The 112,929-nt window shown below is 39.2% G+C and overlaps 2 protein-coding genes and 2 non-coding genes across 5 annotated transcripts; 1 reads left to right on the forward strand and 3 right to left on the reverse strand.

Moving 5' to 3' along the window:
• Positions 1–9,767: 9,767 nt before the first annotated feature.
• Positions 9,768–37,360, forward strand: LOC124174071. Of its 2 annotated transcripts, none has more exons than XM_046553205.1 (3): positions 9,768–10,033; positions 10,211–10,303; positions 37,041–37,360. In XM_046553205.1, exons 1-3 carry the CDS (start codon positions 9,982–9,984, stop codon positions 37,289–37,291), a joined length of 396 nt encoding a protein of 131 aa, XP_046409161.1. In that variant the 5' UTR covers positions 9,768–9,981; the 3' UTR covers positions 37,292–37,360. The 2 variants fall into 2 exon arrangements, with proteins under 2 accessions (XP_046409161.1, XP_046409162.1); XM_046553206.1 differs by lacking the exons at positions 9,768–10,033; positions 10,211–10,303 and adding exons at positions 29,393–29,482; positions 29,660–29,752.
• Positions 37,361–37,763: 403 nt separating this feature from the next.
• On the reverse strand, positions 37,764–111,552 carry LOC124153800 (poly [ADP-ribose] polymerase). The gene is made up of 20 exons (XM_046527165.1): positions 111,327–111,552; positions 107,165–107,306; positions 106,924–107,078; positions 101,636–101,844; positions 100,139–100,334; positions 87,476–87,555; positions 87,220–87,345; positions 85,414–85,497; positions 85,152–85,315; positions 84,452–84,600; positions 84,303–84,360; positions 83,292–83,499; positions 78,924–79,122; positions 72,193–72,318; positions 66,242–66,448; positions 65,909–66,136; positions 62,125–62,244; positions 50,223–50,383; positions 44,150–44,329; positions 37,764–38,611 (listed from the first exon to the last, which is right to left on the reverse strand). The coding sequence occupies exons 1-20, from the start codon at positions 111,435–111,437 to the stop codon at positions 38,539–38,541; spliced, it is 2,976 nt and encodes a 991-aa protein (XP_046383121.1). The 5' UTR covers positions 111,438–111,552; the 3' UTR covers positions 37,764–38,538.
• LOC124154782 lies at positions 61,843–61,970 on the reverse strand. Its single transcript, XR_006864033.1, has one exon. It is a non-coding gene; the product is annotated as a small Cajal body-specific RNA 8 (non-coding RNA).
• On the reverse strand, positions 82,441–82,569 carry LOC124154783. Its single transcript, XR_006864034.1, has one exon. It is a non-coding gene; the product is annotated as a small Cajal body-specific RNA 8 (non-coding RNA).
• Positions 111,553–112,929: the final 1,377 nt, after the last annotated feature.

The raw sequence follows: 112,929 nt of genomic DNA on the forward strand, positions 1-112,929 counted from the left end.
TACCGTGGGACTCAGTGCCACGGACGGGAAGGAAGTGTTATTATGGTGGGAGGGAAGTTACGCGCGCACAGCATAACTATTCTCTTTTTCCTCACATAGATCGCGATTTCCTAAGTATTTCAGCGAATGCTGGTTTATTGAGAGAGTATCATCCTTTTTTAAATGTTAATATACAACATGTTTAAAAAAGCGGTACGCAGAAAAGAAATGAGAAGAAGAAAAGTGTCCATTATGTTAATGATATTTAAAACTTGAGTGCTTGGCTGAACAAGAAGTGGTTCCTGTTCCGATTCACTAAGCAATGAGAATTTAGACACAGATTCAGGTGCGTTGGGATGTGCGTATTTTCATTTTAATAGTTTAAAAATACCGTCTAGTGACGCGCTTCGAGTCAACTTGCCGTGCTGTTATTTTTACTCTCCATAATCACGTTTATTTCTTAGTTCGTTTAGTACGTATATTATATTTTATTTTGTAAGATCAGAATTTGATGCGGTTGTAAGAGACCTTAGGATAAGTAAAGCGTCTGGCATTGATGATATTCCCGCAGAGCTAATTAAAAATGCAGGAGAGAAGACGTTGAACCAGCAATACAAAATCATAAGTGAAATGTATTCCACAGGTGAGATACCAAAGGATTTCGATAGGAACATTATAATCCCTATTCCTAAGAAGAAAAGAGCGGAGAAGTGCGAAGATTTTAGAACCATAAGCCTAACTACACATGCGTCGAAGATACTGACAAGGATCATCTATAGAAGAATAGAAAAAAGAGCAGAAGAGTTCTTGAATGAGGACCAATTTGGATTCAGAAAAAAACAAAGGCACAAGGGAAGCAATATTGGCCCATAGTGTGCTCATAGAGAAGATAATGGAAAAGAACAAGCCAACGTTCGTTGCGTTCATGGAGAAGGCATTTGGCAACGTGGATTGGAGCAAAATGCTTGGAATCCCAAAGGAAATTGGGGTTCTTTACAATGACAGAAGAATCATTCACAGTTTATACATAAACCAAATAGCGGTGATGAACTCAGGGCCCATCTGTGAAGAAGCAAGAATTAGAAAAGGAGTGCGACAAGGCTGTAATCCACCCGTAATTTTCAACGTTTAGGTATCTACATTGAGAAAGCCATTAATGAAATCAAAGAAAAGGCATTGGGAGTGAATATCCATGGAGAAAAAATTAGCATGCTAAGATTTGCCGATGACATAGCTGTTATAGCAGAAACAGAGAAGGATTTGAAAAATATTCTGGTTAAAATGGGTAGGGTAATAGGTAGATATCAACTGAAAATAAGCACGAAGAAAACCAAGATCTTAGTATGCAGCAGAAGAGAAGAAGTCAAGACTAAAATCAAAATAGGGAAGAAAAAACTGATAGAGGTTGATGAATTCAGTTATTTGAGAAGCAAGATAACTAGTGACGGGAGAAGTAAGAAAGAGATTATCAGCAGAACAGCTCAGGCGAAGAGAGCATTCCACCAAAAGAGAGACCTGCTTACAGCGGGAAACTTAAATATGGAAGTAAAGAAACAATTTATAAGAACCTACATTTGGAGTATACTCCTATTAGGAAGTGTGGCATGGACAATGACCGCAGCGGAGAAAGCAAGGATAGAGGCCTTCGAAATGTGGTGCTACAGAAGAATGTTGAAGATCAAATGGATCGACCGAGTTAGTAATGAGGAAGTCCTAAGAAGAGTAGGAGAGAAGAGAAGCCTCATGAAAACCTTAACAAGAAGACGGAACAACCTTATTCGCCACATCTTGAGACATGATGGCCTGATGGTGACAATCGTCGAGGGACAAGTGGAAGGCAAGAACGGAAAAGGAAGGACTCGAGCATAATATATGGAACAAGTAAAGAAGGATGTGAAAGAGGAGAAATACGTAGGTGTGAAAAGATTATCTTATAGGAGAACTGAGTGGAGAGCTGCGTCAAACCAATCCTAGGATTGTTGACCAGTGATGATGATGATGATGATGATTTTATTTTGTTTTGCGCTTAGGCCGATTAGTGCGATTGGCGCCCATGCGATGCCACTCCACGTGACGTCACAGGGACCTATTTTCTATACGAGTAGATAGGAGTTTTACATCGTCTGAGATTACCAACGTATGCATGAGGCACAGAGCCCGGGGAAACATCTCTTAATAATCACCTATTAAAACTGGCTAAGGTCGGAAAGTTTTCTTCGTTTGATAAGGTATGAATAATCCTTATTTAAGCCAAGCGCTACCAGCCAGCAGGGTACTCGGCTACCTGCTAGCATCCTACGTCGTATCAGAGCTCAAAGCCTCGCCCCAAGGTCACCTCACTTGCGGCAGCGGGAACCAGATCGTCACACGGAGATTTCCCGGCATTCATATTTAGCCGTCGCGTTTTCGCGCGCTTGTAATTTTTCACTTTTCATTTAATCGCGAAAAATAGATATCGTCAACTAAAAATCTAAAAGTGTGAAATACGTACTCCAGGAGTAATAATATTTCGACTTAGGCAATAAAAAAATAATAGGAAAGCACCCTATTGCTCAAGCTTTCTAAGCCTAGCGCGCAGCGTCTCGAGTCTCTAGCGGCTCCCAACCCAATTCGTTTATAGCATCTGGGCAACAGTTTTTGTACGCCCGTAGCATTTTTTTACGATCCGCGAATCTTGATAGGTTGGAGGGAATGAGGCCTTCAATAGGAAGAATTCCACGGAAACCTCTGCTGTCTATCTTAAATCTATCTCTGAAATAAAACGATCCAAAATATGTAGGAAATTGATCTCCCGAAATATTCTTCTGGATTTTCTACGGGCGCGTAGCTTTTGTTTCTTTGACGTATGCATGTTCTCTGTGTTGATATTTCAAACCCCAGCTCATCTGCCACTTAAAAGGAGTTCTGGGATAGATTGCTGAATTCAAGTTTGGCTTCGCGTCAAATATCAGCATTACTTAAAAAAACTTCAATTGTTTACAGTTAACCTTAATTGGTATTTTGTATTTGCTACCTTAAGCCGATGTCCCACGGTCAAATTTGCGTCAAAATATTTTGATCAAAATTTTTGTCCAAAAATTTTGATGCAAATATTTTGATACAACTGGACTGGGGGTGTCCCACGATGCATCTCATTTTGATCAAAAACAAACGAAAGACGATATTTATGTGAACAACTAGGAAACTTGTGGAGGTGGAGGATTCTTTCTTTTTAAGCAGGCGAAATTTTTTGAATAGGCCTCTTGAACATTAAAGATGCGAAAAAAAGAAAACAGAAGGAATGCTGAACTTGGCCTTGGCTGGAAAAGGGGTATGAAAGCGTTGGAATAAGCATGCTAAACATGTTGGAGAAGGAGTTGGTCGCCGATGTTCCCGTTTATTATCGATAACAATTGACAAGTCAGGATATTTTCATGTCCCTTATCAGCAAGGTTGAGGGCAGAATAAAACGCCAGGATACAAACGTGATGCAGTTTATTCCCGCGAGGAAAATGTTATTAATAAATGATGGACATTGTGGTTGAGGAGATGTTATGAATAGTGCTGTAAGCGTGCATGTAAATCACATTTTTCTCTCCTAATCTAGCAGTTTCTAAAATAAGGTCCTTATCTTATAATCATAGTAATAGAAACGGGCAGCTGTAGTGTTTCACAGGAACAATCGTCAGTTCATATTAGTCATTTCTCCAGCTGCTCGCTCGCATTGTATGTCTTCCATAAAGCGTAAAATTCGGCCTCGATACCTTAAGTAAATCTTTTATTATTTCCAGAACATCCCTCCTGGTATTGCGATTCTAAAGATCGCTTCCTTTCTATTTAAGATCAACTGATTATTACGGATTTCCTAGTTGAGAGCTTCCATCGCCTATCACTAAGACAAATTTTTGCTCATATTTACCTTTAGGGCCACACCAGGCGATGAAATAGACGATCACGAACGTATATATATATTTGAAATAATGTTTTGTGAATTCACTTCGTGGTATGGTGATATTATAAATTTAAAACTAAACCTTTTAGTATTCCATACAATACTAATGAAAAAACTCAACCGGTTTCGATCTTTTCAGGTCCTTATCTAGAGGTTTACGATTAAGATAACGACCTGAAACGGTGGAAACCGGTTGGGTTTTTAATGCATACTGTGTGGAATACAACAAAGTTTATTTTTGTGTCCATAATATACATAATTATTAATTAAAATACTCATGCAGACGATAATTAAGTTTAACGTATTTGGCCTGTGTGTCAGCGCTTGGCGATGCTTTTTTGTCAAAGGCCCTGTGATTGGTTGGTTTCATCCAATTGGATGAAAATTTAGAACCTGTTCTATCCATTTGTACAAATCGGTGATTTGTACAAACGATAGGACCAAAAGCCAGTTGGACAAAATTTTGACCGTGGGACAGGGTGCGCGTCAGTTGCATCAAATTTTGATCAAAATATTTTGACGCAAATTTGACCGTGGGACATCGGCTTTAAGTGTGTATAAGTTGGTAGAATTATTTAAGTTGCAATTATTTATATTGTATTTTTTATGAGTCCCAGGAAACATAACACAGGCCAACAAAAAAAAACTTTTTTTTTGGTGCCGGGAGTTTTTGAGCTGATATTAACAATATTAGTGGAGCTGAATCCAAATATGATATCCGTTTTTATGTAACAGCTCTACTTTTTTAGATACAGCGCATTTTATGATTATATTATTTCAAAGTTTTGATTTATTTCAGAAAATATTTTTCAAATTTAAATCAATCTATGAATAAACTAATTCATAATCACTCTGCAGTATTTACTCTGAAAATCACCTTTATACCTTTGAGAAAGGGGTTGGGGGGGATTTGGAGTGTTTGAAGAAGGGGGAGACAGGCGTACAGAGCGGAGGCAGTGGGAAAAGATACAACTAAAGCCCGTATGACACTTGCCAATTTATTGGCCAATATATCGGCGCGCAATATTGGTTAAAATATTGGGCTTTAGGCATCGTATGACACGTACCAATATTAACACCAATATTGGCCGTTATAGTGTTCTAATACCCCACTAGAGAGCGCCACATAACACAAAATGACAAAAGATCATCTCAAGACGCAGATTGATTGCCAATGAGCTACAGAATGGGAGGTGGCATAATAATTGTAAATTTAATAACTATTTCGAGGGGCTGCATAGATATTTTCGAATTGCTCGAAATTTCATTCGGGTGAGTTCCTTGAATGATGAGAGATTGGAAATATTGTGATCTCATAGGTGAGCCAAGATAACGTAGCGGCTCGTTTTGGCTGGAATATGTTCATCGAATAAACAGAGATTGTGTCATCAATTGGGACTTTCACCCGAAACTTTAGCGCTCAAATCATGAAAAATAGTTTAATAATTGTAATTTAAACAAAATATATACGCAATCGAGGAGAATCACGACGTTTTTATTCATTAAATATCCGAAATGTTATTTCCGAATTACCCACTTCAGACAGTTGATGTTTGTGAATTTATGTTCTCTCAAAGTACATATTAATTATTTGAGCTATTCCATGGATTGCTATGCTTCTAAAGAGTATATATATGATATTAAAATTCCGAGGTGAAATGTTTTGCAAAGAGCTTCTAGTTTTGGCCACTAGGAGTCGACAAGACTGAGTTCTGATTGGAGATTGGCCTCGAGAAAATAGAACCCGTTCTAAAATCTAGATTGGCCAAGAAATTGTGCCCAATATTGTGAAACGGAGATTGGGCTAGAAATTGGTGTGTGTCAGTGGGTCCACAATCCAATATCCAATGGATTGGCCAATAAATTGGTAAGTGTCATACGGGCTTAAGGGATGTGGGAAACCCACGGTGGAAAAGGACCCTTGTCATATTTGTAGAATAACGACACGTGGGAAGAATCACAGATAAGTGGAGAAGAGTAAAAAAGGGGGATAGGGTAAAGAGAGAGTGTGTCTTTGAAAATGGAGAGGCAGAGGGAGTAAGTAAGCAGTAAGGGGATTTCCGAAAACAAATGGTCAAATTCTCAAAGTTTTTGTAAAGCAGCCTCTAAAAATGAGCTCAATTCGAAGAAGCTGTGTAAATCATTGTGATGTGTTTTGTTAAATTTGTGGGGAATATACTTTAAAAGAAAATAGGAAAAACATTACAGACTTTGTGAAACGTGCATATCTAGGATATCTTGGTGTTCAGCTTGGTGACCAAGGTAAAAAGTAGGCACCGCATGTTGTGTGTAAAACATGTACAGAACATCAGCGGTATTGAACTACAGGAAAAAGGAAAAGTTTAAAGTTTGGTGTGACAATGGTTTGGAGAGAACCTACAAACCATATTGACGACTGTTATTTTTGCATGGTAAATGTTTCGGGAATTAATCGTAACAAATGCCACAAATGAAAATATACAGATTTGCCTTCAGCTAGACACCCGGTACCCCATTCAGAAGAAATCCCGATCCTAATATTTCAGACATTACGAGATGTATGTGAGGATAAATATGAGCAATGTGAACACATTCCTGATTCTATTGACGATATTGACAGTGACTACGAGGCAGTATCAACAAATCCTCAGCTATTTAATCAAGATGAACTAAGCGACCTTGTTAGAGATTTGAACTTACTGAAGGAAGCATCTGAACTACTAGCTTCAAGGATGCATGAAAAGAATTTAATGGAACAAGGTACAAAAATTAATTTTTATCCCACAATTGAAAAGGATCTGCTACCCCTCTTTACTCAAGAAGACAATCTTACATTTTGTTAAGACGTTAGAAGTCTTCTGAAAGGAATGGGACTACCGCAATATGAAGCTAGTGATTGGCGTTTGTTCATTGATAGCTCCAAGCGTAGTTTAAAATGTGTTCTTCACAATCCTAACAAATTTGGCTCAATACCAATCGCTCATTCAACTGAAATGAAAGAAGAATATGATACAATAGTATTGGTCTTACAGAAGATAAAATACCAGGAACTTCGCTGAGTGATTTGTGTAGATTTAAAAATGGTGAACTTTCTTCTTGGGCAGCAATTTGGCAACACAAAATATCCTTGTTTCTTGTGCCTCTATAATAGCAGGGACAGACAAACCACTGGATTAAGGAGGAATGGTCAAAGAGAGAAAACTTAATTATTGGGTAAAAACATTATTGCTGAGTCTTTGGTGAACGGGAGAAAATCACCTTACCGCCCCTTCATGTGAAACTAGGCTTAATGAAGCAATTTGTAAAGGTTCTTGACAAGGATGGACCATGCTTCGGCTACATAAGAATAAAAATGCCGCAGATAAGTATAGAAAAACTGGTAGTTTTGATGGGCCACAATACAGACAACTTACAAAGGAACCTGCTTTTGTCAAGCCATTGAATGAGATTGAAAAAAAACAGTTTGCTTTCATTTGTTTAGGTAACAAATTTTTTTCTGGGAAATTACAAGCGAGATAAATTATATTGAGCTGGTAAACAATATTCTCACTAACTTTAAACCACTTGAATGTAATATTAGCATAAAAGTTCACTATACACAGTCACTTAGACTGTTTTCCTGAAAATTTAGGCGACACAAATGAAAAACAAGGCGAATGATTTCACCAGGAAATCAAAACAATGTAAGATCGCTACCAAGGAAGATGGGATAAACATATGATGGCAGATTACTGCTGGTGCTTAAAACGAGACTGTTTTAACAAAGTGCACACAAGAAAATCGCGCAAAAGGAGCTTCCGTAGTGTTGAGTGACGTTTTTACGTCTTTTTTTCTTTAAATTGTTTTATTTCAGTAAAAAATGTTACTATTTGTATTCAATTGTATTGTAAAACTATTGTAATTGTAGGTGAATTAACATTCATATAAATAAATCAAGTCTTTATATTTTTTGGGTTTTATCATTTATGTAATATCATCATATATATGATATTGAACATTTTTTTACGTAAGTAACAACATATCTGTATCTTGAAAACTAGAGCTGATAGGAAAAAACTAATATCATATTTGGATTCAGCACCTCAATTATACTTGGAATCAGCTTTAAAACCTCCGGCACCAAAACCACTGTTGACCTGTGTAATCAACTAAAAGGAAAGCACATAAAATAGTTGAATTATTGATTGGGTCCATTAATATTGGACAGATACTGTAAAAATACTTTTTAACTACATCATCTCCAATATAATGATCAAAATAATTAAAAATATTTAAATTGTATCCTAATATTTTACCTGTTATTTTCTTCTCTATCCGATTGTTTTAACAGGTCAACTGATTCATATGGAGAAAAAAATTGCTAAGCTTTATCCTTTAAAAATAGTTTGAGATATGTTTGTCAACTCAGTCTTAAATTTCTCTACATAATTATTAACTCAATTTTTGGTCAAGTACACTTTAAAACAATAACCAACGAGTATGGAACGTAACTACGCACGTAAAACCTGCGCACTTATGATTTATACCTATGCCATGAAAAAATTAAATTGATATACGTAATTCAAAGAAGCCAAAATTCTTTATCTTGCCCAAAAATTTGGCATTCGTATTATTTTACTTATGCTTTTTGAAAGGGTTATTTTAGAGGTTTATTTAATTTCAAGGCATTTTCAAAGAAAAAATTCTCAAAATAGATAGTTGGAGCATAATTTATTATTAAAGTTTATGAGCTGTGAAGTTCCTCTTCCCAAGGTATTTTTTCTTACGAAACTTTACTTTTTCAATTTTATCTCGTTTTGAAGAGCCAGATAGGCCTCAAAAATCTATTTTCGGGCGAGCAATTTTCAAAGATTTTTCGGGCCGTTCTCCCCCTCACACGCCACCAATTCAGCAAAATTCATTCTACGTGCGCTGCTAGGAGGGCGCTCATCTTTGATCATACAAATCGGCTGATGCTAGAAGGCAAAAAAGAATGTGCAGTGAGACGAATTGTCCCTTTTTTGGCGTCTCGTCGGCGTGATACAACTCGACGTTTCCAACTTTAAGGGAAAAGATATTTTTGTATTGCTTGCGATATTTTTAGATCCGAGAACGCAGGCAAGGAGCCTACGGTCTATACAGAGGCCTCTCGAGTAGTTAGAAAGGTGTGCGAACTTTGGAGACGTGCTTCTCTTCCAACTACATCCACCATCACTAACAATTACACGTATTTATCAAAGTAAATTTATTTATTTACTTCCCGTCCTATTGTATCAACATGAAAGCACTTTTCCCCTCAGCTGATTAACTTCGCTTAACTGAGAGGACCTAAATAACCCTCCTTCGTCCGCACTTCGAAAATATTATACAAATACATAAGTTTATTTCCCTCTTATTGTAAGAGCATCTGAAGACATCCGTTCCTCTTTGAAACCCTTGCACGAAATTTATATTTGGGACATAAATTAGAAGTATTTTACCCATATTATGAAGCAAAACTCAGAGGAGAGAAATTATATCATCCAGTCTAGCTGTAATCTTGCGATGGTAGACAAGCGACTCTCCTCACCGCCAAGTGTACACATTGCAAGAGACGCGCATGACCTTTTAGGCGCGGTTAAGGAAATAGAAAACTGTCGCGTCGAGAGGATAGTTTTTTGAATCTGGGCATTTTCTCCCGCCAATTCGCGGAAGCTAGAAGCGAGACCCTTCGAAATACCCCGGGATCAGAGCTTACGTACATATCCAAATCAAGGGCGATCAATTTCCCGAAAATTCCCGGGATTTTGCATGATTTAATTCCGGAAACGCGACATCTCTCGACGGGAGCAGCGACGCAACTGCATACTCGCAAGTTGCACCACCCGGGAGATAGAGAGAGTGACTGACCCATTGTCCCAATTCCAGCTCAGTCTACAGATGACTTCGGAACGAGAGAGGAGAGGTCCGGGGGTAGGTCGTCAGTACAAGCTACCTGCGATTCCGCAGAGAAACTCCATTGAGTTGTTAGATAATAGAGGATCCGGGGGAAATCTATCTGACGAAACATTGACATCGAGGTTCCATCTCTCTGTGTCCGCATCAGCCACCAGTTACCCTGAAAGCTGTCAAATATGCGCATGTGTCCAGTGTGGAAGACGTGCTCGGTACTTCATTTGATATCGTGTGAGTATTTTTACCGCGTTTCATTCTTCGCTTCATGTATCTCACATGTAAGCTAGCTTATTTAATAATTGTGTGAACACCCGACAGTTAGATAATCATTGAAAAGATTAAGATGGCAACTATATGCAAATAATTATTCTTCGGCACGATTCTTTATCAATTTTTTTCCAATTAAAGGTTTGACGACTTTAAGCGACGCCTTCATCGTACCGGTGGAATTACCGAATGTTCTACCATCTGTGTACGCACAAATTCCACAAATTAAGCAAGGTAAGATTATTTTAGTTCATAAGTATTGTAATGGTTCACCACCCACCCGGATTGAATTAGGGCTTTGAGATACAAGTACAATAAAAAAAATCCCGCCGAATCCTCCCGCGCGAGACTGCTGAACAAAAACCGCGCCACCTAACATACACCAAGAAAAAAAATCGCCTCAAAAGAGGCTACGCGGGGGATTCCCGAACTGTCCCAATCGTTCATTTTCCCAAGCTTTACCGCCGGAGTATTGCACACTGAAAACGGGGCAAAAAGGTATGGCAGGGGTTGACTTGGAACCTCGCTTCGGGAAGCAAGTGAACATCTCCTCCACAAATCTTTCATTTAACCATACATTATTACTCTCACTGAGAATAGGCTTTCCAAATAAAATGATAAAAACCCTCGTAATAATTAAATGAAGTATGGGGAAATGAATGAATGAACATAAATGATGAAATAACCACATCAAAAGCAGAAATAATGAATTCACAAAAAAGAATATCGAAAACCGATAACGGTAACTAGAGAACAAACGACAACCTTAATTCTTTTAGGGAGGTAATTATTAGTCCTTCCCGATTCCTTCCAAACACGCACTCGCCCTCAATGAAGAAATTTATCTAGTTAGCTCGCACTTTCACTGGGCAGGGATGGCTTCGTACGAATGCTATTACTATGGAGCTTGGGGGGGAGGTTAAGGAATAACGTCCTGTCGGACGGTGATAATCTTACGTGACCGCTACAACGACAGGGGCAGACGGAGACATCACCACACAGAAATCTTCCAACTTCAAGCTCCTCCTCTTCTGGGATGTAAGTGTCGTCAGGAACGTGGTGTTGGGATTCTCCTTTCAGCTGTTGTTTCCTCAGCGAATGACTAAAGATGTCCCTCAGTTTGGACAAAGCGTGCCAATTCAGGGTGCTGCGATACTGCTGACAGCAAAAACTTTGTTCCCACCGCCGATTCCTTCTCGGAGCGAACTTGGTCGTATATTCTTTCGTTGGTCTTAAGCTTCGTCTACGGGTGTCTACTGTGTAACTTTCTGCTTTTCTGCCCCTGGTTACTCGCTCCGCGTACTTCATACCCTCCTTGATGGGGATAGGGGCGTGAAGAGGAATGGGGGACTTAACAAAAGGGGGGTTTAACTTAAACTCTAAACACTTCAATATCGTGTAGGTTCGAAGATTTTCGCGGCGTTGATTATATGATCTTTCTATTCTATTCGGGTTTTCACCGCGTTTGTTGTGTTTTAATGACAACGGTTTCGCTGACATTGCAGTCAGCGTCTTCAGGTCGAAGGTGAGAAAATTGGAAAATTTTTCCATAGAAATTGACGCTCGGTACTTCATACCAATCTTGTATTGGTATTAATATTATTTGATCTATTTCTCTTACATTGAAAGCCATAGATTGCGTAAAGGTGAAGGAATATGGTTATTCTTAGGCTGATCCTAGCAAGTTTCCTGTTACTGATTCCATCGTGATACCAGTAGGGCTATTCTACTAAACGGGGCCATACGTATGGCCGGCCGTAAGTTCCTTATGGCCCGACCCGAAATTACGGCCTATACCGATTCCACTCTCGAGGGGCCATATCGTATGGCCCGACCAAATGTCTTAACGCCCTTTCTGCCGGCGAGTATGAGAATTATAATTGGTACTATAAGTTGGGTTCACTTTTTTTAACACTAGCCTTTTTTTGAGAAGGAAGTTTGTTCCAACGTGGATAAAAAATGAATTCTATGTTCCTTAACTGAAATGGACTCTTATTAAAGGATAAATTTGGATTTTCTTTTAACTCTGATCTGGCGGCAGACGCTGGAGATCTTAAAAGAAGGTGAAGAACGCAAATCACAGGCGAGAATAAGCAGAAGAAATTTGTACACGATTTGTACCCTACAGTTTTAAAATATTCGTGAATTGTACATGTAATGGATGGAGTTAGAACATGACATCCTATTGTAGTTCTAACTCCCTTTTTCTCCTTCCAAAAGAGTATGTGCACGTTTTTGGGAAGTGATCTTTAAAAAAAATTACAGCTCAATTAGGCTAAATTCCGAGTCTGAGAACAGAGAGGTACTTTTTAAGTGAGATTTTAATTATTAAAATTTGCAAAATTAATGATGCGCTGAAACACCAGTCGGCCATATTCTCAAGGCTGTGACGTCATTTTGTTCGATGTGTTCTCAGGCATACCATGTTCGTTCGGGTGAGCCACTCTACAGCGTATACTGAGTTTGGAAAGAAGCCATGGAATGGCTTATGAACTAGATAAAAGGTGTGTACATGCCATCATCTACATCTTTTAATTCATTTATTTCTCGGTTACGCTGACGACAAGACTATCAACTTTTCTACCTTGAACTACCTAATCGTATTTCTTACTTCTCGGCTCTCGCATTTGCGTTCGCTTGCAGATTTATACTGACAATTAAAATTAAGAGACACTTAAACAGTGGTGATCCTTGAAAATAGTACGACTTAAATCGTGAAAACTAAGTCACTAATTAGTAACTAACTAACATAGTAACAGTACCCGAACTACTAACTAAAAAATGGAATATTAATTTTCGATAAAAAGTGATAGTTCGGGTATTCAAAATGTTTGCAATTTAATTCCAAACACAGTGATGCTAATATTTTCCAAATTGGATGTGAAATAAGCTCATTATTACGTATCACAAGTCGGGACTACCTTTTGGAAATGCACCGCGCGCAGGGATTCCTCGCTTAATGGATAGTTATAACGAGACAGTTGTACATTGCAAACCTCTTATGCTGTGAAGAAATGTAAAATTAACCAATTTTTAAATTGTGCTGACAAATGCTTCGAGAAGCATACTGAAACCGAATGAATGAAAAGTAATCGTCTGATCTAACTATCATACATTTGATTTCCCAGAGATTTCCATCATACATCCGGACCAAGTTTTCAATAACATTATTTTTAGATATACCTCACAAATGCTATTCATAAACCTCAACCAAGTAAATGTATATCTGTCTGACATATCGCTGTTAGCGAAATGAAAATAACTTGTAGAAACATTGAGATAATCAGAACTCAACTTTTAAATACATTAATTCTACGAAAGAACAAATACGTCGATAAAAAGTGCGTTTTTTTAAAGAAATTAAGATCAGATTACTGCTTAAACTGGACCAAAATGTAACTTCAGTTATTTGTGCTTACGTATCAAACCTTAAATAGCCCAGAAGAAGAAGAACCCAGCTCAGTAGCGGCAATTAAATAATGAACTATGGATATTCATCCAGTCACCACGGGCCATAACTGAACATGAAAAATTAATTTTCGCGAGTCAGTAGGTTATATAATAATCGAATAGAAAATAGTTAAATAGACAAATTAAATTATGATCGGTATTTGAAATGATAATAATACAAATATCGATAGTTATCTACGTACCGGCACTTTTACTTCCGTAAACCTTCCAATCGTACTAACAAAATGTTGGCCAATTACCTACTGAAGACGATCTTACTTAATTCACTTATGTTAGACCTAATTTCCGATGAGGTTTCCCGTCGATTGCTCTTTATTATGAATGACGTAACACAACAAAAAAGCTCCAGTTCAACATTAAAACTTCGTGCCGAGGCATGTAGGTATAGTCCAACATAATCAGCACGGTCAATCATTGAAGCATCCACCTTCGGGACATTATTTGTAGAAACCTTCACGAAACCTGATTCCATGATAAGCACTTAATCGTATTTCCCTTTACACAGATCAGATCCACCAACTTTTTCCAATACACACGTGGTTTATTGTATCATAAACACGATAAACACCTTGCACGCTGATGAGATAGAACAGAATGACGTCACATACCGAGGAGCCAATAGATGAGCGTTTTCGTCTGCCCATTATCGTTGCGAAAACAATGCATATTAAATATTAATTATTAAACAAACTAAGCAACAATTAATGCTGTTAATCGAAAGTAATGATATTTACGATACACTTCATCGAATAAACTGCATTTCAATCGTATTCCTCCCGGGTGCACATACTCTATTGTGTAACTATTGTCTCATGGCTACAATAATTTGCCCTCAAAAGCCGTAGAAATCCAGCCAATGCACGAAATGTAAAGATGAAATTGAAACTTTAAGTTTCATTAATTTTATTATCAGAGGCTTATGTTTAGGTAGCTGTATACAATTAAAATATCAATATGAGACCATCATTCTTTCCTTGATTTATGGACGACATTTGTCCTTTACACATCGACTTACTGAAGATTGCCTTACTACCAAAAAAATGTGTTGCCCTATGTTTCTTAGATATCCTCCCTCATGAACCGTAATGCTACGAGAATCTTAAAATATAAAACATTTAATAGCGGATATTTCTAGCTACCTACAGCTTTTCGAAACAAGTAAGAAATCTGCCAGCAAATGTAGCACAGAAAGCAAATAAAAGCCCGTTCCTCCGTTCACTGTAACAAAGCATCCATTAAAAAATAATTTCTAACTTTTTAACTACAAGCGAACTTTTAGTTCATCCACTATATCTATTTACGAATTAAGTAACAACTTCTTTTGACGCGCGGAAATATTTAATGAAAATATCCATCATCGTATGCGAACGGATTACACGTATCCCATATACTCCTTCTTTCGAGATGAAATCGGCGTCCTTATTTTATATATATAGCCAATGCCCGTTGAATCCGTATATGTGCTCCCCCGCATTATTCATATATTTCTTGAAACAATCGCTATATAAACGACGACACTCCGTAAATTTCTTCTATAACTCCGTAGGCGAGCAATGTTATTTCGTATTGCCCGAGTTATGACCGCCTCCTAGGCAGGCCATAGTATTACGGCCTTTAGGCCATAGCTACCGCCCGACTTACGGCCTTTCGCTCAGAGTAGAATCGCTCGAAGCCATACGTATGTCTCGAGGCCGTAGTCATGGTCGATTTCGACTTATGGCCCGGCCATACAATTAGTGGAATAACCCTGCAGGGTATAATAGTGAAACTGTAGACTTCGTCGGCGCCGAAAGTCGATGCCGAGAAATGGAAAGGTAGCTGATGTGCATATGAAATGTTTTATAGTTCATAACAAAGTGAGACTTTCGTGTAATATTGGCGAAAGCGTATACTCGTGTGAAATGTGTATTCTTTTGGCAGTCCGGAAGAGAGTCTTAAGGATAATTATGGTGAACTTATTTTACACCTCGAAGCTGTCGATGATACTTTCAACTTAAAAATACCTTGCCTGGAAGACGACAGGAAGCTCCTTAAGACTGGAATCTGAGGAAGCCAGACTATTTATTGTTTCAATTTAGCAGCGATAATATGCACGAATTTCCAACACAATCTACCATCTTGTGACTTGTGCAAATACCCCGAAGCCACTTCCTATTCTGCGGAAAGAATAGGTCAATCGCACTTCGATCAATATAATAAATACAACGTAAAAATTTCGTATCGGAAATCCTAGAGGGATGACCTTCGACGATGACCGTGATCACCTGCACTCTCACTATCACTGGAACCCGTGGTGAAAATATCATCCCAATCCAATTTCTATTTGGTTTTAACTGGGGAAAGAGCAACATAGAACTGCACATTCTTTGGGCAACTTGGGGTTTGACATTCCCTCAAACACCCCATTTCCCCTATGGTGCACATCAGTCCTACTTCATAAGATGGCTTGACAACCTTTAAACGGATCCTTGGTTTATCCTGACAACCAACCAAATGGAAATTGCTGATCCACACATGTCTTCTTCTTATCTCCACAGTTTCCAAATTAAGGGTCGCGGTGCATTCCTCTTGTGACTCGACCTTTTCTGAAAAGCAAGCAACGGCGTAGAATAAAAGCAAAGAATGCTGCGATTCATTTTTTGTGACCACCTCTGGATTCCATTCTTTTTCCATCTACAACTTCCTTTACAATGCTTCTCCTATACAATCTCACAGAAGCTGCTTGTTTACCCGGCGCGACACCGTTAGGCAACATAGCATTAAAGAGTTGATTAACATTCACAAATGTCAATATTTTTATAGATTATGGATCATAAAAAAATTACAAATTAATTGAAAGTGTTCGTATCAGTTTTATTTTATCTTTCGGGGTAAACTATGGGACAAGATAATGTTTAAATATTTTCATTAATTTATAACAAAATATAAGTTATAAAAATACCCAAAAGCCATTTTATTAATTCGCACACTGATGAGTGTAAATTATTGTGGAAGATGAATGCTGTATACGCAGTAGTTTTCCCTAGGTTGAGTTACAAAGAACATGAAGTTGACAAAACGGCTAATTTTTCGGTGCGCGGAATCATTTATTGCACTGACCGTGTCTACATTTTTGAATTTTTTTGTAATAAAATAATTCAGAATTCAGGATAAAATTTCCTTTACAATGACGTATAGTTCATTATTAAAGCATGCAGTGAAGCCAGGATATAAATCTGCAAAGTACAGCGGTACAACATTTTGACGCGGACAGTTGAAGAAAACGCTGTCTTCTTTGCTGGCACTCGAATGCATGAGGATCAACGTTGCTCTTTATTTTCATATTTCCTCCCTTGATTTTAAACATCATGCAATTTTCTATGTCCTTCCGTTACTGAAATTGAACAAGTGCCATAAATAATTCGAGTCCATCGTACCCATCGAGAAACACCTATCTCGATTTTTATTGAGAAGTTGAGTTTTTATTCTACGGCGCCCGAATGATATAAAAATCTCAGTTTCAAGTTATTCAGTCGATGAAATATGGAAATATTATTTAAATTAAAGTTATCTTCGCTCACATAGCACACGGGTTTATCATTCCGTTTACTATACTCTTATTTTTCCGTAACGCTCATCCCGACAGACGGCATGCATCGAGGCTTTTCTTCTAATTTCCTCCGTGGAAATGCAGACGGAAATTTTTTCGTGGGGTGTTAGTGCACAGAGGAACAATGCACCACTTATATTGTTCCTTTTTTCAGCCATGTTCTCCTTAAAACGCAACGTGGCTCTTCCATTCCTGCAGCTACGACGTTACTGGGCTTGGATCTTGGACTCCTACTGAATTATGACGTCACGGCGCACAGTGGTCCCAAATCGAAAAAAGCTGGCCAAAATTAATAACGTCGTAATTTTAGCTAAAACAGCAACAAAAGTGGATATATCCCACTGATTTTTATCGTCTGAATCTGATTTAGGCATTATTTTTACGATGTCTCTTCATTTTATCATTATTTGAGCTGTTATTATTTAAACAATTTTTAGAAAATCTCAATATAGATGTCATTGCGATTGGTGATAACTTGGTGTTCATAGAGAGTTTAAATTAGTATAATTTTAAGGTAAAAGATGTATAAATTGCTGTTAAAACCCATTATAGAATTTACGACATGAAATTCGTGAGATTCGAACCCGCGACCATCAGCATAGTTGGTGAGATACCAAAATCGGAAAAAAGTGCTCACACTCACTCATTTTTGGCTTCCATATATTTGATAAGTCACATAAGATGAAATAAAATGACTGGTATTAAGAGCATTGAGGAAAATAATGTTCGAATTGCAATAAAATGGCTTTCATGTATCACAAAGAACAAATTTAAAAATAATCGTCTCCCGATGTCACACCATCGGACTCATTGTCGTTCTGCGAATAACTTAAAATTAGCAAATTTTCACCTCACCTGATAGGCTGACCTCGTTTTTTTGTAACTCCTGATGTAATTAAAATGTATGATTCAAATATTTGCAGAAGTCTTCGAAAGATATCTTCATAATTTAACATTCTTGGGTATTTTCTTGTACAATGCTCTCGGAATTTCCTCATGTCTATGTTCCTGGCCTCCAATGCTTCCTCCGTTAAAACTTCAATTGTAAGAAAGGATTCTTTGGAAATTGCTGTTCCATTTATCAGCACTTTATTTACCATGAGCAGAATATAATACCAAGCATAATCGATGCACAGCTCAGCTATTTCAATGCGATACTGGCTGAAGGCTTCATTATTTATCTCATAGCCGCAGGACAGAGATTTTTAATATCACTGAAAGTCTATGAATAAGTCTTTCATCGATACCCGTCGTGAAAATTACAAATCACATTAATAATTACATTTCATACACATAAAGCATTTATTCGTAGATTTTTCAAAATTATAGAAACGGGTCCAATATTTCTTACTTATTGATTATAATTTTATATTTACACGTAATTTCATCTTGTCTGAAATGAAATCCTGAATCAAAACTTCACTTTAAAAAATATGATGATTGAGATTAATAAGTGATTATTTTTATACACTGCATATATTCACCGACTGTGCATACACGGTAATCATTTGCACTCACTAGATGCGAGAAGGAGATATTGATATGCTTCTGGAGGGAATTTCATTTCCTTCTGCAACCAGCTTTTGAACATCTCTTTGCAATGCTCATCTGTCCTCGAGCTTTGATTCCACTTTCTCAGGTATTTCGAGAAAACATTCTTCGCACAAAACGCGTCAGAATATTTTTTTCATGCTTGATTTCATTCAGTCGAAATCTTGTTTTAAAATATTCCACGACATATTCCTTCTTCTTCGCTTATGACTATTCTTTCCTCTCTGTATTTTTATTGTACACCGCAAGGTACGAAAAAATTTGCGGCACCCATAATTCAAATTTAACAGGAGTATTTACGGCTGAAAGGATGAATGTGATTTCTATAAGTTGTCTATTTTTAACTAATAATAAACCGGAAATTATGATTTGACATTGAATAAAAGATATAAAGCTTATATAGACTTGCCTCTGAGTTTCCGGCGTATCCTGAAATTTGAATGCCAAATATTGGCAAACCAAGTGCTTTAATTATCTGGACAGGAGAAGTTTCTCGAGTTAGCCGTGTTAACAGAGTTCGGAGCACAGCACTTGTTCACATAGAAAATCATTAAGTAAAACTGAGTGGGAAATGTTCACCACATTCATGCAATGGCTATGGTGAGGGAGGCCGTCATCCTCATTCCATTATTGTTAAAAAATGCACGAGCAAGATTCACGCTCCTTTGGTGAGTTTAGACGAATTTTTCCCTCCGAATTTAATCCTATCTACGTCTATGGGCTGTTGAAATGATTCTGTGAATAATTCTTGGCATTAGGGAGCATTTATTTCTCTTAGCGCCAATACCTTATTTCGGAATAACGTGCTGACAACGCTGTACAGCATGCAAGGGATCTCTTCTCTATAAAAATATAAGGAAAGTTTCGCAGAGAAAAGCATCTTGTGGTTACTGCAAGGTTCTCGCATGAGGACTTGAGTGGTCACTTTTGATCACTCATAATGTTTCTCATTAAGAGCATGAAAACCGGCCCTCATTGGTTTCATGAATATTTGAAGGTGAGAGCACCAACGAGAAGTGTGCATACGATAGGCGTGAATCACTTGATTTATGTAATCGTACAGGATGTAGAATTATGCTAAGTATACACCATACAAGTTTGACTACCGATACAGGAATATTTGAGCGATAATGCCACTGTCTCCCGCCGGCCGCCGGCCAGCCGCCCTCAGCGGAGCGGTGCACCGCTCAACTTAAAACCCTCTAGATGTCGGATAAGCAAGTATAGGCAAGATTTTTTTTCTCCATCTTGTTGTACATACTCTTCCTAAGGATTAAGCATAGGAATCTTTGAAGGGCACGGAGGGGCACGAAACTATATTGACACATTTGACTAAAAATAGGCCCAAAAATAGCTAACATTATAAATAATTAAATATAGTTATAATAAATTCTGAAACGAACAAAAAATACTATAATATTGTGAAAAAATATGCAAACTTACCGTATTAAAGTTGACAGATGAATCCCATGAAATTAAAATAGTTATTTATTAAGTTGAATTACCCTAAAATCGACTATTTCTACGCCTCGGGCGTTTTAGGCTGAACATGCCCATGTTTGACGGGTTACACAGGTCAACATAATAATCACACAGACCTATCAGGTACAAAATATTATAGGCCATATCCTGCAGAATCCGAATACATAATTCAAAACTTCCTCGTAAAAAGTCGAAAAAATGACTTTTGGCCAGCTTTTTTCGATTTGGGACCACTGTGCGGCGTAACATTAGTGGGGGCGGCTTTTTTTGCCTGCGACACTCGGTAGACTTTTGGGAGTCATTTTCTAATGTATAAACTGAATTTTAAGCGGAAAAAGTATATTGCGGTACTAAGTGTTTACTGTAGTATATCAGCATACTGTTTATAAAAAGTATGCAATTTCCCTATTGGTGAATAAGGGGCTCCAACTCCGGTTCACCCGAAATGACTAATATGGACTGACGATTAACCTGTGAAACACTACAGCTGCACGGTTCTGTCTCTATGATTATAGGATAAGGACCTTATGTTAGCAACTGATAGATTAGGAGAGAGAGAATGTGATTTAAATGCACGTTTGCAGCACTATTCATAACATCTTCTCAACCACAATGTCCATCATTTATTAATAACATTTTCGTCGCGGGAATAAACTGCCTCACGTTTGTATCCTGCTGCTTTATTCTGCCCTCAGCCCTGCTGATAAGGGACATGAAAATATCATCACTTATCGTCAATTGTTATCGATAACATCGGGAACATCGGCGACTAACTCCTTCTCCAACATGCTTAGCATGCTTATTCCAACGCTTTCATACCCCCTTTCCAGCCAAGGCCAAGTTCAGCATTCCTTCTGTTTTCTTTTTTCCGCCTCTTTAATGTTCAAGAGGCCTGTTCAGACAATTTCGCCTGCTAAAAAAGACAGAATCCTTCACTTCCATAAGTTTCCAAATTTGTTTACATAAATATCGTCTTCCGTTTGTTTTGCGTCCAAATGAGATGCATCGTGGGACACCCCTGACCAGTTGCATCAACACATTTGTCCAAAAATTTTGATGCAAATTTGACAGTGGGACATCGACTTGAGATAAAAATTTAATTTCATCATATCTTCTGACATATGTGGAATTTCAGTCAAGCACCAATTACGTAGCAACATCTATCAAAAGCAGCAGCATGAGCATTTTGATACCAATCAACAATGGGAGTGTGAGGGGGTCCAGGGATGCAGAATATAGAAGAGCAATTAAGTGTGTCAACAGGGGCGGCTTGGCCAGGTCGGCTGGTCGGCGATAGCCGGGGGCCCAGAGCTCAGGGGGGCCCACTAAAGTTCTCTGGATTGTCGATAATACACCACATGGTCCATAACCCTAGGAGGGAGTTGTGTAGAGATCTGCCATCCAGAGGACCTGGCGGCCCCGAGAAATAAGGGGCCTCCATAACGCTCGCCCTTTCCCTTGGGCTACAACCTTGTCGCGGTGGAAAGGCTTGCGCGTTCCTATGACCCCTAGAGCTGCACTGGCGGGATTAATTCTAAATTATTCCCGGTAGGGCCACCCATGCCAGATAGGTCGAAGGGTAGGAGCCAGACGAAAGGTAGTCCACGTGATGGTGTCACGTGAAAAACACTGTTGGAATGGAAGTGGGAAACCCTACCAACTATCTCTTCCCTGAACACATGGAATACAACCAAATATGAGCTGTATCCGGTGGTTTGAGAATTAAAAAAAAAAAAAAAAATTGAGCCCCGGAATCTCATCGCCCGGGACCCGTCCGCAAAGGGCGGGTGTCGGGCACGGCAGCGAGGTCGGCAAGGTCCTCGGGGTCGTCAACATGCGAAATCCTTGCAGAGACTTATCATCATCATCAGCAGCAGTAGCAGCAATGAAGAAGGAAGAAAAGAAGACCAAGAAGATGGAGAAGAAGAAGTCGGCTGTAAAAGTAGGGACGTGGAATGTGAGGACTATGATGAGGGCGGGAGAGTTAGAAAATATCAAAAGGGAAATGGATAAAGGGAGGATAGGCATCTTAGGATTATGCGAGGTGAGGTGGAGGGATGGGGACTATTGGAGTGATGGGTATAGGGTTATATATAGTGGAGGGGAAGAGAGCCAGCGAGGGGTAGCCTTAGTATTAAACGGGAAGATGGGTAAGCGTGTGGTAGGTATAGACCAGGTAAGCGATAGGATTCTGGTGGTAGAAATTGAGGCGCGGCCCACCAACCTTGTGGTGGTCCAAGTTTACATGCCCACTAGCAATCATAGGGATGAAGAAGTAGATGAGGTGTATGAACAGCTCGAGGAAATAATTAGTGATGGGGGACTGGAACGCCTCAGTCGGGGAAGGGAGGAATGGAAACGAAATAGGAGATTTTAGTCTAGGAATACGGAACGACAGGGGAGAGAAAGCAGCAGAATTTTGTAGGAGAAACAAATTATTCATCACAAACACGTGGTTCAATCATCATAAAGGGCGAAGGTACATATGGAAAAGTCCAGTGATGTGGGGAGATATCAAATCGATTATATTATGGTAAGACAGAGGTTTAGGAATAGTGTGAAAAACTCGCGCAGCTTCCCTGCAGCGGATGCGGATTCGGACCACAATTTAGTGCTCATGAAATGCAACGTAAGATTCAAAAGACTTATGAAAGTTAGGAAAGCGAAGAAATGGAACGTAGAAGCCCTGAAGGGGAGTGTGAGGAGAGAATATCAGGAACTAGTGGACATTAGTAAACGGGAGATTGAAAGTACTAAGACTGTTGAGGAAAGATGGGATAACATTAAAACGGGAATAGTGGCGCGGCGGATAAGTCAATTTTCTACGTTGACAGTAGAAGGATAAAGAAACCGTGGATAACGGAGGCAATGGTAAAAGAAATGGAGGAGAGGAGGAAGTGGAAGAACGTGGACACAGAACAGGGCAAAAGAATGTATAGGGGATACAATAATCGATTACGACGTGAAACTAAGAGGGCAATGGAGGTTTGGTGGAAAAGACAATGTGAGGAAATGGAAAAGTTCCAGAAGGATGGAGAAGTAGGCGCGTTGTACGCCAAAGTTAAGTCGCTATCGGGCGGCAAGAGAGGACAAGCCATGTCTAAAATTAAGGCTAAAAATGGGAGGATGCTAACCGAGCGAGAAGAGGTACAGGGTAGGTGGAAGGAATACGTGGAGGATCTGTATGACGGAATGAACAGACCAGAGAGATTGACTCTAGAGGAGGAAAGTGCAGTGGAGGAGGATAATCTTGGGCCAGAGATATTAGATTCGGAAATAGAGAGAGCACTTCGTGATATGAAGGCTAGGAAAGCAGTAGGCGTGGACAATATCCCGTGTGAGCTTCTGAAGAATCTAGGGAAGGAAGGTAAGAAAAGGATTTTCGACCTAGTGCGCAGGATCTATGAGGAGGGATGTTGGCCGGAAGATTTCGTGAAGACGGTTTTAATTCCGCTTCCGAAAAAGAAGAAAGCTTTGGAATGCGGAGATTATAGGACAATCAGCCTAATATCGCATGCGGCGAAAGTGGTGCTGAGGATATTGAACAGACGAATGGAGGCGAGGGCAAACGAGTATTTGGGCGCAGATCAGTTTGGTTTCAGAAGAGGGAAGTCAACTCGTGATGCAATAGCATTAATGAGGTCCCTCGTGGAGAGGAACCCAGAATATGACCAGGACGTATATGCGTGTTTCGTGGATTTTGAAAAAGCGTTTGATAGGGTGAACTGGGTGAAGTTAATGGATATTCTCAAGAGAATGGGTGTAGATTGGAGGGATAGACAACTGATTCGTAATCTGTATATGGCCCAGACTGCGCAAGTGAGGATAGCGGACGGAGAATCTGGGTGGGCAAACATTGACCGAGGTGTGAGGCAAGGCTGTCCTCTATCGCCGCTGCTCTTTAACGTGTACGCTGAAGTGATGGTAAGGGAAGCATGGGATGAGTTAGAAGCTGGGATAAAAGTGGGAGGAATGATGTTAAAATCAGTGAGATTCGCGGATAACCAGGCGTTGATCAGCCAGTCAGCGAGGGGGCTTCAGGCTCTAGTGGATGCGTTATACCAACGTTGCGAGTATGGGATGAGGATTAATCACAAGAAGACTAAGGTTATGCGGTTTCGTAAAGCGTCACGAGCGAGGAATGTGAGACTCAAGATAAAGGTGGGTGGTGAAAAAATTGAGCAGGTTGAGCAGTTTAACTATTTGGGCAGCATATTAGAGGAAAACGGACACAGTAGCAAAGACATCAGGAAGCGAATAGCATTAGCGAAGGAGGCGTTAATGAACAGGAAGGAGCTTGTGAGAGGATCGTTGTGTAAGAGTTTAAAGAAAAGGTTAGTGAAGAGTTTGATATGGAGTGTAGCTCTCTATGGTGCGGAAACGTGGACACTGAGGAAAGAAGACGAGAAGTAAGTGTTACTATGGGGGTAGGGAAGTTACGCGCGCACAGCATAACTATTCTCTCTTTTTCCTCGCATAGATCGCGAAATCCTAAGTATTTCAGCGAATGCTGGTTAAGTGAGAGAGTATCATACTTTTTAAAATGTTAATATACAGCATGTTTACCAAAGCGGTACGCAGAATGGAAATGAGAAGAAGAAAAGTGTCCATTATATTAATGATATTTCAAAAACTTGAGTGCTTGGCTGAACCAGAAGAGTGGTTCCTGTTCCGATTCACTAAGCAATGAGAATTTAGACAGATTCAGGTGCGTTGGGATGTTCGTATTTTCATTTTAATAGTTTAAAAAATACCGTCTTGTGACACGCTTCGGGTCAACTTGCCGTGCCGTTATTTTTACTCTCCATAATCACGTTTATTTTTTAGTTCGTTTAGTAAATATATTTAATTTTGTAAGATCAGAATTTGATGCGGCTGTAAGAGACCTTAGGACGGAAGGGAGGCATGGACAATGACCGAAGCGGAGAAAGCAAGGATAGAGGCCTTCGAAATGTGGTGCTACAGAAGAATGTTGAAGATCAAATGGATCGACCGAGTTAGTAATGAGGAAGTCCTAAGAAGAGTAGGAGAGAAGAGAAGCCTCATGAAAACCTTAACAAGAAGACGGAACAACCTTATTGGCCACATCTTGAGACATGATGGCCTGATGGTGACAATCGTCGAGGGACAAGTGGAAGGAAAGAACGGAAAAGGAAGACCTCGAGCAAAATATATGGAACAAGTAAAGAAGGGTGTGAAAGAGAAGAAATACGTAGGTGTGAAAAGATTAGCTGATAGGAGAACTGAGTGGAGAGCTGCGTCAAACCAATCCTAGGATTGTTGACCAGTGATGATGATGATGATTTTATTTTGTTGTGCGCTTAGTTTCTATTTTTAATATATATGGCGCCAAACGCAAACAAAGGACAGAAACGATCTACCATTGCAAAACTTGCCGTGATACGCCTGATACCAAAGCCAGATCTAAGTTTGGACCATATCCATTCTCAATAGGGTAGTTTCCTTCATCAAAGAAAACGAAAGGCATTTATTGCGATTCGTTACCCACCATTATTGTACTCATAATATATAAGTTATTTGGTTTTAGAAATACCGGTTTAGACAAATGGCAAGGGTCAATTTTATTCTCATTTGGAAAAGGCCAGATTGGCGCCCATGCGATGCCACTCCACGTGACGTCACAGGGACCTAGTTTCTATACGAGAAAATAGGAGTTTTACATCGCCTGAGATTACCGACGCATGCATGAGGCACAGAGCTCGGGGAAACATCTCTTAATAATCACCTATTAAAACTGGCTAAGGTCGGAAAGTTTTCTTCGTTTGATAAGGTACTATGAATAATCCTTATTTAAGCCAAGCGCTACCAGCCAGCAGGATACTCGGCTACCTGCTAGCATCCTGCGTCGTATCAGAACTCAAAGCCTCGCCCCAAGGTCACCTCACTTGCGGCAGCGGGAACCAGATCGACGTCACACGGAGATTTCCCGGCATTCACATTTAGACGTCGCGTTTTCGCGCGCCTGAAAATTTTCACTTTTCATCGCGAAAATTAGGTATCGTCATCTAAAAATCTAAAAGTGTGAAATACGTACTCCAGGAGTAATAATCTTTCGACTTAGGCATTAAAAAAATAATAGGAAACCACCCTATTGCTCAAGCTATCTAAGCCTAGCGCGCAGTCTCTCGAATCTCTAGCGGCTTCCAACCCAATTCGTTGATAGCATCTGTGTAACGCTTTTTGCACGCCCGTAGCATTTTCTGACGATCCGCGAATCTTGATAGGTTGGAGGGAATGAGGCCTTCAATAGGAAGAATTCCACGGAAACCTCTGCTGTCTATCTTAAATCTATCTCTGAAATAAAATGATCCAAAATATGTAGGAAATTGATCTCCCGAAGTATTCTTCTGGATTTTCTACGGGCGCGTAGCTTCCGTTTCTTTGACGTATGCATTTTGTCTGTGTTGATATTTCAAACCCCAGCTCGTCTGCCACTTAAAGGGAGTTTTGGGATAGACTGCTGAATTCAAGTTTGGCTTCGCGTCAAATATCAGCATTACTTAAAAAGCTTCAATAGGGTAGTTTCCTTCATCGAAGAAAATGAGAGGCATTGATTGCGATTCGTTACCCACCATGAGTGTATTCATAATACACAAATTATTTGGTTTTAGAAATACCGGTTTAGACGAATGGCAAGGGCTAAATTTTATCCTCATTTGAAATAGGCCAGATTGGCGCCCATGCGATGCCACTCCACGTGACGTCACAGGGACCTAGTTTCTACACGAGAGGATAGGAGTAATACATCGTCTGAGGTAACCAATGCATGCAAGAGGCACAGAGCTCAGGGAAACATGTCTTAATAATAACCTATTAAAACTGGCTAAGGTCGGAAAGTTTTCTTCGTTTGGTAAGGTATTAATAAACCTTTTTTAAGCCAAGCGCTACCAGATAGCATGGTACTCTACTACCTGTTAGCATCCTGCGTCGTATCAGCGCTCAGAGCCTCTCCCAAGGTCGCCTCACGAGGCGGGAGGGGGAACCAGAAATGCGTCACACGGAATTTTTCGCATCATTCCTACTTACGCGTCGCGTTTTCGCGTGCTTGAAAATTTTCACTTTTCATTTAATCGCGAAAAATATATATCGTCATTTAAAAATCTAAAAGCGTGAAATACGTACTCCAGGAGTAAAAATCTTTCGATTTAGGCAATAAAAAATAATAGGAAACCACCAAATTGTTTACAGTTAACCTTAATTGGTATTTTGTATTTGCTACCTTAAGTGTGTATAAGTTGGTAGTATTAATAAAGTTGCAATTATTTATATTGCATTTTTTATGAGTCCCAGGAAACATAATCAACTAAAAGTAAAGCACATAAAATAGTTGAATTATTGATTGGGTCCATTAATATTAGACAGATACTGTAAAAATACTTTTTAACTACATCATCTCCAACATAAAGATCAAAATAAATAAAAATATTAAAATTGTATCCTAATATTTTACCTGTTATTTTCTTCTCTATCCGATTTTATAACAGGTCAGCTGATTTACATGGACGAAAAAAATTGTTATGTATTATCCTTTAAAAATAGTTTGAGATATGTTTGTCAACTCAATCTTACATTTCTCTACAACATTAGTACTTCAAGTTTTGGTCAAGTACACTTTAAAACAATAACCAACGAGTATGGATCGTAACTACGCACGTAAAACCTGCGCACTTATGATTTATACCTATGCCATGAAAAAATTAAATTGATATACGTAATTCAAAGAAGCCAAAATTCTTTATCTTGCCCAAAAATTTGGCATTCGTATTATTTTACTTATGCTTTTTGAAAGGGTTATTTTAGAGGTTTATTTAATTTCAAGGCATTTTCAAAGAAAAAATTCTCAAAATAGATAGTTGGAGCATAATTTATTATTAAAGTTTATGAGCTGTGAAGTTCCTCTTCCCAAGGTATTTTTTCTTACGAAACTTTACTTTTTCAATTTTATCTCGTTTTGAAGAGCCAGATAGGCCTCAAAAATCTATTTTCGGGCGAGCAATTTTCAAAGATTTTTCGGGCCGTTCTCCCCCTCACACGCCACCAATTCAGCAAAATTCATTCTACGTGCGCTGCTAGGAGGGCGCTCATCTTTGATCATACAAATCGGCTAGAAGGCAAAAAAGAATGTGCAGTGAGACGAATTGTCCCTTTTTTGGCGTCTCGTCGGCGTGATACAACTCGACGTTTCCAACTTTAAGGGAAAAGATATTTTTGTATTGCTTGCGATATTTTTAGATCCGAGAACGCAGGCAAGGAGCCTACGGTCTATACAGAGGCCTCTCGAGTAGTTAGAAAGGTGTGCGAACTTTGGAGACGTGCTTCTCTTCCAACTACATCCACCATCACTAACAATTACACGTATTTTATCAAAGTAAATTTATTTATTTACTTCCCGTCCTATTGTATCAACATGAAAGCACTTTTCCCCTCAGCTGATTAACTTCGCTTAACTGAGAGGACCTAAATAACCCTCCTTCGTCCGCACTTCGAAAATATTATACAAATACATAAGTTTATTTCCTTCTTATTGTAAGAGCATCTGAAGACATCCGTTCCTCTTTGAAACCCTTGCACGAAATTTATATTTGGGACATAAATTAGAAGTATTTTACCCATATTAAGAAGCAAAACTCAGAGGAGAGAAATTATATCATCCAGTCTAGCTGTAATCTTGCGATGGTAGACAAGCGACTCTCCTCACCGCCAAGTGTACGCATTGCAAGAGAGCTTTTAGGCGCGGTTAAGGAAATAGAAAACTGTCGCGTCGAGAGGATAGAGTTTTGAATCTGGGCATTTTCTCCCGCCAATTCGCGGAAGCTAGAAGCGAGACCATTCGAAATACCCCGGGATCAGAGCTTACGTACATATCCAAATCAAGGGCGATCAATTTCCCGAAAATTCCCGGGATTTTGCATGATTTAATTCCGGAAACGCGACATCTCTCGACGGGAGCAGCGACGCAACTGCATAACTGCATACTCGCAAGTTGCACCACCCGGGACCCGGGGGATAGAGAGAGTGACTGACCCATTGTCCCAATTCCAGCTCAGTCTACAGATGACTTCGGAACGAGAGAGGAGAGGTCCGGGGGTAGGTCGTCAGTACAAGCTACCTGCGATTCCGCAGAGAAACTCCATTGAGTTGTTAGATAATAGAGGATCCGGGGGAAATCTATCTGACGAAACGTTGACGTCGAGGTTCCATCTCTCTGTGTCCGCATCTCCACCAGTTACCCTGAAAGCTGTCAAATATGCGCATGTGTCCAGTGTGGAAGACGTGCTCGGTACTTCATTTGATATCGTGTGAGTATTTTTACCGCGTTTCATTCTTCGCTTCATGTATCTCACATGTAAGCTAGCTTATTTAATAATTGTGTGAACACCCGACAGTTAGATAATCATTGAAAAGATTAAGATGGCAACTATATGCAAATAATTATTCTTCGGCACGATTCTTCATCAAATTTTTTCGAATTAAAGGTTTGGCGACCGTAAGCGACGCCTTCGTCTTACCGGAGGAATTAACGATTGCTGTAAAAACTGTGAGATTAATAATTCCATTAATTAAGCAAGGTAAGATTATTTTAGTTCATAAGTATTGTAATGGTTCACCACCCACCCGGATTGAATTAGGGCTTTGAGATACAAGTACAATTAAAAAAATCCCGCCGAATCCTCCCGCGCGAGACTGCTGAACAAAAACCGCGCCACCTAACATACACCAAGAAAAAAAATCGCCTCAAAAGAGGCTACGCGGGGGATTCCCGAACTGTCCCAATCGTTCATTTTCCCAAGCTTTACCGCCGGAGTATTGCACACTGAAAACTGGGCAAAAAGGTATGGCAGGGGTTGACTTGGAACCTCGCCTCGGGAAGCAAGTGAACTTCTCCTACACAAATCTTTTATTTAACCACACATTATTACTCTCACTGAGAATAGGCTTTCCAAATAAAATGATAAAAACCCTCGTAATAATTAAATGAAGTATGGGGAAATGAATGAATGAACATTAATGATAAAATAACCACATCAAAAGCAGAAATAATGAATTCACAAAAAAGAATATCGAAAACCGATAACGGTAATTAGAGAACAAACGACAACCTTAATTCTTTTAGGGAAGTAATTATAAGTCCTTCCCGATTTATTCCAAACACGCACTCGCCCTCAATGAAGAAATTTATCTAGTTAGCTCGCACTTTCACTGGGCAGGGATGGCTTCGTACGAATGCTATTACTATGGAGCTTGGGGTGGAGGTTAAGGAATAACGTCCTGTCGGACGGTGATAATCTTACGTGACCGCTACAACGACAGGGGCAGACGGAGACATCACCACACAGAAATCTTCCAACTTCAAGCTCCTCCTCTTCTGGGATGTAAGTGTCGTCAGGAACGTGGTGTTGGGATTCTCCTTTCAGCTGTAGTTTCCTCAGCGAATGACTAAAGATGTCCCTCAGTTTGGACAAAGCGTGCCAATTCAGGGAGCTGCGATACTGCTGACAGCAAAAACTTTGTTCCCACCGCCGATTCCTTCTCGGAGCGAACTTGGTCGTATATTCTTTCGTTAGTCTTAAGCTTCGCCCACGGGTGTCTACTGTGTAACTTTCTGCTTTTCTGCCCCTGGTTACTCGCTCCGCGTACTTCATACCCTCCTCGGTGGGGACAGGGGCGTGAAGAGGAAGGGGGGACTTAACAAAAGGGGGGTTTAACTTAAAATCTAAACACTTCAATATCGTGTAGGTTCTAAGATTTTCGCGGCGTTGATTAGATGATCTTTCCATTCTATTCGGGTTTTCACCGCGTTTGTTGTTTTTTAATGACAACGGTTTCGCTGACATTGCAGTCAGCGTCTTCAGGTCGAAGGTGAGAAAATTGGAAAATGTTTCTGCTTTTTATCGGCATAAAATTTTCCGTCCATTGGGAGTTTGTCCTTCGCTCCGAATAGCATGTCTGATATCTTTGTCACGCAATTGACAAAAAAGAAAAGAAACATCACAAAAGGGTACATAGGAAAAGATTTCCAGAGTGTTCAGAAAGCACAACGTCGTAACACGTTTCAATTGCGTGACAAAGATATCAGACATGCTATCCGGAGCGAAGGACATACTCCCAATGGACCTTTACGAGGAAATATATTGAGTGCCTTGTTCATATGGTAAATGTTACATTGGCGAGACTTGCAGATCAATGAAAGTCCGATTGCAGGAACATCGAAGGGCTACCAAAAACAAGCAGCACCAACTCTCAGCCATATCTGAGCATGCTTGGAGTGAACCTGGACATAACATCCTCTTTGAAGACGCCAGGATAATAAATAAAGAAAATAAATACTTCCATCGCCTGATCAGAGAAGCTATTGAGATAGCGAAAACGCCCGCGAATTTTAACAGGGATCGCATAATATATAATTAATATATATTAATATTAATTAATATCGCATGGAAGAGGATTCTCCGACCACCAACAATGAGAGATGGACAACCGGCCAATGAGAGAGCAGCAGCGGATCAGCAGCCGCCGCCGCCTATATAAGGCGGAAAATTTTATGCCTATAAAAGACGGAAAATTTTTCCAATTTTCTCACCTTCGACCTGAAGACGCTGACTGCAATGTCAGCGAAACCGTTGTCATTAAAACACAACAAACGCGGTGATAACCCGAATAGAATGGAAAGATCACTTCAAAACCTTTTTTTAATTTCCTTTCAACACAACTCCGACGAAACATATTCACTTTAATTTCCTCATACACACACACATTCACTCACTCACGCACACAACTCCACGAACCGAGTCGCGAAGGGGGGGAAGAAGGACGAGTCTGGGGTGAGGTTAAAGGAAGTGGGAAAAACGAGGAACATACACTGTAATGGGACGAACGATTACAGTATTTTTAAATTTAAAGGCGAAATGTTTACTGTGAGTGTCCTGTGTAATTCTCTTTGCCTCCACTACAACATGTTTGGTATGCGAAATGATTATTTGCTTTCATTTTTTAATCCAGACAATGAATGAGTCCTTCATTAAACCCTGTGTGCTATGAACTGATCCTATATAGTCCAAAGTTAATTAAAGAATTATCACAAAAATACAAATGAAAACACAATGATATAGGTACTTGAGGTCGCACCACAGTTTTCTTTCATACAAAGTTTATATAAACATATCATACTCAAATTCTCCATACTAGCTATACATACACGAGGTTAATATGTAATGAAAATGTGGGAATGCCTGGCACATTTAATTAGAGGAGGATCTGCAATTGCAAAGAGGAGACATTGCAAGGCACTGAGCAAGAGATTTCATCATGCATTCAATGTGTGGCTGAAAATTAAGATGTTGACTGACTGTGAAAGGCAAAGGGAAGTACCCCAGAACAGTGGAATATCTCCAAGAGGTGAAATAAATGTGTCACGCATTTGCTCAAAGTTTAGTAACCAAAAAAATTATGGCTACCAGGAATCTGGTGAGGGCCCAAAACTTTTACCTATAATAGAGGCTCTGAGGACCTGGGGAGGTTACACTAGAAACGAACTCAATTTAGGAATAACAAAAATTGAAAATAAAAAAAAGTTTTTATCAGATAAGACGAGGGACGAAACTTAAGCTTTTAATCTAAACTCAGAAAAAATTACTGACCACTTTTGGAAGGCTGTAATTTAATTTACATATAGCTTCAACAAAGAAATCCTATGGCCATCAGCTCAAGGGCATACTCAGGATCAAAACTAGAGGGGTGCAAGCCGTGGTCGTTCAAGTCGTATCACAAAAAGGTTAAGGAAACTAAAATGTCAAGAAATCTATAACAGTGCTTGATAAGTTTTTAAAATTGTTTGCTCAAAAATAAAATATTTTCATTTTAATAACATGTTTTATACTAATATCACTTTTATTGGATTTAAGAGCATTTTTTCAAAACTTTCGTTTTGAACTTACGTTTACTTTTGTTCCTAGAGGGGGTATGGGGTTACTAGGATGGGCATATTAGGAACCCCTGGGGGGTTCCTAGGGATTCCTAATATGCCCATGCATCAGCTGTGATTTGGATGATTGGTGCATCAGTAAGAATTGGACAAATATCACTCACCAACCCAACAGCTGTTGTTATCAATTTATTTCAATTTCAAATAATATAGCTAAGCAAAATCAAAATTTAATCGTGCCTTGAGCATTGCAAAATTTTTTTCAAACTATTTTGTGGTAAACTACAGCCCAAAAGGTCAGTACATAACATTTACCTACTTAAGAGAAGTTTTTTCAAGAGAAGTCATGAGTTAAGGTTCTGGCATGAGTTCAGGTCTCAAAGAGTCTGAAATAATGATTATTTAGCCAAAACTCATGAAGTACACATTCTCAATACTACAAAATTTTTTATCCCATATTCCACGCTGGAGTTTTGTTAAGAACGGCAAACAAAGAGAAAATAAATAACTATAGCTAGCATTTAGGGATAAGCTTACCAAAAATTCTGTTAGAATGCATTTTACTAGGGATGGTTAGATCGGATGCTTCAGTGCATACCAGCTTATGAACTCTGACATTAATCCACTGAAAAAATCTTACCTGGATCAGTATTTCACATTACAACATTAGTGAAATAATAGTATTGCAAGAGTAAAATATATCCCAATCTATTTCAACATCGATGCTGCATTACATCGCTTCTTCTACTTCTTCAATGATATTTTCTATTTTGATGATGACAACACGCAATAATTTTTGAAAATTTTTATGCAAGTATTAAGTTGCCCTCAAATTTTTATTTCTTTCGTAATGTTTAAAATTTATGTCTATTACCTATGAATTTAACTGCAGTCCATATTTCATTGATTTTCTTACATTTCATGAGATAGAGAGAGAGTGGAATCAATGCTATTATTTTAAAGCCTGGTCATTCCTGGTCTACAATAGCTGAAATTCTGCCGTTCAAATCCAATGATCAAATTATTTCACATCGCATTATGGCCAACATGATTAAAATAGTGGAAAAATGTAGTTTCAATACGCATTCATATTTCCCGGAACAAATTATACGAGGGTAATATTGGAAAAATGGATGTAAACGACATAATATGATTCCTGGTTCAATAGCTAAAATGCTGGATTTTTCCTAGTGCAGGGGAATTCCTGAATGTTGGGGTTTCAAGGAATTGATTTTCATTTGATTCCACCAGCAGCATGGAGGCCTCGAATTTCTAATTGGTTTATTTTTCTTGGCTTCTGATTATTTTTAAAACACATTATTAAAATGGAAACCATATAACATGTTACTAGTTTGTAAAATTTAAATGCTGATAAGTGATGCACAAGTACTTTAATTAAAAAATCTGGAATAATGAACATTTGGCAAAAACTAAGAATTTCTGAATATTCTTCAAAACCGAAGTTTTGACCCCGAGCACTTGGCAAAACTATACATTTCCAGGTTGTATTCCCATTACTACCAATTCCTGACGAATGAAATTTGTATCTAATTACTCAGTAATTGATACATTCATAAGTACTAATAAATCAATGAATTTTAAGAAAATGTTTTTCATGAGAATTACCAGGTTTACAGTCATCATTTTGAATTCCAACCATTTCCAAAAAGCATACCTAACTTTCTCGTTATCTTTCAAAAAAATTTGACAGGAATTTCCCTAGACCAAAGAAATTTTAATATCAAATCCACCTTTACGGTCTTAATGCCAGGTTGCACGATACATTAACACTTAAGGGTAAATGTCTACATGTTTGAACGCGAGAATGAAAGCCAAAATACACCGTGTAACCACCCAACTTTTGCCAATGCATACACAGAAAATAGAACCTGTTCTAATTTGGTTCATGCATTTGTACATTTTCCGTTCCGGTCCACCAAAATCATTCATGCAAATGTACATTAACTCGTCCCTGTTAATGTACCGTGTAACCAGGCCTTAAGTTACCACTCAATACATGGGATAGCAACATAGATAGTTATTCCACATTCTAATACTGAAAACTAGAGATGGGTCGAATAGCAGATTTCTCGAATTCGAATATCGAATTCGAATATTAAATCATAGCTCGAATATTCGAATACCTCGAATTTCGAATACCTCGAATACTAAATGATGAATGCTGGAATGTTTGACTCGGTTGCCTATGCAGCAGGCAACACAAGATTTTGGGGAGTAATTTTGATTTCCTTAAAATGATTCGAACAGGAATTTAGCTGATTAATGAATAATTTAATTTTATGGAAACAATTGGGCATATAATTAATTCAACTAACATCGCTTTACCCCCACTCCTGCTGCCAAGTGCTAGCTGACAATCTGAGGCATTTTGCAAAATACAAGCTCTTTTCCACCGGATTTTCTTCAATTATTTTCAGTCCATCTTTGGGAGTTCTCACGAGATAAGAAGATGAATTGGAATTGCTATCAGGGAGATACCAAATATCCTGAGAAAATATCCCTTAGTCTGGGACTGTAACAATAAAGATTTATAACACCACTCATAAATTGTAACTTGATATATGTTTTCCGAAAAAAATCATGCATCAACTTTGGAGAAGCTCTGCTGCTCATATCAAGTCTCGCCAGAATGCCAAGTCTCCGTCCTATTTTGACATTTATTTACTCGCATAAAATGCTTAAATAAAGTCAGAAATGCATCGCGTTTGGTCTTGTTCTTTTTTAAATTACGCGCACATTACTAATATTTCAATCCAACAAAGGTGTAATATCAATTGCCGAAAGTCATTGTTAGACACCTTTTGGGCTAATAGGTGATTCATGCAGCAGTTGACCTCCAGAAACTGGAAACTTAGAAGCAGGTAGACTGAAAAAGGTCAGTGGGTGAGAAAAAGGGGGGGCCAAACACATTTATTTTGTTCTCGTGTAACTTGATTTTTTTTCGAAGCTAAGGTCTTCGTAATATGATCCCTGCGGGAGCTGTGACCTTTTTTTTATTTTGAAGAAGAGGAAAGCCTCAGAGGGGGGGCTAGTGCTGAATGGAGAGTGATACCGGACCTTGGGAAATGCGCTAATGTAAGTATCCCACGGTACTCATTCCGCAGTTGACCTCCAGAAATGGGGAACTTCGAAGCAGGTAGCCAGAAAAAGGTCAGTGGGTGAGAAAAGGGGGGAGGGCGTGAAACACGTTTTTATTGTTCTCGTTACTCGATATTTTTTTCGAAGCAGGGGTCTTCGTAATGCGATCCCTGCGCGAGCTGGGACCTTTTGTTTGATTTTGGAGAAGAGGAAAGCGTCAGAGTGGTTGAGGCGAGTGCTGAATGGAGGGGGATAGAGGATCGTGGGAAATGCCCTAAGGTTGCTATCGCACGGCACTGAGTTTCTCCTGGTGGGGGGAATCGGGGATTTTCGGATTTTTTCACCCGACTAATTTCGGTTCCCCTCGTCGAACACTTTTCACCGCTAAAATCCACGAATTTGATGCAATTCGTCAACTTGCGTAAAACGGCGCTGCGAGCACTAAATGACTACAGTTCTCTACATTTTTCCGAGTCACTACCAACGACGTGCGTGCGACAGTGTATGACGCGAAATTCAAAGTATTCGAGGTATTCGAGGCGGTACTTTTCGCATAACTATTCGAAATCTCGAATATCGAATACTTTCTAGTATTCGAGGTATTCGAGTATTCGCGGATACTATTCGCACATCTTTACTGAAAACCAAGAATGATAAAGTATATAATGCAATGTAAAATCACAATGTATCAAATTCTGAAAATTAAATGCCACTTGCAACCTATAATTTTTAAATGAAAGAAATCGAAAAAAAAGACTTTGACTAACTGAAACAAAAACGATTAACTGAGGCATTCAAGATTGGTTGCAAAATCTAAATTTTACATCAATATTTAGGACTTGATTCAAGAGTGGGGCTTGGCTTCCGCCTTGGAGACCATGCAGACTTCCAAGTGATATTTGAAATTGGGCCACAGAATTGTACACAACCGCTTGGACCCGAGGAAGCACAAAGGAGACGGCATGTGAAAGTTGATGATCCTACTCATAAGAGGCAAACCATGGAAAAAGTGGAAGAAAAACCAGTCCCAGACACTGAAGGTGGCAGGTGGCTGGAAAAATGGAGACAAATTTTCTCAGAGAGTTGAATTTTTCAATTAATGAGCAAAATCAAACCTTTAAACTTAAATATATTTTCCTGTGCATGTGTTGTGAATTTAAAAATAAGTATGCTAATTAAAAATAATTATTATTTATAGCAAAAAGAAGTGAATATCATTTTATAAATTCGAACTTTACCTGCTTCGAAAAATAAAGTTTATTGTACCTTAGATTACCATAGATAGGTGAAACTAGTGGCAAAAATCATGTAATATTTGTAAAATAAAATAAAGTTATAATTATGAATCATGACATGAAAAATCTAACTATTGAATCGACTTCCAGTGTGTTAAGTTGCAGCTCTTACTATGTGTTTCCACCCCTCTAGAGAATTGATTATCTAAAAAATCAGATTTATGTGAAATACTCAAAGTATGTGCGGAAAAAATGGCAGGTTTTAGTGATAAAACATCAATAACACAACTACAAAAATGGAAAACAAATATTAGAAGGACACTATTTCATAAAAATATTATTTTATTGGGGCAACTTAATAAAAAAATCTTTACAAGACCATAAGTAACTCAAAAATTGGTGGTAACCACAGGAAAATAATGACTTACAATTAAATAAAATAAATGTCAGGCCATGGCATTTCACGACTTCAGCATTAAGATATCAACTGCATCTAAGTCACAACTCTGTAGCTTAAACATTTTAAAATTTTATTTTCCCACGCTAATAATTAGAAACTGTCTTAAAAAGCAAGTTAAGACAAATAAAACTTCAGTGATGTGTCAAGTTAAAAAAATATCAATATGAAAAAATAAATTGGGTATGAAACATTGCAAGACCAAACATCAAAATCTGAGGTACCTTAATACAGATGTTTGGAATGAGTAAATGGAATTAAGTATGAAGTAAAAGGTACAATACAACGATTACCAACCTCCTTATCAAGGCACACTCAATGTAATCAAAATGTAGATGCGACGATTATTTAAATCCTCACTAATACACTTCCATTTATGAATTTTGTGATGATAATGTGGTTTCTATAAGCAAATTGAAGGCTTAAACAGCAAAAAAATTCAAATTTTCAAGGAAATTCAGGAGTTTCCTTCATCATGACACATTTTCAGTCCTCATTTTGCATTTTGTAAGAGATTTTTCGTCACTCATATATAATCTCACAGTAGTAAAAGGTAGTATGTCTGTAGCATGGTAAAAAAGTACCACTATCACAAGCTCCCTTGGCATACATTTAGAGACTCCAAAACCTGGCAAGAAATGCTTAATATTTGTACTTGAAGTTCACCTTTAAGGCATACCGAATGTTAACTTGAGCAACATCATACACAATGTATCTATGAAGTAGTTAAGGAGCACACAAATCGTCTGGAAGACACTGCATTACTCAGAAAGTATTTTCAATTATAAGGATGCAATTACATGTACATAAAAAAATACATATTAGCATTAGACATAGCATTCCAGCAAAACTCTTCACAGTGGTGGTAGATCAGGTCAAAAGTTGAGTTATTAATCTGTTTATATTACATATATGTATATTTTACGGATTAATGCGATCTCAAGAAAGTCAGTGATGGTATTAAAAAAGGCTCCACCCCTGCGTTCATCGATCTGAAAAGATCGCTACCAAAATCTTGCCACATTTCTGGGACAAATCAAAGAATTGATTTATCAACCCTGAAGGCTCATCTCAAGAAAATGCCGTCACCATCAGTAACAACCGTCCTCTCTCGGCACTACTTTCTCAGTATCACTCGTTGCTGCATCAATCAATCTAGGGTTTTGTCACATCGCTGAAGGGAAAGTTGAAAGACTGTGATTCTACGCTAATTGTCCTACTGCCACCTGTAAAAAGAAGTTCTCAATAGCTGATATATTCCTCCATGCTCAGTTGATCAGAGGCCTGCAGGGCTATTCTACTAAACGTAACTTTCTTATGGTCTGACCCGAAATTACGGCCTAAACCGATTCCACTCTCGAGGGGCCATATCGTATGGCCCGGCCAAAAGTCTTAACGCCCTTTCTGCAGGCGAGTATGAGAATTATAATTGGTACTTAAAGTTTGGTTCACTTTTTTATATACTAGTTATTTTTTTGAGAAGGAAGTTTGTTCCAACGTGAATAAAATATTAATTATATGTTACTTAACCGAAATGGACTCTTATTAAAGGATAAATTTGGATTTTCTTTAAACACTAATCTAGCGGCAGACGCTGAAGATCTTTAAAACAAGTGAAGAACGCAAATCACGGGCGAGAAGAAGCAGAAGAAATTTGTACCGTGCAGTATTATAATATTCGTGAATTGTGCATTTAATGGATTTAGTTAGAACATGACATCCTATTGTAGTTCTAACCCCCTTCCTCTCCTTCCAATGGTGTAACTATTGTCTCATGGCTGCAATCATTTGCCCCCAAAAGCCTTATAAATCCAGCCAATGCACAAAATCTAAAGATGAAATTGAAACTTTAAGTTTCATTACTTTTATTATCAGAGGACTATGTTTCGGTAGCTGTATAAAGTTAAAACATCAATATGAGACTATCATTCTTTCCTTGATTTGTGGACGACATTTGTCCTTTACGCATCGACTTACTGAAGATTGCCTTACAGCAAAAAAAAATTTCTTGCCCTATGTTTCTTAGATATCGTCCCTCATGAACCGTTATGCTACGAGAATCTTAAAATATAAAACATTTAATAGCGGATATTTCAAACTACCTACAGCTTTTCGAAACAAGTTAGGAATCTGCTAGCAAATGTAGCAGAAAGCAAATAAAAGCCGGCTCTGGGAAGAGGGACGGGCCCGTTCCTCCGTTCACTTTAGCAGAGCATCCGTTAAAAGTATTCCTAACTTTTTAACTACAAGCGAACTTTTAGCTCATCCGCTATATCTACTTAAAAATTAAGTAACAACTTTTGACGCACGGAAATAGTTCATGAAAATATCGTCATCGTATGCGAACGGATTACCTACACGTATCCCGTATCCCCCTTATGAAATCGACGTCTTTTTTAAATATATCTAGCCAATGCGCGTTGAATCCGTATGTGCTCACCCACAATATTCATATATTTCTTGAAACAATCGCTATGTAATCGATGACACTTCGTAAGTTTCTTTTATAACACCTTAGGCGAGCAATGTTATTTCGTATGGCCCGTGTCATGACCGCCTCCTAGGCAGGCCATAATATTACGGCCTTTAGGCCATAGCTACCACCCGACTTATGGCCTTTCGCTCAGAGTAGAATCGCTCGAAGCCATACGTATGTCTCGAGGCCGTAGTTATGGTCGATTTTGACTCATGGCCCGGCCATACGATTAGTGGAATAACCCTGCTGAAGGACATACCTCAAGGATTTCCACGTTAATTCCTACGAAAGCCACAGCACTGCAAGTATCTCGCTTCCAGTCCGGACAATAGAAGGGTTTACACTACCAAATATTATGTTTGATTTATAATGCAAAGGGTGTAAGAAAGGCTCATCAAATTTTAACATTAAGTGCTGAATAATTTTGCCCCTGGAGCAAATTGAAGTTTCAACTTGAATTCCGTGCCAAAAATGTATTTCTCGGGCGACGCCATGTTGATGATGTGTAAACCTCATGATATCCGCATTGCTTACATAAGGAATGCATTGTCGTACACGTTATTTTGAGTATAAATAAATAGTAGGAGAATTTTAAATGAACGGGAGGAAACCTTACGTAAACTGTTGTGTGCCGAGATGAGAATTTACCTCTCCTTAAACACCAGAAAAGTATTTTGTTCGTTGTGCCAAATGATCCAGACCAAAGAAATCGGTGGTACGACGTGCATGGAGACTGCATATTCCTCCAAAAAGAGGCTGTTATAGAATTTGTGGGACCCTTTCTGATGCAAGTCACTTCTGCTTCTCGAAGTGATTAAATTTTCATCACTCCTTTTGTTGTCTTTGGCCACACATCGCACAAATTTCATATGTGCTTAAATATATACGCTTTCAACGGGAAAATTTCCTTTACAATAGCAAATATATCATTCCACTTTACTTAATGTTGAATTTAATGATTATTTTTGTGCATTTACTGCATATTTGCCCAGGGTTTCACTCTTTTTTTTAATCTTGTGCATTGGAAGCAATGCTGAATGCACTGCAACGGAAAGGGTCTTCGATGCTAACCTAATGAAATGTCAAATAGTATAAAGTAATGCATGATAATCTCAAATTTGTACTCCAGGAAATACAATGGTATCGTATAACTTGCAAAAAGGAGAAGTACAATTGACAACAAGAGGTGCCACCATGATCAGGGTTCCCACTCTACCTAAATAATGAAATTCACGGTTTTTTCCAGGTTTTCACGTTTTTTTTTTCAAGTTTTCACGGTTTTTTCAGGTTTTCACGGTCTCAATGTTGTCAAATTCATGGTCCGTTTGTAAGTCAACAATAAGATAATCACTGGCCGTATATTAACTAAAAATTAACGTACGCGACATACGCCGTGAATGTAAACGCAGCAATGAAAAGTGATATCTGTTATGACGTCAACGTTTGGAAAATTTAGGGCCAACTAAAGGCCCAACCCAACTGCACTCTTGCCCGGACGCCGAATACCAAGGACTCCCTTAATATGCGAATGCCCTTAGCACCTTCTTCCGTCTAAACACCGGAAGTCCTTTTTTAATTCCTTGCAGAGCAGTGACCTCCAGAAACTGGGAACTTTGAAGCAGTTAGCCTGAAAAAGGTCAGTGGATGAGAAAAGGGGGGGGGGGGGGGGCAGGAAACACGTTTCTATTGTTCTCGTGTAACTTGATATTTTTTTCGAAGCTAAGGTCTTCGTAATGCGATCCCTGCACGAGCTGAGACCTTTTTTTCATTTAGGAGAAGAGGAAAGCTTCAGAGGAGGGGAGGCGAGTTCTGAGTGGAGGGGGATAGCGGATCTTGGGAAATGCCCTAATGTAACTATCCCACGGCACTCAGCTTCTCCCTATAGTAATTCAACCTCCTGGGGGTATCTGTCATTATTAGCCACAAACAACACGTTGTAAACACTTCGTCTCATTTTCGTCAAACGTTGGGTGCGGGAAAATTATATGACGGGACCGCGATCTTCAAACAATCAATGTGGGAAAACGATACTTCGTAGAATGATGGATGCAGGAAAAATTACATTGCCTTTATGGAACTTTATTTAGGACCAGGAACGGCGTACGATGAATGCGAGAAAACGATCAATGCGGGAACGATAGATCGGGGTATAATGCACTTGGTTTTAATTATATAAAGACAAAATAAATACCTCCTGTAACACGTTATTTTCACTTTTACTTTATTATTCACATAAATTCAAACGAGGTGAGCGTAGTCTATTGAGAGCTATTGCCATAAATTGAAAGCCTATTTGCCGTAGAAATGTTTCCTTAAGTAAAATTCCAATGGCAAACTCATATTTTGAAGCATATGGCATGTGCCCTAATTTTTTGTGGGAACCGAACTTCGAGTTACAAATAAGATAATTTTCGTAAATGGTTCATTCTGGCTCCGTTAGAAATGCAAGTCATTTCATTCGTCCTTTTTCGAATACAAGTCCACCCCAAGCTATCACTGAAATTGAAACGCTTAGAGAAAATAACAGACTACCGCCATTAAAATGGAAAATATCGGTCAATGTGTCGTCATATGGTACGGACCAATTACTACACTTCGAATATTCGTGTGCAGAGAAATGCGAAGACTAAGAGTCTGCACATGCCTGACATATCGAATATTAATATTAACATGATTAACATATCGAATTTGATCAGTCAATAGTAGTATTATTATCAAGATTGAGATATTTTTAATGTTTCACGACGAAATTCACGGCTTTTTCCAGGTTTTTTTTTACGGTAGACGAAATTCATGGCTTATTCACGGTTTTAAGGTTTTCACGGTTGAGTGGGAACCCTGATGATAACAAATAGAAGCACAAATAGTATATAATAAACACGGATAAATTTGCAAGTCTTCCAAAAAAAAATAGGGTGCGTTCCGTAGAACGCTACCAATACTTTGGAGCGCCACCGACGAGCTCCCAAGCAGTCCATTATTCGCTATGGAGCGCTACAGGTTAAGGTGTGACGTCACCGCAAACATCATTCACTCGTTTCCCGCCTCGCTCCAGACGCTCCCGTGAAAACTAGGGTCTGCGGTGGAGCGAGTCATTTTTTGGCGGAAATTTGAAAGGAGTACACTGAGGCAATGGAGAGTTTACTCACATTCCAGCTGTTGGACGCTGAATGTGGACGCCTTTTCTCTATAAAGGTGACTACGAAGTAGGCGCACATAGTAAATATATGTGAATTTAATAGTGATTTAAATAAATATGTAGCAAGCACTATCTCTCCAAAGACATTCTCATATCTCCCCCAAAATGAACTCAAATGTCTCAATTTTGATTGTGCCTTCGCAGGTACGTCAGATTGCGCAATTCCGTGTACTGTGTAAAATGGCCTTAAAAGATATACATATAAGTCGAACCAATTAAATGCTTGAGATATTAGTGGAACCAATTATATGCTCCGTGTTTCCATAAAATCCAAATACTCCGGTAAACAGCTAAATTCTTATGAATCCTTTAAAGAATATTTCAATTGCTTTCCCAAATCTTGCTTTTCCTGCCTATCTACCCATTTACACTCTCTTGAGAATTTTCCTTCGAAATTCTATTCCCCATACATGGCTACCACCAGCACACTTGCCTGCATACTACATGATGTCTATGCAAGATAGAGAAGATATTTTGTTGACGTAACATGCAACCACTCAGAAAATTTTCATTTACTTACCCTGGAGGAAACAAATAGGAGTAGAGGTAAAACCCATAAAAATGCATTGAAAGGATACTCATTATACAGCAAAGATGATTTGATGCTCGGTTGAGGCACTCCTTTTCCAAGAGGAATTTCAACTCCATCGGGCAAGGTATGGGCATGTTGTGGATCTGGTTGGGTCATGCCAACACCTTTAACACTATGCACATTCTTTGGGAGCTTTTCAATAAAATCTGCATTTGTCTTTTCCATCCTGAATTAAAGAAACCCAAAATTAGTACAAAAATACAATAATATTAGTGTAACACAATTTAAACCCATTGCAACAACAATAACCTTGAAGTACACCTAGAGGAAAACAGAAACTTCTATCTGGGAAGATATTAGAATCCAATTTCTAAATTCAGTCCAATTCACTTCGCCATACATAATAAACACTTATGTCCATAATTTATTACTTAAGGTTATATTTCACATCAAAGTAAATAAAAAAAGGGTAAGGGCCTCTTTAAGCCAAAGGAATTACATCAGCATATCAAGTCAATGGGAAAACGCACGAATCTAGCCCTAGAATGTCACAATCTAAATTCTTTCCCAGCAAAAACTCATGTGAGGCCTTTCCTTTAAGGCTTGGCATCAAGCCTCAACTTGAAAAATGTCACTTTCCGGGAGGTAAGATTTTTCAATCAGCCACTGTACATACAGTCCTTCCTCAAATCATGCTTCTGCTAGCTTTCTAATTTATTAAATGAAGGAGTAAAGGACTATGAATAACCATTTGAAGTATTTCCTTCAGACCATTCACATCATCATCAGCTAATCCAACATGCTGACAATTCAACCATATTAACTGTCTCAAACAAGGTATTTTCAGTAAAAGTCATCGTATGAGGTCTTGCTAGTACTGAAACCACTAGACTGCTTGGTGCCTACCTAAGGTAAATGGGTAAAATGACTTGAGTCAAGAAGTTATAGGAATCATGATGCAAACCGGTAAACCGGTTACTTGGGACAGATGTAGAAGAACAGAACCCAAAAGAGAAATATCCCAGAGAATTCTCCACTTAATTGGGACAGCATGCTGCTTTATTGGGCCGTCAGTTGGCAACATTGACTATATACTCGCTATGGAATTAATTTTTTTTGTTCCAGATAACGGATGTTTTATATTTTTCTCCTTCAATTTCGTTCTATGTTTCACAAGTGTTCTTATTCCCGCCCAATTCTTAAAGCTGTTGTTGTTATACTATCCGCAAGAGGATAAAGATTCAGTTTCTTGACCATGAGACCTCATTCAACATAGTGTTGTGTTTAAGAGGAGAGGACTCCTGTGGCGGTAGATGGGCTATGGATGATAGAATGAGCTCGGTATAGTGAGAAAGAAGTGGCGACACCTATAATGAGGGTAAACGAGCGGGTACAGGCCAATTTCTAAATTTCTAGGGATTACGGGCTGACGTCAAGCAAAGGAGATTGATTGAGATGAATAATTTTACTTACCAAGAGCTCAAGAGCTCTTTGTTTGCGACGCCTTGAGCAAAATTCAACTGCCTCATGTGATCTATTCCCTTACCCCCTTTCCACTGTGCAACTGAGCTATCACCAGTGGCGGATCTATGGGAGGGCTATAGCCCCCCTTTGGACATCCAATTTACACTAGATAGAATAGCAATTTTTGTTCGGACCAGCAATACTTCTGGGAGTACCCCATACTTAGCTCCCTCTCCTTGTCCCCATCCTGGATCCGCAACTGACTATTACTTTGGAAGATTATAATGTCCCTTCGTTCATTTCTCTTTATCCCATCCCCATCTCAGCAGTTGATGCATGCACAGAAGTGATGATACCCTTCACACGCAACTAGTCATTTCTGAACTTAAAGTCTAAAACCAGTGTCATTGGACGGAACTGTATTACCGAGCAACACCAAATGGCTCTCTTTGCAACAGTTACGCAGGACTAACAGTCTCCAAAAAAGCGATGGATTGCATCACTATTTTGTATTGTACAAATGTTTCAGGAACTGATATAAAATCTTCTGGTTATTATAAAAATTGCTAAGTCTATATGCTTCTACGGGTTAAGAATACACAGTTTACCAGTGGAGAACCACGCCAATAGCAATGCAAGAGTGACTATGAGTCTCTTTACGCTATGGTTGACCAGTTGGGATAACAAATTAGCACGAAGATTGATAAAGGTACTAATTTTACTTGATAATTGTATGGCACATGCTAATTGCTAAAGTGAGTTAAAAAATACAGTAAAACTTTGATTTTACGCACTTTGATTTTACATCAAGTCTCGTTTTTACGCAGCGACACTCAAGTCCGGCCGGAAAGCATAGGGAATGGCAATGGTGAAACTTCGATTTTACATCTTTTCTTGATTTTATGCAGTTTTTCGATTTTGCACAGCATAACCCCAGCCCCAAAGAGGTCGCTAATCTTGATTTTACGCAGTTGTCTTTCGACTTGTTTTGAAAATCCCGAATGGAGCAATATGAAGTTAGGTTATTTATTCGTCTCAATGAGTTGCAAAAATGAATACAGGAACGGTTGAAATGACGTCGCACTGTTGAGCGTGAAACTAAAAACATCGTGAATCTAATTATTGCTTACCCTCCGCCCTCTAAGTAATATTTCAGGCTCCTTTACGAACGCGAATATCGCTCTTAGTTAAAATTTTCCCTTGAAGGACATCGAAACCTAAAATATACGGCTGTCGCCGTGTATGCGACAGATGATCACCGGAGATGATCATACGGCAACTGTCGTGTATGCGTAACTACTTTTGATTAAGACAGGTGATCGCCGGAGATATTAACATTATCACCTTTCGTTTATTATTCAACTTACTGATCGACGCTGTTTATAGCATAATTATTGTAATTACAGTAGATGGTCGTTAATCCGGAATTATGAACTAACGGAAAGTTTTCTAGGATTTTGCCAACGCTATGCTTTCCGTCATCCCAGCGAAATATAACGGCGAAATGAGCCTATAAAAATCCTCCCGTGCCAAAATATTGGCTTCCAAGGTGATCCAAAAAAGATAGTCGTACGTCTAGTATGGACGTAAGTCGATGGTGATTCAACACGATGGTAAAAGCAGCATGCGTTTTCTCATTCGGCGGGCTAACCCCACATCTGCGGGACGAATGGAGGCGAGGGAAAGTTGCTTGCACGGCGCACTTATCAGAACTGACTCAACCTGTATCTCATTGTCAGTGGGTTTAAATGAAACATGGTTGGAACTTGAATAGCTATTAGCTTAACGTCGCTGCGTGGCAAGCGTTTATTTTTAGTGGAACGGGAGTTAATGCCCTTGGAGAATAACTCGCGTCGTCAATCGTCATGTAATCATTGAGGTCAAATTCAAGACGTGAGTGATACGGCAGTCCCTTTAAACTTAGGAATGGCTTAGCACCATTAAATCGAAATACAAAAAGTGACCGGTGTTGTTATCAGATATAGGGAAGCAAACTATTACGTGAAGATGAGTCACACGGCTAGTGAGTCGAAGGTCCCGGCGCTAAATTCGTGGAAGAATGCCGACAGAGAAGCTATACCTGGTGGATTCAATCTACTAATGCTAAAATTTCATTGGAAAATGGTTTTTCAATGCGTAAAAATTATAAAGAGGGAAAATGTTCTGGACAATTAATCATTATTTCATTCATCACTGGCGGCATGACGGCAGTTGCGTGGTTATTTTAATAGCTCACTTTTAAAAAAGTTACCTAAACACCGGAAAAACCTAAATTTCCGAATATCCCGGGTCCTGTGTGCTCCGTATTGTTTATTGTATGCTATATGGAAGGAGGTAACCGACAGCTGAGGTCATTAGCACCATGAAGTAAGGGCTGGGGGGATAGGAACCCTATGTTGGCATTAACCAGGTTGTAATGATGGGCTCCAAAGGGACCAGGACTTAACTTCCCATCTGATGGACAGAGTGGTGCACTGGAAGTGCCCTCCACATTACACTCAAGTAGGGATAGGGCCATCTCTGATAAGTTTCCGCTACTGCCAGGACTTGAACCCAGGCCCACAGAGTGTAAAGCCTTTGTGATATATTAGCGAAATTTTGCTCCCTGTTAATGGGGTTAATTTGGATGACTTTCCTCATATACCTCATTTCTTCAATCTCCTATCTTTGTTTGTCTGCAGGTGGTTAAACGGATTTCCTGAAAACTGCTTTTGATGAGAATGTTTTTGAAAATTAGATTCTCTGCAAGCACTTAGTGTCACCATTCCAAAATTTCTCCTGGGTAACAGAAGTAATCTTAGTGCCAGAAATGCTAGCAATTCAACCTTGTTGTTCAACCATGGGAAACATTGTTCAGGAATGCAACGTTGTTTCTCTTAAGGTAACACGTCATCTATGGTGTTGCTTGTGAGTATATAAGATTATTAGGCTTCATTTTTTTGCCTCCAAATGAGTAATCAAAACCGGGAAACATGTATCTGACACGATTGAAGAGGATTTCATGCTCTTTTACCATAAAACCTCACATATGAGACTTTTTCTAGTTCCGGATCTGGCTTAAATCAGAACTATACAAAAGTGTATGACTAAGCCTTCTAAAATAAGGAGCAAGTGTTATCCTGAAAACTATACTCCTCCTCAATACAACCCTTGATTTTACACACTTTGAATTTACACAGTGCCCATATTTCGGTCCCTCCAACTGCGTAAAATCAAAGTTTTACTGTAATCAGTTGGAATTTCTGCCTCCAAATACAACATCCTGGGTGCAACCTATGGTTATGGGGATAATTAAAAATTTGAAAATACATTACCATGGGAAATAAGTAGATAATATTCTAGAATCTATATAAGAAAACCCTCTGATCGTAATCCCTTGCCAATGAAGCAAGCTCAAAGGTGAACATTCTGCAAGCAAATATATTTCTGGCTGGTAAAGAGTTCTCGGGATCGCCACCGGGTCAGGAACTCCATATCTGCCAAATATCCGGGCAGATATGGAGTTCCTGACCCGGTGGCGATCCCGAGAACTCTTTACCAAGTCCATTCGCCGGGAAAGCACGAAATCTTTCCATATTTCTGGCTGATTGCTGGCCATATTTCACCTGTCAAACAACTCCAAATTGCTTTTTTCATTGCGGTTTCAAACATTCCAACACAGTTTTCAACATTAAAGCACAATCTGATAGCGAAATACTCTAAATTGTTCCCAATAACAAGCCATGAAGAGTTCAAAATATCGACTGCAATTTGGACCAATGAAAACAGAAGTTGATACTGCTGAAACCATATTATACAGGCAACAAGGTGAAGCTGAAGGTGAGCATGGTGATGGAGATGAAATCACACCTTAATGCAGGTGAGTGACATCTCAGGACACAAAGATGTTCATTGAGGGGGAAGGGTTCTTATTGCAAAAGACAATTAAAGTAGCCCAATGTCATCATTGGATTTCTGTGCCGACTTTGTTAGTGTGACAAGGATGACGAGAATGCAACAGAGAACATTAGACAAATCCTCAGACGAAGAGATACGATTTGAACAACAAGTACTCTGCACATTTATAACTACATGAAATATTTAGGAATCACACTTTCTTAACTAATTAAAAATGAATTTTTACTTTAATACAACCTAGTAAAAGACATTGATCCAGCATCACTCGGGGCTGTGAAAAATATTTTCAACAAAGATTGATATGATTCTTAAAAATGTTCACAAATCAACTAAACTCTGATTTATTAAAAAAATTAATAGATTAATAAACTTTGTTTGCATTATAAACATTCTTTAGTCTTCTACCATTTCAACATGTTTATGCCCATATACAAGAGAGTTCGCCTAATAGGGGCAGCTGCTTAATTGGGACAAAGTGCCCCTGTTCCTATTTGTCCCAATAAACCAGAATCTACTGCATAATTGCAGAGGTTAGCTAGTTGATGGTATGAGAGAATCAATCATCCTACTGTCAGTTGTCCGACAGTTTGCACCAGGCAACAGGCCTACATATTGTCCAAAAGTTGGATAGCTTGGTCAGAACATAGAAGTCTTTATTCCACCAGACCACCCTCATTTCAAGCTACTAATTTTTGATAATACAATTTGTTTCCTTTGTTAACAAATACATGTCTCAAGCCAATGTAAAATAAACTTACATGTTTCCAAGGGCCACCTCACAAAGCAATAATATTCCAGTAGAATTTGTAGATGATGTACAGCAGTAATTTGCAGATTTTGAAACCATATCTGCAAAATAGATACCCTTTCCAAACATGTATCCAGTAACTGGAGCTTCTGGAGGAGCTATTCTCAATCCCTGAGGAAGAAATAATGTTTTAAAAATTCAGGTGTTAACTTCAATATGTCAGAGAAAGATACATAACAGAAGTTGGAGATTAGAGTAGTTGTGACAGTTTAGAGTGAAATAAAAATTGCATTGGCAAACAATATCACTTAATACAACACCAGTGATAAACAACATAGTAATTCATAGGAGTAAAGGTAAAATGTACTTCAGGTAGGGATGGGTCAGTTCTGGTACCTGGTTCTGGGCCTGTCAGACCGGTCTCAAAAACGATCGCAGAAAGTCGATACTTTGGAATCAGCTCGGAACGGTCAAACGGTCATTCCAAGGCCAAAAAGTAAGAAGAAGAAGAAAAAAGGGAGAGATTTTACAAAGCATATACAGTAGACTCTCTTGATTACGAAGTTCACAGGACCGTAAAACCGGAGGTTCGTAATAACGAAGTTCGTATGAACGCTTTTTTAGAAAACGTAAAAAAAACCATACACGATAAACGCGATTAAATGATGCGGATATACTTATAAACAGGAAAATTCGTTTCCGTGTATCAATAAAAAAATGCGGTGTGACATACTCGGGGGTTGATACCTTCCCGAATACAGTAAGTCCGATATACGAACTAGATGCGTTCCAATACCTTGTTCATAAGTTTATAAACCTTCGGTCCGGCTGCCGAGAGTTGTCCGATGACAGGCAGAATGGTCTAGGCCCGGAAGAGGGCAAGGTTGCCAGGTAAGAAAGGGAAACACCTACTAAGAGTTTTGTGAAGAAAGGAGCCGGAAGGGAAGACAAGCGTGAAGGACCCAGAGGAAGAATCACTTGTTTTGATGATTCGAAGAAAGGGCATGTTCTGCGGATCAGGCTTATTTCGGTGGTCTTTATACGTGTGTGACTAGGCGATGGTGTGAGGTGCGTTTGGGAGACAGCAATTGGCTGTAAACAGTGCTGGCGCAGGGTTATCCACCCCTCCTGTTATGCCGTCATCGGGCAACTCTCGCCGGCTGGACTGTATGCAAGGCATCAAGGAGTATGGTTATCCTGCAGAATGCAACACTGCATAACAATTGTGCACTAATTTACGATTGTGACGAGCTAATCTAGCTGGGTGTGCAACTCAGCCGGAGCAGAAAAAAATCACTCTCCGCGGCAAGGAAGAACGGGTGAAAAGCTGAGCAGTTCCAAACTTCACTCCGGATTCAATGATACTTTGTTCAGATTACGCTCAAAGTGCGAGTTCCTCTACGCCGCACCGTGTAGCGATGCCCATATGAAAAGGCGCCATATTCAAAATTTGACATTTTTGAATGCTGGTATCTCTGGAAGTTCGTAAATGGAATGAGCGTAGGAAGAGGACTAACTTTACATCACATTTACGAGCTGTAATGAGTCGGTCACCATGATTCCTCAGGAATGAAGCTTAATACATGACGTTGCGTGTATGGTGAAGAAAGAACAATAATTGACGCTCTTGATCACAGTACACGAGGAGAACGTAAACGTGGCGCGATTATTAAAACTTAGAGCAGTGAATATCCACCCAAATACCATTGCTTATACGTGGAACTTCGCATTAAAGTTCATTTTGTTTCCGCTGGGACCGGGACTGAGGTTCGTAATTTCATAATAAGGTAAATTTTCCTATAGCTTGGATGGGCCTTTTCCTTGGGATCAACGATTTGCTTAGTAATACAGTAAACTCTCGATTATACGAAGCAGGATTTTACGAAGTTTTCAATTATATGAAGTGATATGGCGGTCCCGGCGAAAAGCCTATGGTAAATACATGGCGCTATTCGATTATATGAAATGTTTTGAATTTACGAACCTCGGATCGGTCCCCAGGAGTGAAAGGCATTCGTTTATACAAACTATGGCAAAATATTTGTCAACAAAACTAAAAGGGTCCCTAATCCGGGACCCTCTCCTCGACGAGCTAACCCTCACTAGCTCCTCTCTTCAACCCTCCGAGCGGGGAGCCTCCCTCCCCAAAAGTGACCGCTCTGACTGCATTTTGAAAATCTATCAATCAATGCCATCATCAAAAACTAATTCTTTGCATCGCACTCCTGCCAATCGGGCATTCATGTACGTCTCTGAACCGTGGTTCTGCGACAAGAAATAACGATTTTGTTAACTTTGCTAAAATGGCCAAGTTAATCAAATAGTCATTTTTCATCGCAGAAACACGGTTCAAAGACGTACTTTATTTCCTCCACTACAATCGCAAATTGCTGGAAATCGGCCGGATTCCCTTTGATATCGCATCATGAGGATGTTCTCGAGGTTGGTAATTGATACAACTAGCCTACTAGTAATTCTACTGCTTTAATATCATGGCTATGATTGATTCGTTACGTTATACCTTCAGGAAGCTGCAGCGGAAAAAATCGCGGATGAGATTAGAGGCTTAAAAGATGATTTTGAAAAATTCTTGGAAAAAGCAGGAAGAGCACAGCACGCAGCATCAAACGATTATATTGCCCATGACGATGATCTCCGGGCTTGCGACAATGGGACCTGCATCGGAAGAAGCAGCGGCCGGGACTAATCAGAATGGCAGTGACGACGAAGATGAAAGTGAAGAAGTAATTTCACCAAATAAAAAAGAAGTACACGCTGCCATCCAAACATTAAGATATTTTGATCTGGTTAACGAGTTAGGTCCCCAATTTCATTCCCATTTATGCAAGTAAGAAACCATGGTGGAAGCGGCGATGGAGAAGGGCAAAAAGAAGAAAAAAAGAATTTTTTTAGCAATATCTTTTCGTGTTTATAACAGCCTTCCTGAATAAACAACTTAAATATCTTAAGTATTGGGCTCTATTAACCACCAACTTATTTTTCAGGCTACTCGTAATGAAGACGCACTTCTAACTCTAACCATGACCTTTCTTCTCGCGCGTTTCCCAGTTTTCCCATGCCGAGAGATCTTTCTTTCCAAAGTCTTTGTTTACTTCCTCCCGCGGCCTTCTGCTGATCTTGCTGACACCCACCTCACGCTTCCCAAAACCCTCCTTCCCCGGCATTTCCCATTCACTCCCTCCCTAAGGTTACGGAGCTTGAGTGCGTCGTAGAAAAATACGCCCCCCAAACGTAAACTGAGCTGAAGGCCATTTCCCCATCCTTCTTTCTCCTGCCCCCTTCACCACTTGTTATGCTGACCACTTCTTTCCTCAGGCAATCCCCATCCCACTCCTATTCACCCCACCCACTGGGAACGTTCCCCGATTGTGGAGAAGGGCATGGTTCATCTTTACCTGCAACGGGGGTAAGTTATTAACCGGAGAGAGGCAGAAGAAGTATCTTCCACTATCGGGGAAATGGTGCCGTGCTTATAATTGTCTCTCTTCTTCTCTGCTGACGTTTCAATTGAAATTATTTTCTTTGCTCTTTCCACACTATATTTATTTACACTATATTTATGTAGCTATGAAGAGATTAGCGGATAGGAGAGAGAAATGGAGAGCTGCATCAAACCAATCTTAGGATTGTTGACTGATGATGATGATGATTTATTTACGTTTATGGCGCGACTATTTTTTAGTGCAAAAGCTAAGAAAATCTTTTCTCTATGTCAATGGCCATTTGCATAACTTTCAATACGGCGGAGAAAGGAACACGAAAACTAAATGAGGTGAAGGTACAAGTTTTTGCGTGTCATTTTTGAGAATTCACGAAAGTGAACCAATACTTCACATATGTTGAGAAATTATGAAACATCTCTTGTAGGAAAACAATCAATGCGGATAATTACGATTCTCTATTTATTTCTCCGATAATGGAAGATGTTTCTCCTGTCGTTTTCCGGTAGGAACCTTGCTCCTGTCGGCATAAAAGAAAAGAGAAATACTCTATGAACTTCTAATGAATAGCACTTCACACCCGGTATGAAGAATATGGTCGTAATGAAGAATAAAGTCTTTCGTAGCAACGTCTGCAAAGATGATGGAGCACAGTATCCGGACGGAGAACTCAAACAGAATTTACTTCAAATATTCGCCAGAAGATAATCATATCCTATGTAATTTATGATTGTAACTGAATCTCAATGAAAATAACTAATGGAAAAGATAGCACATTCAACTGAAAATATGGAGTAACTCGAAATATTAACTTACGAAGGTTATTTTGGAAACGGGTGGAGGCCCTCGTTTTTCTTTTTTTTCTCGTCACTGAGCGATAGAGGGCGACATAAATGGCGGTTAGGCCGGCTGCCGCTAAAATTCCGTGGGTGCTGGAAACAAATATATATCTTACGCGAACTTAATAGTTGCTATTCGCTCCAAACCACAAATTTATAACATTAAATTCTTGTAATAAACTTTGCAATTCATTATTTGATTACGTTTTCTAAACTGGTCGGGAATTTCTTAAGCGATCGTTGATGTTGAAGTATGAACGAGAAATGGGAATTTTATGGTGGTATAATTATTTAACGATCTTTCACAGCATAAATCGATAACAAAAAGCCTTTTCTATGAATAATACTGAGAATAACCACCGAAAACATTTAAATAAGACCACTAAAGGAAAAAAAGGGTGGAAGAAACAGAAGCGAACATTTATTCGTGACTTATGAAATAGGTTTGAAATTACGAAACTCGTTTTACGAAGTGCCAATTTTCCGGTCCCACTGACTTCGTAAAATCAAGAGTTTACTGTAATGAGGACTTCGTAATAACGTTGTTCGTATTAACGAGAATCTACAGAATTACATTCCAATTGTATGGCATACAGGTTTTTTTCTTTTTCGAGTTGCTGGCTAACTGGGGTATTTTAGGGTTCGTCAGTTTGTTGCTCCCACCAACATTTTAACATTTCCGTAGCCACGGCCGCTTTCAAACGAGCAGACTTTTCGCCTGCCACCGTCCACGGCACAGCACTGTTATTTCAACTCATTATTGGCGCAGAATAGGGACCTACGGAATTCCTATTCCGTGCCATTGGCTATGGATGTCTTCAAACGAGTAGAATCGCACTGTTGACAGCGCGGCCCCCATTTTAATCCAGCCCAGCAATGGGTCGTGTACGGTATGAAATACAATCAATGCTACATTGAGACCGCTTTCAAATGGAATGACTTCTCGCCAGCCGCCTTTCACGTGCAATTCAGGCGGCTTTCAGATCAGACGACTCTCTGCAACGTCATGCGCCGTGCCGTTCATGATGGCCGGCAGAAAATCGTTTCGTCTAAAAGTGGCCTTATGACTGAATCATGTACAAATACAGTAATTCTTCAACATGTGAGCAAGATACGTTCCGAGAACTTGTTCATAAGTTGATAAACCTATGCAAGGCATCGGAAAGTGCTGTTATCCTGCAGAATGCGACACTGCATAACAATTTGCGTTAGGAACAGAGTATTATGGATTATGGGCATGGCCCCAACACCTTTGGTTTAGAACTTCCCTCTTATATTAAATGTATTTATTGTTTTCCACAATGGGAACACATCTCATACCATATGAGGAAAATATGCCTCGTCGACCATTTAATCGGATATAACATCCGCATCTGTGATTAACATACCAGGCTGCTAATAATATTTAGGAATATAATAAACACTTGAAACCATAATGTAGAAAACACATTCATACCTCTTCTATTGCAGCTGAAAGCAAAAGCACTTCACTCCAAACTTCGCTACAAAATATTTATTCTCTCGTCGGTATAGGAAGTCCTGGCATTATGATTGCTTTCTCACAATACCATTCGTGCGCGACTCATGCTGCAGCCCCCACAATGTATTCGTTGCGATCTAACTTCCCAATTTTCTTCATCTACCGTCCATAGTTTGCTTCTGAAATTGGGTTAAGATGGTTGTGGTGTTTGTGTGTGCGCGTCGTCTCTTTCCTGGTTAAACCTCCTTAAGTTGGATACGTGGAATACACCCCTCACATTCTCTGTGATTGGATGGAAAAGCAAGCAAGTAGCTGCACCTCGAAACTCATGGATTCTGAATGGCCCTTCGAACAACAGCAGAAATCTGCGATATATTCCCTTTTCCTTTAATGAGACAGGACAGGTACATATTAACACCAATTCTCCTTCCTTCAAAGGTATAATCCTGCCCCTCTTCTTATGGCGATGCTGCTTCGCATTTCTTTCTCCTTTTTTAATTTCGTCAATTAAGCGCAGAGTATCTGATCCCACTTCACCTTCTTCTATCGCTAGCCACTCGTCCCAAGCTCTTTCTGGCTTTCGGCCAGTATGAGCCTCCATCGGCGTCACTCCCGTTGTCATGTTGTGGGTGTCATTCATGCCAGCTGCAGCGACAGCTAACCATTTCACCAAGTGTTATGCCTCTGGTAGTAAAATATCCTAAGTAACATTTTCAAAGTTCGGTGGCACCTTTCTACCAAATTGCCCTGTGGATGCCTTATGCTTATGCTGCTTCCTCCAGTCTATTTGCCCATACTGGACTTGTGAACTGTGAACCCTGTCGCTTAAGATCCTCTTGCATTCGCCTACTGTGGGCATGCGGTGCTTGAATATCATGTAAAGAATGTTCATTGTATTTGCTCTTCGGAGAGGGTATAACTTTATATACTTTGAAAAGGCATCCATCACTGTTAGGATGTATTGATGTCCATATTGTCCCTTGACCAGCAGGCCCACGCTGTCTAAACACACCAAGTCGTTAGTTCCTTCAGGTACTACGTTTTGCATCTCCACAAATAGACTGTTGTTAGGTGCTTTCATGAATTGACATTGTTCACACATCACCGTGATCTTCCTGATTTCATGGTGAAGCTTTGGATATGCAAACTGCTCGTCTAGCATTTGGAACAGTTTTTCGCACCGATGAGACCACACATATAATGGGTTTCCTTTATCAGAGGTGTTATCATAGATTGTGGGATGCAGAATCTACGTCAATCACCCTCAATTCTTACCAATCCCTTTGGTGAGAGTTGATATTTCAGGATGCTTTCTACCCCTCCCTCCAATTGTTCAATTATTCCATTCCATCTTGGGTCATCGTGTCGGTGACTTCCTAAATTTCTTAACCCTTCTCTCAACTCTCTTGATGGTTGATCTGCTAGGATCATTGCTATTATCATTTCCTCCGGTGGAAATTGGCCCTTTTCTTTGGTATCATAAGGATAGCGGCTAAGTATATCCGCCACTATGCTCTTCTTTCCCTCACAGAATCTAACTTCAAAATTATATTCTTGAATTAATAGAATCCAATGTGATATTGTCGTATTCAGTAGGCAGCAGTAAAATATAAATGACAGTTCTTTGTGATCGGTGATGACTATTACTTTAGATCCTGAAATGAAGCTTCAGTATTTCTTGAGGGCATGAATAATTGCTATGAGCTCCTTCAGTGTTGTGCTATATGTTAACTCTGCACCTCTCAAACTTTGGCTGGCAAAGTACACAACCCGCTCTTCCCCGTCTTCCATTGGTTGATATAAACAACTTGATATTGCGTACCCGCTCCCGTCCGTTTGTATGAAGTATTCCTTCATTGGGTCCAGGTGATGCAGCATAATGGATTAGCAAAATTCTTCCTTCGTACGCTTGAAAGCCTTCTCATGTTCTTCTTTCCACTTGCAGGCACGGTCCTTTCTCATCAGGTCGTTTAATATCGCCATCAATTCTGCATGGGCTTGGTGGAATTTTGAGCAGTAGTTAAATAAACCTAAGAATGCTTTCATTGGCTTCTTATTGCGAGGCCTTGCATATTCTTTAATAGGCGCGAACTTCTCTTCCGCTATGGTAATGCCTTTCATTGATTTCATGACCCAAGAACTGTAACTTTTTGCAGCAAAATTCTGATTTCTTGAAGTCAATCGTAATGCCCAAACCTTGTAATTTCTTCATAATGGTTTTCAAATGTTTAAAAAGCTAATTTTCAAAAAGCTCCATGAAGGATCTGGAGACAATCAGTAAGTCATCTATGAAGTTAAAACAATCTTCCACTTCGTCGCCTAGTATATGGCTGAGTGCTCTTACGAAAGCACAGCTACTGATGCTGCACCCGAACAGGACACGTTTAAACTGGTAGATTCTACCCTCGAAAGAAAATGCACAGTACTACCTTGAATCCCTATGTAGCTGGATTTGATAAAAACTCAGCGTTTAGTCAATGGAGGTCATGTATTTGGCGCCGGCACACTGCTGAAATAATTCCTCGGCTGTTCTGGAGGCAGCGTAATCTGGTTTTATTAATTTATCTACTGATCTTGAGTCCATGCAGAGCCTGATAGATCCGTCTTTCTTTATAATGCAGGCTAGTGGCGAGATATACCGGGATGTGCTTCCCTCAATTACCCCTTCCATTAGCATTTCTGGGATTACCTGGCTCGCTTGACTCAGAAAGTTCAATGGAATTCCATACCCATGTTGACAAAATTCTCCCCCCTTTATTAAAATTTTATATGCGTACCCTTTCATCAATCCAAGCTTATCGCTGAATAAATCTCTGTATTGCACGATCATTCTCATCAATTGCTCCTTGTTACTCGTGGGTATTCCATCTATTTCCATGACCGCTTCCTGGATGAGTTCTCCTAGGCTCCACTCTCACTCTCCTTTTCTATCAGCCCCTGGCCTTCATTTATGTGCATTCAGCTATGCTGCGAATCGTCTCGTAGCTCCCTGAAGGTGCAGGTAAATTTCTCTTCTCCCTCGCTTAAAGTTATAATTCTGGTCTCATATTCAATTTTCATGGATAGTTGAGCCAACGTGTCCGTTCCAATTATGCAGGGTTTGATCAATTTTGGCACAACCTTACAGGCCATACTAATATTCAAGTTGCCTATCTCGACGCTTGAACAGATCTGTTTTCTTATACGTCCACTCCTTTTCCCAATAGCTCCTGTTATCTGGATTCCATTTACTGGTAATTCCAAAGCATTCCCTGGTACATTCTCATTTTCGCGATAAAATTCTTTGCTAATGCATGTCAGCTCTATTCCAGTGTCTATGAAGCATGAAAAACTTCTGATACGAAGAGCAGGCAATTTTTTAACAGACATTCACTTACATTAAATCTTTACAAATAGCTGCAATTAAATTTTTTTTAATGTCATTTGGGTATCATCAAGTACAGTTTTTCAAGTATTCCAGTAGAGTCAAGACTGCGTATCTCATTACCAAACCACTCTAGATTCTGCTTTTCTATTCAACATTAGCTCAAGCAACTTATTATCTGTTAAAAATAAGTATCTATATATCATAAAGCCCCCTAACGACCACTCATTCATTCACTCACTCATACAAATGTTTGGAGTGAACGAGACGAGATACGACAAAAAGTCTTATGAAGACCCCTCTAAAATTGTCTGAAACCCCAGGAAAAATTATGAAAACTATAAATTTCCAATTATTTATCTGTCTATTTATATAAAATTGAGTATGGGGATTAGTTCAAAAAATGGCCACCAAATTCCAATGGCGGCACGGCAGTCATACAAACGAACAATCATAGCAACATACAGTGAAACCTCGATATAACGACACCCCACGGTGCACTAATAAACACTCGCTATAGCGAATTGTCGCTTTACCGGAGGTGGAGCAAATAATAGCCAATATACCTGTTGCGAACAGATATACAGGAACAGGAGTGGTGCTGCGACAGATAAACATCTATCCGATAAACGTAAGCATAAATCCAGACGAAAGGCGATGTTTTTTTGCATCACTAAATTTCCTTACTCAAATAACGACTAACTATTCAAACAATTTATGAGCGCCGCACTGAATAAAAATCATGCAAAGCATTGTTTCGTCATCATTATATTTATCGAACGACAGTTTACCACATACATTTGAGACTGAGCACTCCATTAACTTCATTTCTAACAGATCGCTAGCAATTACAGAGGTTAAGGAGTCTTGATGAAAGTCTTCCGGCGGTGAAACCCTCGCTATGGCGAGAGCCAACACCAAAAGCGTCTCGTAAAAACGAATTTTTTTAACACGCTTATTGTAGGGTAAATTGACGCTGCATCGGCTATCTCTCGTAATAGCGGGGGTGTCGCTATAGCCCGTACTCGCTTTAACGAGGTTCCACTGTATTTGTTTATGCAAACAAGAGGAGCTAAATTGGGAAAGAAGGTAAAGGAATTAAAAAGAAAAACTGATAAATATAAGGAAGGAAATTAAGAAAGTAATATTTGAAGTGTCTATTTCTTTGCGTCTTCTTTCCGCAAGAACAAACATCTGTTTAAATCAAAGCGCATTCAAATGAAAAGCGGAGAAGTATAAGGTAGGAAATTAGTTGTTTTTGTATATTACATCGAAAGTGTGGTGGTTATTAATTTCAAAGTTAACAAGTGCACTAAATGCTAATTTAGAAATATGATTCGTGCTATTGACTATAGTTCGTATCTTGTTGGCGATACAAGATTGTAGTAGAAAGACTTTTAAACAAGTCTTACATAACATAGGTAGGTAAAAATGATTTTATTTTTTCATTTTTTGTGATGGTGATAACTTTTTATTTTTGTTTACGTTCTTTTTTCCATTAATGTCCTTTTTAACGCACAATGTTATCCGTGAGCTGCAGGAGTGAATAGGCAGTGAATAATTCAATATGGAAGATAAGTGCCAATAAAGGTATTTCTTATTCAATTATTTGTCTTGCGAAAATCACGTTTCCTTGAGTGACTAAGTTATTCAACTGTGAAAATTATCGAAATCTTGACATTCACAATGTCTTGTACACCAAAGACTGTGATCCGTTACTCACCAGATTTATTGTGCATTGCGTTGGATATTAAAGCTGAGATATTTGTGTATCTCGATTCATTAAGACTTTAAATAGAGGTATTTCTGAAGTGAAATCATTCGCTATCACGATAAATAATATTTGAATAAATTCGTCATACTAGCCCCAATTCATCCTAAGGCGCATTTGTTTCTAGATATTGATATTCAGTCCCTACGTAATTCTCTTACGAAGAGGAACAGCTGTTACATCTTATTCGTATATCAAGAATTTGGTTGAGTTTTGTGGAAAATAATTAATAAACGTGTTTTTCATTGTAATTCGTAAAGTCGTTATGTTATGATATTACGTATGCATTGGGTGTTACAGTGGAACGTGGTCTCAATGGTTTTTGTATTTGAATTGAATAAGTTAAAGAAACTCATAGAAATTTATTTTACTTTTTTAGCCCCTCAGAAAAACGTTTCTCTTTATAAATATTTACATTCATATTGTAGCCTACGTACCATGCGCTCGTTTTACGTGAAAGTGGAAATATTGCTTATACCTAAGCTAGCCAGCTTAAAAGTAAACGATCCTTAAGTAACAAGTAGCAAACAAAAAGTGTAAGACCTCCCACAGTGAGCATAACAGGCCGCAGGCCTTTTTCGGGGGGGCCTAGGGGGGCAGAGCCCCCCCAGCAAGCAAAGCGAGTACTACTTATATACTTTAATTTGGAACTTAAAAATCAAACTTCTAAGTAGGGAAAACTTTTCGGTCATGAACTTATCAGTGTTCCATTGAAAATTGTTTGTTCACATCTGTCCATAGCTGATGTAATTCTGCAGCCATGGTTATCATAGAACATTATTACTGTAGGAGACTCAAGTGCCAGCAATCTAACTTTGAAGAGAGCTGAGTATCTGGTCTCCAAGACAAAAAAAACTAATTTATACACTAGTGTACACTTAAAGATGTAATGCAGTTCAATGCAATCCAAAACATTTAAATGTAATATGCAATCAAAAACAACTAAATAGTAAACATCAATTGATATGTGATATTTAATTGTTTGAATGATTCTCACCTGAGATAGAATACCAGCATAGTTAGTCAAACGGGAACCATGCCACAACAGCTTGCGATTGTGCAGCTTCCTAAAAGGCTTATACCTCTTTCCTTCCCCATGTCTGCTGATTTGGAACACCTGAATACAAAAAAGGCTCAATGATCAAATGGTTAATTGTTGGTACAATGATAAAATAAACTGGAGTTCACCACGTTACATTCATTGCACACTTCATAAAGACAGCCTTTAACAGTGAATACATTTGCTGCAGCTAAAAACTTGAAACACCACAGTAAAACAGAATCTGCAGAATAATAAACATAATTACATAAACAGGCATATTTTGCTCCACAATTCAGCTAAATGGCATCATCCAAACTGAATTTTCATGTTCCAACAATTTATCCATCTTCAAGAACTAACATCAATTACATTTACAATGGAAATTTATCATGTCACCACAACAAAAAATTCAAATACAGTCGGATCCGGATTTAACGTCTTCGCATTTAACGTTTTTCCGCATTTAGCGTTTATTTTTTTGGGTCCCGATTCATTCCCTATTAGGACAATGTAAAAATTATCCGTATTTAGTGTTTCCGCATTTTGCGTTTTTCCGCATTTATGGTCGTAAAAATTTGTCCCGCTCAAGATTTTTTTGCTCGATTTAACGTTTTTTCATGACGGTTCATCCAAATCTTCGAATTTATGCTCATCAACAAGAACAGTCTCATGAAATTTTACCAAGAGTCGATAGAACTTACCGGGGAACGCTTCTTCAATTGCTTTCTTCTGCGAGCGCAGCGCTGCGACCTTCAACTCGCAAGCTGGGTGACTTGTCTTCTCGTAATGTTTCGCTCCCCTTCTGATCCAAAGACAAGGCACTTTTTGTATCAGATCCGATCTAATGGAGCAAAGTCATCCTTTAATAACCTCGAACTACCTTATCCTTCACTTATACGTGACGACTGATGACACGAGTTATCCTCCGAGGGCCGCTACAATAATGTTTTCTCGTACCTAATGTTTTCAATTGATGGCTTATGCCCCTTTCAACTCTACTCCCTACGGGCAGTCCATTATTAGCCCAATACTTTTCCAGTCGGCTACTTTCTCTTTTCAAAAGAGGAGGCCCAATATCAATTGCGCAGTTCACTAGAAGATTCTTTCTGTAATCCATTCCAAGGTCAGTTTCCACGGAGGAACAGCGAAAGAGCAGAGGAAGCGTTTCCCCTGTCATGACCGTGAGTGAGAGCATTCTTTCCCTGCGGAACAACATTATTTTACATCGTAATTTAGATATCCCGGAGCCAATTTACCGACATGCGGCTGGTTGATATCGATGTCGATTCAAAAATATCTATCTGGTGCTAATTAATGTCAAAAGAGAATGACAATCGGAGTTTTGACGAAATATCACGGTCCATGACTCAAAATAAATCGCTCATGGTGGAAAAAAATCACCGCATACTCACGGTAGAATAGATGAGCGCGGAAAAATACGAAAATCCGGCAGGTATCCCTTGGTGGTTGACTTCGACATCATAACTCTGACGAAATTGCCAAACTCCAGAGGCACTGACAATTTTTCTGATGAAATCCAGTTTTGTTGAAGATTAAACCTTTTCACTTAACTTAAAGTTTAGCTAATCGTTATTCAAGGTCCAACCAAATTTCATTAAAAGCTGCCGAGAAACAAGGTGAGTCGGAGTCAAGGTGATCAGCGCCCTGCGTAAACAACTTCTCCTGGTTCCATTCGACCTGCATGAGGCCGCGGATATATGACAACGAATCTGGTGCCATCATCGAGTTGAATCACCATCATTGAAATAAGATTCTCCTTTTTTGGATTACCTCGAAATCCAAAATGTGCGCACGGGAGGCTTTTTAAAGGCTCATAAATCCCTCGTTTTGCCGAGGCAACAGAAAACGTTAAGTTGGTATAATTCCAGAAAATCTCCCTTTAGGTATTCGGTAGTTTAGATTTCGGGATTAGCGATCTTCTGCTGTCCCTTTATTTCACTCATCTTTATAGATGCAATGACGATTTTTCGAGTACCTACTTACACCTTTTCTTATTATATTAGAAATGCTATAGTCACCTACATGTCACTTTTACAGAAAAAAATTTAAAATTTCATCGAGACCACTGAAATGTACGTAAAAATGGAATCACTAATTTCCATAATAATATTCCGTGTGGGAATGCTTTTCAGTTTATGCATATTAAAATTTTCTTAAAATATTTCTTTAAAACAATAGGGTGGTTTCCTATTATTTTTTATTGCATAAATCGAAAGATTATAACACCTGGAGTACGTATTTCACGCATTTAGATTTTTAAATGACGATATCTATATTTCGCGATTAAATGAAAAGTGAAAATTTTCAAGTGCGCGAAAACGCGACGTGTAAGTACGAATGCCGGGAAATCTCTCCGTGAGACTTATTTCTGGTTCCCGCTGCCCCCCTGTGAGGTGACCTTGAGGCGAGTTGAGCGCTGATACGACGCAGGCTGCTAGCGGGTAGCTGAGTACCCTGCTGGCTGGTAGCGCTTGGCTTAAATAAGGATTACTAATACCTTATCAAATGAAGAAAACTTTCCGACCTTAGCCAGTTTTAATAAGTGATTATTAAGACATGTTTCCCTGAGCTCTACGCCTCATGCATGCATTCGTAACCTCAGACGATGTATAACTCCTTCTTCTCGTATAGAAACTAAGTCCCTGTGACGTCACGTGGAGTGGCATCGCATGGGCGCCAATCTGGCCCTTTTCAAATGAGGATAAAAATGGACCATTGCCATTCGTCTGAACAGCTATTTCTAAAACGAAATAATTTGTATATTTTGAATACACTAATGGTGGGTAACGAATCGCAATCAATGCTTTTCGTTTTCTTTGATGAAGGAAACTACCCTATTGTCATCCTCTCATTACTTATTTTTACTACCCGTTTTTTTAGCTGATTCCTGAAATGTATTATCCAACCTTCATAGGGCTGAAAACACTTAATCAACGAATTTTTTGCAGCATGCAGCACCTTTTAGTTACGTAAAATAATACTTTTTATTCATAAAAAGCCATTTCAATCATTACAGACCCTAAAACCTGAAAAAAATGGCAGGTCCTCATTTAGTGTTTTTCCGCATTTAGTGTTTTAAAGTTTGTCCCCCCTGAAAAACCTTAAATCAGGATTCTACTGTAATCATCAGGTATATTAACAAAAGACTGACTAGAAAAATTGAAGAATAATCTTTGGAGCTCATTCATGACCTAACAATACCATCTGAGATATGGGCCAATTAAAATTCAGCATATGAGAACAAATGTGCAATTAAACCCAAACAAACAATGCTCATTCAACTGCCACAAAATCTTATAGGCATTTTTACCACATTAAAATGAATATTAGGCACAACATAAAATTGCACAAGATGTGCAAATAATGTGTGGGAATCCGAGTGCATTATTTAAAAATGAAACTGCTATGAGCTAAATTCCCAACAGCAGAACAACTTTTATCCAGGAAAAATGTTGCAAAATGATGTGCACAGCCAAAATTTAGCAATTTTGAAGACAAGACTAAGGTCACCATCTAAGAACAGTGGTAGAAAGTGCGGAGAGAGTGGAGAGTAATACAGAAATTTGAAGAGGAGCAGGAAAGGGAGAACTGATCAGTATGTAAGTAGACTTGTCAAGGTAAGGAAACAAGAAAATTTGAGGATCTGGCAGTTGAATATAGTGTTAAGCTTTTAACTGGCATTAATTTAAATAAAAAATAGGAATGGATAAATTCTTACCTCAATAACATCCAAATCATATTGGCCGTGCGTCTCTGCATGAGTATTCTTCACATATTTCTGCAATATTCCAAACATTTCTGACTCTTTATCCACAACTTCTATGTCTGTCTTCAGTTTCTCATAATGATGCTCAACAGGATGTTTAGAGCTATCTCCATCATATGATTTCATCAAATTATACGCAATTTCAATTTCCATCAAACTTTCCAACATTTCTATTTTACTCTGAAATAAGCACAGCAAAATTATTTTTCATAGACAAATAAAAACATCAACTCCAAAAAGATTGTTCAGTTGCAAAGATAAATCATCACGTTCTCAAATTCTAACCTTGATTAGCTCTTCCGAGTTCAAAAGAGGTGGGTTTTCCATTCCAAAGTCATGTGGTATCAATGTATAAAATCGATTGCTAGCATCCATGAAGTTCCCAGCTTTTCCTTTGGTGGTGATTATTTCTTGGAGGTCTGTCAAGATAGTGTAAGCCTGCTGAATTTGCCTCTGACTTAGTTTTCCTAAAGGCATCTTCACCAAGTCCAACTGCAAGACAATTTAAAATTTTACAAAATTAGCATTACATGAAAACTTTTTAAAATAAAATAGGGAACAAATTTGAGATGCTAATTAAAAAGGTCTGAATATGACACCATTTGAAAAAGATGAAGCATGAGGTATCACATAAAATTGAACAACTGGATTCTTCATCACCCATGCCAAGCATTTATTATTGTAAGGCAAGCTCTTGGAAAAACCAAGCACTTACATAAGTAAACTCATCATATTTAAATATTAAACTACTTTAAATAAACATGTAATTAGATGAGAGTAAATGTTAACTGAAGACAAGCATAGTTACCTTTCTTAAAATACAGATCTAAAAAAAATTAGGACAATATGTTTTTGGAATTAAGTGAGGAGATTGGTAAGTAGTTTTAAAGATAAGGATTCAAGATCACAATTCAGACTTAATATTAAAGAAAAGAATTTGAGATTAGGTGAACTTTTGGATTCCACCCACTACTTACAGCAAAATTAAAAGAAAGAATCAGAAATAATAACATTTCTACCCTAATATCTAGCATATTGAGGAAAAAAATCATAGGTTAATGAAATGATTTGACCTTACAAGGGGAATACACGACCTTCGCATCGTCGATCGAGCTCAAATTTTGCGATTCGGTAGTTTATGGGTACAAATGTAATATGCCGAAGCGAGACGACGCACTTCTCGTAAAATTCCGAGAAAAAGGCAATTAAAAATCGTAAAAAATGAAGGTACGCTATATAAACTGTTTTAAACATCTATGTTAAACAAGTGGGCGACAGCCCAGTGGATACGGTGTCCGACTGTGGAGGTGAAATTACCGAGATCGATGCTCGCTCAGGGAACTTTTTTCGTGTTAATTTTTAAGAATTTTATTGTTTAAATTTTTAAAGTTCGTTTTCTTATCTTCGTTACTACTATGGAACATATTTTTAAAAGAGTTTTTTTAAATATTTAAATCAGGAATGGATCAGCTTGGGATTAGGAACTGAGGATGAAGGGTGGATAGAAACCCGGCGTCGGCATTAGCCTGCTCTTAACGAAAGGCGCCAAGGGGACCACGGCTTAACGTCCCATCCGACGGACGGTGTACTGCACAACTAGTGTAATCCACATTACACGCAGGGATTGAATTTAGGAATGCCCCTTAATTCTTTACCGAGATTTGGTTGTGGAAGGCCAGTACACTGCCTCACCACTCCAGTTAATCCTTTATTTGCAAATTTCAGGATGGAACTCATCATAAAGACATGCGAAGCAAAGTGATTTGCGGCACCACGAACAAGCAGAAAAGGCGTTTTTTCCACAACTGCAACGACTGTCCATAATTTTTGAAGGAAAACACACGTCATTTACATTTACGAAAAATTGTCTCGTGCCAGCGAGCTTCAAGGCAAACCATGCATGTTCAATAATTTTCCCGGAAACATACAATGTTATGTGGGTACTTGATTAACCTGTAATAGAAGCTCCGAATATTTGGGGAAAGTGTTGCAAATTTGTTCCCTTTTTCACAGCCGACGGGCATGAGCGGAAAGGGGTGATGTATGTGTATTTATGACCGGAACAACACTTGAGGAAACTCTGCAAAGTGCAGAGACTTTCAGGACGCAGATGAGATCCCTAATCCCCCGTTTCGATGCTGACCTGGTTATTAATACTGACCAAACGGGCTGCCGGTATCAGTCTTCATTTGATAGGTCTCTCGACCTGAAGGGAGTTAAAACGGTTCTGGTGAAGAAAAAAAGCTTGAATTATTTAACTCACTCGTACACAGACCAGTATGGCATGACTCTGTCAGGAAAGCTATTACCCAAGGTGTTTTTGTGCCTTCAAGAACCTGGTGGAAAATTTGGACCAATAGTGAAAAGAAATGTCGATCATTTGACCGAAAGATTTAAAAATGTGTTTGTAACGTGCTCAAAATCGGGAAAACTGACGACAAATATTTATGAGACCTTTTTAGAAAATGTGATGAAACCACATGTCAACGGAGAGAAGTTTCTACTTTTAATAGATTCGAGGGGAGGGCAGACGAACCCCGCAATTTATGATGACATTTTTGCGGATGACAAGGGAGAGGCATCGTGCACTCTGAAAGTGATACCTCCAAAATGTACCCCATTATGCCAGCCATGCGACGTGTATTTTTTCAGGCAGGTGAAAATATTTATAAAACATTTACAGAATTCCTCGATTCTATTGGAGGAAAATCGGGATATTGCGTCAAGAGAAGACCCAATAAAAATACATGCGTTAATTCATAACCAATTAAGTGCTCCGATTTTCCAAAACATGTTAAAATATGCATGGTTTGCTTCGAAGCTCGCTGGCACGAGACAATTTTTCGTAAATGTAAATGACGTGTGTTTTCCTTCAAAAATTATGGACAGTCGTTGCAGTTGTGGAAAAAACGCCTTTTCTGCTTGTTCGTGGTGCCGCAAATCACTTTGCTTCGCATGTCTTTATGATGAGTTCCATCCTGAAATTTGCAAATAAAGGATTAACTGGAGTGGTGAGGCAGTGTACTGCACGCATATTCTGGAACCCGCTAACGATTCGTACTTTCTACTAATGGACACGTTAACTGCGCTTTAAGGCACTCACTTTACAGGCATATTCCAAAACTCACTAACGTGAGGAAAGCCGTTACCGATACCGTTATTGGCGCTTTAAGCGAAAAATTGCATTCTGGAACTGGCATTAGCAAATAGTCTTAAAGCAGGGAACTTTAAGGGGCTAGTTATCATATAGCGCATATTTTCCTCGCTTCAAGTGCAATATTACGCGTTATTGGAGCTAATTATCACCAAAAAAACTGATTACAGGTACGTGGAACTTTAGAATTTACTCTGTATATATACTGTGACTTGCATGTTATCTCTTAAGGCCTATAAACCAATGGGGAACATGCACGCTTTTTATAAGTACTAGAATAAGAAGATTCCTACCTCAAATGTGTTCGCCGAAATTTTCGCGGATGAATTATGTTTTTAGCTGAGTTTTGAGTCTATAAAAAATAATCTTAATCAACTGCTTGAAAACACGTGACGGAGCGTGGGCGCGTTATATCACGGCACGGTATCCACTGATGACAGACTGAGGAAGTGGATAGAAAAACTGTCAATGTAGGGGCTCAAACGCAAATTTGGCGAATATAATTGCTGTTTTAGCGTCAAACTTCGGATTGTGATTATATTGGGTTGCCAAGGCATTGCTGAAATAAATAAAGGAGATTGTTTTGGGAGATTTGGAAAGATTACATTGATATAAGTTGATTGCAGATTGTGATCTACGTTACACACCTACATCATTTGCTGAATGCAGTAAGTGTATTATAGCATGATATTCAATAGAAAAACGAGTGAAAACCTTATAAATCGTGTATATCGTGTATTCTACAAAAACATAAAAAGTGCCCCGTCGTCTAGTACCTCTGTTTACTCGCTGGAGAATTGCTTGTGTTCCAAAGAACAAAAATAAGAGGAATAAGTGGTCGATGATCCACAGAATGGAGTTAAATACATTATCTATATTGTCAATGGGATATTCTCAACGTAAGTGCACTTTTAAATAAGGGTTACCGTAGGGTTTTATCGAGTCGCCAGTTTTTCTCGGATGACCACCAAATTTTGGATGAATCACTTATTTCATTTTGTAAACAACCCTATAAATATACCTATTATTCTGTCTATTATAGGATCAAATTATACGGAAAGTGGCTGATTACGAGAACAAATACTGATTATGAATAAACCACGCGGAAAAATAAGGAATGTAACGGGTGGCCGACCTCTCGTCGCAAGGAGCCCCTAACAAGGAACATTCACGGAGTGTCTTTCGCCGATATCGTTCAAATTTGGTAGGGTAGTAGTGTTCCATAATAAAAGCACATTTTCAAAATTTCTCGTTCCCATAAGCCTTGTAACATAATAAACAGGATATAATAAAGGCAGTTGAGTCTTAGACCTGAAAGCGAGTGTGTCGTGATTTCTCTCCATCCTTCCCCTGTGAATCGGCGCACGCTACAGGAATACACGAGAAATATGAGGCTTTTGGCAGGGTAAATTCAATATTTATTACTGCGATGCCCAAAGCGTTCGCTGCATGTCAAAGCAGAACCTAAAATTTCGACTCGTTTTTGCTGTCGTTCTCGGTTCAAAAACAGGAACTCGAGTAAATACAGCGTAAATAGTATTTGAAACTTATTTCTTTGTATATCAAATGCTTTTTTATTTCTTTTTAACGATCATTTGGATCTCAATCTTGGACGATTCTCGCGCTTCATGCATTCGGCGCCTTTCCATCTAATCCTTCCATTTACCCATCCCCTTTTCTTCTGTTTCATCCTTTCGCTACCCATATCCAGTGAAAAATCCAAGACAAGCAAGACGTCAAAATCAAAATAACTATCGAAGCCATACGTAAACAAAGAAGTCGCCAATACATGCCAGATAAACTAAATAATTTGTCACCTATTTCTTCCGTATCTGTAAAAGTAATTGAAAATGTTACCTTCCATCACATAATATAAGTTATTTCACCTTAGGTAAATAATTTCATGGTCTAGTTATCATTATTCATAATAATAAAATATATTAAAGATGGACACACGCACGTCTCACATTCCAGAATATTTAAATCGATATTTTAATTTAAGATAAAGTTAGTACGCACAAGTAATAGTTTTCAAAATAAAAGTATGATAACTATAACAACAGTTACATTAGCGCCTTTTTAGAGCTTATTTTTTCTGGATCTTGCGTATTTCACCCTTCACTTGTTTTCTTCTTATGTTCCTATTGGTCGCAACGATCTACGCCACCAACATCAGTGACGTCTATGGCTAGGCCATTAGAGAGACGGATTCACGGACTTTCACTTAACCGCCCGGTCACCAGAATACGATGGCAAAGTGACTGCCGTTAGCTGTAAACCCTTCGCGCTTTAAGTAGCTCGCGTCCACCCGAGTTCTGGAATAAGGGTGCTGGCCTTCCACAACCAAATCTCGGTAAAGAATTAAGGGGCATTCCTAAATTCAATCCCTGCGTGTAATGTGGATTACACTAGTTGTGCAGTACACCGTCCGTCGGATGGGACGTTAAGCCGTGGTCCCCTTGGCGCCTTTCGTTAAGAGCAGGCTAATGCCGACGCCGGGTTTCTATCCACCCTTCATCCTCAGTTCCTAATCCCAAGCTGATCCATTCCTGATTTAAATATTTAAAAAAACTCTTTTAAAAATATGTTCCATAGTAGTAACGAAGATAAGAAAACGAACTTTAAAAATTTAAACAATAAAATTCTTAAAAATTAACACAAAAAAAGTTCCCTGAGCGAGCATCGATCTCGGTACCTTCTCCTCCACAGTCGGACACCGTATCCACTGGGCTGTCGCCCACTTGTTTAACATAGACGTTCAAAACAGTTTATATAGCGTACCTTCATTTTTTACGATTTTTAATTGCTTTTTTCTCGGAATTTTACGAGAAGTGCGTCGTCTCGCTTCGGCATATTACATTTGTACCCATAAACTACCGAATCGCAACATTTGAGCTCGATCGGCGATGCGAAGGTCGTGTATTCCCCTTGTTAGTTAAGAACAGGGAGAGGGGGCAAGTTTATTTCAAGTGTGTGACGCTCCTCATTATATTGTAACAGGATATCGAAATTAGCAAACATTTAACCAATTCATACCTATTGAAAAAGATCCCTCTTTCCTGAACAGTCTCTATCAACTCACCTCAAATTCCTTCATTGTTCTCTTCATGTTATCAACATCAAAGATCAGAGTGATTAAGTTCTGCACAGGCTGAGGAAGTTTACACTCCAGGGATGAAGATACCTGTAGTTTTCCTGGTTCATTTTCCTGCAATTTAAACCGGAGAAGTAAAAAATTAATACAAATCCTTCAGTAGAAGTCTTACTCTCCTAGGCTGCCAAAGTACAGCATGGATGTATGACGATGGCAGTCCTTATAAACAATGGGCACCCTCACTTCAAACCTCAACTGAAGCAGCTAGATGTGCTCACTATGGAGCTTCAACCTGACATGGAGGTTATGAAAGGTATGTAGGAAGTAACTAAGTTGACCCATTTCCAATCCATCGGAATATTAGCTTATGATGAGTTTGAACCTGACATACTTCTGCATTCCCTTTCCAGAGTCTATTAGCACATCATACGCTCCTTTATTTATATAATGCATCTGCTTGGGCTACAACCTTGTCGCGGTGGAAAGGCTTGCGCGCTCCTATGACCCCTAGAGCTGCACTGGCGGGATTAATTCTAAATTATTCCCGGTAGGGCCACCCATGCCAGATAGGTCGAAGGGTAGGAGCCAGACGAAAGGTAGTCCACGTGATGGTGTCACGTGAAAAACTGTTGGAATGGAAGTGGGAAACCCTACCAACTATCTCTTCCCTGAACACATGGAGTACAACCAAATGAGCCTCGGAATCTCATCGCCCGGGACCCGTCCGCAAAGGGCGGGTGTCGGGCACGGCAGCGAGGTCGGCAAGGTCCTCGGGGTCGTCAACATGCGAAATCCTTGCAGAGACTTATCATCATCATCATCGACAGCAGCGATGAAGAAGGAAGAAAAGAAGACCAAGAAGATGGAGAAGAAGAAGTCGGCTTTAAATGTAGGGACGTGGAATGTGAGGACTATGATGAGGGCGGGGAAATTAGAAAATATCAAAAGGGAAATGGATAAAGGGAGGATAGACGTCTTAGGATTATGCGAGGTGAGGTGGAGGGATGGGGGGGACTATTGGAGTGATGGGTATAGGGTTATATATAGTGGAGGGGAAGAAAGCCAGCGAGGGGTAGCTTTAGTATTAAACGGGAAGATGGGTAAGCGTGTGGTAGGTATAGACCAGGTAAGCGATAGGATTCTGGTGGTAGAAATTGAGGCGCGGCCCACCAACCTTGTGGTGGTCCAGGTTTACATGCCCACTAGCAATCATAGGGAGGAAGAAGTAGACGAGGTGTATGAACAGCTCGAGGAAATAATTAGAGACACACCGGGTACGAAAAATCTGGTAGTGATGGGGGACTGGAACGCCTCAGTCGGGGAAGGGAGGGATGGAAACGAAATAGGAGATTTTGGTCTAGGAATACAGAACGACAGGGGAGAGAGAGCAGCAGAATTTTGTAGGAGAAACAAATTATTCATCACAAACACGTGGTTCAATCATCATAAAGGGCGAAGGTACACGTGGAAAAGTCCAGGGGATGCGGGGAGATATCAAATAGACTACATTATGGTAAGACAGAGGTTTAGGAACAGTGTGAAAAACTCGCGCAGCTTACCTGCAGCGGATGCGGATTCGGACCACAATCTAGTGCTCATGAAATGCAACGTAAGATTCAAAAGACTTATGAAAGTTAGGAAGGCGAAGAAATGGAACGTAGAAGCCCTGAAGGGGAGTATGAGGAGAGAATATCAGGAGCTAGTGGACATTAGTGTACGGGAGATTGAAAGTACCAAGACGGTAGAGGAAAGATGGGATAATATAAAAACGGGAATAGTCAAAGCGGCGGAGAAGTCAATTGGTTACGTTGACAGTAGAAGGATAAAGAAGCCGTGGATAACGGAGGCAATGGTAAATGAAATGGAGGAGAGGAGAAAGTGGAAGAACGTGGACACAGAACAGGGCAAAAGAATGTATAGGGAATTGAATAATCGATTACGACGTGAAACTAAGAGGGCAAGGGAGGCTTGGTGGAAAAGACAGTGCGAGGAAATGGAAAAGTTCCAGAAGAATGGAGAAGTAGGCGCGTTGTACGCCAAAGTTAAGTCGCTATCGGGCAGCAAAAGAGGACAAGCCATGTCTAAAATTAAGGCTAAAGATGGGAGGATGCTAACCGAGCGAGAAGAGGTACAGGGTAGGTGGAAGGAATACGTGGAGGACCTGTATGACGGAACGAACAGACCAGAGAGATTGACTCTAGAGGAGGAAAGTGCAGTGGAGGAGGATAATCTTGGGCCGGAGATATTAGATTCAGAAATAGAGAGAGCACTCCGTGATATGAAGGCTAGGAAAGCAGTAGGCGTGGACAACATCCCGTGTGAGCTTCTGAAGAATCTAGGGAAGGAAGGTAAGAAAAGGTTTTTCGAACTAGTGCGCAAGATCTATGAGGAGGGATGTTGGCCGGAGGATTTCGTGAAGACGGTTTTAATTCCGCTTCCGAAAAAGAAGAAAGCTGTGGAATGCGGAGATTATAGGACTATCAGCCTAATATCCCATGCGGCTAAAGTAGTGCTGAGGATATTGAACAGACGAATGGAGGCGAGGGCAAACGAGTATTTGGGCGAAGATCAGTTTGGTTTCAGAAAAGGGAAGTCAACTCGTGATGCAATAGCAATAATGAGGGCCCTCGTGGAGAGGAACCTAGAATATGAGCAGGACGTATATGTGTGTTTCGTGGATTTTGAAAAAGCGTTTGATAGGGTGAACTGGGTAAAGTTAATGGATATTCTCAAGAGAATAGGTGTAGACTGGAGGGATAGACGACTGATTTGTAATCTGTATATGGCCCAGACTGCGCAAGTGAGGATAGAGAACGGAGAATCTGGGTGGGCAAGCATTGGCCGAGGTGTGAGGCAAGGCTGTCCTCTATCGCCACTGCTCTTTAACGTGTATGCTGAAGAGATGGTAAGGGAAGCGTGGGATGAGTTAGAAGCTGGGATAAAAGTGGGAGGAATGATGTTCAAATCAGTGAGATTCGCGGATGACCAGGCGTTGATCAGTCAGTCAGCAAGGGGGCTTCAGGCCCTAGTGGATGCGTTATACGAACGTTGCGAGGAGTTTGGGATGAGGATTAATCACAAGAAAACTAAGGTAATGCGGTTTTGTAAAGCATCACGAGCGAGGAATGTGAGACTCAAGATAAAGGTGGGTGGTGAAAAACTTGAGCAGGTTGAGCAATTCAACTATTTAGGCAGTACGTTAGAGGAAAACGGATACAGTAGTAAGGACATCAGGAAGAGAATAGCATTAGCGAAGGAGGCTTTCATGAGCAGGAAGGAGCTTCTGAGAGGATCGTTGTGTAAAAGTTTAAAGAAAAGGTTAGTGAAGAGTTTGGTTTGGAGTGTAGCTCTCTACGGTGCGGAAACGTGGACTCTGAGGAAAGAAGACGAGAGAAGATTGGAGGCGTTCGAGATGTGGGTATGGAGAAGAATGGAGAGGGTGAAATGGACGGAGAGGAAAAGGAACGACGAAGTGCTGGATATGGTTGGCGAGGAGAGAAAGCTTTTAGATGAGATACGCAGGAGACAGAAGGTTTGGATGGAGTTAGTGCTTAGCGGTGAGGGGATGTTGAAAATGGTGTTGGAGGGTAGAATGTTGGGGAAACGAGGGAGGGGAAGGAAAAGAATACGATTTTTAGATAGATTGAAAGAGAGTAGGCCTTACAGTGAATTAAAGAAGGCAGTGCTGGAAGGAAAGGGAGGCTCCCAGATCACCTCTTTAGTACTCCATGGAAACCTACCTTAATCGGTAGAATACTATAATAATAATAATCTGAAGAATACTCTAAAGTACTAAGAACCGTTATGATGACGATGTGAACCAAAATACAAAGCAAGGCCCATTTCAAGACATTAAGTTTGCCAATTTTCCTACACCACTCGTAGGTATGCAATAAAGAAAAGCCTATCAAGACAAATAATTTATGATTTCATGCAAAAATATTTATACTTAAATATTATGTCAATAATATAAATAACAAAGTGATCCATACCATCAGATCATTACAATAAATGTTAATAGTAAGCAGCCATAAAAGGGAAGAAAATCCATGGCATCAGTGCCAGGAATCTACAGACTCTTTCGAAATAGGCAAAAAAAGACGCCTAAATTTTTTTATACCATTTAAAAATTGCACTGCTGCAGCACAGTGAATCCATTTGAGGCTTACGACATTTATTTGATCAATTACTGCATTTCTTCGAATACAGTCCCCCCCATAATTTTGAGGACTCAGTTTTGGGAAAAATATTTAAGAAATATGCTTGAATATAGCCCACCCTTTATAATTACCACGTGCATTTTTGGAGAAAAAGGGGGGACTATATTCAGACAAATACGGTATTATTCCACTCATTGATTACATCTTAAAAGATTAAGAATGCATGAAATTACCATTCACCCACACAAGAGTTAGGTCCAAAATTAGCTGAATCCATTTGTGAACTTCACAGATTTACTGGAGATTTATTAATTATTAAAAATCAAAAATTATCAAAAGAGTTATCAAAAATTGGAATATAACAAATAGGGTTCCCTGCTAATTAGGTACAGTAGAATCCTGATTTAAGGTTTTTCAGGGGGGACAAAATTTAAAACACTAAATGCGGAAAAACACTAAATGAGGACCTGCCATTTTTTCAGGTTTTAGTGTCTGTAATGATTAGATTGGCTTTTTATGAATAAAAATTATTATTTATAAGTAACTAAAAGGTGCTGAATGCAGCAAAAAATTCTTTAATGAAATGTTCTCTGCCCTATGAAGGTTGGATAATACTTTTCAGGAATCAGCTAAAAAAATGGGTAGTAAAAATAAGTAATGAGAGGATGACAATTGTTTTAATGAAATATTTTAAGAAAATACTAATAAACATCAACTTAAAAGCATTCCCACACAGATTATTATTATGGACATTAGTGATTCCATTTTTATGCATATTTCAGTGGTTTCAATGAAATTTAGAATTTTTTCTGTAAAAGTGACATGTAGGTGACTATAGCATTTCTAATATAATAAGAAAAGGTGTAAGTAGGAACTCGAAAAATCATGAGGAAAGAGTGAAATAAAGGGGCAGCAGAAGATCGCTAATCCCAAATTCTCAACTACCGAATATCTAGTAAAAGGGAGGTTTTCTGGAATTTTGCCAACTTAACGTTTTCTGTTGCCTCGGCGAAACAAGGGATTTATGAGCCTTTAAAAAGCCTCCTATGCGCACATTTTGGATTTCGAGGTCATCCAAAAAAGTAGAATCTTATTTTAGTATGCGTACAAGTCGACGGTGATTCAACTCGATGATAACACCAGATTCGTTGTCATATATCCACGGCCTCATGCAGGTCGAATGGAGCCGGGAGAAGTTGCTTACGCGGTGCGCTGATCACTTGACTCCGACTCGCCTTGTTTCTTGGCAGCTTTTAATAAAATTTGGTTGGACCTTGAATAACGATTAGCTTAACTCTAAGTGAAAAGGTTTAATCTTCAAAAGAACTGGATTTCATCCGAAAAATTGTCAGTGCCTCTGGAGTTTGGCAATTTCCTCAGGGTTATGATGTCGAAGTCAACCACCAAGGGATACCTGCCGGATTTTCGTACTTTTTCCGCGCTCATCTATTCTACCGTGAGTATGCGGTGATTTTTTTCCAGCATGAGCGATTTATTTAGAGTCATGGACCGTGATAGTTCGTCAAAACTCAGATTGTCATTCTCTTTGGACATTAATTAGCACCAGATAAATATTATTGAATCGATAGCGATATCAACCAGCCGCATGTCGATAAATTGGCTCCCGGATATCTAAATTACGATGTAAAATAATGTTGTTCCGTAGGGAAAGAATGCTCTCACTCCAGTCATGACAGGGGAAACACTTCCTCTGTTCTTTCGCTGTTCCTCCGTGGAAACTGACCTTGGAATAAATTATAGAAAGAATCTTCTAGTGAACTGCGCAATTGATATTGGGCCTTCTCTTTTGAACAGAGAAAGTAGCCGACAGAAAAAATATTGGGCTAATAATCGACTGCCCGTAGGGAGTAGAGTTAAAAGGGGAATAAGCCATCAATTGAAAACATAATGAGAAAACCATTATTGTAGCGGCCCTTGGAGGATAACTCGTGTCATCAGTCATCACGTATCATCGAAGTCAATTTTAAGAAGTGAAGGATAAGGTAGTTCGAGGTTATTAAGGGATGACTTTGCTCCATTAGATCAGATCTGATACAAAAAGTGCCTGGTGTTTGGATCAGAAGGGGAGCAAAACGTTACGAGAAGACAAATCACCCAACTTGCGAGTTGAAGGTCGCAGCACTGCGCTCGCGGAAGAAAGCAGTTGAAGAAGCGTTCCCCGGTAGATTCTATCGACTCTTGGTAAACTTTCATGAGACTTCTTGTTGATGAGCATAAATTCGAAGATTTGGATGAACCGTCATGAAAAAACGTTAAATCGGGTAAAAAGATCTTGAGCGGGACAAATTTTTACGACCATAAATGCGGAAAAACGCAAAATGCGGAAACAATAAATACTGATAATTTTTACATTGTCCTAATAGGGAATGAATCAGAACCCAAAAAAATAAATGCTAAATGCGGAAAAACATTAAATGCGAAGACCTTAAATCCGGATCCGACTGTACCACAATGTATTAATTATTTCAATTATATACACCATTACCAACTTCTTACAGGAAAATTAAAATACTCCAAACCATAATATAACATAGGTACCTCTCCATAGTCAATATCAAGTGGGTAATATTTTCCAGGAATTTTGACAAAGGACTTTCTATCATCCCAACAATTTCCAGTTTTATCCTCATACTGCTCCATGAAACTATGGACTGCATCTGATTTAGTGTCCATTCTCTCAAGTTTGTTATTTCCAACAGTGGTGCCAATTCGTCCCCAAGATCGGAAAACCCAATACCTGTAATGATTAAATGTATATAGAAAAGTGGCAATGTTCTGAGATTCAATAAAAATGCATAATTTACTTTTCTGTACCCTTGTATGCTGTAAAGACCGTTTTACGTGGGGCACGTAATTACACAATCTGATGAGAGTACAAAGGCTCAGTCAAAATTGGAACATGTAAAGCGGTGGATTGCCAGAAGGCATGCAAGAATGCATGGACGTGAGATTGCAAAATAGCTGCTGTTCTAATTTTGTTCGCGCATTCGTGAAATTCCACGCCATATTGAGAAAGAAATGGGAAATCTAACCTGAGCAATAGGGTAGTTTCCTTCATCAAAGAAAACGAAAGGCATTGATTGCGATTCGTTACCCACCATTAGTGTATTCATAATACACAAATTATTTGGTTTTTGAAATACCGGTTTAGACGAATGGCAAGGGTCAAATTTTATCCTCATTTGAAAAAGGCCAGATTGGCGCCCATGCGATTCCACTCCGCATGACGTCACAGGGACCTAGTTTCTACACGAGAGGATAGGAGTTATGCATCGTCTGAGGTTACCAATGCAAGCATGAGGTACAGAGCTCAGGGAAACATGTCTTAATAATCACCTATTAAAACTGGCTAATGTCGGAAAGTTTTCTTCGTTTGATAAGGTATTAATAAACCTTTTTTAAGCCAAGCGCTACCGTTCAGCAAGGTACTCAGCTATCCGCTAGCATCCTGCGACGTATCAGAGCTAAGCCTCGCCTCAAGGTCATCTCACCGGGCGGGAGGGGGAACCAGAAATACGACGTACGGAGATATTTCCCGACATTCATACTTAAGCGTCGCGTTTTCGCGCGCTTGAAAATTTTCACTTTTCATTTAATCGCGAAAAATAGATGTTGTCATTTAAAAATCTAAAAGCGCGAAATACGTACTCCAGGAGTAATAATCTTTCGATTAAGGCAATAAAAAAATAATAGGAAACCACCCTATTAGGTGCCCCTTATAAAATGGCCTTGAGGATCAGAATCATGAGAATTTCAAGATTCACGTATAGTATATGACTATTTCTATCTATTCTTCCATCTGTAAGCAGACAACTGTCACAATTTCTCTAACTTTGAACACCATCACCATAAAAAAAGAAAACTTTCACATCACAAGTATACATCACACACAATACATTAATACAAGCTAATCATATTTTATACATGCTATATAAGAACAATTTTCACAGGACAATTCCTTTACTTGGCTACACTAATAAAATACCACCACGTTATTTTAAATCATGTACAGCAAACTTCCAATTATTTGGAATAATGATGGTGAGAGGCAGCACGAATAATCAGAAAAAAACAAGTAATCCCAACTTTCAGTTAAATATCTAATAATTTTCATAGTTTACATAAATCAAACAATATATTACCAACCATCCACATAGTCTCTTACTTTAAATCGCTCCTCGGACTCATTGAGAGCTTCCCTATTTCCCTCTTCTCCGAACCGCAATCTTTTAAGCAGCAATAACATGATTGTACTCATACTCACTGTTCCATATACTCTAGCAAACTGTCGATGCAGACGAGTGCCCGGCTCTGACTCATGCAATCTCTATTTCTTTTGTCCCTGCTTCTACTTCCCCCACTACTTTCACTTCTAGTACTCCCCCTTCCTCTCCAGTTAGACCTTGACTGGTCGCAGTGTAAACATGCCTGAGTGTGACAAAATCTCCACTTCCTTTGGGCTGCATTCAACTGAATGTGAGGCCAAGGCAATAATTGTGAAATGTAAAATACATTTAAAGATTGCAGATAACAATTTTCTTAATTTACAATTGGTAAACCATTAAAGAATCTTTTAAATTAATCAAGAATTTTTTCGAGCTCCGCCTCGTTTTCTGCAGTGCAAGAGCACTGAATGCATACTTGAAACATACCTTGTCAGTAAGTAAATAAAATAAACCGTTTTATGAAGGGCATTCTAGAGGAAATTATAAGCCTGCTATAGCCATGATTAAAAATGCAAAAATCCTAGTGCATCTGAATCAGATTTTATTTTTTATAAGGATCAGGCAAAACATCAAAGGAAACTCATGCATTGATAATCCGCAGCCAGGAATAACTTGCTGTATTATAAACGGTACTTGTACAGCCAATTCCTTTCTAATTTTCCACATAATAATTATGTGGAATATAATCCTAAGCCACTCTTGGTAATGCTAATAGATTCAGAACTACTGCATGCAACTTAAAACATTATTTAAGTAAAACAATATCATTATTGGTGCAACTAACTGTTACAACTAGGATTCATTATGGCAATCAAGTTTTCATATTTTACTCTCCCATTATATCCAAAAAAATCATTATGTAGTATCTTCTGAAAACTACACCAAAGGAAACACTTTATTAAGTACTGGAACCAGACACCGGAACAGACAACAAAACCAGGTTGCAAAGCAGAGTTGATAAATAATTTGGAGCGAAGCCGTCTATATTTTCAACAATCAAACTTTAAAAAATTAAGATTCCATATCTCCCTGGATGTTAATACTGCTCTCACATAAACAATATCATACAAACATATTCAATGAAAACCAGTTTTACTAGTATGTACCTGATCGGAATACGTACAATTCTATCTGCAGCATTGCCTTGTTCAACATAAACAAGGGTCTAGCCAATATGGATTAATCTCCCCTTGCAAATACAACTGATTACGATGCCAATGAGCCCCCATATAATTTCTTCCCTCTCTTATCTTGCAAATCCCTTCTATAATCATTCTCCCTAAGTCCAAATCATTAAGGTGAGCCAAAAAATGACTTTCTCCGGGGACAAACTTATATTTCTTTCATTGGTGTTAGCTTTAGTTTCATTCACTCCGTGCCCTAACAAGCTCAATGAGAACAAAATTTTTTAAAGAAAACAAGGTAGAGATAGATTTATGCAATGATTTACAGTCTGACCGCCAATAGTTGTATAAAGACAGGCAGAAGGCCACAGTTCTGGGTATGGGGTGAGGTTTCTAGGTCAGAAATGGGAACGCCCATGTCACATGTAAACAAAAGGCTTCCGTGAAGAAAGGAGCCAGATGGGATGATGAGCATGAAGGGCCAACAGAAGAATCCCTTGTTTTGGTAATTCAAAGAAAGGGCTTGTTTTGGTGGTTCAGGCTTGCTTTGACACTTCATATGCATGTGACAATGTTGTATAACAAGACAAGGGTTTGAGGTGTGTTTGAGGGACAGTGATAGGCTGCAAACTGAGCTAATGCAAGGTTATCCTGTCGCTCGGAACTGCCATTGTACAACTCTTGCTGGCCAGACTGTAAAACTGAAAATGTATGCCCCGTATCTGGCTGCAGTTGGTCTCTCAAGACCTGCAATCATCAGAAGGCAACTTTAATGTTTGGAGGTTTAGTGAAAGCACCATAGGCTGACAGGCAACTTTGTATCTGAACCTCCATTAATCACACAATACCAAACTAAATTCTAAGAACGAACATCTGAACTTAATCATAGAAGTAGAATTCAAAGCATTTGCGAAACCAGTAGCACTTTACGAAATGCAAAGAAGTACCAATTGCTTGTAGGGATTTTACAGGGGTTGAGTATGCTTTGAATTTCCTATCCTATTGAATTGAAGTCCTATGGTAAAACCAAGGCAAGCATTTCAGATATGTAACCACTTGTATCAAAAATGCCTAAACAGAATGGAAAGCCAAAGGAGAAAGATATGCATTGAAACTCAAAAGGAAAGGAAGTACAAAAGCGATGAGAAAGAAATCATGAAACCTTAAAAAAATAGTACTGAATGCCATTCACTTTCCCAACTAGTTATTGACCCTGGAGCAACTAGCAACAAGGTGGCATACCAGTTCCACCCTTAACAACCAGAGTAGCCAACAACCAAACCAAACTGAACTATCCCTAAAAGTAACATTAAGACAACATATGATGACATAGGAGATAAACTGCACTAAATATTTGAGGCAAAGCTAACCAAAGCTTACTGCAGTGAGGCTACCCTCAAGGCACAACAAATATGTACATCTTCAGATTTAACTAGGAATGTTGTTACCGCTACAAAATGGTAAACATGATTAACTAATGTGCACTCAAGGGTATCCTGTTAACATATCACAGATATGTTCCTGCACCCAAAGCTTTAAAGTGAAGCACTACTTACTGGTGACCTTTGTCGCTTTCCAGGACTTGAAGTTTGTAATAGGAGTTCTTTCCAAGCCTTAAGTCTGTTAATCCAAGAACAGCATCTAATGGATCCCCCTCATGCTTAAGAACATGAGCTTTGTCTTCCAACCCAGAATCAGGATTCACAACAGCACCACCTTTCACCTTGAGCTTCATTGAAGTAGGTAAACTCTTTGTGAACATGCCTGGGAAAAAATACCAAAAATGCCAGATTATTACTTACAAGTAAAAGAAATTATTATTAAGTGAAAAGGATTATACCGACTATTTGTTCCTTGTTTATATCTACCATTTAGTGTTTTAAAAATACAAAAAAGCTTGAGAATTATTGCCAGTTAGCAACTAAAAAGTACCATTTAGTGTTTTAAAAATACAAAAAAGCTTGAGAATTATTGCCAGTTAGCAACTAAAAAGTACAATTGCATGAATTTCTAATGCCCTCTACTGCTTTCTCATGTGCTAGGAAATCAATACAACAGATCTAGCGTTAAAGATAAGTTTTTAAGATTCTCATTTTACACAATAAACAAATCTTAAATATATGTAGCAGCATGTGCACTCAAAACGCTAGAAATCATTGGTTCAAAATTGTTGGATAGCATTCTGAACATGACAGAAATAAACTCTAGTTTCCAATCTCCGATAAGCCTTGTAAGTAAACTTTGAAATCAACTGAAAAAAAAATGTCTGCCACCCTGTGCCCAATGATGGTGATTATCAGGTAGCTAAAATGGTCACACTATAGTCATAGGTGCTTGGATATCTTTTCTACTGGAGTTTTTGAGCAAAACAGGGGTCTCAATTTTGGATACAGCAAGAACAGGTGAAATTGTGGATCAATTTTGTTTCTCAAGATTGTTTCTTGCAGCATTTAATTCTTTGTTCTTCTGTCATTTCCCTTAGATTGAATTTTTCAGGGACAACTGACAACTTACAACATGGGCAATTGCACACTTAAAACACATTCTATGAAAACAGCAGAACTTACTTCTACTTGCCATTGACTTCATGTGCTCCTGTGCAACATCAGGAAGCCTAGTCATAGGCTGAAAAGAAAGAAATCACACAATATGAATACAGGAAAGAAATTTGGGTTGTCGATTATAGAAATTTCACTGACCACAACAGAAAACTTACATTTGATCCCCAGTCGCAAATGCTCTTTTGAATAATTAGGCTTCGAACATCTGATTTACCCCTTGCTTCTTTGACAAAATCCTCTGATACAACTTGAATGTTCATTTCTTTAGCTTCACTTATACGGCTTCCCATCTTGTCCACTTCCTCTGCAACAAGAGAATTTAAAATAATCTGATCAAGACACAGATGCAAAAATGATAATCAGCCAAAAAATGTATTACACCTTTAAAAAATTAATATTTCGCAGGCTTAATATCAATGGCAAAAGTCTATAGGTATTTATAAAAAAATGCAGCACAGTACATGGTGACATCAAGTGAAGCAGCAGTGGCAGTAGCAGAAATAAAGACTAACAGCACGAAGTTTGCCCCTACCCCATGCCTCCTAGGAGGACAACAAAATGCCCAACACACTGCTTGTTGGCAGCAACCCTCTGCGTGCTTGTTTCTGCTGAGAAATTTCTACACAGCTAGATTAACACCAGGTGAAAATTACCTTAGTCATGAAAGCATGCAACCCCTAATATATTTTATTAATACCATGTCACCAGAGGCTAAAACGACATTTCAAAATGTTTTAGCCTCTAATAAAATATCATGCCATATAGAGACAAACGAGAGCTTCAACCTATAACATTTTGAAAGGTAATGAAGTGAATAGCAATAAGTATAAGAGTTTCAAACACTCCATATTTTACCTTTAGTAGAAATAACAGCAGCAAGGCTCTCATGAATCTTTTTTATGACCTTCCCACCAAGCCTGATAATTTCATTTTTCAACTCTTCTTTGCTAGTAGCAGTCTTTCCATGAATGACAAACTCCAATTTCCTCAGAGGTGGAACAGGTAATTCTTTGCGTGGTCTGAAAATGAATTTAATAAAAAATTGACAAGCTAAGAATAACCACGAGCTTATGAAGAAGAAATAAAGAAACACTTTCCCTTTTTCATAGGTACTTACATACTCGCTGAAGATCCATTAGAGGAGCCAGCTGATTCATAGGTTCTAAATACTCTTTTCTTGGGTTTGTATTTGTAGGACTTCCTACAAGGCAAAGTGATAATGAAAACATAAAAATCACTTAACTCCCTGGTTCTTCGTGGTGCTGCAGTGAGTAAGCCATGAAAAGTTCTATTAAATTTACAGTTCCCACTTACATGTAAAGCAATGCCTCAGTTCGAAATCTTTGTACATCACACAAAGGTTGTTCCACACATCCACAATGCAGGAGCAGGGTGTCAAATGAAACACTACAGCATTTTGATGCTAAAGCACTGTTAATTTAATCTGGCCTCAACGAACACCCTTCCAATATTGTCATTTCATTTTACAGGAATCTATTGTCCTTGCAAAATATTAATACATCCAAATTTCAAAGTTAACATTGCTAAATAATTAGCTAGAAATAAACTGGAAATTAATGGAAATGTATTTCAGCATTTACTCATTAACATCAGAAATTGATCCTAACGTAAACATTTTTTAATGCCACTTTGTACAAAAAAACTAGCTTTTGGTGCTCAATTTTAAATGGAAGCTCCACTTTGAAAGCTTTCTTCTCATAAAAAACCTCTCCATTCATTGACTTAGGGTTTTAAACCTTTTACTGCCACCGGGCCGAACTATCGGCCCTCGCTGGTTGAGCGAAAACTGCCAGGGCCCGATTTATCGGTCCGTATTATTTGACTTTTTTTTTCGTGATTGTGGCCTTTTAAACGGCTGTAATTTGTGTAAACCCCCATAATCTATCTATGGTTATAAGATATAAACATATCTTAAGAATTGGGAAAAAAATCTAGACGTATTAAATAAAATTAAGTAGCTGAAAAATTTTTAAATCTGAAATTAGCAAATTCCGGTAAATAGCCTTGGCAGTCTTCACACATCCCACCCGAAATGGGCTGGCAGTAAAAGGGTTAATACAATGAAGGAAGTGACCCTTGTAATTGTATGCCACGGAGGAGATCTTTACAATATATTTATTATTCCATAACACAAAATACAGCACATATTGGCCAATTAACAACAGGGTGTTACAGACTTTCATAATTATACGTGCAATTTAACAATTGCACGAACAACCATGCCCTGGATAGGGGCAACCTACCCAATCGGGACTCAAACCCACAACCTTATGTTTGGCAGGCGAGGACTTTACCCCGCTGCCACCGAGGCCGGCAAATAATAATTGTATTAGTGCTTAAAATTGTTGCTGAATAAAACTCCACCACTTTTGTTATTTCAAGATTTACAGAAAATTGAAAAGCACTGACATCAGCATGCATGCAGAGCTGATGAAAGTTGGAGTGAAAACAATAGAAATTTATTAATTTGTTTTCCTCAAATTTGTATTTGAATTACAAATTTTCTTCCCAGGAGAGCTGCACCAAGGGCTGCTCGCATCACTTGGGATGAAGAGAAAGCTTGCTGCCAAGTCGAGACTTGAGTCAGACCTTCCTACTGGGATTGTCACCAGAGGCATCACCAACCATGCCTGCAGATTCCTTCCCACCCCCCCTAACTTTTTCTGTCTCTACCCTTATCTCCAGCACAAAGCTCTAAACAAATGATAAACATTAAAATAGAAATAAGCAATTCATTATTATATTACTTATCCCAATAATTGTTCACAGTGGACCTATACCGTGCCGACAGGGCTTTCAAATATTCTGCAAGTCTTGAAGCAACGAAAGTAGTGGTAGCAATACCAAGCCGATTGTAAAGGCCAAAAGATGAATAATTTGAATACTGAGAAAATACACTTACAAAAATGGGTGCTCATCCCTGTAATCTGCTGGTATAACACATGCCCTTCGACTAGGCTCATCAGTAGAATAATCACATTTTGCCCATTCTGTTGCATCTCCTGTACATTGATAACCCACACCAGACCTAGAAAAAAAAGAAATGGAAGCAAAATATTAGCATTATTAAAACCAAAAAAGACAAAAACAAGGGACCTAAAATAAAACTTAGAAATCATGCTTTCGTTTAATAATAATAATAGAACACTATTCCTTACTTGTAAACAAGTTGTCCCTTACATTTAGGGCAAGGATCTAGAGCACCAAAGGTCAGCATATCACACAGCACATCTAGGATCTGTTCATAAATAGGAAAAATCAGGAAGAAAAAAGTAAGAATTGAGATGAACAAAATCTATCTGCATATACAGTACACTCACAATTATCCTCGCTAACGATGGGGGAGAGGCGGCAAGAATGTTTGGGAAATGCGGATTATCTAGACTTCACTTTAATTTCTTGAAAATTTCATAATTTACGTAAATCAAACCATCTATAACTACACGCACATTATCTAATATTTTAGATTGCTTTCCGGAATCGTTGAGAGCTTTTTCTTCCCGACCGCAATCTTTTTTGGGGTGGTAACGTATTTGTACTCTTATTCCTATTGTTTCACGAGATACCTGGTTTCCGAAAACCACTTACCATTGGCTGCGAGGTCACAGATTCAGGAAAGTGGTTTGCACTAGAGATGTGCGAATAGTATCCGCGAATACTCGAATACCTCGAATACCAGAAAGTATTCGATATTCGAGATCTCGAATAGTTATACCAAAGGCACCGTCTCGAATACCTCGAATACTTTGAATTTCGCGTCATACGCTTTCGCTCGCACGTCATTGGTAGTTGACTCAGAAAAATTAGAACTCGAGTCGTTTAGTGCATGCAGCGCCGTTTTAGGCAAGATGACGAACTATATCAAATTCGCGGTTTAGAGCGGTGAAAAGAGTTCGACATGGGGAACCGAAATTGATAGGGTGAAAAAATCCGAGAATCCCAGGTGTCCCCCGTCAGGAGTAACTCAGTGCCGTGGGATGGCAACATAGGCATAGGCGGATCCAGGGGGGGGGCACGGGGGCACGTGCCCCCCCCAGACCCTCAAAAATATGCAAGATTTTTAATACGGTCCCATTATCATTGCATTCGTTTTGTATTGCGAGGTATCCTTGTGCCCCACCCAGAACAAAATCCTGGATACGGCCTTGCTTGTGCCCCTCCCAGAAAAAAGTCCTGGATCCGCCCCTGAACATAGGCGCATTTCCCACGATCCGCTATTCCCTCCATTCAGCATTCACCCCACCCAATCTGACGATTTCCTCTTCTCCGAAATCAAACAAAAGGTCCCAGCTCGTACAGGGATCGTATTACGAAGACTTAAGCCTCGAAAAATATAAAGTTACCGGAAAATAATAGAATCGCGTTTCACCCTTCACTCTTTATCCCCCACTGACCATTTTCCCGCATTCATCTTTTGATATAAATGAGACGAGGTGTTTACCATTTTTCCTTCGTGGCTAATAACGACATGCACTTATTTTGAATCTTCCCCAGGAGATGAAACTGCCACAGGGAGGAACTCAGTGCCGTGGGATAGTGACATTGGCGCATTTCCCAAGATCTGCTATCCCCCTCCCTTCAGCATTCGCCTCACCCACTCTGACGATTTCCTCTTCTCCGATATCAAACAAAAGATTCGACCTCGCGCAGGGATCGTATTACGAAGACCTTAGCTTCGAAAAAAATATCAAGTTACGCGAGAAAAATAAAAACGTGTCTCGCACCCACCCCCTTTTCTCACCCACTGACCTTTTTCTACCAACCTGCTTCGAATTTCCCCCTTTCTCGAGGTCAACTGCTGCATGAGTCATCTACTAGCCCGAAAGGTGTCTAACAATGACTTTCGGCAAATATTATTACACTTTTATTGGATTGAAATATTAGTAATATGCGCGTAATTTAAGAGAGAATAAGACCAAACACGACATATTTACGACTTTATTTAAGCATTTTACGCAGGAAAATAAATGCCGGAAAGACGAAGAAATACGACGGAGGCTTGGCATTTTGGCGTGATACTCAAATAGGGTGCTTCCCTATTATTTTTTTATTGCCCGAATCGAAATATTAATACTCCTGGAGTACGTATTTAACGCTTTTAGATTTTTATTGGACGATATCTATTTTTCGCGATTTAATTAAAAGTGAAAAATTTTAAGCGCGCGAAAACGCGACATGTTAGAGGGAATGACCGGGAAAAGTCCGCGTGACGCATTTCTGGTTCCCCCTCCCGCCTTGTGAGGTGACCTCGGGCAAGGCTCAGAGCGCTGATACCTTACCAAACCTTACCTTATCAAATGAAGAAAACTTTAGCCAGTTTTAATAAGTGATTACTAAGACATGTTTCCCTGAGCTCTGTGCCTCATGCATGCATTAGTAACCTCAGACGACGTAAAACTCCTATCCTCTCGTGTAGAAACTAGGTCCCTGTGATGTCAAGTGGAGTGGCATCACATGGGTGCCAATGTGGCCTTTTTCAAATAAGGATAAAATTGACCATTGCCATTGTTCTAGACCGGTATTTCTAGAACCAAATAATTTGTATATTATGAACACACCAATGGTAGGTAACTAATCACAATCAATGCCTTTCGTTTTCTTTAATGAAGGAAACTACCATATTGTTTACATAAAATTAAAATATTCCATTAATCAGCTGAATTCCAGTTTGAATCCTTTAAAGGCAATCACAATTACTTGCCAAAATCTTGGGTTTCCTGCTGCATAGGCGACCTAGTCAAACATTCTCACATTCATAGTTTAGTATTCGAGGTATTCGAAATTCGAGGTATTCGAATATTCGAGCAATGATTTGATATTCGAATTCGATATTCGAATTCGAGAAATCTACTATTCGACCCATCCCTAGTTTGCACGAATGCTTCGAAACCATTGCCCAACAGAAATTTTCGAAGGACTGTGAACTCATGCACGGAAAATCCGCAACCTGGATAAACCACTGCCAGATAATCAGGAATATGCTGTTTATAAAAAATTACATTAAAAACCTCTACACAACAAACACCCAAACAGCAAAATTTTAAGGGAACCTCCCCGTTTCAAAGTAATTGGCCCAGTCCTGTCCAATGGACAATGCACTAAGAAATACCTTCGGTAATGAACCTCTTAAGTACGAAAACCCCCAACAATGAAGTCTGTGCTTGGGTCCAAAACAAATACAGTGTCCCTCTATGATAAATTTGTTTTATTTTTTATAAAGATAACCACATACAGCATACAGTTGCCATTATATAGTGGCCAGGAAACAATAAATAAATTAGAGAATATAACACGCAGAAACAAGAAATAAGTTTACAAAAAAAGACAACAAGAATCTGCAGGTACAAGCTACTTCCGTGACAGATTGGATAGGGAAAGGCTTATAAAGTACTTCCATGGGAGTGCTAAGATGTCAATGTGTGGGGGGAGTGAGTTCAACACAAAGGCTACGCGGTAGGAAAACAATGTTTAATAAGTGTAAGTTTCGGATTGGGCATGTGAATTTGGGGATGAGAACGGGTGGGACAGGGTGGAAATTTAAAATTGATAAAAGAGAGCAATTGAGAGAAGTCGAAGGGGAATTGAGAATCATAAATTTTAAATCAGATGTAAGCCTATGGGTAGTGTGATTAGAGATGGAGAGGGAGGAGAGACTGTGTTACATAAATGGGGTAATCTACTTTTTACTATATTAGCAAAGCCATTGCTGACACAGCCAGGGATGAGAGGTTGGTTTGTGAAGAGATAGACCAGATGGGACAGGAGTAGGTAAGAATTTGAAGAATGATAGAGGAAAATAAGTTGGAAGTGCTTGGGGGTTATTAATTTCAGTGAAACATTGTGTGAGAGCGCGCGGTCGGCTCTCAGGACATGGACTCTTGGGGGAATCCCAGGAGGTGGGGGCGTGAAGGCCTCAACGGGAGAAGGGCTTTTGGGCCCGTTGTAAAAGAGAGAGAATAAAGAGTTGTGTTTTGGACCTCGAAGTGAGCGAACGTTATTTTGAATATCCTTCTCCAGCGAACCGGCGCTACATTGGCGCAGTCGGCAGGATTGTTTTCTCGATCCTGAGATTTTGCGTGCGGTTCGGCGGCGGCAGCCATGGCGGGTATGGTGATGCCGGAGAAGTTCAGTGGTGCCGAGGAGTGGGAAGACTGGGTCTTCCAATTTCATACAGTGGCGGAAATAAATAAGTGGCCTGAGGAGCAGAAGATGCTCTATCTGAGAATTTGCCTCACAGGAAACGCTCTCTCGGCATTTCGTGACCTGCCGGAGGAAAACCGAGGGAGCTATGCAAAGGCGCGGGAGGCATTGGGGCGGCGCTTCAACCCAAGGGAAGCGAGCGAGAAGGAGAAGGCGCGATTCGTCCAAAGGGCGCGCAACCCCGGAGAAGACATCGCCGCCTTTGCCACGGACCTCGGGCGCCTTGCTCAGCTTGCATACCCTTCCTGGCCCGAGGATGCAAGAAAGGCCGTAGTGCACGACCGCTTCCTCGATGGGCTCGACGGGAACATTCGGGAGTGGGTGAAACAGGTGAGACCTACTAGCCACGAAGAAGCAATCGGCGTTGCAATCGAGATGGAGGCAATCCATATCGCCGAATCATCCACCAGGGGAGTGAATGCGTTGGCGCCGGCGACGCTTGTCAGGTCACAGGAAATCGGTGTGGAGAGTCGAGGGTGCGGTGGCGAGGACAGAGTGGAGGCCGCGTTGACACAGAACTCAGAGACAATGAGAGAGGTGTTGCAATTTTTATGAGGGATGGTTATGTCGAGTGGTGAAGACCGCGGCCCTGCTCCCGCTCCGGAGAGGCGGCGCCCTAATTCCAGTGTGAGGCGCAGAGATCGGCCGCGATGTTGGATGTGTGGCGAAGAGGGCCATCTGAGAGCCGAATGCTCACGGCTATCCTTCTCGGGAAACGACGGAAGGCCGAGGAGGCGGTAACCTTCTCGGCCAGTGACGAAAAAGGAACCCGAGACACTTTTTCACTGCTCGAGGGCGTCGGAGGACGCGGAGAAAAGGAAATTTGGACAATTTTGTCTGAGTCAGTGCCCCTGGTGCACGGATCCGTTTCGGGGATCCCCGCCGAGATACTAATAGACACGGGAGCGGCGGCGCCATTGATATCGGAAGAAATATGGAACCGCACCAACAATTCGGGGAAAATCAAAACAGACAATTTGACACTAATAACGGCGAATGGGGAGCCATTACGGGTGCTTGGGAAGGGTGAAGGGATACTTCAGATCGGAGGGGAACAGTTCTCTCATGATGTGCTCATCGCCCCGCGCCTATCGAAGGGATGCCTCCTGGGTGCCGATTTTCTGCGAGCACATCAGTGTGACGTGTCTTTTTCCCGGAATTGCATTCTTCTCCGCGGAAAAGCAGTGCCTTTTCTCTCAAGTGAGGGAAAGTGCGAGTGGGAATGCGCAGTGACGTTGAAGGAGAACGCTGTTCATCCTCCTCACCACGAAGTGGTAGTGGAGTGCTTGGTGAGCTCGGACCCGGGGTTCAAGGGAAAAGTGGGGATAATCGAGCCAAACCCAAAACTTTTAGAGCGTTATGGCGTTTTCGGTGCGCGGATTTTGCATAACGTGAAGGATACCGTGAATATGCTTTTCCTGAATCCCTTGGGAGAGACAGTGACTCTATACAAAGACACGAAAGTGGGCGTATTGTACGAGTGTTGTGGAGAACAAGTGGAAACATGTCAAAAGCCCGTTTTTAGCCTGGAGAACGCCCATCTTCCCCCAGCATCTTCCCTCTTTGACTTAAACTGTGCCGATATTAGTGAAGCGGAAATAGAGGAACTCAAAACAGTGTTGAATGAGTTTTCAGATGTGAGCTCTCGAGGACCCTACGACTTACGGCGTACAAACATTCTTAAGCACACAATAGAGACTAGAGATGTGTCCCCGATTCGGCAACCTCCCAGGCGATTGCCAATCCACAGACGCAGAGAAGTGCGACGAATCGTAGAGGAAATGATGAGGGACGATATAATCGAAGAATCATCATCTCCTAGGAGTTCACCGATCGTTCTTGTGAAAAAGAAAGACGGATCGACGCGATTTTGTGTTGATTATAGGCGTCTGAATTCCGTGACTCACAAAGATGCTTATCCCCTCCCCCGCATGGACGACATTCTCGATTCGCTAGCCGGCGCAACAGCTTTCTCCACAATAGATATGGCGTCAGGATACTGGCAGTGCGAGGTCGCGGAAGTTGATCGACAAAAGACAGCCTTTACCACCGGTGACGGTCTTTATCAGTTTAAAGTGCTGCCTTTCGGATTGTGCAACAGACCCAGTACATTCCAAAGACTAATGGACCTAGTGCTCGCTCACAGTGGAGGTCTTGTTTGGTGTACTTGGATGACGTCATAATTTTTGGGAGGGATTTTAGGGAGCACGTAGAAAGGCTAACAGATGTGTTGATACGCCTAAGGAAGGCGGGACTGAAAATTAAGCCTGAGAAGTGCCAAATCATGAAACCATCTGTGAAATTTTTAGGCCATATAGTCTCCAAAAATGGTGTCGCGACGGACCCTGATAAAATTGCCGCGATCACACAATGGCGATCTCCAGCATCCCTTGAGGAGCTTAGGGCGTTCCTGGGAACTGTGTCTTACTACAGGTGGTTCATTAGAGACTTTTCACAGATAGCCTGCCCCCTTCACAGGTTGACCGAAAAGCATGCCCTATTTAAATGGAGAGCAGAATGTGAAGACGCCTTTCAGACTCTTAAGCGAAAGCTAACGTGTTCACCGATTTTGGCCTTCCTGCGGATGGACTGCAAATTTACGCTCGACTGTGACGCTAGCAGGATGGGTATCGGGGCCGTACTCAGCCAGAGACAGGAAGGCAAGGAAAGGGTTGTGGCCTATTATAGTCGGACGCTCTCACGTGCCGAAAAACAATATTGTGTGACGAGGCGTGAACTTTTGGCGGTAGTCAATTCTACCCGCCATTTTCGTCAATATTTATTAGGCAAACGGTTTGTGGTGCGCACCGATTATAATTCCCTACAATGGTTGAGATCGTTTCGGGAATCGGAAGGACAAGTTGCTCGCTGGCTTGAGCAATTGTCAGAGTATGACTTTTTGGTGGTGCATCGGCCCGGGATCAAACATGGAAATGCCGACGGTTTATCCCGGTCTGTTTGTAAACAGTGCGCCTCCCAATTGAGTTGGAGTGGGGGATCCCTGATGTGCAGGGGGGGATGGCGCAGCGGAAAGAAGGCGACTTCGTGAGATGCTTGTGAGAGAGCCTCGAGAAGGCTCATGATCTCACACGGCAGAGGCTTGGGTCGGCCCACCTCCGGCAAAAAGAACAATACGACCGCCGGGATCACGGTGCACCCTTTGAAGTAGGGGAAAGGGTATGGCCCCATGATCCCGCTACGGCAAGAGGGAAGTGTCGTAAATTGCATCGCCCCTGGACGGGCCCCTTCCAAATCATACGGAAATTGTCCGAGGTCACGTACCGGGTGAAGAAGGTGGATAATCCTCGCCGCCGCCTGGTGGTACACTTCAACCGACTCAAAAGGTGGGAGGAAAGACCGGGAGGAGACACAGAAAAGGAATGTGAGAATACGGACGGAGTGGAAGAAACAAAAGCTGGGCCAAGAGAGGCCGAGACAGCGAGGGAAAAACCTGTCGTCCCCAGAGGGGGTGGATGGAAGTTTTTCTCCATTCCACCAACACATGAGGGCAAAGCGACTCCGGCAGCGAGAGAGGAGCCACCAGCTGAAGCGGTTATTGAGCCGACCTTGCGATATCCCAGACGGGTGGACAAGAGAGCCACAAAGGTTTCAAGCCGGGCTCTGAGGAAGGAGTAATCCCAGGGGGGGGGGGGGGGGTGGTCTCTTTTCTTTTCCTTTCGTTTCAGAGGTAAGGAGATAAAGGCGCCAACTTTCCCAGGTCCAAGGACAGCGAAGGTTCCCGCTATGCAGACCGTCGCGAGGGCGCGACGCCTTCGAAAGGAGGGGATTGTGTGAGAGCGCGGGGTTGGCTCTCAGGACATGGACTCTTGGGGGAATCCCAGGAGGTGGGGGCGTGAAGGCCTCAACGGGAGAAGGGCTTTTGGGCCCGTTGTAAAAGAGAGAGAATAAAGAGTTGTGATTTGGACCTCGAAGTGAGCGAACGTTATTTTGAATATCCTTCTCCAGCGAACCGGCGCTACAATTGCAAGAGGCCTAAGAGGGACATTACTTCAGACTTGATGGTTTGCATGTGCGTGGAAAAATTCAATTTATCATCAGTGATAATGGTCCTTAGATGTTGACACACGTTTCAGAGAATGATTAAAAATAGTGCAGTTAAATTAATGTGTGATCTTCTTTAAGGAAATAGACATCACACTACATTTATCTGGGTTTAATATAAGTTTCCAGACATCACACCAATTTGATGCCTGATGTAAAGCATCCTGTAGGTCATGGCAATCAGAAGCTTTTTGAACTTCCTTGAAAAGTTTCCAATCATCATTATTAGCAGTTTACGAGCATCAGCAGGAGAGTTTGAGCTTGAGATGCAGGTAGCAGGGAGGCAAGATCATCAATACATAAGTTAAAAAGCCAATGACCAGATGTCAGAGGAGACCAAAGAGATGATAAACCAGATAGAATAAACCTTTTGAGTTCGGTTGCTGAGGAAGCTTGACTTTTGAAATTACTGGAAATATTAAATTGTTTACCTAGTTTGTGGAGGAGGTTATGATTGATAGAATCAAAAGCTTTGGAAAAATCCAGGAAAATGATGTCTGTGATTTATTGTTCATGGAGTCTATGGCATTATGTTGAAATACAGATAGGTTGGTCATGCACGAGCGGCCCGGAAGAAAACCATGTTGATTATCAGAGAGATAAGGGGATGTGAAGAAGTTGAGTCAATTGAGGATTACTCTTTCACAAACAGAAGAGAGAACTGGGAGTAAGGACATGGGTCTTTAGTTTCATGCAACATTTATCGGGTCGGATTTATGTACAGGGACAACACTAGCAGTTTTCCATTGTGGTAGAAAAATGCCAAGGGAAAATCATCGGTATATAAGTTACCTTAAAGGAATGGAGAGTGATTCAGCACAATTGTGAACGAATATCGGATTCAGGCCATCTGGGCCTACAGAACATTGAAGGGGAATTTCGCATAAATATTTAAGATCTTCAAGCAGGTCGGTTCGGATTTCAGAGAGGCAGTTACTGGAAATGGGTGCAGGGAAGTGATCTTGGGTGAATGGTGGGAAAGAGGGGGGCGTCATGCATTCAGAAATAAATTTGAGAAAGAGGCTTATACCATTTTCTCCAACAGCATTAGCATTATCGTAAGACTACTATTTCTGGGATTCTAGGTTTACTGCGGTGGCGATTTGCAAAGGACCAAAATTATCTTGGGTTGGTGGTAATGGATGAGGTGACATTCTGGGTGAACTCTGCATAGTCGCATTGAATGAGGGTCTTTGCGTAGCAACACAGGTCTTTGAATGAGAGAAGGGTATACTCGTTTGGGCAGGATTTGTAGATGTACCCAGATGGTTCTTACTTCCAAGAATACACAAAGAATTTTACGCAATTATTGAGAAAAAACATAGCTTTTTGTACTTACAATTAATCTATTCCGTCAATATTTAAGTAATAAGCGGGAATTAGAATCGTAGCGGAGGGTACTGCATCTGGCACCTTATACTTTGACTTGCAGTTGATATGAATCAACCTCTTTCATAAAAGAAATATGATAGTCTAAGGGCCGTATTAATAGTCGTTCCCCTGAGGGTCCCCTAGGGGCACCCTTCCCAAGGGACTCCAAGGGGAATCTTCAACATCGGTATTAATAGTCGTCCCCTTGGATTCCCCTAGTAAGGAGACTCCGAACGTGGTAACTATGGGCCGTAACGACAACAGAGGTGTTTATTTACTTTATTTTTATAGGTGTTTTTGTACAAAGAACTTGAGATGGCGGCGTGAAATGCTTCGTTTTTAGCTACCGAGAAGAAAATATTGTGCGATTTGATTGAAAAATACAAATGTTCCATTGAAAACAAGAGAACGAACAGCGTTCAATGCGAGGTGAAGAAGAAGGCGTGGCTATCTGTACGGAGTGAGTTCAACTGTCACCGCGATGTTGTTAGAAGAGATATAAAATAACTGAAAAGGTAAATAAAAAGGCTATGCAAGTAAAGGTAAGTTTAGGATGTCTCTTTCAGGTATTTATCTGCAGGTTAACTGATTTTACGTAGTTGGTAATACACTTTTGAAGAAAACATCCTCGCCTTGCCGGATTCAGCATTTTCTGTCGATTTAGTAATGAGATTGCAGCGTACCTATTTAGCAACAGAATATTTGAAGTAAAGAAAGTAAAATTTGCATTCATTCTGAGAGGATCCAGTAATGTGGGTTGGAGTAATATGTGGAGTGTATTACGGTATGAGTTTTTACGTACTGACGGGTGCATATTTATTTGCCTATTGAGCCTGAAAAACGGTGTTTTTGAAATGCGGGTGCTTTTTTTGCTCTTGAATTATTTGCTAATAGCTGCATTAATTTCTTTGGTGTGATTAGATGTGAATTTGATAATTTTAATGACAATGAATAATAGTCCTTAATATGCCTTGAAAATTAGCTGGGGTAAATAGTGCTAGTGTTTTGATAGCTAGTAATATTGTATTATTAACTTAAATGATATTCGCCGTTGGACTCGGTGCAAATTCTATCGAAAATTATTTAAATAGAAGCTTTGGGAGGCTGTGGGATAAAATTTATAACCATCTAAACGATATTTTAATATAAAAGTTTTCGAAAAAAATATGTCGTTTAAGTCACAATGCTACATTTTCTGTGATTTAAAAAAAATTGAAAAATGATCATGCTTTCCGCTCTGTTTATTTATTTTTTCCTACAAAATAATGTATGATATATTGTTGTTAATTTATAATTTCTTCCTGGATGCTTTCAGCTAACACTTCCTTGGGCATTGCTGAGAGAAAGTTAAGGGCCAGGTTGGAAATGATGGAAGAGGAGAGGAACTTTTTACGAAGATTGTATGAAATGAAGATAGAAAGATCCCTGGAGAAGGACAAAATAACAAAAGATAGACTGAGGCAAGCTGTGGCTGCTAGAAAGCTGGCGGAAGCACAACTGAAGTAGTTTTGTGGGAAACGTGATCCCTAATTTGTAAATTTTATTTTTATAAAATATATTTAGAAATTTTAAGATTTGCATATAAATTTATTCCTTCAACTCGTTAATTCCTATCATGAAAGCATGAGATAATGGCTGACCATAAGGAAATCGGTGCCTCTTATTAAGGGAAATGGATTTGGAACAAGTTTTGGTATCTAGCAACAGCCAAAAAACATAATAGACTACAAAGTGGAATAGTGGTAGGTCAAGGTACCTAATTCGCACTGGTGACCAAAAGCTCCAAGATACAAATTTTTTGTGGCGCAAACACTGATAACTGAGACTGAGGAGGTAATGTAGCGGAATAAAAACCAGATAATGTGGCCTTTGTGTTTTAAAGGTTTAAGTAATTGCATTCCCAAGATCGAATAATACAACTAGTTCGCCGTTGGATAGATTTCCTGGTTCCGTCCGCGCTGTCATTTTGATGGCGATGTTTCACCAACTGTGCTGTAGGTGTCCTCAGGCCAGGCTGAAATGGAGAGTGCCTCAGGTTGCCCGATGTTTATACGGTGGCGTCAGACTGAGGGAGCGCTTGCCCGTCGCTGATTGGTCCCTATACGGGGCAAGGGGGTCCTTCTGGGGTCCAGAAACAAGCGTGGTGCTGGAAATTCCAGGTGCTGGAAAGGGTGTAACTGTCTTCTCGATTCATATTTTATGGTCTTTTGGTAATTTATACCGATTCTCTGATTATTCTACTACGATATATTGCATTTCTTTGGCCAAGATTGCTGCTTTATCAAAATTGATTTCATGACCTGGCTCTGACAAGACATGTTGAACAATTTCTGATTTCTCTTCTTGTCTATTCTTCAGTGTTCGAGCATTTTCTTTTATTCAGCATTGTATGGCCTTTTTAGTTTGTCCTACGCATGATTTCACACAGATGTATTGAACCTCGTATACACTCTCTAACCTGAGGTTCACTAAGGACCGACGAAATGAGGCCGCACCATCTCAAGCAGAGGCCCTCTCACGGCTTCCTTAGGAAACCGGTACCGCTGCAGGAACTCTCTAAAAAAACGAATGGATTTTGCGCATCACGGACGTAAAACTTCTTAAATCTCAGATGTTGGTTCGCCAATCTATCGAGACGACGAACAAAGGCCTCCAGGCTGCCCATCCTCGTCAAAGATAACCCAAATCACGGGTAAATGGGAAAATATGAACGTGTATTCAGCGAAGTGATACACAAGAAAAGGTTGAGATGAAAGGGATATGGTGAAATTAATGAAAATGGGTGAAAATGAAACGATTTTTGAATGGGCGAATGAGCAATATGACAGGGTGAATAAATGGTATGGTATGAATTAATATGGAGATGATTAAAGGCATAAATGAGTAACTTTTTAACGATAGCACAACAGCAACGAACGTATTGGAACAAGCAGCAACATGAAGTCAATAAAATACGAAAGCAACTAAAGATTTCTGCTTACAATTCCAGTCGTACCTGTTTTCTCCGCTTCATGCACATGTCGCAAGGTAAGGCTCACTCCGCTCCCATTGTAGGGGACTGCAAGGGGGCCCCTACAGCCTAGGGGACGACTATTAATACCAGATTTGTGCGTGGGGGACTGTAAGGGGATACCTAGAGCTAGGGGACCCCTGGGGGTCGACTATTAATACGGCCCTAAGTCACCTACCGCACTTTCCCCAGCAGGAATCTCTTGGTCGTTATTTTCTAAAAGAAACTGGAGCTCTTTTTTAGACAGCTTCTTCAACTTATCTCTGTAGGTAAACATGGTCTTGCTTTGTTTTTTCATTTCATTTTCATCCACTCCTGACTCAACTTTGGGCTTCTTCACAGGTACATCTGGCTCATCTTCTGACTTAATTTTTCTTAAAAAATAATAGGAAAAAGATGAAAAACAAAATAAATCACATTGTGAAAGACAATGACGTATGTATATCCATAGTATTAAATATGCATTAAGACATTAATCTGGTGATGTTGGAAATATTCTATGAATTCAATTAATAACTAATATTTTAATATGAATATGAGTATAACAGAATCCGATTAACTTCATCCAAATAGAATTTCTACTGCTCTAGTTGTAGTGAAGATGCATCCTGGTACAATACAGTGCTGCTTATTCATAAATCATGTTTTTTCTTAGAAAGACAAATTATTAAGCATTTTTCACCGAGACTACAAAAAACCTTCTATAAATTTTTGGCAAACACGAAAAAACAAAGTTTCTTAAATGCAAACTTTTTTGAAACTGCTATCCTCAACCTCAGTCCCCAGGAAGAGTAATATGTATTAGTTTCACTAACAAGGGCAAACAACTAGAGAGATATAAAGTAATGATGTGTTTACCATAGCTATTTTTTAAATCTCTATTGGCTCATGCTCATACTGTCACTGTATCTTGTACTAGATGGAAAAGCTGAAGGTGGAAATAATTTGCAATGACTGGCAGCAGTCCATGGACAAATGTGACAGAATGGGAACGAACTCATAAAATTCTTCAGTGGCACCTCGAATATTTTGATGGACAAATTTCACAAAATAATTTTACCTATAATTATAGATATTAAACCTATGATACAACTGCACCATGACACAATCAAAGCATCAGAATCATCCTGACTTATCATGTAATAAGGTTGCAAGTATTTAAGGTCTTACACCATTTAACATAATTGTACCACACAGCCTAACTTTAGCATCCAAATTAGATGATGTGATATCAACGGAAATTTCATTTATAATCACTTAGTTAATGATAGTCCTAAGCATCCAAATATAACAGAATGTTTTTTAAAAGTGTCCATTTCAGAAAAGCTGATTAAAATAAAACATATATGAGATCAAAATTTAATTTCATCTTATCGTCTAACTCACAAATGTAGACCTTTTACTCTAGCACCTATCTAATTATGTAGCATCATCTACCAAAAGCAGCAGCATGGTCATTTTGATACCAATTGACAATAGGTGTGTGAGAAGGTGTAGGAATACAGAATATAGAAGAGCAATGAAGTGCATCAGTGGATGAAAATGAATGGGATGATGCTTGAATAATAAATTGTGCAGTATGTACTGTGCTAAGGGGCATTTCATGAATTTTAAAATTGACCAAAAAACAATAGGCACCAAAGCTACAGAGGGAAAATGTGTAGAGTAAACTCACATTGGCTCCATTTTTGGGATTTTCTTCTTTAGGTCCACTTGATCTTCTTTTGAAAGAGTTTTAGCTCCGGGGAGATCACCTCCACTCTCAAAATACCCCAAAGCGATACGGTTTGATGCAAAGCAAGCAACATGGTGCCAGCGATCAAAACCACCAAAACGCTTGGCTTTTTCATCTTCAAAGTCTTTTTTAGACACCCTGATTTCATCCTATAAAATTAAAAAAAAATTATTATCCTATGCCGGGGACAAATACGTGAAGATTTGATATGTGAATTCGGCACTCTTTTTGGAGTTTCTAAGTGCTACTTGTAAAGGTGGAATTTATGAAAAAATAAATTTTGCATACCTTACAGAGTTTACCATTCTACATTGATATTCATTCATGAACGGAAATGTTTATATTGCTTCTCTTACTTAAAATAAATCAAAAATACCAAAATTTCCATGCTGGTGGTGTGCATTGCCTCGGAGCAATTTTTGTCCTTTTCCAAAGTAAGTGAAACAATATAAACATTTCCTCACATGAAAAGTTTAGAAATATTTTTTACACATAGCAAACGTAACTGCAATATTAATTTTCTTTTCTACACCTCGCAAATTGAAATGTACCTTTCAGCCATTTAAAAATCAAAGAATGGGTAAAATTTAATTTTAAAAAGCTATTTGCGATGCGAATATATGTCGTTCTCTCTAAAAAAATACATTGGGGAACTTGCATGAATTTTTTTATTTCACAGGCGGACAGAACATTATTTTCTGGATTCAACAAAGAAAACTGCATGTAAATCCGAGTTTTCATTCCTGAGATCTTCAATGATAAATATAACGAATTATGAAGCATGCCAAAAACTCCCTCACCCCCCAAGCCACTGCTGACAAAGCCTCGATGACATCATAGGTGCCTAAACATCACACGAAGCAATTGTTGTGATTGTTTGTAATAGTTGCCAGGAGTTGTAAGAGCTTCGTTTGTGAGCCGTGTTGATTATTTTCTATTTAAAGCAATATATCCGACGATAGAGGCTTTGAAGCCCTCATATTTTGTATTATTTATAATATTATTATCTGAGTAAGAGCATAAATTATAAAACTGGAGCAGTTAAACCAAGAATTTTATAATACCTTAATAATAACATCGTTGTAGGCGTCTCAGCCACGGCCGTTGGAAGGGGGACACCTTAATTGTAAGTTGATGTTATCGACGGCACATCATTCATTTAAGTATGTAATTAGAACAATTTTGATGTTTACTAATGTCCGCTATGCTTTTATATACAAGAACTTCATCCATTTATTCGTAGGTACCAGAAGATTCGTAGTTTAGGACTGCCTGTGATTGTATTATGAGGTGAATTCCAGTCAATGCAACTTTTGCTAGCTGATTGGAAACATCAAGGAACATTTTTTGTACCAAAATAGTGTTATTTTCAGGCTACAGCTAATAATCACAGTGCCAGTGGTTGTAATGCCCAAAGTTTGACAAGGTTGAAAATAACGCCCAAGAGTTATGTGTTCCATCGTGATTGAATTGTAAGAAGTGCTATTACGCTATTGATAAATGTCTAACAGTAGTGTAAAAATTGTCAGTGGCGTGTTCACCTCCGTGGTTCACCGTAGATATGACATTTCACGACCAAGATATTAAGATTAAAACTGTGTGTGAAGTTTGTTCTTCTATTATTTCAACAAATGGTAATGAGAAAAGTCACCTGTGTCACTTGCGTGGGCTAATTTAAGGCTTTAAATCGTTGAATAAATAGTTGTTTTCATCATAACGAGCTCTGTTAATGTAAGTTCTAGGTGATGAATATAAGAATGGTAGTGGCTTCCAGTTTCTGATAATTATATTTGCCTATTTCCCATAATATTTTTATGGTATATGCTAGTACAGTAGAATCTCGCTTTTACGCCCCCGCAATTTACGTTTTCCCGCAATTTGCGACATTTTCGTCTAGTCCCGATGATTTAAGTATCTCTACAATGTTAAGTCTTCCCCGCATTTACGCTGACGAAATTTCAAATGACCCGCTATTTACGCCAGGCCGCCAAAGGGAACATGGCGGATAGCACACCGTAATCAAGAAGAAAGAGTTTAAGAGATCGGAGGCAGGGATAACCTTTTTGCAAGAAGGTTGCAAATATAGGAAAGGAAGTTGTATTTACAACCTCCTTGCCTTTTTGGCATACCGGTCACCACAGCCACTATCATTAATACGGCGTCTTTGAACCACTACAATAATTCATTCTTCATCTGTTTCTGACCACTATCGCGGAGATCGCGGGATTTCCTGAGACAGGTTGTTTGCGAAGCTTAAATTTCTTTTCAAGTATTGTAGGTTTTCCACTTCACTTGTAAGCATCGTAGTTACAAATATAGACGCTATGTTTATACTCGTAGTCATTATCGTGATTATCCACGCACTGGGCGTTCTCCTTTGCGTACATTATTACCAAGTTCTTCGTTCATTTTTAAAGTCGTTTAATCGTAATCTCCTTTTCCCTGCTTTTTTCGTGACAGCGTCAATAAACGCGAATCAAATACTGAATGGCCTAGAAATGAGAGAGGAAAAACTTTTCAATAGAAGATAAAATAAAAATGTTGGGAAGAGTCGACTCGCATGTATAGGTTCATGCGTTTCCCTTGCCAAAGAACTTTGGATTCCAGTGTCCACATTAAACACTGTTATTAAAACTCGCAAAAACATAGAAACCAGTGCAGTGGATTGCGGACCTATTGCAAAGAGGCGAAAATATGTTAAGTACTCGAAATATGATAGACTATAGAAGAAATTTTAAAAGAATGGTTTCAGTGCACCAGGTCCTCGAACATACCCATAAGCGGAGTTATTTTGAAGGAAAAAGTGCAACATGTGGCAATGAGGCTGGGAATTGAAGACTTTGAGGCTTCAAACGGATGGTTAAGTAGGTTTAAGACTAGGCGTAATGTTGTATACAAAACAATTTGTGGTGAGTCCAATAGTGTTGTTCCCCAAACAGTGGCACAGTGGAAGGAACATTGTTTAAGTGAGCATATATAGAAGGGTATGCTCCAAAAGACATTTTAAATTTAGATGAGGCGGGCCTTTTTTTCAATACACTTCCCGATAAGACTTTAAGAGTTTAGAGGTGAATCTTGCCATTGTGGGAAGCATAGCAAAGTGCGTTTAAGTGTTGTATGGTGCTAAATGCAATTAATGGTACCTAGTGAAAAGTTAAGGCCATTTGTTATTGGAAAATCCAAAAATCCCAGATGTTTTAAAAATATCAAGACAAGTGAGGAGGATGATGATGATACAGAAATACCAAAAGAAAGCGCAATCAATGCTATATCTGCTGTCAGTGCACTAAGGCTACATTTACCAACTGTTGCAGGAAATGAGAGAGAATTAGAGCTGTTGGACATCATAGAAAAAAGAGTATAAATAATTTGCAGAAATAAAATGACCAATCAAACAAAGATAATGGAATATTTCCAGAAGAAGGCTAATTATAAGAGCATATTGCAACGGTGCTTCTTTTTTCATCATTGAATTCATCCCAGAATATTTAATTCAAATTCGACGATATAAAATTATTTGCTTTCAATTTTATGAAGACTTCTCGAGAGTCAAGGTTGATACATATTGTTTTTAATTAAATGTTAAGTGGATTTTCAGTCAAATATTTTTTTTAGCTTGTCCAAAGATTAAAATATTTTTACTTTAAAAGATTTTTTTAATATTGTGGAGTTAATGGAATATGTTTATCCGTTTTACTTATTTATCAGCAATTATCTGCGTTAAAGGATCTCTTTCAGAAGACTGATGTTTTGTATGATCTACCTCACTGAGAGTTCAGCACTAGTAAAGAATTTTTGTTACCATAATTAAAGGTTTTATACTTACTATTCATTTAGAACACGATCCATATGAAAAATAGAACATTTAACTATATTTAAAGGGGATATTTTTCATTAAATTGTGCCTAACCTCGATTTTACACTTTCCCGCGATTTACACTTTTTTTCCTTGTCCCCCTCAAAAGTGTAAAAGAGGGGTTTTACTGTATATTGTTTATGGATTTATGTACACAATTGAAATAGGTTGTAGCTTGTTTGTGTGTGTTGGCAGGGGAACCGATCTCACATGTGGATTGTGTGCAGACTGTTTTGCTGTGAATTCGTACCATAGGACGGATAGGACTAACTTCTCTGCTAATATGGCGTTGCCAAATTCAACAGCACAGCTTGTAAGCTCACGATCATTATCCTCCAATATTAAAAGTTTCTTTTACATTTCGATTTGCCGCCAATGTATAGCAATAATTTGTCATAACAAAATACATGAGGGTTGTGGTATCAATTTTTGGTGTTCTAAAAAAAGGCTGGTGTCTTAACACCCCCTGCCACACGCCTTTTAGACGGCTTGCTGGGTACTGTGTAGATGAATTTCAGGGGTACTATTCGAAGGAGCGGCAACGTATCATCTATTTTTCTGATAACTAAAACATACGAAGTGAAACGCTTGTACTTCATCATTCCGATGCCGCATTATTAAACCCCAAGTAATAATTGTGGCACAATAGCAATAGGAAAACTTGCCCAAGAATAACAGAACAAAATAAAGTGATGATGAGCGGCTAAATACTCCCTCAAAACAAATTTTACAGCATGCGCTCAGCATATTTCCCAAGTCCCTACGGCTGTTTAGGCACCATGACGTCACGCCTGGCCTTGGCAATGCTCGTGCAGTGGTTGACTCAGAGAAATTTTTCTTGATTTTAAAGTCAATTTTTTTATTTCTTTTGATGATGAATGGAGAAACTTAAGGTATTTTTGTGAGCTAATGTACCCATTTAACTTATTCAAAATAGTTTTTAGAGCAATCGACGACACATGCAAGTTCCCCATTAAATACACCTGTCAAATTCATTCCCCTTGACAAGATTAAGATGACTTTTGCCATTCTCATCGTTATTCACGTGTTCTTCTTCACTCTTTTGACCAAAGAAGCTAAACATTTACATTTAAATAATGTTTGATACTTCATTGTTGTAGTCAAATAAACAATGAGTAAAACGATAATTACACAACCTTATTGAGGTTCGGCAGAATTTTCTACAAATGCTTGAAGTTCAGTGTTATACCTTCTATGTGCCAATAGCAGGGTAGAAAATACATAAACACCACTTTTGACTAAAGATAAAAGTGGCTACAATCAATTTCTTGCAAATCATTTGTCAAAATGTACATTTTGCTTCAATAAAAAAAACACGCAAATCCTATAGAGGAAGTAACAATATATTTACCTTAATCAGCTTCTCTCCACAAACAATGCAAGTAGCACGACTTGATTTAGCATATTCTACAGAAAAGTCTTTCAGTTTGTCATTAGCAGCTGCCCTTTTCTTGCCTTTCTTCGCACCAGAAGTAGAAGGACTGGGCACAGATCCAGCAACAGATTCTGCCACAGAAAGTGAAATATTATGTGATTAACAGAATTTCCCAAAGGAAAATGACAATAAACAAATCAATAAAAATGCGACATACTTAGCTTGTCGGTGATTTTCTGTTGATCCTCCCAGCGCAGAGATTCAAACCCATCAATATCAAGCACATTTTTAGGTCTCTGCTTTCCAAAGAAACACATGTAATGGTACCAGTATGGGACTTTTCCATCAAAATGAGGAGACTGTGGAGAGAAGAGCAGAAGATATTAATGAAACAGCCGAGCGAAGAGCATTTTTTTGCCATCAAAATTAATCAAAAGAGAGAGAAACCTATAAGAAAGACTAAGAAAAGCTACACCCAGCAACTATATAAATGATTGTACCTTAACCCTTTTACTGCCAGCGGGCTGACATATCAGCCCCTACTGGTTATGCGAAAACTGCCATGGGCCGATATTGGCCCAACTTATTTGACTTTTATTTCACGATTATGGCCTTTCCAACAGCAGCCGTCTCATTTATACACGTGTGCTTTATCTCTGCTGCTTACTAAGATGGTTTCAACGTAAATAATAAAATTAAGTAGCTGAAATAATCCATTGAAAAATACTCTGTGCAAACTGCGACTCATTCACAGTTTCCAGCCAGTAGCAGTGGGTGTTTGCACACATTGGATGCCATGGAAGTAAACAAGATTGAACTTGCTTTCACTCAATAGATGTAACCAATCATTCAAATATGAACTTTTCACTGTTATGAATGCTAAATAGAATGAAACTTCATTTTTATCCCCTTGAAGGTATGCAATCTTGGTGTAAAAGGGTCGAAAAAATGCCTAACTTTGACATGCCTTAAAACAAAAAGTATAAAAATACTACCTTTTTTATTTTTTTTATTGAAAGTAGAACATTTAAACTACCCCCTGAGAAATTTTAAAGAAAATGAAAGGTGGCCTTTTTGAGTAATAAATTGTTAAATAATGACTAATTTTTATTGTTTAAACAAGTCCTATTTGTTTATTATTGCTTCAAATGACTTGCAAGTTATGCCATAATGTGCATAAATAAATTCTCTTCAAAATGAAACAATAACCACTGCATTACAGGCCGTGGTTCCTTAGTAATCACCATTTATGTGATTTTTCATTTTTTACTCCGAGGCCTGACACTGCAATGTTCAAAGGACGGTAACTTTATAACGGTTCGGTTCTGAGCTGAGATAAAGGCATCATTATTCATCATCAGGATACTGCTTTCACATATATAAATTTCAGAGAAATCAGTGATGGTCACCTGACATGATTTTACACTATCTGCCTGATTTGAATTGGAAAGGCCCAGCTGAGAGAACAAGCATAGAAGTAAGGAAACAATTCATCAGATGTTACACATGGATCATGTTTCTCTATGGAAGTGAGACTTGGACGTTGACAGCAGCAGAGAAATCAAGAGTGGAAGCATTCAAAATGTGGTGCTACCAAAGAATGATGAAGATAAAATAGATTGACCAAGTAAGTAATGAGGATGTGCTGAGAAGAATGAAAGAAACGAGAAGTCATCTAAAAACCTTGAGGAGAAGATGGGAGAACTTAGTTGGCCATATCATGAGGCATGATGGCCTGAAGAAGACAATCATGGAAGGACAAGTGGAAGCGTAGAAGGGCAAGGGAAGGCCCAAATGAGTTACCTAAATAGGACAGGTTATAAAGAATGTACAAGAGATGAAATACACAGCTACAAAAAGGTTAGCAGATAGGAGAGAGGAATTGAGAGCTGCATCAAACCAATCTTAGGACTACTGAATAGGGATGATTATTTATATCCAACTGTCCCATACACAGTACACAATGACTTTTACAAGACATTGACAAAGAATCCTATAAATATCCACGTCCTGGATAGGGACCACCTACCCAGGTGGAATTTGAACCCATGACATACAATTTGGTAGGCAAGGACTTTACCCCACTGCCACCGATTGCTGACTTATGATTATGATTAAATAATAAAGGGTATTGAAAGCATTAAACAATTTTGAAGGAAATAACATAGGTAAGAGTAGGTATAAGTAACGATTTGAAGTTTACAGAACATTTAACCATCACAAATATATTTTTTAGGTAAAAATTGCAAGTTATGAAATTCTAGTCCGTGTTTGTTAATACATATATTTAAAAATAATACCGTTTAATAAGAGTTATTTCTATAAATATGGAGGTGCAAATTCAAAATTGAGTTTGTAAGGGCATTGGTTCTTCTTGTTATTCATTTTTAGACATACAAACATAAATGCTTACAGATATGAAATACAAAAAAATATTTTCATTCAGATTTTCGTCCTAAAATGTTCCTGAATTTAACTTTCATTTTCTTGAATAATCCACTTCAAAAAATATTATCATTATTCCAGTGTCAAACTTAACCTGCAGATTTTGAGATGGAAATAATTCCTCAATGATTTCTTTCGTCGATCCATCTGAGGAAAAAGCATGCTAACAATTAGATCATTGCCAGGTGACTTGATTTCAATTCAATGGAAAGTTTGACATAATTACAATAAAAGATTCTACACAGCACTTATATAATGTAAATAGCTTCTGTCTGGCACAAAGAATTTATGGGCCCTGAACTTTGCAGCCTATTTACTCCAAAATTCCAAGAGAGATTCTGGCTCTAAAATCTTTTTGAATAGCTTTCATGTAATTCACACATACCACTGACACCATGACAGGCATTAACTTTTTAAAAAGGCTTTTTGAAATATATTCCACAATGAGATAATACAACTATTAAAATATGGAAAAGGGCTAGAGCATGGACCCCAATGCCCTACTGTGTGTCTGAAGGCAACTTAGCTGTCTTCAAATTAAATTCTGGTGGGCTGTTATTTCATTTAGGTGTAATACACCAGTCTTACCCCACACACGATCAATTTTAGTTAACATGTGCTGTCACGTAATAATAAATTAAATAAGGGCTCAATAGGTTTCATATGATCAACTAATCAAATCCACTGGACAGATATCATGCCAGATACAATGCCTAAGAGCGAAGAACTTCAACTTATAGTAAGGTGAAGATAACATTCAGTATTTGGTTCACAATCCTGGTCTGTCGATAAGTAAATATCAACTGCATGAAACTCGAAGTGAGAAAATATGAATTAAAACATAGGGAAAACAATCTTCCTAATTCTCAGTTAACTTGAATGTAATCAAGTGACAATTTTCTAATAGGATTTTAGATAACTTTTGGGCAATTTTTTGTAGAAAGTGGCTTGCTAATTTTTGTTTTTATAGAACGTACTTCATAAAAGGTCGAGTGGCATAATTTCACTCAGGGGTTGAATTTCAAATACATACTCATTTCTTAGAAAGAATTGGTACATAAAACATCTTCTACCGAGACATTTCAGTTCATACTTGCAAAAGCAAAATAGCAAAATTCAAGAGAAAATTGCTGTTTCAATCACCATTTGATGGAATGAAATATATTGTTGGATTTTCCATACTTTGAACGCACATGCAAATACCTTAATAATTATCACGATTAAACAAAACCATAGGTAACTTCTCAACACTCCACAGTGACCAAAAGTCACGTTAGGATCATTACAAATACTACAATACATACTAGCGCATGAACGCATCACCCTTTTACATATCCAACCACAAAGAATCATCAGACTACATAGAATCACGATCGAAAAGTAAGTTTTCTCCTCATCAAAACTGGTGGTAACGCTTGACGCTGAGAGAAGGTGGCATACATTTTTGTCTTAGGTTAAGCCGGCGTCGGTTAAAGATACAATCTATATGTACAAAGGCAGTGAAGACATTAAGGTAAATCAACACAAAAATTAATGGACGGAAAAACGAACTCTATACATTCATTCAGCCCAATTGTACATTAAACACATGACAATACTTCATCAACGAAACACACATAGTTGAAAAAAATTAACAAGTCACAACGCAAATGACATACCACGAAATCCACTCTTCCAAAAACTTAGACGCACCTAAATTGTAACAAAAGTTGATGTAACACAGGTCAATTTCCAAAACTCGAAACGTCAACAACTATAAATACGTAACCATCAAAGCACATGGCTTTTAATGTTTCGCACAGACACAGTAGATTTTTCGCCATCAAGGCGTACAAGTTCAATATCGCTAGCCGGTTATAAATATTAGAAAGTGACAAACACGAAATCTACCAGAAAAACATGATTTACTAAAAATAATTTCAAAAATAACTTACCTGAACCATCACAGCCAGGCGCAAGCCTTCCTTCTCGATTGAACCTTTGCATCCTTTACACGACGCACGCCCACTCTTCGCATATTCTGCACGATACGGTAAATCTGACATGTTATCACATAAATATAATGCGGAATTATGAAGGCAATCTCTTAAGATACCCTATTCCATCTACTAATTCCCACCGGCCGAACACGCCACTTCATTAACAGCCGTACCCGCTCTTTTGCAGTGTATGTTGATAAATCGATTGTTGCCTACTTCGATATATTTGGTAGTCGCCGCAGTCGCTGAATTTGACATGCTAGAAATAAATAAATTAATTTTAAGGGCAAATATTTTCATAATTTTTCTATTTAAGTTCAAAAAATAATCCTTTTATAGATATTTGAGAATCTAATTCAAAATCTTTTGATATTTCGATATTCTTTGTTCTTTCGATTGTAATGTTCCCAGAAATCGCGCGAAACCTGTCTGCTGATATTAGTGATACAAATTTGTCTTAAACTTTTTATTTGCATTTGGCATTATATGCAAGGGCGTACCTAGGATCAAAACCAGGGGGGGAAAGCCATGGTTGTTCAAGTTTTAGGTAAGATATAAGCATGGAAAAGGTGAATGAAATCTACATTTTAAGGAAACTATAATAGCTATTTTTTAGTATTATTTGCTTGAAAACTAATTATTTTCCATAAAGAAATTTGCGATTTTTGCTTCTAAGGGGATAGCTGCCCCCCTTGATAATTACTAATTTCCCAGAATTTCTTGAAGGAATTTCTGAAGGAGTCCTTTCCTCGCAATCAAGGCCGTAGCCAGAAAATATTTTCGGGGGGGGGGTTATGGAATAGTAGACAAACATAAAATTATTTTTATTAGATAAATAAAATAGCGTATACGGTAAAATATAAATAATTATTATAAACCCTTAAAATAAGTCGCATTGGACTACTAGATGTCCCTGCGCCGCTACATAATATCGTCGCGTAAGCACCAAGTGAGCATAAAGTATCTATTTAATTTTTTTCATTTCGAGGGGGATCAATCCCCCTTGATCCCCCCCCCCCCCCCTACGGCCTTGCTCCCAATCGTCTACAGTTACTTTAAAATAACGATTCTTACTTTTCGTATAAAAGTAAAGGCTATGGCTGAGAAAAAAAGAAAACACTAAGCGCAAATATTTTATTATATGTAATAACAGAGTTTGCTAGACTCAGGCCCGTGCTCGATCACTTCTTAGGGCGGTGGACGGCCAATGCTAGAAGGTGTCATACCGGAATGATCCAGAATGAATTATATTCATTTAATTTTTTTACTCCTGACGATGCTGATTATGCTTTTAACTCATACATCATTGAAATGTAAGTAGCTGTTCAATATTGGTATTCTGGCAGTGAAATGTGTCAGTTTCGAAACAGGAGGGCGCCACAGATTTCCAGGCTGGAGGGCGCACCGAGATATGTCCCAGTGTCCCGGCGGCCCAGCACGGGCGTTTATAGACCATACAAAAAATTGAGCCTATTGAGATCATTTTTAAAAATAAATTTTTTCCATAATTTTCACTCAATCCCCATGATTCCTGAAAATACCACTGCTGATTACACTC

This window comes from Ischnura elegans, chromosome 2 (assembly GCF_921293095.1).
Source record: "Ischnura elegans chromosome 2, ioIscEleg1.1, whole genome shotgun sequence".
Taxonomy (NCBI): Eukaryota; Metazoa; Arthropoda; class Insecta; order Odonata; family Coenagrionidae; genus Ischnura; species Ischnura elegans.

What these genes read in the sequence shown, in the direction of transcription:
- LOC124174071 (XM_046553205.1), top strand. Translation starts at nt 9,982, where the DNA reads ATGCGCATGTGTCCAGTGTGGAAGACGTGCTCGGTACTTCATTTGATA. An exon ending in GGTACTTCATTTGATATCGT is followed by an intron (nt 10,034 to 10,210) that starts GTGAGTATTTTT and finishes TTCCAATTAAAG; the next exon opens with GTTTGACGACTTTAAGCGAC. An exon ending in AATTCCACAAATTAAGCAAG is followed by an intron (nt 10,304 to 37,040) that starts GTAAGATTATTT and finishes ATCAATATTTAG; the next exon opens with GACTTGATTCAAGAGTGGGG.
- LOC124153800 (XM_046527165.1), bottom strand. Translation starts at nt 111,437, where the DNA reads ATGTCAGATTTACCGTATCGTGCAGAATATGCGAAGAGTGGGCGTGCG. An exon ending in GAAAATCACCGACAAGCTAA is followed by an intron (nt 107,079 to 107,164) that starts GTATGTCGCATT and finishes TTTCTGTGGCAG; the next exon opens with AATCTGTTGCTGGATCTGTG. An exon ending in TTCCTGCTGGGGAAAGTGCG is followed by an intron (nt 87,556 to 100,138) that starts GTAGGTGACTTA and finishes ATTTATGAACAG; the next exon opens with ATCCTAGATGTGCTGTGTGA.